Raw genomic sequence first — 121,041 nt, 5'->3', positions numbered from 1 at the left:
CATTTAGGGTCGACGGGGGTCTGAACATAGCAAGAGTGAAGCTAGGCTGATAGATTTGTCGCAGACTGCTGTAGATGTTATATATATTGTCCTATAACATCTTTATCACATTATTAACATATTACACAATCAGAAAAAACATAATAATGTAGCATCTAATGATCTAATGATATAAGATCTTATTGACAAACTGGAATGATATGCAAGACCGAAGCTTTTGGCAAATTAGCAGTAAAATCTGTTACTTTGAATCTCCAGCCGGATCGGATCGGTGTGGGGATTATAGAAAGGATGTGTTTATGGTCATTCTACGGAAGGTTTTTGCAGGTTTTTTTAGGTTTAGTAGTTCTAAAGATTTACAGCAAATTGTAGCTGTCGCGATTATTCTCCTCCGTGACTTGGTGAAATCTTTGTAAACTTTCTGAACCACCCAGCCCTGTTACAGCATCTTCAGGACCTTCAAATAGACGATTACTCCGCCAGCGTGGCAGTTGTCTTGCAGAATCACTCCATCAATTCTGTTCTGCTGCATGTTATATTGCGTAAGTATACCTATTGCGTTTTACGGATCTCGGACGATAACCCATCTGCAGAAGCTACGTTTAAAGCCAATTATGATATAATTTTAAAAGGTAGTATATACTTATGATGTTACATAATCACTATTATTTGATGAGATAAGGAAACAATATTAAAAAACAGTGTAAAATGTTTTACGTGATAGAGATATTATACAAAGGATGCCCATCCGTGTATGAAAACGTCCATTCGATTTTTGGTCAATTTTCAATATTTTGAAAATTGAAAATTGATTTTTTGCAGCAATTTTCAATATTTCATAAAGTTCAAAAAGTGAATTTCAAATTTTGATCCAATTTACATTTTTTTTTTCACGCCAAAAAAAATTGAGAATTGAATATTCATCCAGTTTTCACTATTTTTCAGTCTCAAAAAAGATTGAAAATGTAATTTCGGTCTATTATTTTTAATTGAAAATATGTTGACTTTTAAAATTTATTAAAATCCCAATAGGGGTCAAAAGGGAATGGCACTAGTGAGGAGGCCTGGGAACTAAATCCAAAACACAACAAATTAACACAGGTCAGATGGATATCTATTTATAATTTCGTATAAAACACCCCTGCTCCCATGAGCTGGTGGAAAATAAAACTTCACCGGAGTGAGTCTGATAAAAGATTAAAATTGGCTGCGGGAAGATTTTAAAAGAAACTTTCCACTGGGGTGGAAAATTGAGCCTTTTTTGATTGGGACCTTCAAAAAGTACGTACGCCCGAGAGGTGGGAGGGGGGGTTACTGCCAAAAGCGTACGAGGGGGGAGGGGGTTCCTTGAGGAGAATTACGTACGCTCGTAATTTTTCCTAAACTGTCTTTTTTGAGAGAAAAACGCAATATTTTCACATCAAAAAATTGTTTTTGCGATTGTTATTTTTCATTTCTCCTTTGGTATTTTTGTTCATCTTATTGATTCTTTTAATTTCTTGAGACTTTGTTATAAATACGATTGGATACCTACATATTCTACTGTTACAAGAGTTTCGACTCTGGTTAAGGGGGGGGTGTACTAAAAAGCGTACGTACGCTGAAGTACACATAAAGCGTACGAAAGAGTACAAGGGGGGAGGGGGAGTAAAAAATTTGCCGTTTTCAAGCGTACGTACTTTTTGAATGGTCCCTTGGTGTAAATTTCGATTAGGTTTTTGGGGATTACTCATATGGCGTTCTAAATCTCCAGATCTTTTAAACGTACACTTTTTTGTGACACTTTTCTACCTGTTTTTTGCCAAGTGCAAGCGTGCTTTTTGACCGGCTAGCCTGGTTTATATAAAATTTCACCGGGGCTGGACAGCTTTTATTTCGATTTCTCACTGGAGTTGAGATCACTCAGCTTCAATTACCTGGGGTGAGTCATTTCTTCACTGGAGCTTAAATTTAGGCTATTTTTTTTCAGCAGGTTATTCACCGGGGCGGACCTGACAGGGACACTGATTTAGGGGTGTTATAAATATGAGTTTTCAAATAAGTAAATCTACGACTCAACAGTTGGATTCGTATAACAATTATTGTATTCTGTATCGTATCATAACTGCACACATGTTTTCTTACTCCCAGATCCCCAAAGACAAAAAGTTGTGTTGTGAATTTAGTTCACAGGCCTCCTCCCTACCACTAGTGCCATTCCCTTTTGACCCCTATTGGAATTTTAATAAATTTTGAAGGTCAATATTTTTTATGAAATTAAAAATAAGACCGAAATTACATTTTCAATTTTTTTTAGCGTGAAAAGAAAAATTAAAATTGGATAAAAATCCAAAATTAAATTTTTGAACTTTTTGAAATATTGAAAAATGCTGCAAAAAATCAATTTTCAATTTTCAAAATATTGAAAATTGACCAAAAATCGAATGGACGTTTTCATACACGGATGGATGCCTAAGCGCAAGCAACAAACATTGCCATTTCAGACCCCCGTCTAATCTAAATGATACATCATCATGACAGAAATGTCACCCACATGGACAAAAAATTAAAAATTGAAAATTGAATCTCAATTTTTCTTTTTTCAATTTTTAATTTAAAAACAAAAATAAAAAATTGAAAATAATTGAAAAAAATCAATTTTCATTTCATTTTTATTGTGAAAAATCGAATGGACGGAAGTATACAATCCGTGTAGCGAAAGTATAATTGAATTTTCTTTTTAAAAATGAAATGAAAATTGAAAAAAATTCAATTTCCTTTTTTTGATATGTGAAAGAAAATTGAAAAATAAGTCAAATTTCTATTTTCTATTTGAAATAGGAAATTGAACTAAAATGATATATTTTAGGAAATTTTTGGACGAGTTGGGGCGCTCGGGGCGCTCCTCATCTTTGGTAGTCCAGCTTTTTTGCATGGGAGCCACCACGTTACCCAAATCCTCACACTGCCAGGTCATTGCATCGTCCGGTCCGTAATTCTTATCCGTGTTTCGAATCGAAAGTTTTTCTTTTTAAAAAGGAATTCTAAATTTGAAATCTTTTTTTCTTTTTTCTTTTCCAGAAGCAAAATTGAAATATGAACCAATTTTCTTTTTCCTATACTAAACAGAAAAGTAAAGTTGAATCGCGATTTCGTGGGTGTACCCGGGCGTTTTTTCTCCTCCTCCACCCTTGTCCATTGTCTGTTTCTCCTGCTCTTTCTGAACTCCTGCCAATGCCAACACATTACAACTAAAGACAAACGAGAAAGACACTGGTGCTGCGATGTCATTCGTGACAAGAAAGAGCAGAACAAACAAACAGACAGACAATGAACAAGAGAGGAGGCCCCTGTGGAGAAAAAAAACGCCCGGGTACACCCACGAAATAGCGATTCAACTTTATTTTTCTATTTAGTATAGGAAAAGGAAAATTGGTTAATATTTCAATTTTGCTTCTGGAAAAGAAAAAAGAAAAAAGAATTTCAAATTTAGAATTCCATTTTAAAAAGAAATTACGGACCAGACGATGCAATGACCTGGCGGTGTGAGGATTTGGGTAACGTGGTGACTCCCATGCAAAAGAGCTGGACTACCAAAGGTGAGGAGCGCCCAGAGCGCCCTAACTCGTCCAAAAATTTCCTAAAATATATCATTTTAGTTCAATTTCCTATCTGAAATAGAAAATAGAAATTTGACTTATTTTTCAATTACCTTTCACATATCAAAAAAAGGAAATTGAATTTTTTTCAATTTTCATTTCATTTTTAAAAAGAAAATTCAATTATACTTTCGCTACGCGGATTGTATACACGCATTGATTTCCTTTTGATTTCTGATTTCTTTTTGATTTCTTTTTGATTTCTGATTTCTTTTTGATTTCTTTTTGGTTTTTGATTTTTTTTTTTATTGTTTTTTTTTTTTTTTTTTTGATTTTCATTTGATTTCTTTTTTTTTTTTTGATTTCTGATTTCTTTTTGATTTCTTTTTGATTTTTGATTTCTTTTTGATTTCTTTTTGATTTTTGATTTCTTTTTGATTTCCTTTTGATTTTTGATTTCTTTTTGATTTTTTTTGATTTCTGATTTCTTTTTGATTTCTTTTTGGTTTTTGATTTTTTTTTTTATTGTTTTTTTATTTTTTATTTTTTTTTTGATTTTCATTTTGATTTCTTTTTGATTTCTTTTTGATTTCTGATTTCTTTTTGATTTCTTTTTGATTTTTGATTTCTTTTTGATTTCTTTTGATTTTTGATTTCTTTTTGATTTCCTTTTGATTTTTGATTCTTTTTGCTTTTGTTGCTTTTGCTTTCTTTTTTTTTGATCTCTTTTGATTTCTTTTCTTTTGCTTTTTTTGATTTTTTGCTTTTTGATTTATTTTTTTTTTTTTATTCTTTTTTGATTTCTTTTTGATTTCTTTTTTTTTTGATTTCTTTTTGATTTTTGATTTCTTTTTGATTTCTTTTGATTTTTGATTTCTTCTTGATTTCTTTTTGATTTTTGATTTCTTTTTGATTTCTTTTTGATTTTTCAAAAAGGTGTACGTGATTTTTTTCAGTGATTTACCCCTCGATTTATACAGTGTGACTCAAATCTTAGAATAATAGAAATGTGCTCAGAATGATTGAAATAACATTAAAACTGTCGTTCAATCAATAGATATTCTATTCCTAAGATGACTGAAGAGGTGTTTGAGATTGAAATATTCAGTACGAGTTATAAAATTTGGCATAAATTATGAGGATTTTACTTTCTTTAGAAAACTTTGTCCGTTTTTTTGGGACACGCTGTAGAGTGTGTAGTGAATGATATTAGTAGGCATAATGGAATTAGTGGGGCCCGAGAGGTCGGGGGTGAAAATGTAGTTTGATATTACACCCCCTGACTCAATGATTGTGAGAATTATCTTGGCAATAGGGAAAAGGGGAAAGAGCTAAATATGCCAATGATGGAGATTGAAATTTTTCTTGCACATTAGGGATATTTTTGGTTGAGATTTCATTTTATTTTCTATTTTGATTATATTTTACCTCTTTCTACCGGTTTAGAATGGGAGGGGTCTATTTTAACAACGTGATGCTTAAGTAGCAAACAGCAATAGAAAAACGGGGATTTTCTGATATACTTTCCTTCTTCTTAATCCTCCTTTATTGCAGTTTCGCAATGGTGGGGGTAATAGGGTATATAAAAAGCTCTTTGGACAAAACTCATCAAAGTTTCATTGTAACCATTTGATGAAGTACATTCTCTGTTTCTTGTTTGTATTTTTGTTGTTGTTTTTTAGTTTTCTTGAATCTTGAGTTGTGTTACAGTCAATACTCTCTAATTCGACCTTCTACTATTTGATACGCTCCATTATTCGGTAATATCGAACGCCATTGTCAACAAGAAAATTCGATTTCCCTTGAAAATTGAATCAGACACCCCCGTGTCACAAACCCACCGGGACCCCAACCCCACTGGAAAATTTGGCACATTTTTCGTCCCCGATGGGAAAATGCCCTGGAATTTCAGCTCCACTGGGAAATAGACTTTGATTTCATCCCCACTCGAAAATTCTCTAAATGACTAAAAATTGCACTCTAAAACCATCCCTATTGGATTTTTTAACCTTAGAATAATAGAATTTCTATCCCCCCATTTTTATCCCCACTGAAGAAACAAGTTCCACTGGGGCTGTGAGACAGGGTTGTTATTAGAGTAATTAGAGAGTGTCAACTGTATTTAAATATTGAGTGCTATCAGAAAAAGTGAACTGACAGACCTGGTCTGTAGATTGAATTATTTTTTTTTTTAATTTTCAAGAGACTTCCAGGGTCCGTTAGTTTTCAGGGCTTTACGACCTATGGAAATATTCTAATCTGATAATTGAATCAATTCGATTTAATAAGTCAATTCTTTCTTTTGTGACATCACAAATTTAGACACGTTTTTTGGACCAAACAATTTTCAGGTCCAAGAGTTCTAAAAAGTTATTGCTCATTTTTTAGCACATTTTGTTTTAGAAATCGAACAAAAAGTAAATTTGAAAAGACCCCTTTTGCCCTAAATGTTCTTTACCTGATAAAAAATTAAAAATTTTACAAAGTCAATTTTGATTTTTAACTAAATTTTAGTTTTTAAAAGAAAAACTTTGAATTTACTTCATCTTATCTCTATTTTTCTATTTAAACTTTTTCATTTATGTTAAGTTCAAAATGAAATTTTATTCAAAGAAAAACTCGCTTTTTCCCTTTTAATACTTATAAATGATTCATATTGAACATCAGTCTTAAAAGTAACCGTCGCTTGGTCATAAAATAAAAATCCCTCCATGACTCAACCATTTTACTTTTATAAGAAAAAAATCATAAGAAATTACAACTAGCATCGAAAAAAATTCGGGATTGGAATTTCGTGTAATTAAAAAAAAAATGAGCGGGAAAATTTGATTACAGCTTCATTTTTAATGCAAGTCCGTGTAAGTACAAAACAGAATTAAAAGTTTTAGAATCTTAAGTTTTTCATTCATAGATTTTAAGAATTTAGCCTAATTAATATATTCGTTAAAGAAATTTTTTTGAATATTTCTTATAATTGAAGAGATAAACCGAAGAAGAAATACAAAGAATAACTCCACAGGGATGTCTGTTCATAGCTTTTTATAAAGAGAAAATCAATGGGCCGATTAATTAATTAGTTTTTGTAGAGCAGGGGGGACCCCTTAGTAAGACCTTTTGGAACTGAGTAGGAAACTTAAAAAGTAAAAACATTGAAGATCATACTGGTTTAGTTCATACGGCATCATCAGACGGGCCAGCAAGTTAAGAACAGAGCGAAACAAATTGTGGATTCACTTTTTAATCAAGATATATTACAGTTAGGGTATATTATGTATTCGCTAGTTTTGATAGAGTGTATCAAGTAGTAGAAATTTTTAGACACCCCTGTGTCACATACCCGCTGGAACACCAGCCCCAATGGAAAATTTGGCAAAAATTTCGTCTCCGGTGGGAAAATACCCTGGAATTTCAGCCCCACTGGGAACATGACTTTGATTTCATCCCCATTCGAAATTTATTGTTTTAAAATTGTACTCCAAAACCATCCCAACTCGATTTTTTAACCGTGGAACAATAGAATTTCTATCCCCATTGGGATTTCAATAAGAATTTTCATCCCCACTGAGGAAAAAAGTTTCATTCGGGCTGTGAGACAGGGGTGTTTTTAGAGTTAAAATATGTATTGACGTACACGTTAAACCCGAACTCTGAAAAAGCAGAGAGAACGGTGTTAAACGTGCTACTGGGTGCCGAAATTTTGTTGCCGATTTGATTTAAGAAAAATTCGTTGGCATTTTTGTAATGACTGTTAAGTATTAAAGACAAAAATTTTAGAAAATAATTTTTTACTTTTCGTAACAGTCTCCCTGCGTTCGAGAGGGAGCCAAGAGGATAGGGGGATGAAAACAACTTGAAATTTAGTCTATGAAAATTTACAGCATAAAAAAATTAATTTTTAATTTTTTTCTCTTTTTTTCTCTACCTACGCTTTCTTTTGACAGAAAGTCGAAAAATGGTTCTTCAAGATGGCGTAAAACGTAGCCTTCAAACCACACTTTGACGTCATCAAAAACAAGGCTAGGTGGTTTTACACCATTGGGTTTGAAGCCCCGAAAGGACTAGAGAAGAATCTTCAACCTTTCTCAAGCAAGAAAAAGCCTTAAGTTTTTTTCAAACACACGGGTCAAGTGTTCTGGATGGGAAAAATATAAGTGGCTTCATTTCTCCATTCGGATCTAGTCCCTTTGTTGCTTCGAAATCAATATTTTACATCCTTGGGAGCGAAAAGTGACGTCAGTATATCTTTAAATTTTAGAACTGGAGAACCGGGGATAAAACGAAATGACAAAATGACGAAAACAATAAACAAAACGAAAGACTTTTGAAATAAGACAATCTTTTTGTTAGATATTTGAGTAGAGAGAAAGTGGAATTCGACTCGAAGCCCACTCGAAGAAATTGCTTGATTATGTCGATCAATGGGCGCCTCTTACCCGTATTCTCCAATTCCCTCTTGACATCTTCATGATTGGAGTAATACTGCTTTTATAAAATTGTTCTTATAAAAAAGGGAATATCACCAACTGAAAGAACACAATAACATATTGGTCATTCTCATCATTAGATTTAAAAAAATACATTTGGGAATAAAATAACAATAAGACGGAAGTGTTATTTTGTTTTCTCATTTAAAGCTTCTTGTAAGTCATAAAAGTTTTGTATTATTAAGTATGTTATGTCTGCTGGGCAGGCCCGAACTTTCAATCAAAGTCTCCTTCAGAACAAATGAAAATTTTTTTTTAAAGCAAAAAGGTTTTTGCTTGTGTGAACTTGTGCAAAATATTTTTGTATACTCTGGATGTGGACAGATGATTGGGGTGCTGAAAATGATTTTTTGTAGCTTTTTTGTTTATAATCAGAGTAGGTATAATGGATTACCTATCTAACACCCCTGTGTCACAGACCCGCAGGGACCCCAGCCCCACTGGAAAATTCCTTGATGGGAAAATACCCTGGAATTTCAGCCCCACTAGGAATTATACTTTGATTTCATCCCCATTTAAGATCCAATGTGTAAAAATTGCACTCCAAAACCATCCCCAATGGAACAATAAAATTTCTATCCGCGTTGAGATTTCAATAGGAATATTTTTATGCACTGAGGAAAAATTTCCACCAGGCTGTGAGACAGGGGTGTCTTAAAGGTACCAAGAATTATCTTCGAATTAGAGTTAGAGAAAGATTCGAATTACAGAGAATATCCTACTTCACCTTCCAGCAGAAAAGACCAATGTTTTGGTTCGAATTATAAAAAAATTTGAACTATAGAAGTTTGAATGAGAGAGAGTTCATTGTATATTTTTTTATTCTAAGGCTTGTAAGCATGGTAGCAGCTGATATAAAACATCAATTTAATGTCCAATTAACGTTTCTTTTACGTTGGGTGCTACCTAAGATTGTTTTAAACACTCTTCGAACACCCATGTATCACATAGTGTCCTTTGGAGAAACCAATTTTCCTATTTTGGATTGGATTTCAAGATCTTAAATTTAAACCCGGTGGAATTTTTTTTTTCGACTCCGGTAGCGGTAGATTTCAAAACGTTACCGGTTCACTGTTGCACGTTTTTTTTAAGAACATCCAAAATTTTTGAATGCCTCGGATGTTCTTAACTTTTTCAGATTGAAGCCTAAAGGTGTTCTTACCATGTTTTTATTTTCACCATTTTTGGGTATTTTTGTGCGTTTTTCTAAGAAATCGGGTGTTTTTGAGTCCACAAAGCAGGGTCGGATACAGGGGGAGGCTATAACCAATGGAGGAGAGTGCACTTTATTATCGTATTACCTTATATGGAAACTAATTACTCTCCATGAATAAGAGAGCTTACCTCCTGTATCCGACCCTGCAAAGCCTTAAAATGTTCTTAACTTGTTTTTAAACATTTTGGCCATCGAAGCCTCATGCTCTTATTTAGTTTTTTCTTATAAAAGCACTTGTATAGGGTTGTTTTCGAAAGACATTTTAGAGGGTTTTATCACTTTCTTGTTATCTTTCTGATTAAAAGTAGAACATTTTAGTTCATTATTCTTTTAGAGAAAGTCTTGCTGGGATTTATTTTTTCAGGTGATTTCAGTTAGTTGATTAAAGGTAATTTATTCCAAATTTACATATAAGTAATTCATATATTTCCAGATTGAAAAATAACTCAAAATCAGAAATTGATAAAAGTGCCAAACAAGAAATTTCCTAAAAAATACTGGTAGTCAGTCTGAAAAAAAAATCAACTGGAAACCCTGGGTACTATGAAAGACGTCTCTTACGCATGTACAGAACCAGAAGAACGTGAAGAACTTCTCAACCATAAAACCATGGCAACCAGCCCTGTAAAAAATAATACTGAAACCACAAGTGATTTGGAAGGTAGAAATGATCTCGAAAAGTCTCCATCTGAATCATTAACGATAGAAATACCAATAGAGGTACAAAATAATAACAATGACGTCAAAACACCAAATGAGGAATTGGCGCCCAATGACATTGACCCAAACATGCAACCTTCGACGTCTAGAGACTGTATCGTTGATATAAACCGTACCAACAGTGTGGAGGCTAACTTGGAATCAAAGTATTGTTTTGAGACTGTATCCTTGTGTGAACCGTGTTGTCGAGTATGCCAGTGTAATGGTGATGAAGAGATTTTAATAAGTCCGTGTTTATGTTCAGGCTCCGTGAAATGGATACACGAAAGTTGTTTGATACAATGGATGAAAAGCTCGTTGAAAGATTCATGTGAACTATGCACCAAAAAGATTAAAATCACCAAAAGAAAGAAGCCGTTTACTAAGGTACATATGATTGTTTTGACTGTTTAGTTTAGTAATGAAATTAAACATTAGCCTTGTTAACTAAGCCCGTATTCACAAGGCTAGGGCAAACTTTTTTCCAAAATTCACGCATTCACGCAATGTTTTTTTAATTTTTCACGCAATTTTTTTGTTCACACAAAGCTTTCCGATTCACGCATCCACGCAGTTTTTCTTACTTTTCACGCATTCACGCAAGTAAAAAAGCCTATTCACGCAAACTGCTGGGGGCCCATTTAAGAATTTTAAGTTTGCCTTGGAATACTTGGAATAGTTATTCAGTCACAATTTACCATCAGATTTATGTAACTGAATTAGACTAGCTTAGATTTTTCGGTTAGAATAGAGAGTATAACTTAAAAAAAGCATACCAAAATTTAGGTGAATAAGAAACACTTTTCGCTTAGACCACCACCCTCCTCCCTGGGAATTTTTCTCGGTTTACCCCCTGGAAATTTTAGTCCACCCCTGTATGGATATAAAATGGAATGGCTCAATGAGTCACAATACTATCATTTCAAGTCCAACAATGTCTTTTTTGAGAGAAAAAGGAACCCATCGATTTCAGTGAGACAAAGGTGTTCCATATGAGAAACTCTGAATTGATTTTCGTGGGCCCTTGTGTTGTGAGTTTATCTTAATTTCTCCATTCTTTTTTACATTTTAGTGGAAACTTCCATCTCAACGGCCGACACCTGTCTTATGGGTCCTCGTGTTCGTTACAGCAATAGCTTTGAATCTTGCTTCCGTTGTCAAGGATGCTTCAAAACATTGTGCAACAACGCCATGTCTTGTCTTCTATGCAGTCGGTATCATCGGTGTTATATTAGGGACATTATTTTTAATGTATTGGAGTAAGAGAGCTAAGGTGTTTATTAGTCATTGGGTCGAGCTAAATGAGGAATGGGTTATTGTCGTTGATAACGAAGACCAGAAACTTAAAACTGGCTCTGAATGGTCGGCGAATTGCGACTTGAGAAAAGGTCCAGATGGGAAATCAAATTCCTGTAGTGTGACTATTAATACTTAAATGGTTTTGATGGAGACTAAAAAAGTTTGGCGAATCGTGTAACTCGCACTCTAATAGATTGGAAACTGTTGAAACATTTTCACAGAAAAAAAAACTCACCGTGACTTTTATGGTTGATTTACTGATATATTATATAAAACACTACATATAGAGCTATTTTGTCCCTGGCTGAATCAAATTAGAAGACCATAGTTCAGTACCGGCAATTTGAACAACCAATCCCATTTTCTAGGCCTCCTCGATTACAGTTCTCTATGTTGAATTCACCAAAAAATTAACGTTGTTTTTTCAACAGAACATTTTTGTGTATAATCGTACACATTTATTCCAGCTGGTACAAAACGTCAAAACAACGTCTATCTAACGTTCATAACGTCCTAATAACGTTATACGAACGTTGAAACAAAGTTGTGAGCTAGCTGGTTGTTGGTAGAACATAAAGTTGAAAGTTGGTCAAACTTAACAAAATATATGAGTAAGAGTTTTTAATCCGGTGTGAATATATACTATAAAGTACTTCTACTTTAACAAGATGGTACTATATCTCGTGTTTTTAGTTTTGAATGAAAATTAAAAATGTAATTTATGATCCTCCATAGCTCCTTTAAACCTTTAAAGGGCATCTCGTGTTTTTGAATCTGGTGGGCTTTGTTATCACATTGGGCTCTTCAAGAAAATATTTGTACATGGGGGCGGTGGATTTATTGGATATATTGTCCGGAGGGTAGTGAAAAATCTACAAAGTTTGCCTTCATTATGGGGGAAACTTTCTCTGTTTATGAATGTCTGGGGGGGTCAACTGATGCTTTTCCGGAGGGTAAGATTTTTTTTCTGGGGGGTCATAATTCACAATATCTGGAGGATAAATTTCCAAAAAATGCTAGATCCTCATAAACCCTTCCCCTGGAAGAGCCCATTTAATTACTTCACCAAATGCAACCCACAGAGTAAATGAGGATTGGTGCTGGCTATCAACTACCCCAAATCAGGGATATGATGTAGTAGTTTTACTGTAGTCTATTACATCATTTTTCTGCGCAAACAGATCTCCTGGATGAAATTTATTCTGAAAATTTTCGCAACAAAGTTGGAAAGATTGAACTAAGATTAAAATGGTTGAAAAAAAGATCTAACTATAAGCCTCCGTTTCAACTCCTTCTTTTAATCCCTTGTTGAATTAAATGTCTCCTTTATTTTGTATAAACGAAATTATATATCATTTAATAGATCATATAACATACAATTTATAAAACTGAAAATTTATTGTTCAAAGTGAATTTAAAAGACATTTTAAATCATATGTAGATTTTATCTATTTTATACGGAAGCCCGTTAGTGCCATTTAGATTTTTCTTGAATTTTTTAACAACGAAACTAAAAAAGTTGACGACGAAAAATAGAAAATTGACGACGAAACTGAAAAAATTGACGAAGAAACTTCGACAAAAACTCTAAATGGTACTAATGGGCTTCCGTAATTTTACTATCAGCCTGATATTACTTATGCTTGATTCCCAAGCGTTATTTTTCATCGCTGGCGTAATAAGGGTCGGCGTTAATTCTGGACCGGCGTGAAAAGAGCCGATAAGGTATTCATTATTATACAACACTGCAGTGACTTTAAAAGTTGTGTTACTCTTTTTTCTAACCGATGCGACAGCTGCAACAATTAATCGGTTGTCGTAAAAGTGACGTACCTTAGGGAAAAAATTTTTGCGGCAGGAAAACTTGGCGGATTTGTCTGCTGAAATCCACCAAATTAAGTTCCCGCCAAATTAAATTCTTTCGGCCATCCACCAAATTAAATCCCCGCCAATTTTAATATTTTTCTTTTTATGTCCGATTTTTTCATCAATGTTTTCACCCTGATTTTGGATTTGAAAATCCGTCATCCGTCGAATTAAATTCTCGCCAAAAGATTTGCTTTTTCCCTGATCCGCCAAATTAAATTCACAAAGGTACACATTTTTTTTTTATAAGTAAACCTGATTTAGTGGTAAGGGAACAGGTCTGGAGTTTCTTATACTGAGTTACTTACCTATAGCTATAGTTTAAACGGCCGGCTTTTTATCGCTATTCTAATAGTGTTAGCGTGTGCGAAAAGTTGGTAGGAATTTGACAATTTAAATTTTTGCTTGAAAAAGATTGAAAGAAGTCATTAAAAAATTGAAGTTAAAAGATGCATTGACCTTAGACAGTGTTAACTTTCTGTCCACTTCAATTCACAATTAGAAAAGGCAGGACTAAAATTGGGCCCTCTCTAAACCAGAGATTAGCCTTAATAGCTGTTGAATCAATCAAAAGCAAAAAGGAATACATGAATAGTTTTCTAAGAAGTTTTTTCACTAAAATAATTCAAAAATACCTAACCTTTTCGGAATAAATAAACCCCTAGCAATAAATAATGTAATAAATATTACAATAAAAAATATTGAAACAAAATGTAAAATAAAAAGAACAATAGCTAAAAGTGCTTTTTTATTTTTATTTTTAATTGCTCCAATATTTTGAATTTTGAACTTGTCTTAGAATTTTGTGAACGTATTAGATTGAGTCTTCAAGGATGCTATGGTCGATAAATGTACGTAATTTGAACGTATTTTTGAAAGGTTGCCTTTTCAAAATGTTACAAAAAGCTGGTGTTACTGAAACCTTTACATAGCTGGCTCTCTCTAATTTAATTTTCAAGAGACCAAAAATCGAATTGAAGAAACTCAAATTATAGAAAGATTTGAATATTAGAGGTTCGAATTAGAGAGTGTTGGCTGCAATCATTAGTACTGTCGATTATCGAAGAAAAAATTATTGGTCCAGCGCGCAGCAGAATGGACGTTTAAAAAGCAACTGATCGAAAAGATTTTGTCTTTGTCGGGGCCTGTGCGCGCAATAAATTAACAAGTCCAGGCTAAACCAACCACTGATCTAGAATTTTTGCCCCGCCGACCCACGCGATGTTTGACCTATGTTTTGGATTGAATTGGTAGTAGAGTCAAATTTCTCGGTTAGATTAAAGGGTAGATTAAAGGGTTGTTTCAGGTAGGGTTAGGGCTAGGGTTGGGGATGGGAGTTAACCCCTGGTTAGGGTTTTAGCTCCCGGGTAGAGTTTGGAGTAAATACCATGTGTATAAAGAACTTTGAACTCCTTACTGCAGTTGAGACTCGATGGCCGAGTGGTTATCGCGCTGGTGGTCTTATCATAGGTGCGTTGTATATAGTGGGTTCAAATCCCATCAGCGGCAAAAGTTTTGAAATTTCGGGAAATGCATCAAAAACTTTCAAAACTTAGCAATACAAAGACAGTGTTAAAGAATAGAAGCTCAGAGTGGAGGATAGGAAGGAAATTTTTTTGCGTCACTTAAGGAACCCGGTACGAACGAAATTCGGTTAGTGCCACGTCAGCTGGACCTTCACGCCGCTCCGGCTTCTTGTTTAGTATTTTTGCTGATGCATGAAATTGAGACCTCGTCTTTGTATATCAAAATTAGGTTATTATTTTTACTGCCTCTTTTTCTTATTGAGGACGTTTGTAGAGTTCTCCACGATCGCAGCAAACACGGGGGCATTCAGTTTTCATTTCCCAACGTTGAGATCCATATCGAGATTGACATTCTCCGCGTTTAGCTCTTGATTGACAATCATATCTTGTATCTTTCAGGTTCATACATTTTTCAGTTTCAGGACCTTTGCAGGAACCACACGATCGGAGGCAGTTGTATTTATAGTTATACGAACGGCATAAGCCTTTGTTGAACTGAACGGCAATGCAAAATCCCATTCGGTCTCCACATGCTGAATAGACAGAAATAAAAATTTTAAATCAGATATTTTAAAGTGGCCGAGTACAAAGTACAACTCTTTTGTTAAGCTGGGAAATTAAGTAATTAACTCTGGCGAGCATTTGATTCTAGGGTAGTGAGTTCATATGATAACTTTGCATCTAGGGCCGGTAAAGGAAATATTAATTAATCGTATTTTGTGTCTCTTGGGTGAAATTTGCCGTCGGCAATAGTTTACACATATATTTCATGAGTGTGCTGGAGACACTTGCAACAGGCTCGGTTACAGACTGGTAAGCCAAAGGTACTTTATCATAATAAGGCATATTTACACTGTAAATTATGAGATTCTAGCTCAAGATCGAATATTGTGTAAGCTATTACAGGATAAATTTAGGTTTCTGCTCATTCTCTTAAGAAATTGTTTATTATTTATTTATTTAGGAGTATACATAGAGGTCTGCAATTCAGATTCAACGCAATAATCTCTTCAACTTTTAGAGAAAATTTTTTGATTCGAAGATTGCCGAAAGATTCAGATATTCTTACCTTGTCCTGGTTGTTGTGTTGTGGTTGTCATTTTGGTGGTCGTTGTAGTTGTTGGGCGCTTCGTTGTTGAGGTAGCGGTCGTTGGCTTTTTAGTAGTGGTCGTTGTAGTTGTTGTGGTCGTTGGTTTCTTAGTGGTGGTCGTTGTCGTTGTTGTGGTGGTCGTCGGTTTTTTAGTGGTGGTCGTCGGTTTTTTAGTGGTGGTCGTCGGTTTTTTAGTGGTGGTCGTCGGTTTTTTAGTGGTGGTTGTTGTGGTTGATGTGGTGGTCGTTGGTTTTTTTGTTGTGGTTGTTGGTTTTTTAGTGGTTGTTGTAGTTGTAGTGGTAGGTTTGACGTCACCGCAGTATTTCAAATTGATTTGCATGATATCTTTCTCAGATAACTTATTTCCACCAAGTGATAACTTAGGGTTAGCTTTCCATTCGATTGTGTTTCCATTACCATTGCTGAAAGCTCCTCTGAAAGAAGAAAAATTTAGTTTGATAAGCTCAAATAATTTCTCCGTAATACCCAGCTGGCACACAACGTCAAAACAACGTCCATTTGACATTCATAACTTCCAAATTACGTTATTTGAACGTTAAAACAACGTTGTGTGCTAGCTAGGTAATAGTAATAGAGATTCTTTAGACATGATTTTGGTTAAATAAAAGCTGAAAGGAGAAAACAGACTTTAATAAGATCATGTAAGAACCAATGTTGGCAATATCTTACTTTGAATAATGCATAACAGAAACTCGATCATATTCAACACCAAGACTGTTGATCCTCGATGCAATCTTGAAATTGTGCTCACGACCTTAAAAAATAAAAAAAATACAATAAAGTTACTTGCAAAATAACTTATAACCCAAATAACTAACGATTTTTCCTGATTAACAATTACAGGATTCTCATGTTCAAAAACACGTTTTTATAATGAAAACTCAGATTTTCCCATTTGCCCACAATTTCACCGTGAACTTTTTTTCCGCTCAAAGCATTGTTGGTAATTTTCGGGGGTCAAATCTGAGTTTTCACGTTAAGCCGATATCGTCTATTAGAGACAGATCGCATATGGGGACGAAAGAGGCAGTGGATCTCCAATACTTCTAAATGAGTTATTCCGGAAAAAAATGAACCCCCTATATTGTGGAGATCATTTTTTGGGAAGGTGAATCCCCCTTGAATTTTTTCTTTAATTTTCATTATTTTTTCCAGGAATTTCTTGGATTTTTTTTCGCATCTTTTGAACCACCTGGATTTCCCATCTCATTTTATTGACAACCTTGGATTCTTACACCACCCTGGACGTCACATCTCCTCAGCATAAGGGGTACAAACTATTTCTGGAATAGCCCAATAGTTCTAAAAATAATATTGACTGAAAAGTTTGTTGCACATATACGAGGCTGCATAAAAAATCAAGGCTTGAGATAAGAGAACAAAATTATTTACCTCCAACGATATTTTTGGTGATGATATCAACGTATTGATCACGATCAGGTCGACTTTGTTCATGGTAAAATCCAATAGCATGAAGAAACTCGTGAATGATTGTTCCCTCCCATAAACATCCATTTCCGATGGAAAGACTTTGTCTACCTCCTGTCATGCCAACCATTGACCAGCAACTAGGGGAAAGTAAGATCAGGTGATAAAGAGTATGAGATTCGATATCTGACTTAAAACATATTATTGGGCTCTTCCAGAAAAAAATTGTACATGGGGGGTGGAGGATATAACAATTTTTAGTAATTTACCCCCCGAACAGGGTGACTTTTGGCCCCCCGGACAATAGGTTTTACCCCCCAGACAAGCATCTGCTGACCCCCTGGAAACCCCAAATTACCCCCGGACAGAGTAAATTTACCCCCCGGACAAGGCAAATTTTGATGATTTTTTGCTGCCCCCCCGGACAAAATATCCTCCACCCCCCATGTACGAATTTTTTCTGGAAGAGCCCATTACAGAGAATTTTTCTTTATAAAACATACCAACCATAGACCAACAACTAGGGAAAAAAAGATGAAGTTCAGCATCGGATCAATACACTCCTGTCTCACTTTCCCGATATAGAACTTCTTCCCACAGTAGGTATGAAATAAATGTTTTATCAAAATACCAATGTGGATTGAAATTTTATTGTTCCAAGCTAAAAGAACCAGTGGGGGATGTTTTGAAGCGCAATTTGTTATATTGACCCAGCTGGCACGCAACGTTGTTTTAACGTTTAAATAACGTTATTTGGACGTTAAGAATGTCAAATGGACGTTGTTTTGACGTTGTGTGCCGGCTGGGGAGTTTTAAATGAGGATGAAAGTCAATTTTCCAGTAGGGTGAAATTGTAGTGGACCTATTACTGGTTGGGACGAAATTTTGACCAAATTTTCCAGTGGGATAGGGCCCATCGGGTCTGTTACACAGGGACAAATTGACAGAGATTTTTAAAATTACTTTCAAGCACTTGTTAAAACAGAACTGGTCATAAATTTCTCCCTACCCTCCACTTCTGATGACTTCAACGTGATTCTTTGGTACATTTGATGCTCGATATCCATATTCCACAAAGTTCATACAAGGAGCTGCTTGCTGGATCTTATTGACTGCAGCACGAATCTTGTTCTTCTCCACTGAGTCTGAAATAGACAGAAAGAAAGATCAAGTTAACTCAATGGGGATATACATTGTATCCAATCATAACCCCCCTCCTATAACAATGTTCTTGGCGATGAAAAAAAGTAATTTCGGTAATTTTTGTTGGTTACCATCAAAGTCATAATATTTGAGAAAAAAGGGAAATTCCAACACGAAATCTTACAACCCCAAACGATTAGGAAGCACTCTAAATTAGGTTGGAGGGGTAAAATTTTAACTCTGAGTTTTAGCACTAGACTTATGACTTAAAACGTTAGGATCTGAGTATCCAAAAGTCCAAGAATGGTCCAATAGGGCTCAGAATATAGCCTGGAAGTTTATAAACCCGAATAAATTTATCAATTTACCAAAAGTGACTTTCTCGCCCGAACTTTAAATTGCTAAAAACGTGGAATTAACCAAAATTCTCAAAATATTTTGACCAAAATGTCAATGGAACGAGGTGGTATTGGAATGTAACGTTGATATAAAAATGTCTTAAAAAGTAACCTTGATAGTTTTATGATTGAACAATTGCTCATTTATTATTGAAAATATACTTACCATAAACAGTTGAGATGGTGTAAGGAACAATGCCGTTTGGCCATTGACCCCAGTCTTTTTTCAAAGCAGCGTTTTGCACTTTGACAATATCACCTTCTTCGAAATGTTCTTTATCGAGATCTAAATGGAGAAAAAAAACATATTAAAGTTCAAAATAGGCTTATTGAACCCAGCTGGCACACAGCGTTGTTTCAACGTTTATTTAACGTTCACAACGTCCATATAACGATTGGCCAATACGCATTGACACTATCAGACAAATTGCAGAGTCTATCAACAAGAAGATCGAAAGTGTGAACTGGTATAAAACAAATAAATTAGGTATTTAAGTAATGAAACAAAGTCGTGTATACCAACCTTTATTAGCATCATTGATGTAGTCAAATGCTGGATTCTCTTCCCCTGGATGGTTCAAAGGATGACTGCGTATGAACACAATCATACAAAGAAATACAAAAATCTTCATCATATTTGAATAAAGTGAAAACTATAAAACTTCTTCACAAAGATATCTGATTCAAAATATCTTCTTAAAAGAATCTTTTTACAATTTTTCACTTCACCAAAAAAATATACCAAAAGAATGGCGCGCCGATTTCGCTTTTAAGCTTACAATCCTAAGGAGCGATTGTAAGATAGCGTTCTGATTTTCAAACCGAATTCATTGCACTTTATATACCAAATTTGATGCTTAACGACCGGAAAAACTGAAACAATGTTTCTATTGGCAAACTACGTAGACATCGACGCGTGTGCCGTCACGCGTCTAATTGACGTAATGACGTTCATTTTTACCGTCGGTCGGAAGCAATTGGTCAGCTTTTTCTTATAGCGGGAAGACTATTGAGGATTTTTGCTGAATAAATTCGGTTTGTACACTTGTGATAAATAATAATTTTTCCTAAACTTTTTATAGAAAAGAGACAAGACTTTTTCAATGCTCATATCATCTTTTTTGATAGTTTTAGGTTCCAGCTCTTCCAATTTGAATGGGATTCTCAAAGAAATTTAAGTCTCTATAACAATACTCAAAATTTCTGAGAAAAAATCATAAAATACTATATTCCAAGTGGAGTTTTTCATGAAGAATTTCGATACACCAAGTAGTAGTAGTAGCCATAACCACTACTAGCCCCGGGGGAGAAAGGGACCCAGGCAAAATTGGTACGTGCCGCTCGTCAGTGTCACTTTTTTAGGCTCTGAAGATATCTGACAGGGCCAAATTTACTAATTTTCAAGATGTGAATTTTCAGGGTGGAAAGTAGAATTTTTTTCAATTTTTGGTCTACTTTCAGTCATTTTTCACTGACTTTTCAAACTTTTCATGGTGAAAACAAGAAAACATTTTTTTCTGATAGGGTCCAAATTTTCAGAAAATTCTTATCCGATAGGGTCCACTTTTCAAACTCCAGTGGCATGTCTCCGTCGTCCGTCAAGGTCAGTGCCCCCCCCCCCACCGGGTTGCTAGAACTTTTGTCTGATATTCCGATGGCGTATTGGCGGCCGCCCATGCTAAAGCTCTAAAGGAGCGGGCCAATATCCCATCGGAGAGGGATAGTAGTCGTCCATTGATGTGCCGACATAAGTCTAGCCCTCATTTTGGGGGCCGTGCTGAACGCTTAAAAATTGATTTTTTGAGATCTGGCGCCTCAAAAAGACCGTCAAACCACTGTCGTTAGTTACCATGTCATGAGTATGGGTATGTCGGCAAAAATTACAAACAACATGGCTGATGTTTTCAAAAAATGTGTGCTGTATGGTTGTTTTTGGTTTCTTTTGATGGATTTTTTGTAGTTTAATTGTACTTTTCACTCCCTGAATATTAGTTTTAGTATCCAGTATTGAAAATTTTCCCGACCTTCAGAGCTTTAGCCTGTCGGAAGAAAATTTCTACATCGGGTGCCAGATTACTACAGCTTTAAAGAAGGGTTGTGGGGATGTCTTTGCCAAAAGGAATTGACTCCGTGTTAAAATGTCTTTTTTATCTCTAAGGAAATATACAAAACGATGCATATGGATGTACTGAGCGATTAATGACAAATTTCATCATATACCACAAATTACTTCATAAAGTAATTATCTTTCAACAAAAATTGTTTCTCGCAGCGGTTTGATTTCTTTTCGTGATGATTCCTGGATGCGGTTTTCTTAATGGTTTATTATCAGGAAAGTTTTCTTTTTACTGGGAGATTTCCTGAAAGTGACGTCATTTTGAAGAAATCACGGCTTCCTTAATGCCAGTAAAGTAAAACAGTCAAAAAATCAAGCAGTATAATTAAAGTCTTTCTAAGAGAAAGTACACTGTGTATCACGGTATAAAAGGTGAGATATAAAGTTTTTGGTGAAAATATTTGAAAATCTGATTTGAAAAAGTTGCCTTGACATCGCCAAAGATTTTTAAGGAGCGCTTTTTTTTGCAGAAATTCAGCTTGGAAGGCTTACACCCCCCCCCAAAAAACTCTGCAATTTCGCCCACCTATCACTTTATTGGCGTAGTAAACCTCAGTTTAAATGTTCACCGTGGACTTCTACATTTGGAGCTTTAGAAAATGAAGAAGAAGACCTTTTATTCTTTTAGTGCTAGAAAATTTCTTTTTGGTGCTTTGAAGCATATTTCAGTTACACAATTATATAGAGACTCAGCATGACAAAAAGCTACCATTTTAAATAGTTGCGTTTATCATTTAATTTTTCTCAGTCACTGATAAATTCGGTTTTCAAAATTTTATTCATCAATATTCAAAAAGGAGAAAATTTAGATTCAAACTGGGCATAGCAATGAAGGCTTCGACCTTTTATATACCTATTTACCCCCAGCATATCGGATAAAGCTGGTATTTGATCATTACTTCCTTCACTACCAATCCCTTTTCCGAAATAGAAAATTTGAAATATATCAATAGTTTTATTTTCTCATTTTCAAAGACTCCTTTGACCTTAGCTTCAAATTGTACACCGATCGACGCAGAACTAGACGTCGATTCCAAAAATGCAAGAAAACGCAAGAAAAATTTTTTTTTTCAAAAGAAGTTTTGAATTTGTCAAGGCTAACACAAAATAGGTGGGGTCGAAACCACTGCATAAAAAAACTATGCGTGCCAAAACTAGTCAATATTACTTGGACGCAATACATTGCTAGCGGCCCGGATAGCACGGTGTGAGAAAGAAAAAATGAAAATAAAAGACACAAAACCTCATTGATGTCATACAAATAATTAGTGGTTCAAGAATAAAATATTTTTTTCTAGTATTGGAGAAAAACCCAAAATAGATGACTAAAAAACCTTTCCAGTGTCACAAGCTTTTTGAAAATCTAAAACTTTTTTGTCTCAAAAGTTAGACAATGATTGGAAAGGCATGTTTATACTCTTTCTAAAAGCATACGGTTTATACCCTCTTTCAACCAAGTGGTTAGGAGTTATGACCTAAAGTCTCCAATCAGGAGCTTTTCTGCGGGTTCATGGTGCCGATTGGGTTTGACGGGTTAAGATCAGACGAATTGATGTGATGGTCTTTTCTCGGAAAATATGATGCCTACATCCAATGAGAATAGTAACTAACTCATTAATTAATACCACCAGCAATGCTGTAATTAACATTGTTAATTAGCAAGGAGGAATTATCATTAATCCGTTAAGCCTTTCCATACAATCAAAAGTGTAATGAGACTACAGGTTCAAGTGTTTGTTATTTCATCATTATGATAGAAAGCTTAGACGTCAATTACTTGATTTAAGAGCATCCGTCGTGAAAGGTCATCCTCCTTAGCCATTGCATATCCTTTGATTACTCATTTCTTAAGCTGTCTCGATGAATTTGAAGATAGTCAGCATCAGGTAAATCAAAATGTTATTGTCCGTTAGAATGATAGCAAACTCGGGAAAATATATATGCGCTGAGTTTACAGCCATCGCGACAGTTTCCAAAAAAAAATAGTGGATGTAGAGTTTGGAGCACACAGTAAAAACCTCCACCATTGCACTGTTTTCAAATTTATCCCGCCTCCAAAACTATTCCCTTTTTCAGTGATCGTTTACCTCGGGGGTTACTTAGGCATAAAATGTGTGTCGGGTACTTGCGATGAGCCACGAGGGTCCCTTTTTTAAACCCTTAAAGTCTATCAAAGGGGTACATGAATCATGAATTAGCAATCGAGTGTCTAAAAGGGTCCCAAAATTACGAAATATCAAAAATCAACTCCCCTCAAAGGATCGGTTTTCGAACTTTGGCAGTAAGGTGGGCGGCGATTAAATATGTGAATTTCTAATATTCTAACGTTCGAGGCAATGTAAAGGAAATCTCACGAAAACCAAACCAAAGCTAACGAAACAGAATCACGGAATCAAAGGTATTTTATTGAGTATTCTCGCCTTATTAAAGTATACATACACATCTGTGTCACATAGCTGCTAGGGCCTCAGTCCCACTGATGGAAAATTTGGCAAAAATTTCGTCCCCAGTTGGAAAGATACCCTAGAATTTCAGCCCCACTGGTAGATTTAATCTGATTTCATCCCTACTTGAAGTCCAACGATTGAAAATTGCACTCTAGAACCATCCCTACTGGATCTTTTGACCTTGGAACAATAAAAACGGGGCTATGAGACAGGGGTGTAGTCGTAGGGTAAGGATACTCTTAAAATGTCGCAAATAAGATCTATTGAAATGATATCAAAAAGCAATTTCATCCTGCCAAATTCTGCTAAAATTTGGAAAAATTACAAATTGTCGTCCTTTGGATTACATCCGACCGACGGTAAAATATAACGTCATTATTACGACAATAAGACGCACTTTCCAAAATCTCGGCACGTATCTCCGACTTTGAAGATTGTCCAACACGCGAAACATTTGTTTTAGTTTTTCCGGTTATTAGACGTCAAATTTGGTATATAAAGTGCAATGGATTTGGTTTGAAAATCAGAACGCTATCTTACAATCGCTTCTTAGGATTGTAAGCTAATTAGCGAAATCGGCGCGTCATTCTTTTGATATATTTTTTGGTAAAGTGAAAAATTGTATAAAGATTCTTTTAAGAAGATTTTTTGAACAATATTATCTTTGTGAAGAAGTTTTATAGTTTCCATTTTATTCAAATATGATGAAGATTTTTGTATTTCTTTGTATGATTGTGTTCATACGCAGTCATCCTTTGAACCATCCAGGGGAAGAGAATCCAGCATTTGATTACATCAATGATGCTAATAAAGGTTGGTATACACTTCCCTTCATTATTCGAACATTCAATTCGAGAATTTCTTTCTATGCTGTACCAAATAAAATCCGTTTTTTGAATGCTGTGAAGAAAAAGTTAAAAAGCATAACTGTTCTAGTCATAATTATCAATGAATTCAAAAGTTGAACTTCTTGTGGGTAGCTGTATTTTTTTGGTAGTGTGTATTGACTAATTAAGTCTATTTTGAATTTTAAATGATGGAATTTTTTCCATTTAGATCTCGATAAAGAAAATTTTGAAGAAGGTGATATGGTAAAAGTGCAAAATGCTGCTTTGAAAAAAGACTGGGGTCAATGGCCAAACGGCATCGTTCCTTACGCCATCTCAACTGTTTTTAGTAAGTACCTTGCATTGATATAAGCATTCCATTGGGTTTAAGTTGAATTGTTAGTGTCGCCCATAGTATCTTTGTGTAAGCAACGAGTTCACCATCTCAAATAATTATAGTAAGTATCAATGGATTAAATAACAAATTGTCGGGATTGCTTTTTTCTAAATTGCTAACAGCATTTTAATTTTATCATTGTTCTACCAATGCTATGTATTTTTCCCCTAAAGCATAACGTTTATAAAGCATATGCAATCTCAGTTTTTGGTACCCAAACAATGGCTCTACACAATTTCTCTCTATTTGCAGAAGTGGTTTGACACAGGATTTTTGGAACACCCTGTATCTCATGATAATTTAATTAACCTGAGTTCTTTCTTCTATATTCAGGTGCAAAGGACAAAAACAAGATTCGTGCTTCAGTCAATAAGATCCAAAAAGCAGCTCCTTGTATGAACTTCGTGGAATATGGATATCGAGCATCAAATGTACCAAAGAATCACGTTGAAGTCATCAGAAGTGGAGGGTAGGGTGGAAATTTTATTGAATAAAATTGTTTTATATTATAATTGAAAATTCCAAGTCTCCCCTTCCGATAAAATATGAACTCATTTTAAGGACGTGACCACAATATCTTTATATTGCCTGAAAACACCATACCAGATTTGATTTAGTGTTCTAAGATGTTCTTGCAATACAATATTGAAACCTATTATCACTTTTTTAAGTGGAGGGTAGGTAAATTTTATCGAAAGAAATTGTTTGATTCAAAACAAAATTCAACTCGATACAAAAAATGGAGTAATTTCCAGAACGCGCCCTCCCACAATAAGAAATTTCTATGGAAAAAAAGTCTCGAAATATCGCACATATTTTGACTTAGTATTTCAGTATTCCTGAAATTCTCTGTTCAAAGATGTTCTATAAATATACTATTGAGCATACTTTTACTACTTTATCTCCTAGTTCTTTGTTTATGGTTGGCATTTCTTTTAAAGTGGATTTGATTAAAAAGATTCTCCCTTGCATATTTTAAGTCCAGTATCGCATTACATACACTAATCCCTTAAACTGTACCGTTTCTTTAGTTGTTGGTCAATGGTTGGTATGACAGGTGGTAGACAAAGTCTTTCCATCGGCAATGGATGTATGTGGGAAGGAACGATCATTCATGAGTTTCTTCATGCTATTGGATTTTATCATGAACAAAGTCGGCCTGATCGTGACCAATACGTTAATATCATCACCAGAAATATCGTTGGAGGTAAAGATTTGATTTCCGCAATACTGGTGTTATTATCCTAATATAACCTCTCTGATTTCCGGGACAAGCTGGAGTTTTTACAAGCTCTCGTTTGATTTGGTTGGTCGTTAACCTGTAATAAAACAATTTTGTTACTTTTTCTAAAGAACGCATCATTTCTATTACTTCAAATAACCAATTAGTGAAGTCTCTTGTAAAAACTCCAGCCCATCCCTGATTTCCATCACACCCTAATATAAATTGTATCTGAAAATAATGTGGCCAGTCGATATAATTTTGCGCCCCTCTTATCTACGCTACTGATAATTCTCAAATTATATAAACGTCGCGTTGAAAAATAAAAATCCTGTAATCCAAATTATTAAATTTAACACCTCGCTATGAACTTCTACTTCATTCATTTGCTATATTTTTATCTCTTAGGTCGTGAGCACAATTTCAAGATTGCATCGAGGATCAACAGTCTTGGTGTTGAATACGATCGAGTTTCTGTTATGCATTACTCAAAGTAAGATATTGCCAACATTGGTTCTTACGTAACCTTGAAAAGGTCTGTTTCCAAAAAAAAATGGCAGTCCGCTAATTCTGAAACATTATCGAGTTTATGTATTCGAGAACAACCGGAGGCAACATCGAGCCGTACATCAACTATTGACTTTGTTTTGTGTCGATTTCACTTACCTTCGCCCTCGATAACATAAACTCCCCTTGTAAAAATTCTTGATAAGATCTGAAAAGATCGTTGAAGATCTTTCAAGATCTTTAACAAGTAAGAATCTTTAAAAAATCTTTGTAAGATCTTACAACGATTCTTAGGCAATCTTGAAAATTTCTTCCAACAAAAAGATCTTTAAAGATCTTGTAAAGAAATCGTTAAGAATTGTCAAGATTCTTCCCGCATATTTATAGTAAGATAATTATTATTTCTTATTAAGTTCTTAAGTAGAATCTTACGAAATCTTGAGCCATAAAATATTTTAAGATTCTTTGCGTAACTTGTAAAGTTTTTATAAAGAGACTTTCCAAATCTTAACTAACTATTATGTGCAAAGAAGCTTTAAGATTCTTAGTGGTTCTTATCAAGTTTGAGTTAAGAATCTTAAAAGCACGTAAATTTCTGGTTATGATTGTTTTTCATAAGAAGGAGTCTTTAGACTCAAGGAGAGCAATCTCTTAGGATAGTATTTACGAAACAGTTTTTGGTCAGCTTCGAAATACGGTAAGTGGTTTTTTTCTTTTGTGTGTGTGTTATCATTGACTGTACTAATGAAATAGTTAATTAATGACGAGATCATCAGTTGAATGCTGTCACTCGAGCGAAGCTTTCGGCCCTTATTCAATAACTGAACGGGGATAGTAGTAAAATTCCGTCAGCGACCGTAGTGCAGTGGTAGAGCATCCGTCTACAGTGTGCAAGGTTGTGGGTTCAACCCCCGGCCGGGTCACACCAAAGATTCCTAAAATGGTACTTGATGCCTCTCTGCTTGATGCTCAGCAAGTAGGTGGAGCAATCCCTCCCCTACCTTCAGGTAGATAGCTATCGAAAGTGGAGCCTGCAGGTCATCTCCGACTTACTTTTACTTAAAATTCCGTCAAGATCTTGAATCACTGTAAGGGACAAGAATCTTATTCAAAACTTATAAAAGAGTCTTATCAGATCGTTAAAGATCTTGAAAGATCTTGGCACGTTCGTAGTAAGAAACTGAAAAAGAAGAAGCAAAGTTTCTTGATAAGATCTTTTCAAGAACTTTTCAAGAATTTTTACCAGGGTCGCCATTGCTTTAAAAGAGAAGACAGATTTTCTTAAGTGATTCCTGGATGGTCAGATTAACTAAGGTTGATTAAAGTCTTTTAGAACATCTTTTTTCTACGAACTTTCGATGGACTCACAAATCATTAATCAAACAAAACTTTTTCTTCTTCCAGACGAGCTTTTAGCAATGGTAATGGAAACACAATCGAATGGAAAGCTAACCCTAAGTTATCACTTGGTGGAAATAAATTGTCTGAGAAAGATATAATGCAAATCAATTTGAAATACTGTAGTGACGTCAAACCTACCACTACAACTACAACAGCCACTACTAAAAAACCAACGACTACGAAAAAACCAACGACTACCACAAAAACTACAAAAACCACAAGAACTAAAAAAACAACGAAGCGCCCGAAAACTACAAAGTCCACCAAAATGACGACAACGACACAACGGCCTGGAAAAGGTTGGAAAATCAAATATCTTTCCTAATTTTCATACAAAGATAGTACAAATTTTAAGAATAGTTTATAGAATAGACGCTAAAAAAGGTAGATTTTTTCGCCTCTAGTGTCAGACCTGGTGTAGAGTAAAAAACCGCTAAAATGGAAAAAAGCAATTACTCTCGTGTACCTAATAGCCGGGGGATTTGAATAAGCAGGGGGTTGGAAAAATGGTGGGTTGGAATTAGAAATGTCCTGGGTGGAAAACTTTTTTAAAGGAGGCTAATACTGCAGAATTAAGATAAAAGAGGGAACTTTCAAAAACATTTTCCCAAAAATTAATAAGCACGGGGGAAGGGTTAGAATAAGAATGTCCTGGGTTCGCGGGGGGACAGCTATTAGGTACCCGAGAGTATCCTGTAGGATATCTTTCTTGGAAAACTTTGGCAATTTTGAAATAAGATTTTGTAATGCAATCCAATCTAAGGTCACTTTTTCCATAAATCATGATACAAATCTCATAAAAAAGTCTCACGTAGATCAAATCATGACATTGCAATAAACTTGTCTTTGATACTTTTCAGCATGTGGTGACCGATTGGGAGCTTGCATTGCCGTTCAGTTCAACAAAGGCTTATGCCGTTCGTATAACTATAAATACTACTGCCCCCGATCGTGTGGGTCCTGCAAAGGTCCTAAATCTGAAAAATGTATGAATTTGAAAGATACAAAATATGATTGTCAATCAAGAGCTAAACGCGGAGAATGTCAATCTCAACGCAGGAGATATGGATCTGTTCGCTGGAGAATGAAGACTCAATGTCCACGTGTCTGCTGCGATCGTGGAGAACTCTACAAACGTCCTCGATAAAAAAAAGAGACAGTAAAATTAATAATCTAAATTTTGATATACACAAAGACAAGGTCTCAATTTTATGCATAATAAAAAACGTGGGTTATCAGATGATTAAAGTCCAAACAATTTCATCCTTTATTTTTAGGCCTACGTTCTCTGCTCTAGAAGAAATAGAGGAAAGAGTTTTTCACTTCCACATCTTTTATACCACTTATGGTAATTTTTACAGGAATTTTCACTACCTTTTCCAATTTCTTCCTGCATTTTCAATTAATGAAACAATATCGCAATATATCATTTATAACAAATTAATCGAAAGCAATGATTGCTTATTGCTTCATTAAATTATTTATTTATTTATTTATTTACTTGATTTATCTATTTGCCATTTAAAGTAAACAAACTTACAAATGATTAATCTTGGAATTGTCTTGTCTTTCAAACCACCTTCTACCTCCTTCTTTCAGCAGGGTTACTAGACGATGTTATCGTCCGTTACAGTGATAATAAAGGCGGGAAAAATGGCTGTATGGCGTTATGGCGGTATACGAAAAAAAACGGCGGGAGAGTTTCTGTAAACATCTCCGCCACTGCTTACTCCACCCGAATTTATCACGCCTCTCCTAAACTATTCCCTTTTTTAGTGATCTTGTGTAGACGATAGGATCGTCTACAGGGTTACCAAATTAATCCTGCCTCCGAAACTATTCCCTATTTTAGTGATAGTCTACCTCGGGAGTTACTTTGGTATAAAATGGGTTTTGACAAGTATATGCGAGCTTTAAGGACAGTAAGGATCCCTTTTTAAACCCTCAAAAGTCTATTAAAGGGGTGCAAGAACCATCACGAATAAGCAATTGAAAGGGAACGGAAATATCAAGATCAACTCCCTCAAAGGATAATAAATTCTCGCAATTTGGATAAATAGATAGCAAAAAGCAAATAGCATTAACTATCTACAATCAGTGCCATAATATATTGGCACTTTTGGCTAATTTACCATTTTTCGAAAATTGAAGTTCGAGCGAGAATGTCAGTTTCGATCTGGGAGGGATTTATTGGTTTCCAGGCTATATTTCAAGCCCTACTAGACCATTTTTGAACTTTTGGATCCTCAGATCCTAAGGTCTTAAGCTTAAGTCTAGTGTTAAAACTCAGAGTTAAAACTCTACCCTTCGAACCTACTTTAGAGCACATACAAATCGATTGTGGTTTCAAAACACCCCGGTGAATTTCACTTTTGTGCCAAGTATTTTGTCACTGATTGTAGATTCCCTCTTGTTGATTGACGTCACAGAATCGCTCACTTATGATTAAATACGTGATAAACAATCACGGTTGCAATAACATTCGAGTTGTTGACAAACGCCATAATTGGTCTGTTCTTTTGTTTAAAGGGGCATTGGCAATCAAAGATTTAAATAGCAAATCGCAAATAGCATTAACTATCTAGATTCCCTCTTGTTGATGATTGACGTCACAGAATCGCTCACTGAAGATGAAATACTTGATAAACGATCACGTTTGCAATAACATTCGAGTTGTTGACAAACGCCATAATACACCTTTCCTGAGTTTTTTTCGACTTTTTGAAAAACACTGTTCCAAAACCCTGCTCTACTTTTTATCGACCGCCGGAGGCGGTTTCTTTCATAGTGGTACGCTAATCTCGTTTTGCCTTGGCTCATTACTTTGTCTACCATTTACTTTCGGGTTTTTTAACTAGATTACCCAGGTGTTTCTCTTTTTTTTTCCCTGAATGTCTTTTATTCGGAATTGAATAATCGAGACATGAAAAATGACTATATTGTAATCTGTTTTCAATGAATAATCTAAAATGTACTGGAGATGACATGTAGGCGTTAATAATGTGCGCGCACTCTCTCGCGAGCGTGATGCGTGATGGAAGGCGGTCGTTTCAGTGTGGTTTAGATCCACACTGTGACCTAGTTAATTTCGCCTAGCGAAAGTATTACGATAGCCTTTCGCGGCGGCGGTGTAATAAAAAATTTACAAAACGAAAGTACTCGATACGGTGGACAAACTCACTAAATTCAATTTACAAATTACACGCTCGTATAACCACGGACGATTTTCGGGCGTTTTCTTTGGATTACGTCATATAGCTTTGTTTCTTTAGCTTCACAGTTTGGATTTTTTCTTTATTTTCTTATAAGCATATACTTTATAAGAATCAAATCAATAACTCTTGATAAACGGTGATATACCCTTCGGTAATTAGTTCTTACAAAGTAAACAAGGGATGGCGCACAATATGAGCATATTTATTTTTCTTATAAGCATATACTTTATAAGAATCAAATCAATAACTCTTGATAAACGGTGATATACCCTTCGGTAATTAGTTCTTACAAAGTAAACAAGGGATGGCGCACAATATGAGCATATTTATTTTTCTTATAAGCATATACTTTATAAGAATCAAATCGATAACTCTTGATAAACGGTGATATAGCCTTCGGTAATTAGTTCTTACAAAGTAAACAAGAGATGGCAGGCAATATGAGCATATTCATTTTTTTATAAGCATATACTTTATAAGAATCAAATCGATAACTCTTGATAGACAGTGATATACCGTTCAGTAATTAGTTCTTGCAAAGTAAACAAGGGATGGCGGGCAATATGAGCATATTTATTTTTGTTATAAGCAAATACTTTATAAGAATCAAATCAATAACTCTTGATAGACGGTGATATAGCCTTCGGTAATTAGCTCTTACAAAGTAAACATGGGATGGCGCGCAATATGAGCATATTTATTTTTCTTATAAGCATATATTTTATAAGAATCAAATCAATAACTCTTGATAGACGGTGGATATACCCTTCGATAGTTAGTTCTTACAAAGTAAACTAGGAATGGTGCGCAATATGAGCATATCTATTTTTCTTATAAGCATATACTTTATAAGAATCAAATCAATAACTCTCGATAGAAGGTGATCTAGCCTTCGGTAATTAGTTCTTACAAAGTAAACAAGAGATGGCGGGCAATATGAGCATATTTATTTTTCTTATAAGCATATATTTTATAAGAATCAAATCAATAACTCTTGATAGACGGTGATAAACCCTTCGATAATTAGTTCTTACAAAGTAAACATGGGATGGCGCGCAATATAAACATATTTATTTTTCTTATAAGCATACACTTTATAAGAATCAACTCAATAACTCTTGATAGACGGTGATATACCCTTCGGTAATTAGTTCTTACAAAGTAATCAAGGGATGGCGCGCAATATGAACATTTTTACCTTATCGGGGAAAACTTCGTCGGGGAAAAATGTTCGTAACTTGCTGTTCTTAAGAATTAAGCAACCATTGTTCGTAAATTGATCTTATCTTTTTAGCGACTTTGAGCCTCGTTGTTCATATAAAATTGTTTCATCAAGGCTCGATGTAAAGTAGACTTCAGATTAGCTTCCATCTCTACTTCTTGTTTTTTCCCATGCAGTTTGAACTTTAGGCGAAATTTTCGACTTCAAGTCGTCTTGTTTAATTTAGAAAGATTCTACTACGAAATACAAAATCAACAAAAAAAGAATTATGTTAAAAGCTCTTCCGGTTCTTGAGATATTTCAATTTTAAAGTTTTTCCTTAAACAAAAGTATCCCATGGAAACGGCATAGAAACGAGGCCCGGTAGGATAAAATATCTTTTAAGAGAGGTTTGACTGTAAAAAAAAAAGGAATTAAAACAGCCATAAAAAAGGAACGGAAAAAGCTTTTGATCTCAAATTTTCAGAATGACTTTGTATCACCAAAAGTTTCAAAAGTATCAAGTTCTCGTTTCAAACTAGAGAGGTCGGAAAAAAATCGATAAACTTGGGAAAGGTGTATTGGTCTGTTCTTTTGTTTAAAGAGGCATTGGCAATTAAAGATAAAAAACCAGAAATGAACAGGGAAATGGACTCGGGTTTGAAAGCCTCTAGAGACTTGAATTTGTTCCGCTAAAAAAAGTCTGTCTCGAAATAATTTGCAGCTGGAGAAATAAATAGCTGTAACTTTTGATAGAATTCGAATCAAGTTACGGTTTTGTGCTCGTTAAAAAGATATTAGTGAGTGGAATATTATCAAGTAAAAAAATTGAGAAAAAAAAGGAAAATGAAAATGAAAAATGAAGAAGAAAAAAATTAACTTCTTGTAGAAATGTGGTATAATTTTCATTTTCACAGGAGTGACTCTTCAATCTTTATATATCATCACTGTGAAAAAATTTTTCAAAAATATTCATTTAATCAAAAGATATCAAACAAAGTTTATTGCTGGTTGATCGACAAAAGGCAGGTTTTTTCATTTTTTTTGTCGTTTTTTAGTACTTTATAGAGTCAACCAGCAATAAATTTTGTTTGATATCTTTTGATTGAATGAATATTTTTGAAAAATTTTTTAACAGTGATAATGATCTAAAATTGAAAAATCACTCCTGTGAAAATGATAATTATACCACATTTCTACAAGAAGTTGATTTTTTTCTTCTTCATTTTTCATTTTCATTTTCCTTTTTTTTCTCAATTTTTTTACTTGATAATATTCCACTCACAAATATCTTTTTAACGAGCACAAAACCGCAACTTGATTCGAATTCTATCAAAAGTTACAGCCATTTTTTTCTCCAGCTGCAAATTATTTCGAGACAGACTTTAGTTAATTTTTGATTTTTTTAAAAAATTTGTTCAACATTTTCAGTATTACTATCACTCTGACGATGCTTTTGTTGTGAAGCAAAATATTAGCTTTTCAAAAAATGAAAATTTTGTTGTTTGTGATCTGACTCCACATTGATTCATGGCAAAATCAATTTTCGTATTAAGTTTTATCTTGTTTTTACTGAAGCTGTCATATGGTCAAAATTTTTGGATAAATAAAGTTTAAAAACTTTGGCTGGACATCGGGAAAAATGTTATCTCGAAGGGTATCGATTTTCGCACTTTGATTTGGTTACCACCTAATCACATCGCAAACCTAGTACCAGCCTCCTCCGAGGCTGATGACTGAGCATTATTTGAACAGTAAATTCAATGAACCTAAAATCTGCCAAAAAGTATCAAATTTAAGACTCACCCTGTAGTAAGGAAGACGGCGAATTAAGTGTGTCTTTTTTCCAAATACATACATCCCCTTCTCACAGACCCGGTAGGATTTTCTCATCCAGTAGGGATGAAAATAGTGGACTGAAACTCGACGGGGATTGATATTCCCATATTTTTTATGGCTGGGGATTTCATAATATTCAATATCATAATATTTTGCAGTGAGGATTGGTTTATTTGATTATTTTCAGTGGGGACAAAAACTGGAGGATAATCTCTAACCGGGGACAATATTTTGGACAATTTTACTAGTGGGAAGGGTTCTCTCTCAGTGGGTATGAGGGGGTGTATAAATGTTTGTGAACATTAGATTGGTGGTGAAAGAACGTTGTGTGCTAGCTGGGTGACTAACGGATTAACCAATTAAAGATTTTGTTTGATTTTTGGTGAAGGTCAGCTATATCACAACCTTTTATCAAAGGCCTTGTTTGACCCATAGATCTATAAAGCCCAAAGGGCTTGATGGCGTACTTTTTGCTGAGAAGTGTGTCGTGGTTAGGTAGGAAACCCTACTAAAGTCACCATAATAAATAGCAATAAATTGCATAAAACAATAGCAACAATATTTTTTCCGATATTCACTTTTTTTTGCCTGCGATGGCTTAAAGCACGACATCTAGCCCTTCGAGCTTTATAGAGAAGAATTTTGAATTTCTCATTCATTAAAATGGGTCGGCGGGAATGTTCTGTAGCCAATGGAACAGAATCATAAAGGTCACAAAGGTATTGTTATTACCTGGAGCTTTCATTAGAGTATTCTCCCCTTGTTAAAGTATCTAATATGTCACATACCCATTAAAACCTCAGTCCCACTGTTGGAAAATTTGGCAAAAAATCTCGTCCCCGTTGGGAAAAATACCTTAGAATTTCAGCCCCACTGGTAAATTTACTTTGATTTCATCCCCCATTCGAAATGTTTAAAAATTGCACTTCAAAGCCTTCCCCACTGGATCTTTTTATCTTGGAACAATTTACCCCCATTGTAGGAAAAATTTTAACGGAACTGTGAGACAGGGATGTCTTCGTTGGGTAATCATACTGGTATTCTTAGCGAGGCTACTCTTATAATAAGGTCGCAAATAAGATTAAGTGGAATGATATCAACTTCATCCTGCCAAAGTCTACTAAAATTTGGAAAAATGACAAACTATCGTACTTTGTATTACATCTGACCGACGGTAAAATATAACGTCATTATTACGACAATAAGACGCACTGACTTTCCAAAATCACGGCACGTATCTCCGCCTTTGAAGATTCTCCAATACGCAAAATATTGTTTCAATTTTTCTGGTTATTAGATGTCAAGTTTGGTATATAAAGTGTAATGGATTTGGTTTGAAAATCAGAACGCTATCTTACCATCATCATCATCATTGCTCGACCTCAGTCGAGACAAAAAAAGAAAAAGAAAGAAAAAAAGACGTTATCTTACAATCACTCCTTAGGATTGTGTAATAAGTACCCTTCTTGTTACACACTTTTTTTTATAAGAATACACTTTATAACAATGTCCATGATGAAAATGGTCAAAAAATTAAGAATATGCTAAGAATATCACCATCATGGAATTTTGCTATTCAAGCTAAGAATGCCATTTTTAAAGCATTTTTGATTATAAATAGTCAATTACCCCCAAGTAAGGCTCGCTGCTCAAAGCTTCTGCTTTCCTTCCAATTCCAATTGTTGACTCTTTGCGACATGTGCTTCTTGTTGCACGTCCAATTCAGATCTGCTTCTTTTAGATTTTCTTCGCTATTTAAACTTTTCTGATATTTGATAATTCGTTAATTTTCGAAACGTTTTGGTCACGTTTTTTGCAGGGGAAGGTACTTTTTCTTTCTGAAGGTAAATTCCTGAAGAGATCACGTTTCTTGCAGGGAAAGTACTTACTTTGTGAAGGTAAATTCCTGAAGGAATTATTGATCAAGTCCGAAACGTTTTGGCTACGTTTTTGCTACGTTTTTGCTGGAAAAGTACTTTTCTTTGTGAAGGTAAATTCCTGAAGGAATGTTTAAATATCTGAAGGATTTGTTTGATCAAAAGTCGGAAACGATTTGGTTGCGTTTTCTCTAGGTTTTTCTTAATAGAAAGAATTTCAATTGTAAGCTTATAAGCGAAATCGGCGTGCCATTCTTTTGGTATAATTTTTGGTGAAGTGAAAAATTGTATAAAGATTCTTTTAACCCTTTAAGTGCCGATGTCGTATATATACGACATGGGCTATATAGGAGGGCGAAGCCCTCCTGTAATGCCCAGTTTGAGTTAGAAATCGTTATTTTTGGTCGAACTCGTAGGAATTAGATTGTCCTTTATGGTCAAGCAAAAAAAAATTCAAAAGTGAGTCTTTCCAGCGAAATTTTAAGCAAAAAAGTCAAAAAAATGCAAAAAATTGACAAAAATTCACTTTTTTGAGATTCTGACCGTTTTTTGACTATTTTTGGTCAACGAGTGATCCAAGAACCTCCAAATTTGGCCCTGTTTTACTTTATTCTGTCTTCTAGTGAATTGATTTGAAATTTTACCACTGGGCACCTTTTCATCAGTTCAGTCAGGTCCGCGCAGCGGGCCTGACTGCTTTAATTCCCTAACCTACCCCCCCCCCCTTGGCCGCCGCCCACCACGCCCTTCCTAAATCGGGCGGCGCCGAAGGCGCCCAAAAGAAAGAAGAGACTCTAAGCTATCCAACGAGCTATATACGAGCTTCTAATTCCTTCTAGATCAGGAGATATAAGCCCTTAAAGTTTGAACTAGCGATTTTTTAAAAAAAACTTAGAAAAAAGGACCCTGGCACTCAAAGGGTTAAAGAAAAATTGCAAAAATTATTTTTTTTTTTAGATTTCTCAATTTTTGGCCTAAACTCACTCAAAAATGCTGAAAAACACCAAAAAATCACATTTTCAAAATTTTTTTTTCACTTTGTTTAACCCTTTAAGTGCCGATGTCGTATATATACGACATGGGCTATATAGGAGGGCGAAGCCCTCCTGTAATGCCCAGTTTGAGTTAGAAATCGTTATTTTTGGTCGAACTCGTAGGAATTAGATTGTCCTTTATGGTCAAGCAAAAAAAAATTCAAAAGTGAGTCTTTCCAGCGAAATTTTAAGCAAAAAAGTCAAAAAAATGCAAAAAATTGACAAAAATTCACTTTTTTGAGATTCTGACCGTTTTTTGACTATTTTTGGTCAACGAGTGATCCAAGAACCTCCAAATTTGGCCCTGTTTTTACTTTATTCTGTCTTCTAGTGAATTGATTTGAAATTTTACCACTGGGCACCTTTTCATCAGTTCAGTCAGGTCCGCGCAGCGGGCCTGACTGCTTTAATTCCCTAACCTACCCCCCCCCCCTTGGCCGCCGCCCACCACGCCCTTCCTAAATCGGGCGGCGCCGAAGGCGCCCAAAAGAAAGAAGAGACTCTAAGCTATCCAACGAGCTATATACGAGCTTCTAATTCCTTCTAGATCAGGAGATATAAGCCCTTAAAGTTTGAACTAGCGATTTTTTAAAAAAAACTTAGAAAAAAGGACCCTGGCACTCAAAGGGTTAAGAAGATTTTTTGAACAATATATCTTTTGTGAAGAAATTTTATAGTTTTCACTTTATTCAAATATGATGAAGATTTTTGTATTTCTTTGTATGATTGTGTTCATACGCAGTCATCCTTTGAACCATCCAGGGGAAGAGAACCCAGCATTTGACTACATCAATGATGCTGATAAAGGTTGGTATACACTTCTTTCGTTATTCGAGCATTCAATTCGAGAATTTTTTTCCTATACAGTATCAATTATTTTGATGATGCAAATTGACTAATTTAGTCTATTTTGAACGTTATTTATGACTTTTTCTACATTTAGATCTCGATAAAGAACATTTCGAAGAAGGCGATATTGTCAAAGTGCAAAATCGTGCTGCTTTGAAAAAGGACCGGGGTCAATGGCCGAAAGGCATTGTTCCTTACACCATCTCAACTGTTTTTAGTAAGTACATTTCTAATGATAAGTAGTCTGGATTTCCAGACCACTATTCTTTTAACACAAAACGTAGGAGCGATCCTGCCTCAAAGTCAAAAAGAAGAAAAAAGGCCTTACGGGAAAGTTTTTCTACTACTGAAAAGAAGCTTTTGAGTAAAAGTGATGTTAATTAGTAGTCTAGCTCTAGACTAATTGATAAGCAATTGTTCAATCATAAAACCCCCGAGGTTATACTTTTTTTATAGTAAAGGCGTTTTGATACCAACGTTACATTCCAATAAAATCAACCTCATCCAGTCTTTAACCTTACTAATAGACTCCAAAATATTAGAGTCAGCTTATGTATTAACATACTTTTTAGGACGGTAGAGTGACAAGGTGATTTTAAATAACCTGCAGTTCTGAACAGCAAAATAAAAGTAAAAGTGCTTGTTTACCGACGTCATCAAGTTAATCAAGATGAAGACATAGCAGAGAACTACAAGTCTCTACCGAAGAAAAAAAACAGATGCATACTTGCTATTATCTGGTATTGTGATACTCTTGTCTCCCGAATAGACGGGGGGGTCCGAATAAGCAGGGGGGTAGGAAAATTTTCTAAATTCTAATAAGCGGGGGGGGGATGGAATAAGAGGGAGGGGTAGTTTGAAGACAGATTATTTTCTAACTGGTATCAATTTCGACAACAAAAAAGAAACTTTAACAAATAAACACGTAAAATAAGAACCAATACTAACAAAAAGGAAAATTTTAACAAGTTTAAGGTCTATCTACACTGTAATAAAATATTGAATTATTCGAATTTAATTAGCAGGGGGGTCTTAAGAGGAGCGGGGGGATGGATTTTTTTGTCTCTTAACAATTAGCGGGGGTGGACGTCTATTCGGGAGACAAGAGTACGCTGTGAACGAGGTTGATCGAGATTAATTGACCTGAGACATTCTTTCTTCTCTATGTAGGTGCAAGGGCCAAAGACAAGATTCGTGCTTCAGTCAATAAGATCCAAAAAGCAGCTCCTTGTATGAACTTCGTGGAATATGGATATCGAGCATCAAATGTACCAAAGAATCACGTTGAAGTCATCAGAAGTGGAGGGTAGGGAGAAAATTTATTCATGCTTTATTGAACAAAATTTTTTTAAATATTATAATTGAAAATTCCAGGGTCCTCCTTCGATAAAATATGAGCTCGTTTTAAGAACGTTACCACAATAAATCTTTATATTGCCTGAAAATGCCACACCAAATTTGATTTAGTGTTCTGTCCCTATATATTCATCTTCGCTAAGAAAGTAAATAAAATTCTCTGTTCTAAGTAGCCTGTTAGACGAAAACCGCTTTTTTATCGCGATAAAACAAAGAAAAAATTTGGTTTGTGGGAAGGTACTGGCTATGTTCTAAGATGTTCTGGCAATAAAATATTGAAACTATTATCACTGTTTATCTGTCAGTTTTGTCAGTTGAGTTTAAATAGGAAAGTCTTTTTGAGTATGGAAAGTCTTCTGTATTTAACATACTTTAAGGGAACTTATTTTGGCGGAAACTAATTTAGACGAAACTCGCCAAAATTAGTTCCCACCAAAATTTAATATTTTGCTCCATCGCAAAAATAAGTTCCCGCCAAAATTAAATTTTTTGTTTCCTTGCCTAAATAGCCCCTGAAATTCACCAAAATTAGTACCCGGTAAAATAAGTTCCCTTATGGTATTTTGATTCCAATATCGAATTCCATGCATCGAAAGCATGGAATTTCATTACCATAACCTTACCTTTTTTTATTTCCCCTAGTTGTTGGTCAATGGTTGGTATGACAGGAGGTAGACAAAGTCTTTCCATCGGCAATGGGTGTTTATGGGAAGGAACGATCATTCATGAGTTTCTTCATGCTATTGGATTTTATCATGAACAAAGTCGACCTGATCGTGACGAATACGTTAATATCATCTTCAGAAATATAGTTGAAGGTAAAATTTATTTTTCAACACTGCTCTAACTAGACTTTGATGCATCTTCTCTGGTATGAATCATCTTCTATCATCTTTTTATCACCTAATTTTAAATTGTGTCTCTATTAGAGTGACCTATAAGCATTATTTTTAGGATTATTTATTTTTATTTTTATTTATTTTATTTTATTAATTGTCTTTCAGGCTCTTCCATATTTTACAATGGCTATTCGTCCTATGTAAAAATAATCATATTTAAATAAAAAGATAATTATATTCTATGAAAAAAAATATGCTGTAGAAACAAAACACACAAAAAAAAACAACTCAAGAATACTGACAAAGCTCACAAAATTGCAGATTGTAAAACCGTAAAATTATCTTTGGAGTTATTAGAGATAGCCTCCAAAAATGAGATTCTCCGCGCTCACCCACTCACTCTGACCCAATTCAACCCTACCTCCCATTCAACTGATAAAAAAATTGTGCTGAAACTTTAGAATTCTGAAATTGTCAATCATCCAAATTAACGGTTGCGGAATATATGAAATTAGATACTCGTTCATTTTTGAGGATTTCTAATCCAGTTTAGTAGCTAGATAAAAATGGACAGAATTCTTTCATCTTTTAGGTCGTGAGCACAATTTCAAGATTGCATCAAGGATCAACAGTCTTGGTGTTGGATACGATCCATTTTCTGTTATGCATTTCTCAAAGTAAGACATTGCCAACATTGTTTCTTACATGATCTTATTAAAGTCTGTTTTCTCCTTTCAGCTTTTATTTAAACAAAATCGTGTCCAAAGAATCTCTTTGACTTATTACGAAGAAACGATTTCAGTATTAATCAATTGTTTTTCTTCTTTCAGAGGAGCTTTCAGCAATGGTAATGGAAACACAATCGAATGGAAAGCTAACCCTGATTTATCACTTGGTGGAAATAAATTGTCTGAGAAAGATATAATGCAAATCAATTTGAAGTACTGCGGTGACGTCAAACCTACCATTACAACTACAAGGACGACTAAAAAACGAACGACCACCACAAGAACTAAAACAACAACGAAGCGCCCAAAAACTACAAAGACCACCAAAATGACAACAACGACCCAACGGCCTGGAAAAGGTTGGAAAATGAAATAACTTTTCTTAATTATCATACAAAGATAGTACAAATTTTAGGGATAGTGTTGACGCTCCAGCGTCAGACCTGGTAAAGTAAAAAATCACTAAAATGAAAAAAAAAGCAGTTATCGTGTAGGATATGTTTCTTGGAAAAATTTGGGGATTTTAAAATAGAATTTTGTAATCCAAGTTCACTTTTTCCACAAATTATAATAAAAATCTCATAAAAAAGTCTCACGTAGATCAAATCATGACATTGCAATAAACTTGTTTTTGATACTTTTCAGCATGTGGTGACCGAATGGGAGCTTGCATTGCCGTTCAATTCAACAAAGGCTTATGCCGTTCGTATAATAAATACTACTGCCCCCGATCGTGTGGTTCCTGCAAAGGTCCCGAATCTGAAAAATGTATGAATTTGAAAGATACAAGATATGATTGTCAATCAAGAGCTAAACGTGGAGAATGTCAATCTCGATATCGATCTCAACGATCCATAATCCACAAACGGAGAATGAAGACTCAATGTCCACGTGTTTGCTGCGATCGTGGAGAACTCTATAGACGTCCCCAATAAAAAAAGAGGCAATAAAAATAATAATCTAAATTTTGATATATAAAAACAAGGTCTCAATTTTATGCATTAGAAAAAACGTGGATTATCACTATCAGATGATTAAAGTCCAAACAATTTCAGCCTTTATTTTTAGCCCTACGTTCTCTGCTCTAGAAGAAATAGGGGAAAGAGTTCTTCACTTTCACATCTTTTGTATCATTTATCGTAATTTTTACGGGGATTTGACTACCTTTTCCAATTTTACAGCCTTTTTCCTGCATTTTCAAATAATGAATTAATACTTTAATGGGATAAACTTTCGCAGGGATTAAATTTCGCGGTTGGGCCTTTCCGCAAAATTCAAAAATTTCGCGGGTAGCAATATTTTCACGATTTTGTGGCTTTTACTGCCAAATCATGAATCGTGGTTGTTGAAATACACATTATTAGCGCTCCTTTGATGCAAGTAACCATTCAAATAGTATTTATCTGACATATTTTGAGTTTTGTTTAGAAATATTTCGCGGAAGAGGCCCTTCCAAATTTCCATTGGGATTTAATTTTGCAGATTTTCGCGGATGACACCCAAATCCGCGAAATCCGCGAAATTTAATCCCCGCGAAAGTTCATCCCATTAAAGTATCGCATCGATGAATATTTATTATACATTATTTATAATAAATTAATCGAAAGCAATGATTATTTATTACCTTATTAGATTATTTATTTATTTACTTGATTTAATCCTTTTATCTCTTTGTCATTGAAAAGTAAACAAACTTACAGATAGTAGGGGGTCAATCCTTAGGATCCGTGACATCTTTTATGCGACGCAACTGAATATGGTTAGTTCGAAAGTAGGAAGGTTTTTAAGACTTTTTAAGAGGGGGCCCGCGAATTAGACCCGGTAAAAGTTTTTAATGACTAAAAGACTGACGAAGTCGAATTTGAAAAAATGAATGAGACTATCGGAAAGAGCATGAAATTATAAGCAAAAAAAGTATATTAACGAACACACAAAGATATACGGTCATCTAAAGTTTGAAATTCTGTCAGGTAGAGTACGATGGACGTCAAACTTTGTCTCAACCGTACGGAGTCTGACAAAATTTTGAACTTTAAGTGGCCGTATTTCTTTGTGTGTTCGAGTAAGAGACTTGTTGTAGTATACTTTTTTGCTCATAATTTCGCTCTTTCCGATGGTCTCATTCATTTTTTTCAAATTTGACTTTTTAAAAACGTCAATTTTTTACCCTTACAGCTTTGTCTGTAAACGTCAGTCTTTTAGTCATAATAACTTTTGCCGGGCCCCCTCTTAAAACCGGGTCTAATTTGCGAGCCCCTTCTCAAAAAAGTCTTAAAAACCTTCCTACTTTCGAACTAACTACATGCAGTTGCGTCGCATAAAAGATGTCACGGATCCTAAGGATCCTACTAAGATAATTAATTTTGGAATTTTCTTTTCTTTTAAACCACCTTCTACTTCTTCTTTCAGCAGGGTTACCAAAATTTTTATAATGCAAGAAACATACCAAAAACTCGGGAGTGGGCTGCTCAGTGTAAACCGTACATCCTGTGCCCAAGTTCAGGAGTTGCCATAAAGCCATTATGGTAATAACCGGGAGGGCACATTGCTATACATTGTCTGGCATTACATACATAAACCATAAACGATAAACTAGCGATTGATTTTTTTTCGAAAGGGTCCCAAAATTACTCGACTCGCAAAATAATCGACTCCCTCAAAGGGTCATAAATTCTCGAAATCTAGATTTTAAATTTTGGTTGAAAAATGAGAAAAATAGTCTCTCAAACTCAAAGTCCCGTTTTTTGACGTGTCGTGTCGGTCTTCGACTACAAATATATTTTAAAGTTTTTCTGTGCGAAAAAATCTCACGCCCTTCAATTTATTCACAAAATGAACAATACGAATTGCTTTCTATCAAGGATATCGTAGTTTCACCCATAGTTGGTACTCACTTCCTCAAAATGCATTATTCTTTTAAATGTATGTCTTCCAAGTCTTCCGTGTAAAAAATCGCGAACTACAAATTCTCCGGGCCATTGTTGGTGGCATTTTCCCGCCAAAATATTTGTTTATTAATCCCGAATCTCTCGAAAACTAATCGGGATGAGGAAACGGGATTCAAGATGGCGCAATTTTTTAGAAAATTTGTATCTGTGGTAAATTCAACAGTTCAACTAGCCTGGGCTACAGTTCAACAAACTTCAAACACGAAACAGGTTTACCATTTACCTTACAGGTTTGTCATTTCTTATTGTCCTCTTATTTTTAAGGCATTGATAAGGCATCAGGCTAGAAGAACTTAATAGTTCAAACTTAGACATTACATTATATACTTTACTGTTTGCTTTTGTTTAATAATAAGGCCGTTCCTAAAAAATACCTTGGTTCCCGTCATTCCAACCATCAAAAAGTGGGTCGGTCAGTCGGTCGGGCGAAAAATATTTTCTGTTTGAACGAAACAGACCAAGAGGGCGGAATTTTCCTTATAGAAAAGGGTGGTAAATGAACGTTTGATTGCCCTAAGCCTAAGCCTCTTTTTCACTTCACAAAAGCTCCGCTGGTTTGTTTTGATGCTTCCACATTAATGCATGGTCCGCAATAAAAAATCAAACTTGAAAATCAGGAAAAAACAGAATTAGGTAACGGGTTTTGAATTGTTTTTTTGGGCGAGATTAGCGTTTGCTCTTTCTCTGGAAAAAAGAAACATGGAGGGTGATGGTGGAGTTTCAGCTGTCAGGAAAAATGGTTTCCGACTCTCCAACTCTAATTTTTCAGTAGAATTCACGGTCGGTCGGGTGATGGGAACCAAACAACTTTTTACGAACGGCCTTATGCGATGCAATGTCTTTCAAAACAAAAACAAACAAACAAAATAAAAGGTGAAGTAAAGGTGTAAAGAGAGGTATGTCATACAGTAAATGGAACTTTTGTAGAACACAATGTCATATTGAATGTAATTTAAAAATGGCGCCAACGCCAATTAGAGAATTAGACTGTTAGAGAGAGAGCGCCTACCACCGTCCCGAACCACCCCACCTTGCTCTCCTCTCCAATATATAATTTGCCGCGTGTATGACATCATGTGCCCGGGGGGGTACTTAGGCAAATGGAGGTACAGTATGTGCCGCCCTTAATTCTTCTTAAAGGCAAAAGGTACCTTTTTTCGACTTCCAAAGTTACGCTGCTACTCGCTGCTAAGGGTCAGAAAAATCAGAAAATCAAATTTCAGTCCCACTAAGGGTTGGAAAAATAGGAAAAATTTTAAATCTTTTACCCCCTCAGTACCGTGAGTGGTCCTAAATCCGACAGCCTTGCCTAAATCCGACCCCTCAAATAACTGCTGTGAAAAAATTCTATGTTTTCATTTCCTCTCCAAGTTGACCAATAAACTATTGCAAGAACTCTGGAAACAAAACATCTAACAAGATGACTATATGTCAAGATGTCAATTAATGTGATCAATAAGGTGTGAGTTGTAAAAATAATTACCTCTATTATTTTGAATCCGTTGCGCGTGTTTAAATCGTTAACAATTTTGTAATAAAAAATTATGTTTTGTATATATAAGAAGCAAGTGCTGTTATTTTTCTATCTGAAAAATATTCAAAACAACCCTTTATATATAATGAAATTGTTGATTACTCTTGATTACTCTTGTGAAACAAGTCATCCATGAAACTAGAAGTTCACTAAACATTGCAAAATTAAACTTGAGAAAAATACCGTCAACTGCTCTAACTTGGGACGATTGGTCGAAACATGGTACTGTTGATAATCCAGGATAATCTGGCCTGTATTTTCACTTACTGTTAAATCTCTTTGACAACAAATTTGTTTTGATAACTCCAACAAGTTTATCAATCATACTTTCTGTCATAACATGTCACAATAACTTTCACTGATAGCGTGTCCTTTTTTTTACTTTTTGTTTTCATTCAAAATGATCGGATACCGATTTGAGAATTAGAGCACGCCCGCCGCCTAACCGCCCTAACAGCCCGATGGGATTAACAAAATAACAAATGGGTAACATGCTGTGCGAGTGACGTCAAACGCTCGATCGTTTTGCCACAAATATGGTCTTCTTCGTTACAGACATTTGCGTGTGTTCCACTATGGATTGTTTTTCATATTTCGATTTAAAAGCCTACTCGTTGGGAAAGAGAAATTGTGTATTTTTTAATACGTGATTCATTAACTCAAATCAAATGACTTTGGAGGTTCGGTGAAATGGTGGCCGAATATTGCCGTCCCATGTTTTGTCAGATAGTCCCAAGTTAGAGCAGTTGACGGTACACTGTAAGGGTATGAATTTCATTGATATTTTGCTGCACTGTAAGGATGCGATTCTAAAAGCCACTTTTCAATTTTATCATCTTATGCAAAATTTGAACTAAAATAAGTTAGCTGTTGTTATCACCGTTTTAGAAAAGTTAAGACTGGTCAATTCACAAAGGGCTCTCTCAAGGTTGTGGTACACAAACACATATTCCCTGCACATCTTCATAAATTTACTAAAAATATTTTGTTTTACAATATGTTAGCGTCAAACATGGCTTTACATTTAATGAAAATGTGTGCAAGTTCAACTCTTGCTGTTCCTTAACTTAATTTATTTTTTCTTATTCTTAGCCCTGGGCTAACAATTCCTTATTTTTTGGACCCATTTCAGCCTCAAGCTCCTTATAAACCTGTTCCTTATAAAAAAAGATGTGTATTCTTCAAAGAAGTGTTGCCAAATCTCTATTGTTAAAAAGTTGAATCCCTTTAGTAAGCAAATTTTCACAATAGAAAAAAGATAGGAGAGAAGGGCCTGTCATTGCGCATGTGAATGTGATAGAAAAATAGACAGCAGTAAAATGTGAGAGGGGAAATGTCATGGTGTAACATCTCTCAAAATTTTGTTTTGTTTTGCTGTTTTTAGTAATCTTTACTTTATGAAAATGTGTAGGGAATATTGTGTTTGTGTATGGTAACCTTTAAAGCTTTTTGCTTCAACTTCTGCATACACCAGGTGTGCCGCAAAAAAGTTTCTCTCTTTAAAGTTAATTTTCTCGAAGTCTGAAAATCTTAAAAGAACCAATTCTTTTCCATTGGTAAGAAGAATGATAAACTTAAATTTTGATAGGTCATTTATTAAATTTGATTCATCAGATCAAAAGTTATGCTCAATTGAATAAAAAAGTTACTTTCAAAAAGTGCTCAAAAACGTTAAAAATCGAGCTATCAAATTTTTATTTTAAAATTGGCAGTCGCGATAGCCTTTGTACGAATAAGAGCATTTCTTAGCAATTATACGCATAAATTTTGAAACTTAAGCCTAAAAAGGGTTTATAATCATTTTGAAAATAATTTTTCATTTGTTTTTATCGAGTTCCCTTAAATTTCGGGTTCTAGACTGGATAAAGTCCATGTAAGGCTGGATTTATCATGCATTTTGATTAATTTTGCCAGAATTTTTGGCATTTTCTGATGAATTTTTTTTCTTAAGTTGAAATTCAACTTTCCTTTGTAAAACAAAAGGTCACTTCAGCTAATTATGATTTTTAATGGCTAAAACAACAATACTGATGTATCATGTGATTGTGCTTCTATTTAATTTGATAGGCTGATTTTCAACGTTTTCAAGCACTTTTTGAAAGTAACTTTTTTATTCAATCGAGTATAACTTTTGATCTAAATAAACCAAATTTAATAAATGCCCCATTAAAATCTAAGTTAATCTTTCTTCAAAAATTTTAGATCTCGGGAAAGTTCACTTTAAAGAGAGAAACTTCTTTGTGGCGCACCCGGTAGCATATAGCATTCTGTTGTCCAAACATTGTGGCGACAATTTTTTCAATAATTTTAACCAACTCATTTCAAATGAAATATTATTTCCCTTTCTCTTGTAGAGCGCTATCAAAAAAAAGTAAAAGAACTGGAATTATTTTTCACAAACCTTTACAACCAAATCTGATGAAGACTAACAGTTGAAATAATATAACCAAGATGAATGAAAGGTAAGTAAACAGCACTAAATTCTTCAATTGTTACAACTGGTAGATTACATTCATTGATAATTTTTTTGTAATAATTGATTCCTCAAAAAAAATTTTAAAAATATTATACTTATCCCATTTTAGTGATGTTGAATTAAACTCTGATTTACTCTTAAGAAAAATAACAATACAAATTTTCAAGAATTTCAAATTAAATGTAAAAAAAATCTACGCAAAAGCGATATACTGTGAAACTTTTTTTTTTCAGTGAAAGTAGCAGCACCACAGAAAATTCTCCTCTAATCAACAAAATCAACCAACCAGGACGTAAAACATCAAAATCACTTCCCAAAGAAATTTCTAGGAAATATTTAAAAAAATCTAATAACGATCGTAATAATGCGAATCGAAGCCCATACATGATCAATTCTGATCAAATTCTTAATCGGTCAGCATCCACTGAGGACTTGAGAGATGTTGCACAATACAAACGATATCGATATTATTCGAAATTACATGGTAGCATGAGCGAACCACTGGTTAGTGCATCGAGGTCTTTCGTTTCGTATTAAGTGTTTAGCTGTTTATATCATTTACCCTTCATTTTTAAAATGAAAAATTCTGACATACACCTCTAAAATTTTCACTTCCCCAGCCATTAAAATTTCTTTATGACTCCACTTTAAGTTATAAAGAATGAGACTTGTAGATTTTGCTACTCAGAGTTTCATGCCGCCTGTGTGGACGAAAAACATCCACTTTAGACTATTTTGGTGTCACTCTGTTTTTATCTAGTTTCCATCCTCTATATTAGCTTATTAAAGATAAGCAAAAAACCTACAAAACCTTAAACTAGTAATCTGCTATTGTTGTCCAATAGGTCATTCCAGCTCATGTTTTGCCACGCTCGTTTTTCTTCTTCAAAGGAGATTCAGGTGCTAAACAAAGTAGTATCATTACTATGTAAGTAATCGATGTCAGGTGAATTTTTACTATATAATACTTATATATCTACCTATCAACCCATCAAGGATGGATCAGGATATGATCTCTAAAATAAGATCCCTGAAATCAGCCGAAAAATATGTTATATAACTATCTTGTAAAGGAAAAGCATTTTAGATAATTCCATATAATCTAAATAATGTAAGCCCCTGAACTAAAAAGTTATAATATTAGAGGCTTTCATAGAACATTTTTCAGAAATTATGTGACTTTTAAAAAGTAAGATATAAATCCTAAGTTATGTTATGATTAGTTTGTGATCAAAATTTCCCCGACCTTATACCTCAAGGATACAACAAACCTGCTGCTTTCAAAAGTTGAAAAGTATGGATATACGAATTTATTTAAAAGTAGTTTGTTTTAACCTTTTTCTTAAACCTTTTTTCAGTTTTGCAATCTGGAACACAATGATGGGAACTTCTCTTCTCAGTATGCCATGGGCTTTACAGCAGGTAAACTATAGTTTTCCCATGTTTGCTTTGAATTGTTCTTTACCTATAGGACAATTTCACTGTATATTATTGTTCCACATATATCTACACATTGTATTAACCTCAGTTTGATAGCAAATTATTAAACCGAAGAGTTGAAGTGAGATTTGGATTTTCACATAACTAGTGCTCTACTGGCTGAGCTATCCAGCTCATTCGGGAACAGCGCCAGGCTTTGTCACTTATTCGCTCCAGTAAACCATGTGTACCAAGCATGAGATGAACAACATCACCATCTATGTCACAAGGGATGTCGATGATATTACGTGTTTTTACTGTATAGACAACATGCCATATTTTATTCCTTCTCTTATTAGAGTGGCTTCATGCTTGGTCTATTGTTGATGGCAATGATGATGTGTATTTGTCTGTATACATGTCTTATCATCTTGAAAAGTGAAAAAACGCTAGGTAAGTTTATTTCAATATGGTATTCTTTACATTGTGATTTCTTTATTTGTGAAGCCTCAATCCAATTTTTCTGAGGAGGAAAAATCTTTTGTCTGAGAAAGAGACTTCCATACGAGATATCTTTTTCACCAAAAATGAAATAAAAACGATTAAAGATATATAAGAGAAAGCCCTGGAACAAGCTTTTGTCTAGTTCGAAAACCTAGACAAAGTTCAAAAACACCTAATCTGTTTATAATTTCTGAGGACTGGACGACGGACGAAGATTAGATTATATCAGAAATCTCAAAATTAAATATTTCGTCGATGTAAAAATAGACCTTTGAAATACAATTCTATGATTAATAATAGGTTATTTTGGACCTATATTATTGGATTGTTTTATCCAATATTCTCTCAGGTTTGAAGACGTCAGTTGAGTTTGTAGATGTTTGTCAGCATTACCTTGGTGCACCAGCTAAATATGTGGCGTTCACATTTGGTGTTGTGGCTTTCCTGGGAGCCATCATTGTTTATTGGGTGCTGATGTCCAATTTCTTGTATAAAGTTGGAAAGTTCACTCATGGTAATGTTTTAAATGATAAATTTTGAAATAACCCTTTTTTCGTGATATTTATGACATAACCCCGTTAATTGGCCCGTTTGTCTTCCTCTCAGAACTTAGTCACTATATGGTTATGTGCTACTTTTCAACCGCAATTCTTACCAATTCTAGATTTAAAAAGTTCTCACTTTTGCAAAATCTAAAAATTGAATTCATTCTCTTTTTTCAGACCACACAGTGATTACACCAGATAACATTCCTAAAGCACATTTCAATTACTCTACCATCTACCATAATGCAAGAGTTGTTGGTGAAAAGAGGTTTCCAGAAGGTACAAAAGATACACAAGACTAAGCTTTTAATAACATAGTCCTTTAAAAAATCACTGGTCTGGAAGCTTATTGTTTTAACTTTTTGTTAGCTTTTCCTTTGTTATTATCAAAAGATGAAAATCGATTCGCTCAGTTTTTGATCACGTTACAAAGTACTCCTCTTGGGATTGGTCTAAGATTTAACCACATGATTAAAAAGTGAGCAAAACAAACTAATTTCTCATAGCAAGTTCAAGTAAGAAACAATGGAACGAAACAAAAGGCTTCCAGATCAGGGTTTTTTATACGGACTATGCTTTTAAGTAAAGGAAATTTATTTCAAGTTTAGCAGGGTCGAATGATATTTCTACACAATATGTCACTTACAGCACCGATCTGGTGCTATAAAAGAGACTTAAATTCAAAAAAACATTGCACCAAGAAAATCGATTCGGTTGGGAGTTTACCAGAATTGAACGAACTTAAATCTTTTTCTTTTTCGAAATCTATGATAACAGTTGATAGCATGTCCCAACCAAATCGCCGGGCAGCCCATTTTCGCCGGAAAAACGGTATTTTTTGATTTTCTCAAGCTGTACTTTATATTTTTTTATGAAATTTTGCACACTGATGCAAAATGACAATACCTAAAATGTGAAATATGCCGGAAAAACAGGTTTTTTGGCATTTTCTCGAGATTTTATCATTAGTTTTTTCTGATATTTTGCTCAAAGATGCGTATTAACAATTTCTTCTCAAAAGCTTTTTCCATACATTTCTTTGTTTTTTCACTTAAAAAAATTATTGATAACAATGCCCCATCAAGCATGATTCAATTGTCAATAAAACTTTTGCAATTTTGCAACCGGAACTTTCTATTTCTTTTTTCCCTAAACCCCTCCCCCCATCAACAATCAATGATGACATTTAATGCATTTTCGCTAAGCGCTATATTTTCTTAATGATTGTTTTTCTCCTTATTGCTATCTAAGTTTCATCATCAGGTAGGTCCATTCAGCATGTTGCTTGTTTAACCTTGGAACAACAGAATACAACAACATTTTTTCCAACACAAAAAATGCACTTTTTGTGTTGGAAAAAAGCGCAGGGCACTTTTGTAGCAAAGTGACGTTAGATTGCTGCTACCGCTACAATGCAACAACATCTTTTCGTCAATTTATATTTTTACATGTAAAATACAAGATATATTGTACTCTTTTTAACCAATCAGATTGCAGATATTTTTTGGATCGCCGATAAAGAATCTTAAAATTTTCTTTGTTTTTTTTTCAGTTATTTGTCGTAAACATTCCAACTAATAAAAGAAGAATATAATTTCTATGACACTAATTGCTCTGCAAGTAAAACATTTTTGATCTGACAATTATTATTTTTGCCCACCCTGTAGAATCTTAATTTCTTTCTTTTTTTACAGTTATTTGTCACAAACATTCCAATATGAATCAAACATCACCAGACATCACTCCCAGTGCAGATAACAGTTTCTATAACTATTGGGATCAACGAAAGACTGTTCCGTTGTATCTCATTGTTGTCTTGTTGCCACTATCGTCTCTCAAATCACCGACTTTCTTCACTAAATTCAATGCGCTAGGTTAGTGAGTTTTACTCGATGGATTGAGGAGATATTCATACTTATACCGGGTGACCCACGAAAAAGTTCAGACGTTTCTCGACGTCTTGAGGCCGAAAAAATGTCCCAAATGCTTGGAGTTTTGATATTTAGAAAGTAGATATCCTAACTTAAAATTTGAGCCATCACTTTTTGAATTTGACCAACTTGTTCTCTACTTATGAGCTTTTAAAGTCAAAATTCACTTTTCAAAAAGTGTAAAAAACACGCAATAAAGAGGTATTAAATTCATGCAATCAATTAGAAAATCACTTACAAATTGACTAATTTAACGAGTTTTATGACATTAATAATTAGTAAAAACACCTTTGAAAATAATTTTTGTTTAAAACAAGACTAGTTTTTATAAAAATTGGCGCTTTCATAGATTTTTTTCAAAAACTGTATATCAAAAACGTCTAAAAATACCAAATTTGATACCCCTTTTTTACGTGTTTTTTACACTTTCCGTAAAGTGAATTTTGACTTTAAAAGCTCATAAGCAGAGAACAAGTTGGTCAAATTTAAAACGTGATAGCTCAAATTTTAAGTTAGGATATCTACTTTCTCAATATCAAAACTCCAAGCACTTTGGGACATTTGTTCGGCCTCAAGACGTCGGGAAACGTCCGAACTTTTTCGTGGGTCACCCGGTACTCTTGTTTTTTTTTCAAATTATTCTATCTGCGACTCTCGAACAGAAGAATTATTGTGTTGTTTTTATCTATCCATACCCAAATTTAATGAAATTATTCTATTATCCAATTCCATTGCTAATAAGTCAATACGTCAGCAGTTGAGTGACTTTTTACACTATTTTTACCACTATCGTCTCTCAAATCACCGACTTTCTTCACTAAATTTAATACACTGAGAGATTACTTTATCTACACATTTCTTTTATAAGCAACCGAGTTGCTACGAGTCCAGCCCTGAAAATGGCCAAAAAATTAAGCAATGTGGCCTTAGCAACCTAGCCCTGAAACTGAGCATGAAGTAGGAAGGCAACAAAAAATACCTAAAGAAGAGGCATTTTTGGGATTACTTGGCATTAAAATCTGTACCAATGGTATGATACCTAATTTGAGGTGTTTTTGACATAAAATGAGATAAAAAGCCAAAATTGTTTAAGTTAATTGATTTCAATTGCGCCCCGCAACGCATACGTCATAATAATTATTACTTTTCACTTTTTTGACATTTGTACGAGTTGCAATCCCACAAAAAAAATAAACTTGAAAAACATTTGAGAAACTGTATCCGTTTTGCTTTTTTTATCGTAGGTACTGTATCAGTGCTTTACATTCTGGTTTTTGTGATTGTGAGAGCAGTTCAATGGGGTCCTCATTTGCATTTCAATGTTCCACTGGCTGAAGGTCCAACCAAATGTAAGTCACACATCTGTCTTCCTTGTATATATCAACTATTTTATTTATGGCTAATGTTTTAACCAATGGGCTCTTCCAGAAGATTTTTTTAAATGGGGGGTCTAGGATAATTGATATAACATTTTTTGGAAATTTACTCCCCCTGGACATTGTGGACAAGCATCAGCTGACCTACCGGACGTTCAAAGTTTGCCCAAAAAACAAGGGAAATTTTGCAGATTTTTAACTACCCCCCGGACAAAATATCCAATATATCCTCCACCCCCATGTACAAAAATTTTCTGGAAGAGCCCAATCGAGAAAAAGCTCGACCCTTTTGAACTCTTTAGATGATGTTAACGTATTATTTTTCTGTCATCAGAAAATGTCTGATTTTTTTTTTAAAGGAACTTCAAAAAGCTGGAAAGTAAATTCAGAGAGGTGTTTTAGAGTTTAAGCAGAATCTAGAATCTTAGTTTACCTCTTCAACTGCCTGGGCCTCGTCAAAATTTGTTTTTTCAAGATTAAATCCACTTCACTAAGTGTCATCTTCCTTTTCATTACAGTATACAATTTTGGATTTCCTGCTCTGACTGGTATCCTTGCATTAGCTCTTTACATTCACAACGCTATCTTATCCATCCTGGCGACTAATGAAAAACCAGAAAACAATGTAAGTTCCCAGGTTTTCTGTCCATAGTTCTGTTAGGAAGTTCGTAGGAAACTCGTAACCACTCACCGTTATTCGTTTTTGAAATAAAGAGCTTAAGACTAAATATAGGCCAGTGTGTTTGAAAAATAAGATAATGCCAAACAGATTTCAAAAGCTTTTTCTCTCAATCACCGCGATATTTTGTTATCTTTGACCTTTTTATTCCAGACACGTGACGTGACGGTAGCATATATTCTGACCACGGGAACGTACGCCTTTGTGGCTGTTCTCTTCTACTCATTCTTTCCACTTGATAAATCTTGTATTGAACAGGTAGGTCTTAACCAAAGAATTTACTGCCACTGAATTAAAATGACCACTTATTTAACCCTTTGAACGTGCTACAGTTTTCCATGATTTTTTTAAAACTCAAAACTTCAAAATAGCATTGAAGCTTGTAACCTGGGAGCTAGACAATCGTTTTGGTACAATTGAAAAGGTATCTTTATACTCTTTCTAAAAGTCATGCGTTTTATGCCCTAGGTTTATGCCCCGAGGTATTGGTATTTTAACTGTTTCAAGACGCGAATACGCGTCCCTCGGAGCCTAAAAGTTAAAACCAGTAAATTTTCCCGCTTACTTTTGTTCCCTATTTAGTTCGAAAGATTCTGATAAGTATGATTTCATTCGAGGTCTTGATACTTTTTAAATGTGTCACTGTTTACCTTGTCAATCCATGATACTCGTTTTCTAATCTTTATTCTGCTGTTCATTGTGCCCCATGTTTTTTGTTCAAACTGCATTACCCTCGAAAACTTTGAAATAACTCAGAAATATATACATGTTGACCTTGTACAAAAATACACATAGTATATCTTTTTGAATTTCGGAATTACAGTTGATGCTCTCTAATTCGACGTTCTACTATTCGATAGGCTCCCTTATTCGATAAAACTTAAAGTCCCCGTCAACAAGAAACTATCATAAACGACGCTCCCTTATTCGATGAAAATTCAATTCCCCTTGAAGATCGAATTAGAGAGCAACAACTGTATGCAAAATGCCAAATGACGTTTTAAAACGGCTAAAACTCTGACGCTCTTCAAATCTGAAGAAATACATATCAAGTCGACTCTTTTGTTTTTATCTAGGTTTTCTTGGATAATTTTGTATCAAGTGACATCATGACATTCGTAGCACAATGTGGATTATTATTTCAAATGACCACAGTCTTTCCATTGTTGATGTACATTGTTCGCATACAGATTCTCGGTTTCTTCTTGAACCGCTCTGATTATAGGTAAGTCTCAACAATGGCCCCATCAATGTTAAGCCTAAATTTTATATTACAACGTTTTGTATTGTTTAGGACCGCTTTTTTTGACCGAAATCAAAAATGGTCAAAAGGTATTGATAATAAAATTTTTCGTACATTTCCATCTAGTTTTATTGAAGAAAATACTAGCCGTATCCATGGGGTCAATTTGTCCAGGGGTAAATGATGGAAGAAATAATATATCCTCCACTCCCATGGCTGAATTTTCTGGAAGGGCCCATTTCAACGAAAGACAAAAGAATTATTTTATTATTTTTTGGCATTTATGGGTTTTTTGAGCTTTTATGAATTTTTTTAGGATATTTCTAGGACTTTCTAGTAGAGACTTTATTAAAGATAACATCGCTTAGTTTCACGTGGTTTCTTGATGAGATAATAAGATCATTCCGTCAAAAAGTCTTTGTACCCATTCCTCTTTCGTGCTGGTTCCGATTGTAATCGGACTTTATTTTAAATAGGTTAAATCTTTTAAATTAAGAAGGCGCACCAAATAGGCTGTGTAAAATCTTTGTTACCTCCACAAGCTCACCTGATATGGCATTTCCATAAATTTTGGGTATTTTCGTATCCTCATGCAATCTTCATTCCGTCTTTTCTTCAGTTATTTATCCATTATCATTCACAATATTGTGTTGATCAGTGCTGGTGTATTAATGGCAATATTTTATCCCAATGTGGGTCATATAATCAGGTAATTGTAAATTCCCGTTGAATTTCATAGAATTCTATGTTTGTATCAGACTTTTTTTATAAGAATTTCTATAAGCTCCTTTTACGCATAAGCTAAGGCATACTGAATTTTTTAATTTTGAAGCACTCGTAGGTTATTGATTTTTGGTTCAGATTGGACAGAATTTAGACTTAAATTATTTGTCATTTCGATTTTCAGTACTATCAAAATGTTAATATAAAGGTGGTCTGCATTTCATACTTTCTCTCCAGATATGTTGGATCGGTTAGTGGTATGGTTTACATCTTCACCCTTCCATCGCTCGTCAAAATGGTTATACAATACAAAGACCAGTCTTTAAAACCAACCAGCATATTAATCCATGGAGCGCTTATTGGATTGGGACTAGCGAATTTCATTGCGCAGTTCCTAGTGGCTGAATAATAGGTATATTGGTTTATTTTGAAGAGAGTCATTAAACTTTTTATGATTTTGTCACACGCCAAGAATAGTTATTGCAAAAGATTAGTTCTCTTTAAGGTAAGAAATCTTTGCGATTTTACAAAGCTAGCTCCTAAAGTCTGTTCCAAAAAAATGTTTTGATAAATTGCTCTTGAAGGAGAGAAGATATAATAATAAGTTATACCTCGTTGAAAAGACCATCTTAAGCGGATGATTTTAATACTTCAAAGTATTTCGAAAATCAGGTTGAAAAATGAAGATTTTTTCTACTTGACCAAAAATTTGGAATTTATACTTTTCTGAAACGTTGAAATTCGCTGATTTACAAATATTTTTTTCAGATGTTTTATATCTTTCTCGCATCAAAATTTACAGCTTTCCAAAGTGGGTTCATTTTGGTACATTTTTGACCACTTTTAGCAATTTTTAGCTCACTTTGAAAGAGCTTTGACTTTTGATCAAAAAAATATATAAAAAATCCGAAACCATAATTGAAATCAGCGGAGATCACAGTTTCAGAGAAGTATAAATTCATAATTTTTGATCAGGTAGAAAAAAGTCAACTCTTTTCATATTCATTTTTCACCTTCGTTTTCGAATGTTTTTGAAATACATCCGTTTAAGATGATCTTATCAACGAGTTATAAATTCTGGTTGTATTTTCTCCTTCAAGAGCAATGTACCAAAACGTGCGGACTGCCAATTTTTTTTGGAACAGACTTTATTTTAAGAGGTTTCAAGGTTTAATTTATTTTTAAAATGATAATTTATTGATTACTGATTATTGATTATTTAATTTTTGTGTATCTTTGCGAGGCAAGAATACCCAAATGTGTTTCCCGAAGCAAAAATTAGTAAAGATTTAGAAAAATTTCAAAAAGCTTCATTAGTGAAAGGTAATTCACACTCAATACTAAATTTTCGCGAATTCTCTCATTTACAATGGACTATACCATTTAAAATCCATACAGGGGGGGGGGGTGGACGAACATTTCCATTAGCCTGAGAAGAATTTCAAGGGGGTCTAAAGGAGTGTTTTTCTCATTTTTCTCATTTTTCTCATTTTTCAGGGGGTAAATAGATATCCTATAATTTCCAGGAGATAAAAGACAGGTTTTAGTTCGTCCATCATCACTTTAAAGTATAAAAAAAAATTTACCGACGGTTTTTATTTTTGTAAATTTTACCATTTCCAGGGGGGATACCACATTTCCAAGAAATCTATTTTGACTTAAAAAGGTTCGTCCACCCCTGTATGGATTTTTAATGGAACAGCCCAATTAAGCGCAAGGACTTTAATGATAAATCTAATTTGTAGTTTTTTTCTGTTTGTTTAAGTCACACATTGTAACTGTTGTTGACGGTTTTTAACATATTTCAAATAATTATTAATGTTTTAAATTAAAGCAATTGTTTTTGTTAAATAGTGTAGTTTTATAGCTGTATTTAGTTAAAGGAGTAGTGATACAATTGACTATATAATTAGTGGGAGCCTTTAGGGAATTGAGTTAATTTTTGTTTATTAACTTATTCAAAGTCTCCACCTTTAACAAACACCTTTCAATTATGTAAGCTTCCAAGGTGCCCAAATTACTATCCACCCCTTCTCACAGACCTACTGATACCTCTTCCAACTGGAGAAATTGGCCAAAATATCGTTCCTAGTGGAAAATTATACTCGAATTCTTTTCCCCGCTGTAAATAAGCAAATCTGCACTGTAAAATTTCGTGTTATTTTGTGCATCCCCACTGAATTTTCTGGCTCAAAAACAATGGAATTCGAACCCCAAGCCATAAGAGCATCCCCAGCCCATGAAGGTAATAAAGATATAGATGGAGAGAAAACGTCTCGGTAATGACCTAAATGATCGTTGAAATCTTTTATAAATCTATTCAAAGCGGCTTTACTTTGATGTACCATCATTGGAAGCAAAAAAATCCGAAATGTAAATTTATAAGAACAGAAGTGAGAATGTTATCCTGATTGAAATAAACTTATTATGCAAAAAGTTCTTGTTCAAACTCGATACAAAAATAATTTTCTCAAAGTCAGGTTACAAAAGTTCTATGATTTCATATCGATGTATTTTTGGGCGAACACTGTGCTAATTTTGAGAGTTTCAGCACATTTTCCTCGAAAATTTCTTCACTAGAAATCTTTACGTCTAAAAGGGAGGGGGCTTTCAAATTCTGATGGATGATTAATTAAAAGGTTACCTAATCGTAATATAGAATTCTTTTTGAAATTTATCGATGATTTTATGAGAGGGGACCCTTAGAAATATAGGATTTTGTGCTTGTTACGGCAACCTTTTTCTTTTTTTGATCATAACAAAGTTATTATCTCACAATAGAGTTGTTAAAATCCAACATCTTTTTATTCAGTTTTTTATGAAATTAAATATTCCCACGAGTATACCCAAAATTAATCATCTTATTCCCAAAGCAACCAAACAGCTGTTTGCTTCCGATGATAAATCAGAATAGAACAAAAGGCATTGACTCTCCATCTATATTTTTATTACCTCCATGCCCAGCCATAAAAAAATATCAATCCCGATGAGTTTTGGTACGTTATTTTTACTGGCTAAAAAAATCCTACTTGGTCTGCGAGAAAAGGGTGTACTTTTTTAGATTTAATTTCGTACCGGCACGAAGAATTTAAATTTAATCTAAATCAAAGTAATAGACGATATCGGCTTTCCGAATTCTCCCCGAATGATTACCCATGATGCATTGCATTGAAAGTCATTATCATCCGTGAATTATTTTGCGCAATGAATTCGGAAAGCCGATATCGTCTATTGACATACACGTTTTTTTATAAGAACAAACTACATAAGAACATAAGGCTTCGATGGCCAAAATGTTAAGAATAGAACATTTTAAGGCTTTGTGCGGACTTTTAAACACCTGATTTCTTAAGAAAATGGACAAAAATACTCACAAAATGGCGAAAATAAGAACATGTTAAGAACATCCGGAGGCTTCAAAAATTTTTGATCTTCTTATAAAAAAACGTATATGTATAGGGCAAGGGCTAAAATTTGTTTTACTTCTGTGTGTGATATATTGCTAGGCCTGACACCCTCGAATTTAGGGGCTTCATTATAATAACAGTCAAATTTACAATTTTATATGATGCATATAAATTATATTTTGTATTTCAGAATTTGAGCAACATTGTAGTTTTTTATCATAAATTAATTTTAGAAGACAGTTGATAATTTTTTCTACTATAAACTATTATTGTTTGAGTTTTTTATCCCATCTGTTGTGGTTTCAACCACTGCCATCTGTTGTTGCCGGTCAAATAATATCAATCGTCGCATCAAAATAATAAGCTTTAAGTCCATTTTATGGAAAATTGAGTTATGATAATAATGGTATTATTATGACCATACTGATGCTTTACGTCCGATTTTTGAGAGAATTTTCGACGCAAATTAAGTTGAAGGCCTTGGATAGCTAAAATATGATAGATTTCTATGTCTTACAGGTCTTTGATTGTTAAATCAGGTCTTGGATGGCTAAATGCTTCCGTGCAGCAAAACAGGTAGGTCTTGGATAGCTAAATCAGGTTTTGGATAGCAAAATTTTGCGCGAAAAATGTTTTCGAAGTCTTGTATCGCTATTGGAGGTCTTTGATCGCTTACGGAAAAAAGATTTGCGCCGTAAAATTCCCAAAATTTTCCTTTGTTTTCTCCTTTTTAGTCCCGGTAAGTACCGTGAGTATCACAGCGCGAATAAATTCGAGCTGTGAAGACAAAGTTTTTTTTTAATACAAGATCTTGTAGAAAAACGCTCGCAAAGTAGATATATTTCACATTTTGGATTCGTTTGGCTTAGATAAGGTTGCGGATCATGTCTAATTTGCTTTTTCAGAAAAATTGTGAGAAATGAAAGCCGATTGGAAACCCCAACCTCGTCCTCAGAGGTTAATATTTTCTCTTTGAAAACTTGACCTCTGATACTCAGGGTACCCGGTAAGGGTGCAACGTTCGAAAGTCGGGCGGTACCCCCCCCCCCGTCATTTTTTTGGCCCCCTCACTTTCAAAATTGTGGCGCGGGCCCTGATCCATCTTTTCTTTAGTCAAGATTATGCCCTGTATACCCCCAGGGCAGGGCGCAAGGCTGGCTCAAATTGTTTTGCTGAGGCTACTGGGGATATTAAAAGAAGTAAAGGCGGATGAGGGGTGGTTGGGCGGTGAATAGGATACATATATTTTGATCTGGAAACCGTCCTTCTCTAATTACTTCAATAGAAACCAGTTGTTAATTTTGACCGCGCGTGTTTTAAAATCCTTTGTTGTGGTGTCTCAGCTACCAATCAACGTCTGATCTAACTACACAAATCGCTGTTTGGGAAATCAAGACAATCGAAAACAAATTAAAGACCAAAACATCTGGGTTTCCTTGACGAGACCTCTAGCTACACACCTCTCACCAGCTCATTCTTTGCTCATTGTCTCTCCAAAATTGGAAAGACTCAACAAATTATTTTTTCATTGAAAGCTTCACAAGACTGAGCAAAGATGTCTATGGATGAATTTAGAGCCAAAGTACTCGAGAGAGGAGCTTCATCTATTAAAGGAATTGGAAGGTATAATTCTATTTTTCCAGCTACCAAAAATAATGCCTGTTTGTATTTTACTTGTGTTTGCATGCTGTTTTGAATACGAGAGCTGCACTTCCAATTCTTAATAATCTTTTCCTCAATTGACTTTATTCAGGATGATATTGGTGAAATGATTTTTGTTCACAGACAGGCGTGTCACATTTCATTTACTGTAGAGAATTAAGAAGGAGGCACTTTTCTACACTGTCAGTCTGGGAAATCCTCTCAATTGCACGTTTATGTTCCGAGGCCGTAAGCGCGCAATTGCACGGTTATCAAAATGGCAGAATTTTTAAGCGTGTAATTACACGCTTATCGAAATTGTTCTGAAACGGGCGATAAGCGTTAAGCAAGATTGACGGGTGACGGCTTTTGCGGTAAGCGTGTAATTGCACGTTTTAAAATTTCCTACTATATTTTTGACACGTAATTCCTTCCGAAAGCTCTGTTGAATTTCAAAAGCCTAGGGCAGTTTTACTCAAAATTTATCGTAGAAGAAGATTCCGTAAAAATGGATTGCCCGTTAAACCATGCCTTCGCCCGAATTAGAGAATTCTGAACCCCTAGAAATCCCTAAGCAATTTCAACCGGGGCGGGAGCGGGCGTAAATTATAACCATGCAATTACGCGCTTACGCCCTCGGAACATAAGCGTGCAATTGAGAGGATTTCCCAGACTGACTGTACTCTGCCTGATGATAAGAGGATATATCATTGCTTTGTTTTTGTTAATAGACCTTTTTTTAAAGAGGCAGCCATGTTGAATAATTATGTACTCCAGCACAAAAACAATGATACAGCCTTGCATATACTGTATCGTGCATATTTTAAAAATTATGCATGGCTGTATCATTGTTTTTATGCTGGAGTACATAATTATTCAACATGGCTGCCTCTTTAAAAAAAGGTCTATACCACACATTTAATTTAACTAATAGTCATTATTTTTGAAAATCACAGATGCTAAATGAAAAGAATAAGATGTGAAATACCGTAAGTCTAATATTGACATCCCTCGTCTAATTCCGACACCCTTTCTTTAGAGAGACAGGAATAATAGAATGAAAGCTTGAATCTTTAACTGAAAAAGGATTATTCCTCTCTGACCACTGAGCAAAGAAAAACAGCTTCTAACCTTTCTATCAATTTCAGCTGATAAAAAGGGTGTTGAAATTAGAGGAGGGGTGTCGACATTAAACGAAGTTACGGTATGATAAAAACTAGAGGACGCTCTCCCAGCGCTCCGGAAACTTCCAGAGTTTTCCTGAGTTGCTAAAAAACACTGTTTTTCTCTCTGGAAATTTCCAGAGCCCTTTCGGTGCTTCCGGGGCAAGTGATTTTTAACACGTTCTAAAAAAACGTTTAAGCATGGTTACAAAAAATAATCAAAATATTGAATGGTTCAGCCATTGATGAGAAATTGAATTTGTCACATTATATTCAAAAGCATCCACTGGTGGAAATATCAAAAACAATTTAAAAACGTGAGGTCTTACTTTCGTGAGTCGGCTGATTTTTTTTAAATACGCGCAGTTAGTTTTCACATGATTAGCACAGCAAGCGTCATCATAATTATATTGCAGATATCTTGCTCCGGAACTTCGGTGCAGATCAATCGCTGAAAATCTAGCTCCGGTACACCGGAAGTGCTCCGGAATCTTCCGCTGTTCCAGAGCACGAAAAAAAGGCACTTTTTGCTCGGGACTTTTCCAGAGCCTCGAGAGGGTCCTTAAACTAGGCGTATGATAAACCATGGTATTTAAACTTGAGGTTGCTTTTAACCAGATGATGTCAAGCGAGCAACTTTGAATAAAAATTGTAATTATTAAATCTCAATCAAACAGCCAATTTCTGGGTAATATTATATTGCGTTCGAGTAAGGTTAGATTGGTTCGATTGATAGTTGACTACGTTTGATTGGTTTGATTTGCCTGTTAGTTTTCAGTGGTCTTTAGAGTTAAAATGTGTTGTGTTAATACTATTCTAGAAAAGAGTTAATTCCTCTCCCCATGAAACATCTTCATGATCTAGGTCTTTTCAATTTTAAAAAAGCCTCCATTCAATAAAAATTATGGATTTCCAGATTCTGAAATTTACATTCAATGAATACAAAAAGTGGAGAATCAAATGGACAATCAAATTCTTAAAATAAGCACTCAAGTCAAATCACTAATCTCAGTGGTTTTCAAGCTTACTTATTGACTTTGAATGTTTTGCATTGTTTGGTTATTCTGCAAGCTTAATAGAAATCCACTGTCCATGGCATGATTTACCGTAGTTTTTCTAAGTTTCCCATTAACTTATAAAACGACAGTATAAGCTGATAGAGCTTGAAATAATATTATTATATACCTGTAGGCAAAAACAGCCATTGAATAATTCCTGATATAACATGGCTATTATACCACGGTATAATTTTTTTTCAAATTTTGCTTTCAAAGTTTGATTTTTTTGTCGCTCTTGTTGTTATATCAAAGAAATTCATTAAAATAAATCTATTGTCAATTTCATTAACAAATTTTATGACTCAAAGTAATTAAGAAAATCATTAAAAAAGAAAAACATTCGAACGCTCGATTATGGGAGTGTTATATGTGAAACGTTCGGCAATTGACACAATTAATTTTTTTGATTTTTGCCTCTAGGTATATAATAATTTACCCATTGAATATCTGCTTATTGTTGATGACATTGGACATACAATTGACTAAAATTGATCCAAAAATCACTTGTGTCAATATTACTGTAAAGTATAACTGAACAAAGATTTAGAAATAGAAATATGTTAAGTTTATGTCTGACCTTGTGGTGAAGCAAACATTTTTAGATCATTATTTGGACACCTCCTGACAACAGCTTTTATTTCATTTCAAAAGGGTAATCGTAAAGCTAAATTTATCAGAATTGAATTTTAATAGGTACAGAGTAGGAAAATTTTTAAAGGCTGAAAGCCTGTATTGATAAAATCTTTTAATTTGGTTATCAAGGGAAGTCTGCATGTTGCCTAAGCAATTCATTTTTGTCAAACAATAGCTTTTCAATATGTTGAAGACATCTCAATTCAAATAAAGCTTCATGAAAAGGTCTGTAATGCAAATAAAATACAAGTTGTGGTCGTTCTATTCAAAAAGATGTTTTATAGCATTGAATATGCTAATGGTTTGTTAATTATATCGTTATAGCATAATATTCAATTATGGCATTAAAAAGCACTCTTTTTGTACAGTCATTATTGATTCCATTATGCTTACTATATGCCATTTTACCCTGATCCTCACTAAGGCTGTTCTACAATACAATCTACAATTTTGAAGCCTCGTATTATATACAACCAAGCCAGAGGTTCATTTACAATTTCTAAATTCTTCTCTATGCAAGAAAAACTTGTTCCCCAATTTTCATTTTTGTTTGGTTAGAAATCCTACACACTGTGTAGCAATTGTAAGTTCTTTATTTCTTAATAAATATTTAGAATTTTTATTTTATTTTTCAGGACATTCCGAATCTATGACGATGATGGTAACAAATCATTGAATCTTGAAGAATTTTGTGAAGGAGTCAAAGATTATGGATTAGACTTCGATGCTGATGTAAGAATAATTCTTTCAATGGGTTTTTTAGGACAAAATGGATCAGGGTAATTATTCTCCTGGAGCTCTCAATCTACTCGACAATATTACAATGTTTTAAGTGATACCGGGTGTCCCAGAAAAAAGTCCCCCCTCTTTGAAGTGAATTTTCTCAAGTTCTATGAACCGTTAAGAATCACTCCTAATCCATTCGAAAGAGCAAGGATAGAACTTTTGAGGGGTCATTTGTCACATTTGGTCAACTAGATGGTAAAACTGAATGGACACCCGGTATTATCCTTAAGATTTAGTCGATAAATTCTTTTTTGCTGGACTATGTGAAATAAGTTTTTCCCTCATTCTTATTTGGATATCCTTATCAGTAGTAAACCATCTTAATACTTGAATAATTCAAATAAGGGTTCTACAAGGCTTGACATCTTCTTTTTTGAAGTGGGATAAAACTTTAATTAGATATTTGTATAAACACCTTTTTCACTTCACCACTAATACGATTTTGACAGCTTTCAAGTTTTCTTTGAAGTCTCTTTTTCACAGTTTTTTTCATTAATTTTTGATTCTCGGTATTCTTCATATTCAAAGCTTTAATTTACCAGTTTTGTATTTTTAAAAGGGACATCCCCAGTCAGTTAATGCATCTTATCCCTGCTTTTACTCGATTGGCTCTTTTTAAAAACAAAAAGATGCCCCAAAAACAAGTTATACATCTTTTGTAAGATGTAGATCTATTGTGAAATTTCAAACAGCCAAGGGTACTTTAAAAAATAGGGGAATTCATTAGTTTTTTTAAATGTAGACTGATTCGTGTTTTACCATTTTTTAACCTTTTCTTTGCCACGGAAAGTCATTTGACATCTTTTTCAACCAATAAGATTTAATAATTTCGAGGGTAAAACAAACATTATGGTTTAACTCACTAAAAGATTATGCTTACTGAAAACACGTAATTAATCTTTAGTAAGTGTTCTGTTGTACCCTAGTTCTGACGTCATGCCGTGGCGAAGAATTCTTCAATTCATAAAGTCAGATATTTTACTGTACATGATCATCTATCCTGAATTCTTCATAATGTTCCATTTCAGAAATGCTCAGAGCTCTTCAAAACGTTTGATAAAGATGGAAGCGGAAGTCTCTCATTTGATGAATTCCTCGTTGGACTCAGGGTGCGTAAAATTTATTATATAATTTACTCAATGGCTTCTATCACTCAAAACTATCACTCAAACTCACACATGAAGAATATTTCTGAGGTCGAGTATTAGTAGTTAAAGTCTTTTGAAAAGCTTATTGGCTGTAGGGGCAAGAAAGTGTTTCGAGTTTGCTTACTTTTCAGTGGATATAAACTAACTAAACAAGCTATTACACCTCTGTTCCGAGCCTAAATCTTACCATTGTCAATGACCTGTTTAAAATAAGAGCAGTCCTTATTGTAAGTTTAATCATTTTCGGTTTTTTTTTCTCCATTTAATCAGGGTAATTTGAACGACGGTCGCATGAAGATTGTCAAAGAAGCTTTCAAGAGGGCTGATCGCTCTGGTGACGGTGTTTTCGACGCCAAAGATATGAAGAGGGTTTACAAAGTGACCGAACATCCCAAATACAAGAATGGAGAATGGGACGAGAATCAAGTGTTCACTGATTTCTTGAAATCTTTTGAACCAGATGAGTCTAAGAGAGACGGAAAGGTATGGGCATCAAATATGTTGTGTAAATTTAATGCTAGTTTGACCAGGGGGGGTCAGGGCCCAGGATACCAACCAGGGCCCAAAAACCTGACTTTTCGAGATTTGAAAGTAGTAGACACCACCACCCCCAACTTGAAAATCCCAATTTTCTAAAAAAGGGGGGACCCACCCCCCTAAATTGGTATCAATACGAACTTGAAAATCCTGATTTTTCTGAAAAAGGGGGACCCACCCCCCTCCCTAAATTTACAATCAGTAAAAATGCAAGAAGTTATATGCATAAGATACTGCGTACAAGGGACGCTAAACAGAATCTGTGGATGTTTTTATTCAAAGAACATTCCTCTTATTAATCACTTATATTATGTCAGGGGCCGCGGCACCGGGGGGGCACCCGGCCTTGTCCCAACCACATTATTTCAAAGTAAAAAGAAAATTTACTAATCAAGCCAAATTTTGTTTAATAACGTTAAAACAGACAGTTTTAGGCGATCTAGAAGGGCTAAAATTAAAAAATGGTAGGGCCTCCTTCCTCAGTATATCATGGCCCTATCACTTTCAATTTGTCATTTTTGAAAAATCAAAAAGTTTTAAATTAGTCTCTCTAAGGGTTGGTTTTCGGAGGTCCCGTCTGCACATACCCCTCATTCGCCAACCCTAATAGCCCCCAGGCCGGATGAATCTAGTTTTGAATGGATTTTGGTTGATTGAAAGGATTGAGAGCAGCAAAAGTTGAATAAAAATTTAATTTCAATTATAGAATGAAGAATCTTTTATATGGAATCAGGGTATACAGGGGTATAGTGTAAACGATTCAAATAAGTTTTTATACTTACATTATACAACATTTTAAGTCAGATACCAATTTCAAATCCAACAAAAATTAAAAAAAGGGGGACCCACTCCCTCATAGTGGTATCGATACCAACTTAAAGATTCCCTAATTTTCAAAAAAAGGGGGACCCACCCCCTCATTTTGGTATCAATACCAACTTGACTTTTTGAAATTTAAAAAAAAAATTGACACCACCCCCCGGCCCTGGGTTTGGTATCTGGATCCTGACCCCCCCCCCCCCTGGTTTGACAGTATAAAAAGTGCAATCGGAATAGCTATGACAGAATGCAGAGCTTACAAAAATATTGCAACATAAAAAAGAACAGCAAGCGTTTCGGGTAATACAGGTCTGTACAAACCATTGATTTACAATGCTTTTACGTAAAAAGTGTTGAGTAAGAAAAAATTCGAATGGCCTTTATTTTTTATGGAAGTAAAATATTTCACATTAATTTTGCAAGGTCAGCGCTTGGTTTCATATATGTATTGATTGACTTCAAAACGATTGTGAAGAGACATTGATTCTAGGGGTGAAATTGACATCTTTATTATGTCAACTCAAAATTTTGCACTTGTTTTTCTAGGTCACTGAAGAGGAGTTTATCAACTACTACGCTGGCGTCAGTGCTAACATCGACAATGATGCCTACTTCAATCTTATGCTCCGAAACGCCTGGAAAATCTAAGTGTGGATGCATAGATGGTATGGGTTTTGTTGTCTTGTATTATAACCAAGATCTTTTAAGAAAAAAAACTTGTTTTTAACAACATACACCCTTCAGAAAACCAAAAAAAAAAAACAATTTATTATTTGTTAGATTTGTTAGCTTACTATTTCGAATAGGTTCTATAGCTGTCAGATCGGTTAGAATTATTTAAATTTGATCTTCTAGCTAGTGTAAAAAAACTACAGAACAGTTTTCTTTCGGAGGGAATTCTGAAATCAACGACCTTTTTAAAATAAATTTGAATTTAAACGAGCATCTATTTGATTTTTTTAAAACCGTACAAAAATCGTAAGATTTGTTTAAACAGAGTCAGAGTCAGACCTGGGTTTATACTGATTGAACATTGACTTAAACTCAAGCACTCCTGAAAAATGGGTCATTTAAAACTGCCGCCGAGTTAGCCTGTAAACCTCTTTCTTATTTAAATGTTGGTTATTATGTTTTTATTTGTTTTTCTTTCTGATTTGATTTTTTACGCGTACTAAATCTTTTAGGATTTTATATCTTGCTTAAAAACATCAAACAATGTTATATATAAATTCTTTTAGTTTTGTATTTATGAAAAATTATATTATTTTTTGTTAGTTTATTCACAATTTATTGTATGATTTTTTTAAATTATTGTAAATTTATTTCGAAGCATAAGGGACTTTACACACAAGGATGTGTTTATTCTATAGATGTCTTTTTTTGGGATGATGTATAACTACTCGACAAAATTATGATGAAATTAATTCTTTGTAAAACTTTTTTTATTACTATATTACTTTTAAGATGTTAATTATAGTATCGTATTTACTGCTTAACTAAAGCTTGGATATGTATATAAAACTCATTTTTTTAGTTTTAAAATTAAAATAAAACTTTTGAAAGGGATACTTATAACGTTTCAATTTTTTTTGAAATCTTTGTTGATCGTTTTTTAATTTCCAAAAAATTCCAAAAAATTGAAATATACTGCCATTTCAAAATTTCGAAGACCAGATATTTTAAATATATATTTTTTAATAATGGAGAAACTCTTCAAAATAAAGCCTGAAGTATTCTCGAAATTTTGCTGAAACTTTTCATCATAAACTATGCAGGGGGCTGTCAGGGGCTATCCTGAGAAACATACTGATCTGATTATTATATTTGAAATTTCTAGCCAACCATTGTCTTTTATCTTGGCCTAATTTTTCCTATTCTTGATAACATACCAAGAACTGACTTTGGCGAATGGCAATAAAGCGAGAGTTTCAGAGAAAAATTAAGGTTTTTTTTTAGAAAATTACGGAAAAATTTATTTTTGAGTTAAGAATTTTCTTTTTGCACCAGTGTTCTCAAGCTATACACAAAGATTTTAGGAAAACTTTAGGATTGTAGGATTCCAGCATCATTACACAGTTAACATTTTGGTGTAAGAGCAATTCTGAAATACTTCGCGACACAAGAGAAAATTTTGACGTTTTGCAGATTAGAATCAGGTTTATCATAGCTATTTAAAAAAAAAGAAAATTTGCAGACGCTTTACAGACTAGCAGGATAAACGCTTATAACATTAAAGGGACATAAAAGTAGTGACGAAATTTGTAAACAAACCGTATGCAGCGGGATACAAAATCAAAACAAATGTCACATGCCAAAATAAAAAATGATTGCTTCAACTGTTTTACTAGTTTGTTTTGGACACGTGATTTTAATTGTTCTCTTTAATGACACGTGGTTTGCGCAATGTTTAAATTTTATACTTTTATGTCCCTTTAACGGACTAAGGGGTTTAGAATCAGGTTTATCATAGCTATTTCAAAAAATCGATCGTTATTTGTTTATTATTCGGATTTGACCGAAATTGAGCTTCGTGTTCTAATAAACCTGTTCCTGTAAAGTATTCTGCATTAATAATACGCATGCGCAATTTGTCGTTCTTCAAACCACATGTAGTTAATCTTTGTCACTAGCTTCGCTATACAAGTGTCCTTGGCTATATCGCTGACGATTTTGAAATTTTAAAATATCCGAATTAAGGTTGCTTGAAAAATAAATCAAATTACTTTTTCTTGGGTTTGTTTTGTTCAAGTTGAGGGAAGTTGATTGTGGAGCGAAAATAAATTTCTCAAAAAAAATTGCTATATTCAGCAATCATACTATCAAAATTTATGTTGATGATACCACAAGTAGTTTTATTGCGACTTGAGTGGCCCCAATGAAGGAACTTCAATTTGGTCGCGTGTCATGATAAGCCTTTTCACACATACGGATACGGCATACTATGCACATAGGGTTCGATACCAGTGAACTGGACCTCCACTGACACACTAATGTTTTCTCTGAGCTTAAACTCCTCACTTCCTACGCTCTTAGTCAGCTATTGGTCTAAGCAAGACAGTACATACTAACGACCGGGCAAATATGGTGCAGAGGCTCAACCCCACCCTGGGGTTGTTGGGGCACGGTCGCGCGTCCTAAAAGGGTTCGAAGTCTGAACTGGACCACCTGAGGCAGCGATGCACTAAGACATTCTTTTTTATGAAATTCAAATATTAGAGAAAATCTTACAAAATAAATCCTTTGTATTGTCTTTAGTGAATAACACTATTCAAACAATTGAAAAGACTTTATATCAAAGAGTAGGTTTCTATTGTCCACCAACCCTCCCCCACCAGACCAATCATCCACCCAAGGCGCAGACATCGACAATATACCGTACCCCTAGAAAACGCCTTGTGGTGATCACAAGGCATCGAAGGTGTCGTCCGCAATTTAATTTATACTATGTTCTGGATAATCGCTTGTGGTCTTCATGAAACCACAAATGATATGTAATTGCGATGAACGACCTCAACGAGATGTGCTTGAGAAACTTGGAGAACCACTGGTGAGCAACAGAAGTTCATCAAGAATTGTAAGAGACAAAACAAAATCTAAAGGCCATATTTTTAAAACGCACATCACAAGCAAAAGAAGCATAACGTAACAGTCAGGAAATTGGGAAAGGTTTTAACGAAAGAGTAGACAGTGTAGACTGAACCTCTCATGTAAATGCTAGCAGAAAATGTATATTTACTGACTTTTGATAGGACCAACTAAATTTCGAAACTTTTTACAAAGGGCAATTCAACTTGGATAAATTTGATTGTGTGCTTGCCACATAACAAATAAAATTACTGACGGATTATTGAATGAAGCAATTTTATATCAAACATGTATGTAATCATAATAAGAAATAAATATAGGCTCCAGAGTATTAAAATCGACCGTTTGAGAGAATAAATTTTGACGTTTTTACTGCCCTGTCAGAGACTAATTTTTCCTCAGCCAAAAATTTTTCAATTTTGGTCCACATTAGGAGACTGTCATAAGACACTGTGAAGGAGTCGACTATTAACACTTCGTAATTTAAGGAGGCTTAATTGTTATTTTATTGTTTTTCTAACCCTGTGAGAGACTTTCGAGGATGTAAAAGAGTAATTCAAAGGTACGACTCGAACATACCCGAAACCGAGGATATACCAATTGTGCTAAAGTCTGTCCAGATATAATTGGCAGTGGAAACAAGAATGATTGTAACTTTTGATAGTCAAATATAATTATGGAATTTTTTTTTGCTTGTTTCAGAGAATCAAAAGCGCTATATGTTATATTGAATGTATTTTTGTTGAACAATTCGCGATTTTTAGCGGTTAAATTTGCGATTGTAAAAATTGAGCTTTTTTTCTACTTATGATATGGGACCCGAAATACCCCTTGGTAGCACTTTTCTGTGAAATATCAAATCCGTACACAATATACTAATAATACACAAATCCTGAGGAAAAATGAATCTTTAGGAAAATTTGTATCGGATAGTTAAGAAAGACACCCTTTCTAACAGACCCGGTAGAAATTTTTCAGCCAGTAGGGGTTAAAAATAACCGAAATAACGGACTGAAGCTCATTTGGCGATATTCGATTCCAAGATTTTCATAGATAGGAATTTGAATCGCATGTTTTCAAGTCAGAAAATTAAGTGAAAATAAGGATAGTACAATATTTTGCAGTGAGGGTTTGATTGTTTTATTTTTCTTTAGATCAACCCGGTCCAAAATTAAGCTTTGTACTGATATATCAAAAGCCGTATGTATAAAAACTACACAAGATTAAAAAAGGTGGTAAATCGGCAAATCTCACTGGGGCACTGGAGGCAGTTTGACGTTCTGAAAATAATTCTAAATATATTTTATACATTGAAAAACTCTAAAATTTTATGCAAATATATATTGAAATATATTACAAAATAAAGAACAGATAGGAAATTCTTAGACACCTTATTTTTTGGATATCAGATTATTTTTTCATAATAACAGATCATATTTTTCCAGCTGGTCCCAATCTTCAGTAGAACAGACTACTTTTTTCCAGCAGACTTTTTTCTTTTTAGTTCACTAAGAACAGACCGCCTTATCCAGCTGGAACGTGCCTTCAAAATAGATATTTTGAAGTCCCTCTTCGGTGGATGCTTTCGACCTTACCTTACTAAGATAAAGATATACTACAGCGATAGCATCAAAGTAATCTTCATCGCCTGATGAAGGATAAAGAAGAATAAAGCAACCAACTCAAACTACAGATTCTATTCACCAAACTAAAATGGGTACTGGGCCCAGGAAAAAAATTTCGATTTCCAAGGTTGGAAATTCAATATTTTTGGGTTGGAAATTTTGGTTTTATAATTGAAGGTTGGAAATTTGAGCGTTTACCTTAAGCTGATTTGGAAAACGTAAATTACCCATAGGTTTTGTAGAATAAACCAATGCCCTTGAAAAATCAAGTGAAAAAAACCCATGTAGAAATGACAATTTTCCAAGGCTGGTTGGAAAACATGACTTTTTGGGTGGGAAATCTTTATTTTCCAAACAGTTTGGGAATTGAAAAAAAAGTCAAAAATCGATGTGAAAATACATATTTTAGTAAATTTGATACCTCAAGTTGAAAAACTAGACTTTTTGGGTCGGAAATTTGTGTTTCTCCCAAACAGTTTGGAAATCGTTAAAAATCCATGTGGAAATTACATTTTTCTAAGATTGAGACCCTTTCTTGGAAAACTAGACTTTTTGGGTTGGAAATTTGTGTTTCTCCAAACAGTTTGGAAAACGTTAAAAATCCATGTGGAACTTACATTTTTGTGAAATTGAAACTCTTTCGATTGGAAAAGTAGACTTTTTGGGTTGGAAATTTGTGTTTCTCCAAACAGTTTGGAAAACGTTAAAAATCCATGTGGAAAATACATTTTTGTGAAATTGAAACTCTTTCGATTGGAAAACTAGACTTTTTGGGTTGGAAATTTGTGTTTTTCCAAACAGTTTGGAAAACGTTAAAATAACCCATGTGGAAATTACGTTTTTTTAACCATTTTCTGCGCATGTCCTTGGGAAAACCACAAGCGATTGTTCGCTCAAAACTGTTTTGATATATAGCTAACCTAGATATTAGGCTATAATGTGAGCAGTCAAGCTGTAAGTTTCCGTCAGGTGAGGCGTCTCTTCGGAGCGGCCTCGGTCAATCGCAGTGAGTTCGCACAGTGAAGCACATAGGGTACTTGTGTCATAGTTTCAAATAGCGCCCTGCTGAGCTGTGTGAGTGATCTAAGATCAACCACGTATCTGTACGAACAATAGTGAAGTTAAGTAAATCGGTAAAATCACGACGACGAACGAAAATTTAACAGGCTAGTGAGTTTCAACCAATCAAATTTCGTATTTCCACTAGCCCATTACATTTTTCGTCCGTCGTCGTGATTATCCCGGTATACTTAACCTCACTAATAACGAGAGATTGACCGGGAGCCATCGAGCCTAGGCTAGCGAGTGACTGTTCACAAAAACAAAAACCTTGTTTAAGATCTCTTTTCCACATCTCTGCCATCACTTTTTGGATTTTGGCTTTTTTCAACGTGAATTTTAAAAAATTCCAACCTTGTTAAATTTGGATTTTGGCTTTTTTCAACCTGAATTTAAAAAAATTCCAACCTTGTTAAATTTGGAATTTGGCTTTTTCAACCCCGATTTTCGAAAATTCCAACCTTGTTTAAGCTTGGATTTTGGATTTTTTTCCAACTGAATTTTAAAAAATTCCGACCTTGTTAAATTTGGATTTTGGCTTTTTTCAACCTGAATTTAAAAAAATTCCAACCTTGTTAAATTTGGAATTTGGCTTTTTCAACCCCGATTTTCGAAAATTCCAACCTTGTTTAAGCTTGGATTTTGGATTTTTTTCCAACTGAATTTTAAAAAATTCCAACCTTGTTAAATTTGGATTTTGGCTTTTTTCAACCTGGATTTACGAAAATTCCAAGCCATGGAAAATGCAAATTTTTCAATCTTGGAGAATGTCCCACATTTTCAGGTTGGATTTTCCATTGGATTTTATCTTTTTTCCAACTAAGAAAACTTGAAATTTCCAACCTTGGAAATCGAAAATTTTTTCCTGTGGGGTATGTGAGGACGGTGAGGGTCGGTTTAAAAAAAAGTCTCTCTAAGGTTCACCTTTTTAGCAAAAATCAGTCTCTATAAGAGTCACCTTTTCAGCAAAAATCAGTCTCTATAAGAGTCGGTTTTCGGAGGTCACGTCCGCACATCCGTCCCTCATTCGCCAACCCTAGTAACCCCCCCTGTGCATAGCACTACTTCGTCACATATCCTTACTTCGTCTCCTATTGTTATTTTCTCTTTTACGTCATAATATATGCATGAATAATCATATAAATTATTTCTAATTGATCTTGAAATTAGAGGTGGTTTCTACTTGCTTTTTTTTATTGTATTGTTCTGTAACGCCTTTATAGCTGTTGAAATTAAACATAAAAATTGTTCTTTCATGTGAAGGTGTTAATAAATAAATGAAACAAGAAATAGTCTATGGTTGATCTCTCTTTTTTTTAAAGGTGTTAACAAACAAACTAATAAAGTGAATGGATGATCGCTTTCTTTTTCCGTCTCGCAAAAAGTAATACAAAAGGTTGAAATCTCAATGTCTGAACCCTTTTTTATCAAAAACTTTATAAAGAACATACTGTATACGGCTTCTAAGAAGCGGCACAAGAAAACTAATAAAATAATCGAATCGAATTTGATATCATTTTTTAAATAATTTTAAATAAATTAGTTTTCACAGTGATCTATCTGTGGAAGTTTTAAAAATCGAAATTTTTTCAGCTATAGTTTCTTTCGTATCTCTAAAAGTAATGATAAAGTCTCCTTATAACAAGTCAAAATGTAGAAGAAAGAAGTTTTTTGATACATACATCAACCAGGCCACAAGTTCTGAGACACTTTCGTTTTCGACAGATCACTCTATCCTATCCTGATCACGGTTGGGATCCCTTAAAATCGGTCATACCGGTTACCGATCGCCGTAAAAATTTTAATAATATTTTTAGGGTTAAGATTCAAAAGAAAGAACACCCTAAAGCTTAAAAAAATTGAATGTTTTTAAAAAATCTCAATAGAAAAAGGTATATCTTATTCTGTCTCGCCGGGCGTTTCGGCCGCAAAAGTGCAAGGTAGCAACTCCTCTGCACCTGAACTTTCAATATGTCTTAAAATTCTTTAAATATCGAAGAAATTTTTGGACGAATAATGGAAGTGAGGAGAGCTTTTAATGAAAGATATGATTAAGTAACATTTGATAGGGTTTTATGTGAAAAATATCTGAATGTTTAAGGAGTAAAGAGTTGCGACCAAGTAGTGGTGTTTTTGGTCCAAACTATGAACATTTCTAATGAGAAAAAAGGCGTAACCAAATAGTGTTAGGTGTTTGAGGTCCAAATTAGGAATATTTCTTATGAGTAAAAAGGCGTGACCGAGTAGTGTTTGTTAGTTAAAACTATGAACATTCTTAATGTGTAAAAAACTGACCGCCGAGAAACGTTTTTTTTGTGCAATTTGTAAAGTTTCTTGAGTTAAAACATGTGAAATACCATATACCTAAATTACATTTCTTTAACTGACCAATCAAATCACTAATATACATGTACTTTTTTGAAGATTGAGTGCACGATGAACAATCGTGATTGAAATTCTAAAGAAATGTCTCGAAGAAACCGTAATACGCATGCGCGGGTGCTCTACACATTGTCAGAAAAAAACTTCTGAAGCAAATGGCTTTTTTTCGTGACGAAATAAACCGAAAAAGTATGAGAAGAAAAAGCAAAATGATTATTTTTTATGTTTTTATTCTGCTTTTTGGAAATGTAATCAAAACAGAGAACCGTCTTATAGATTACGGCTATAGAAGACGAAGATTATGAATTATTGGTCAATATAATTCAAAATGATGGTCGGTATATGGTGAGAGGAAGGGAGCGCACAAACCAGGACAAAAGAGTGGCACGGTTATATTTATCAGGGAATTATGACATCGAGCTTACATATAATCCTATAAAAGAAGATGACGAAGAGATGTTGGTGTGTATTTTTTAAAACTCCGTTGTAAAATTATTTTAACAATTGTTCTGCTTTGACATTAATTAAAAGCGCAATGTTGATGTGTGGTAAAAAAAATTTATCCTTACTTGGTCACAATGCATTACATAAGAGTTCTTTAGAAATTTCGCTTAAATTTATATTCCCACTACAAGGTCACGTGATTTAAAATTTAGATTTTACAGATTAGTCAAAAAATTTATCCTTACTTGGTCACAAGACTTGAAAGTTAGATTTCGCAGATCAGGCAAAAGAATTTATCCTTCCTTGGTCACATGACTCGAAAATTAGATTTTGCAGATCAGTCAAAAAACTTTATCCTTACTTGGTCACATGACTTAAAAGTTAGATTTTGCAGATCAGTCAAAATAAATTATCCTTACATGGTCACATGACTTGAAAGTTAGATTTTGCAGATCAGTCAAAAAAAATATCCTTACTTGGTCACATAACTTGAAAGTTAGATTTTGTATATCAGTCAAGAAATTTATCCTTACTTGGTCACAATGCATTACATAAGAGTTCTTTAGAAATTTCGCAAAAATTTATATTCCCACTACAAGGTCACGTGATTTAAAAGTTAGATTTTACAGATTAGTCAAAAAATTTATCCTTACTTGGTCACATGACTTGAAAGTTAGATTTTGCAGATCAGTCAAAAAAATATCCTTACTTGGTCACAAATAACTTGAAAGTTAGATTTTGTATATCAGTCAAGAAATTTATCCTTACTTGGTCACAATGCATTACATTAAAGAGTTCTTTAGAAATTTCGCAAAAATTTATATTCCCACTACAAGGTCAAGTGATTTAAAAGTTAGATTTTACAGATCAGTCAAAAAATTTATCCTTACTTGGTCACATAACTTGAAAGTTAGATTTTGTATATCAGTCAAGAATTTATCCTTACTTGGTCACATGACTTGAAAGTTAGATTTTGTATATCAGTCAAGAAATTTATCCTTACTTGGTCACAATGCATTACATAAGAGTTCTTTAGAAATTTCGCAAAAATTTATATTCCCACTACAAGGTCACGTGATTTAAAAGTTAGATTTTACAGATTAGTCAAAAAATTTATCCTTACTTGGTCACATGACTTGAAAGTTAGATTTTGCAGATCAGTCAAAAAAATATCCTTACTTGGTCACATAACTTGAAAGTTAGATTTTGTATATCAGTCAAGAAATTTATCCTTACTTGGTCACAATGCATTACATAAGAGTTCTTTAGAAATTTCGCAAAAATTTATATTCCCACTACAAGGTCAAGTGATTTAAAAGTTAGATTTTACAGATCAGTCAAAAAATTTATCCTTACTTGGTCACATAACTTGAAAGTTAGATTTTGTATATCAGTCAAGAATTTATCCTTACTTGGTCACATGACTTGAAAGTTAGATTTTGCAGATCAGTCAAAAAAATTTATCCTATTTGGTCACAATGCATTACATAAGAGTTCTTTAGAAATTTCGCAAAAATTTATATTCCCACTACAAGGTCACGTGATTTAAAAGTTAGATTTTGCAGATCAGTCAAAATAAATTATCCTTACTTGGTCACATGACTTGAAAGTTAGATTTTGTATATCAGTCAAAATAAATTATCCTTACATGGTCACATGACTTGAAAGTTAGATTTTGCAAATCAGTCAAAAAAATTATCCTTACTTGGTCACATGACTTGAAAGTTAGATTTTGTATATCAGTCAAAATAAATTATCCTTACATGGTCACATGACTTGAAAGTTAGATTTTGCAGATCAGTCAAAAAAATTATCCTTACTTGGTCACATGACTCAAAAATTAGATTTTGCAGATCAGTCAAAAAACTTTATTTACTTGGTCACATGACTTGAAAGTTAGATTTTGCAGATCAGTCAAAAAAATTTATCACAGTCAAGAATTTATCCTTACTTGGTCACATGACTTGAAAGTTAGATTTTGCAGATCAGTCAAAAAAATTTATCCTTACTTGGTCACAATGCATTACATAAGATTTCTTTGAAGATTTTGCAAAAATTTATATTCCCACTACAAGGTCATGTGATTTAAAAGTTAGATTTTACATATATGTCAAAAACATTTATCCTTACTTGGTCACATGACTTGAAAGTTAGATTTCGCAGATCAGGCAAAAGAATTTATCCTTCCTTGGTCACATGACTTGAAAGTTAGATTTTGCAGATCAGTCAAAAAATTATCCTTCCTTGGTCACATGACTTGAAAGTTAGATTTTGCAGATCAGTCAAAATAAATTATCCTTACATGGTCACATGACTTGAAAGTTAGATTTTGCAGATCAGTCAAAAAAATTATCCTTACTTGGTCACATGACTTAAAAATTAGATTTCGCAGATCAGGCAAAAAATGTATCCTTCCTTGGTCACATGACTCGAAAGTTAGATTTTGCAGATCAGGCAAAAAAATTTACCCTTACTTGGTCACATGACTTGAAAGTTAGATTTTGCAGATCATTCAAAATAAATTATCCTTACATGGTCACATGACTTGAAAGTTAGATTTTGCAGATCAGTCAAAAAAATTATCCTTACTTGGTCACATGACTTGAAAATTAGATTTCGCAGATCAGGCAAAAAATGTATCCTTCCTTGGTCACATGACTCGAAAGTTAGATTTTACAGATCAGTCAAAAAAGTTTATCCTTACTTGGTCACATGACTTGAAAGTTAGATTTTGTAGATCAGTCAAAAAATGTATCCTTACTTGGTCACATGACTTGAAAGTTAGATTTTGTAGATCAATCAAAAAATTTATCCCTACTTGGTCACATGACTTAAAAGTTAGATTTTACATATTAGTCAAAAAAAATTATCCTTACTTGGTCACATGACTTGAAAGTTAGATTTTACAGATCAGTCAAAAAAATTTATCATGACTTGGTCACATCACTTGAAAGTTAGATTTTGCAGATCAGTCAAAAAATTTATCTTGGTCATATGACTTGAAAGTTAGATTTTGCAGATCAGTCAAAAAAATGATCCTTACTTGGTACCTTGGTCACATCACTTGAAAGTTAGATTTTGCAGATCAGTCAAAAGAATTTATCCTTACTTGGTCACATGACTTGAAAGTTAAATTTCGCAGATCAGGCAAAAAGATTTATCCTTACTTGGTCACGATTCATTGCGTAAGAGTTCTTTAAAAATTTTGCAAAAATTTATATTCCCACTACACGGTTACGTGATTTAAAAGTTAGATTTTACAGATCAGTCAAAAAAATTTTTCCTTACTTTTTCACATGACTTGAAAGTTAGATTTTGAAGATCAGGCAAAAAAATTTATCCTTACTTGGTCACATAGTCCAAATATGTTTTTTACCTCTGCGCCCATCATTTTCACACCTAACGGTAATTATTTTATGTATTCTAAAGAAATATATCTGTCAATCAACTTCTTAGCTTGCATAATAGCATATGTTACGTCATGTTGTTTAAATGATTAACAATAATCTAGTAGAAACCATGTATATTTAGCTGTTTAATTTTTAAGCATAAATTATGACGTAGAAAAGAAAATAAGCCTCGGTGTTGAATTGCCATTTTATTCGCTTTCGACCAAACCTGGATAAATAGAAAAAAATGTGTCACATCATTCTTTATTTAGTACTATTTAGGGAATTTATCCAGCGAGACTTCTTAGTCAATTGGGGAAAAGAAGGTGTCACATTTTAACGCCAGCAGCTCGAATACCCTTTTTAGTTTGCATGTCTCAGCTTTAATCAAGAATTTCTGTGGCTTAAACCTTATACCATGACCCAACTACCTGAAAGATCGGCCAGATATTTTGGAGATAATTTTTGAAACAATCTCAAAAGCAAGGAGTCCAAGGGGTTGTCGAATCTCTATTGTCTTTAAGATGTTCTCCTCTTTATTTTTTTCCCGATTATCTTATAAATTTTCGCTCTATTCCTGAATTAATAATTTAGTGATACAGATTTTTTTATAAGAGCATCCAAAATTTTTGAAGCCTTCGGATGCTCTTAACTTCTTTAGTTTTAAGCCTTAAAATGTTCTTAACTTGTTCTTAACATATTTTGGCCAGCGAAGCCTAATGTTCTTACCAAGAAAGTTTGTTTTTATATAAAAATTATTTTTTCCAAAAGGCAGCCAACAAGCTTAAAATGGAAGATAAGTTAATGGCATGATAGAGACTGATTACTCGGATGGCAAACGGAAACCGAAAGCTGAAAAAGTAATATTTACATTTACTCCGTAAACATCTCGGCAGCGAAATTCAAAGAAAAGTTAATTCTGTAGGAATAGTGTCTGTTTTATAAAATATCCCATCATGGACCATCACTTCAGGATTGCTCCCAAAGGGATAGAGAATGGTGTGATATTTCGGGAAATTTGCGATCGTTATCCTAATCAGAGGAATGTAAAGAGATGGAAAAACAGCTTTTCTGATTACTCAAAGTTCAACGATCACTTCTATTGAAAATTCTATTGTAAAAACTTTGATTAGGTCATTAAATGAAAGTCCAGAAAAGACGGCTCGCCATACAAATCGGACGGTTTCTACATGATTTGACGATAAAAATGAAAATTTGTTTTTCCTTTTTTGCAGATTACTAGTTCAATTTTTAAGAATAAGGAGCAATATTTTTACTAATGTATAGCAAAAGAAATTCTTAACGCAATGATATTAAATTGGTTCTTGTAAAACTGTCAGAAGTCGAGTGAAGTCAATATGAAGTTATAATTTTCTCGCGCTCTAGCTTTCCATATAATGATGCGGTCATAATGCGGTTATATCAATAGAATCGCTAGGAAATTCTGAGCAAGAAGATATAGGTACCTTTTCGTATAGGAGAGGTGTACCCAAAATATAAGCCCTAAAAGTTTGCGCATAATCAGGCTTGAAACAAAAGAATTTTGTCACAACACGCTAATTATGCAGATTTTTTATAGCGACAACAAAAGAAACCTATTTACTCGACATAAACTCCCTTAAGGGCAAGAGACCTGGTATATGACGAGCCGTTTTTCCATTGTTTTCAAGAAGCTGTTTTTCCATCTCTTTACATTCCTCTGTCCTAATGCTGCTTGTGGATGTGTGAATATGGAAAAATGGGTACCCTCCCTAGGAAGTGACATTCAGAGAAGGGATAAAATTAAAAAGGTTTTGTAAAATTTAGGTGCAAATACGGAAAATAATTGAAACTTGAAAGGAATATGAATCATAATTTTATCCTTATATTCTTATGCAGTTTTTCTTATGCTTGATCCCTGTAAGAAAATTTTCTTGCGCCTATTGTAAAATATCATATCATCCAGTATCCAACCAGGATTACTCAGGGTAGGATAAAGTTGGTGTGATATTTTGCGATCGTTATCCTAAAACAGCTATGTAATTTGTAAAATATCAGTGGATGAAATTGATGGACCCCTCAAAGTGTTCGAAATTATGTAAAGTTTTGGATTTTTTGAGGTTTCGAAGTTTGTTGAATATGATGTTTTTCAGAGTTACATCAATTTTGTAAATGAAGTATTTTGTGGAGCATGTAAAAATATTTTATTTTAATCGGCTTTTGGAAAAGTCCCAAGGCCAAGAGAGTTAAAAGTGAGAATATGTCGAGTCTATGTGAAAAAATTGAAAATTGAAATAAGAAGGGAACCTTCTGTGTTCTGGAGGTGGAGTATGCACAATATTTGCATATTTATTTGGTTGACTTGAGAGCCCCAAGACTGTGTAACTGAATATAGCTGTGAAAGAAAAAATCTGGTAGAATGTCTTTGGGGTGAGAATAGACTAGAATTGCAGATTTTATGCAATGAAGACTGCTGTAGCAGAAGATCTCTATTGTTAAAATGTGAAATTAAAATGAACAACGGATGAGATGGAGACACCCCCACCAAGGGGGTGCCTGGAGACAGGTGCGGATCCTGGAGTAAGCTCTCCTTGCCACTCTAGAGTCACCCACCATCTCATCCTGGCAAATTTGTTTCTGTAGTGCTGCAGCCACTACAGTGTGAAAAAAAAACAAAAAAAAAACAAAAAAACAAAAAAAAACAAAAAAAAAATAATAATTTGATTGATTGATTTGCTACTTGATTGATTGGCTATTTGATTGATTGGCTACTTAATTGATTTGCTAATTGATTGACAGGTTGGATGACATGTATCAGAGATGTTAAATCAAAAATTGATTTTATTACTTCAGATTTGTATATGAATGATTATCATTGTTTTATCATTGAAAATGTGTCAAAGAGACATAAATGGTGAAAATCAAATAAGTAAGCTTCGTTGTGAAATGGTACTTGAGCAGGTTTTGAACCTTAGACCCTCAGATTCCGATGTGTGAAAGTTACCCATCCACTGCACCATCACATCAGGCCTCAAAAATAAGTTAGGAAATTTTTTATTACATTATTTCTACAAATGGCGAACGCCCCCTGAATGTATTATTATCAAAATAAAGAAGTTTATGAATGGTGGAATAATAGTAAATTATAGTAGAGAGAAATACTCTTACGTTGACTTGGCGATTGTCAAGATAATAAATAATGACCAACGAGCGACAGCAACAGCAGCCAAAAACGGTGACGATAGAATAGTAAAAAGTGACAACGGTGACAATAGAATAGTAAAAAGTAGAAAATGACTTTAAAAACGATTTGATGGCTTATTCACTGGCGTGGATGCTTTTTGCAGGTTTTGTGCAAGTGAGTGATAGAAATTGAAAACAAAAAAAAAATTATTTATATTGGATGCACCATTTATAAACAGAAACCAAGGAAACGAAGGAAACGAATATACTGCAATGTCCTCTTCTACTTTACTGTTGTTGCATTTTCCCGTGGCGAATTCCAGGAAGTTGTGGGTCGTTTGGGAAAACTGGACGGAAGTAAGAGTGAAAGTGATGGTAAAGTATTGTTAGTGTTGTTGTTTGGGGTAAATTGGGATTGGAAGTGCTCTAGACCGTGCTCTGGTGCCGTTTAGATTTGGACTTTGGTCTTATGCTGAAAGAAATCAAGAAGGGAAAATAAAAAGGGAGAAATCGAAAGTGAAAGGAGGGAGTGGCAGAAAAAATGTTGAACTAGAGGTCGAGAGGTCAGGATGATTTAGGATTGACAGAATATGGAGTGTGTGAATGACCAGAATATAGTGTCAAGAAAAAACTAAAAGTAAAGTTCGTAAAAAATAAAAATTTAAAGAATAATCGACAACAATTGTTGAAAAACTGAAATGCTTAACAATTACGTTTGATCGAGTTAACACAATATCAATGAAGGAAAGAGGTTATCCATACATCGTCAATCATGAGAGATTAAACTAAAATTCCGAAAAGTCGAGGGAATCATAAGAAAATACCTATTACTGCTATTACACACTTACCAAATCGAAACTAGTAAAAATATCGAAAAAGTACGATTGATATGAGATCGAGTTAACACAATATCAATGAAGAAAAGAGGTTATCCATACATCGAGCTCAGTTAAACCTCATTTGCTTCGACATTCTGAAAACAACTCTCTTTTTTTATCAGCCTCCATTGATTTTTATGTGAAACTTAATCGTCAATCATGAGAGATTAAACTAAAATTCCGAAAAAAGTCGAGGGAATCATAAGAAAATACCTATTATACATACACACTTACCAAATCGAAACGAGTAAAAATATCGAAAAATTACGATTGATATGAGATCGAGTTAACACAATATCAATGAAGAAAAGAGGTTATCCATACATCGAGCTCAGTTAAACCTCATTTGCTTCGACATTCTGAAAACAACTCTCTTTTATCAGCCTCCATTGATTTTTATGTGAAACTTAATCGTCAATCATGAGAGATTAAACTAAAATTCCGAAAAAAGTCGAGGGAATCATAAGAAAATACCTATTACACACTTACCAAATCGAAACGAGTAAAAATATCGAAAAATTACGATTGATATGAGATCGAGTTAACACATTATCAATGAAGAAAAGAGGTTACCCATACATCGAGCTCAGTTAAACTTCATTTGCTTCGACATTCTGAAAACAACTCTCTTTTATCAGCCTCCATTGATTTTTATGTGAAACTTAATCGTCAATCATGAGAGATTAAACTAAAATTCCGAAAAAAGTCGAGGGAATCATAAGAAAATACCTATTACAATTACAACACACACTTACCAAATCGAAACTAGTAAAAATATCGAAAAAGTACGATTGATATGAGATCGAGTTAACAAAATATCAATGAAGAAAAGAGGTTACCCATACATCGAGCTCAGTTAAACCTCATTTGCTTCGACATTCTGAAGACAACTCTCTTTTATCAGCCTCCATTGATTTTTATGTGAAACTTAATCGTCAATCATGAGAGATTAAACTAAAATTCCGAAAAAAGTCGAGGGAATCATAAGAAAATACCTATTACACACTTACCAAATCGAAACGAGTAAAAATATCGAAAAATTACGATTGATATGAGATCGAGTTAACACAATATCAATGAAGAAAAGAGGTTATCCATACATCGAGCTCAGTTAAACTTCATTTGCTTCGATATTCTGAAAACAACTCTCTTTTATCAGCCTCCATTGATCTTTATGTGAAACCTAATCATCAATCACAAATTAAATATTGAAAATAACTCGAAATTAAAACGATAAAAAACGATAAAATACGATTAAAGTCTTGAAAAATACTATCTATTTTTTTTCAAAGCAAACCTTCAAAATATTTCGTGCGAGCATCTATATGCCTCTCCTCTTGTTATATACAAATTGTTAAAATTACCAAAACCAAACTCATTTCTAGTTTTTGATCAAGTCAACCTTTGGGAATATACAGTTTTAATTACAGCTTAACGTCCTGTCCCTTGAGAACTGATGATTTTCACTAGAGATTTCTACCTAATGGCTCCATCATTAACGTGTGAATCATAAAATAATTGTATTGTTGATAGAAATAGGAAAAAAAGTATACTTTACCAATTTTTGTTGAAATACGCGTAATATATTCACGAAAAGTAGCCATTACTAAGGTTAAGCATACAGGGATAATCACGACGACATACGAAAAATGTATAAGGCTAGTGAAAATACGAAATTTGATTGGTTGAAACTCAATACATCCTATCTTATGGCTTTGGATTTCCTAATCGATTGGACTAGTATTTGGGGTTTCAATTCTTCCCAGGAAAGAGAGAATTGTACCTTGATATTTCCATTATATTTCGGACGACGAAAAAATGAATTATTTAATCACATAAACATACACCCCTGTGTCACAGACCCGCTTGGACCCCAGCCCCACTGGAAAATTGGGCCGAAATTTCGTCCCCGCTACTAGAAATACCCACAAAATTTCAGCCCCACTGGGAAATTGGCTTTAATTACATCCCCATTCAGATTTTATTGTAAAAAATTACACTCCAAAACCATCCCCACTGGATTTTTCAAGCTTGGAACAATAGAATCTATATCCCCATTGGGATTACAATGGAAAATTTTACCCCCCCTGTGGGAATTGTTTTACCGGGGCTTTGAGACAGGGGTGTAAAATTGAAATGATTGATGCTATGTACAATAAAAATTACCTAAAAATTAAAAAACCTCATCCACTGAAAGACTAGGTTTTCTCCGAATCGCCTTTCCTTCTATGGATAGCACATGTAAAAATAATGAACACTTGTACTAAAATGACGGCTCCGAGAACGGCTGACGTTATAATAAATAATGATTCTTTGTGAGCAGGGCATTGTGGGATAGGTCCTATTGTTTCGTTGCTTGGTGACTGGTCTTTCAATGCTGAAAAAAAGAAGAAAGAAATTGGAAGTAAAAAAAAATAGTTGAAGCCGTGATTATACCTTATAGACGAGATAAATGTAATACACCCCTGTGTCACAGACACGCTTGGACCCCAATCCCACTGGAAGAATTTAGCCGAAATTTCGTCCCCGGTGGCATAAATATCCTACAACTTCAGCATCACTGGGAAATTGACTCTGACTTTATCCCCATTCTAATAATTTGAGTATAAACAAGTAATACTTTAATGGACCTACCTATTTATAAAACGAATAATTAGAATTTAATGGAAGTAATGTATAATTTTAAATTTCGATTTAAATATCCATTGGAACGGAGAAAGCAATTAAGAAACGCATCGATGTTTAACGGTGAAAGAAAAATAATATCAACACTTTAATCAATCATTCAGAGAAAATTAAAACTGAAGTAAAAAAAACATTTAGTTTTCAGTTTTCATTATTTCATCACAGATTGATTATATTTCCGCCCGGAAAATTCCGTTTTAAAGGAATCAGACTCGGCTCCGTCACATTTTGGGCATTGCCATTTTACATCATCGTGCAAAAAATCATGAAAATCTGTCGAGTATAAGTTGTAAAAATGAAGGAAAACCGTTTTACGCCGGTTTTCGGCTGTTCCGGCGATTTTTAAGGAGTTCCGGATTTAAAGGATGATTTTTTTGGAAATCAAACGATGCTAAGTTTTGGGCATCATCATAAAGAACATTTTTCTGTAAAGAAACAATTAAATAAGTTGAAAAAATGTGACGGAAATGTGAAAAAAAACGACGATTTCCGGCACATTTCCGGTTCTACAGACCGGAAAAATTTTTTTTTCGGCAAACGGTTTTCGACACCTTTTCGGCAGTACTAATGTGCATCTATGTGCAAAAAATCGCAAAAAACTAATGATAAAATCTCGAGAAAATCTCAAAAAACCGCTTTTTTCGGGACATTTCCGGTTCTACCGGCCGGAAAAATTTTTTTTTCGAAAATCGGGCTCCGTCACATTCGAGGGTTTATAGTAATGCACCTTTGTGCAAAAAATCAGAAAAATTGAATGAGCCAATCTCGAGAAAAGTTGGTAACTAACGAACGAACTAACTAACTAACGAACACGGGTTAATTTATAGGACCTCCACCCCACCGGGGTAGGTCCAAAAATTGCACTCCAAACCATTCCCACTGGATTTTTAAACTTTGCACAATAGGATTCCTATCCCCATTGGAATATTTCGATAGAAAATTTCCCCACTGATGGAAAAAGTTCTTCCGGGGCTATGAGGCCGTCTGATGCTCTTTGCAGGTCGACCACCATAACCAGGTATTTTCCCAAGCTTGGTAAAGCCCGATGAAGTAAAATCAACTGGAGAGTGAATACAAATCGTGCAGTACTTTATCCCTTCCTAGAATACCCAATGGCGAAGTTTCCAAATCTTGAATTTTATGCGTTATTTTTACAGCAAACATAAATAATCTACAGTTCATATAGCACGTAATAATAAATTATTAAAATTTCGATCCGAACTGAACTAAACAAAAAGGGTTTAGAGCAATGCTCATCTAATGCCCAGAGCGTCAAAACAACGTTAGATAGACGTTGAAAGAACGTGATGTGACGGCTGGACAAAGAAAAACTCTTACCTTGAAGATTCGACTCAACATAATCAATATCTCTACTATTGTCATCATAAAAGTTCACGCAAGAGGGAAACCCTTTGGGGGGTTTCAAAGGGTGGTCGGGCGCTTCATTGATGATCATACCCATACCATCAAGGGCGTGAACTTCGATATGACAATGAAGAAACCATTTACCAGGGTTATCGCTACGGATACGGATTACCTAAAAGTGACAAAGTACACGTTTTTTATGAGAATATCCAAAATTTTTGAGGCCTTCGGATGTTCTTAACTTTTTCAGTTTTAAGCCTAAAAATGTTCTTAACACGCTCTTCATCCTCGTCCCCGTGTATCCCAGGCTTTATTTAAGTATCTATTTATTAGTGGTAAAAGAAAAATATTTGTCTCGGATGGAAATGGCGTTAGAAGAAAAAATTAGGCAAGATTCTTCAAATTTGTTGCAGAATTTTGTTGAATTTAAAAACTGAAAAGCCTCTTTTTGTACCTCACTAAGACAGAAATCCGTATGAGACGGAAAAACTGACTACACTATTACCCATACAGTTCTCTCAAACCCAACGCTCCATGGGAATTCTTATGTCTCTTGAGCTGAACGATGACTTTCAAACTCACTTAGGAGATAGAGACAGGGGTGTGTATTTCATACAACTTACAGCATAGCCACCAGTAGGAACAATCACTGTATCTTTTCGTGGTGGATTCTTCAGATTCAATCCTGGAATGTTCCCATTCTCCCATGATGGATCTGACCATTTAGCACTGTAACAAAAATCACAAAAATGTTAATTGGTGATAGTTACCAGAATTAGCCAGTTTAAACCCTTTGTAGATTCAATATATAAGTTTTTCATTCGATCTTTAATCTCTGACTTTGTAAACAATATAAAGAGTAACTAGCTAACTAACCCAACTACCTAGCAGTAACGTAGACAAAAGGGGCGCAAAATTTGTGTAGGAGAGCAGATTTTTATGACACAGTTTCACAGTGATTTTTATTACAGTGTCATTAAATATATTCTCCTACACAAATTTTGCGCCCCTCTTGTCTACACTTCTGTCTAGCTATAACGATAAAGCAACGTTCATATTAAGTTCATAATTTCCACATGGTATATAACAATAGATACAGCACACGCCCTTCTCATTGACCCGTTAAGATTTTTTCAGCCAGTACGGGTAAAAATAACGGAACGTAAAGAAGGTAAGAATATAAAGGGTAAAAATAGCCCAATATTTTGCATTGAGGATTTTTTTAATTTGATTATTTCCAACGCGGACTAAAATTTGAGTATCATTTTCACTAGGGACGAATTTTCGGTCAATTTTCCAATTAAAGGGAGAGGGGGTCTGTGAGAAGGGGTGTATAGATATACGTTGAAGATGGAATTGAGTTCCATAATACCAGGGGTTTTATCTAATGAATCCCGCATTACTAAAAATAGACAAAAAGAACGACAAATTTCATAAAAAGACGACATACTTCGCCGTCCACAACACAGACCGAAAGTGACTGTACCAGAATTACCAATTCATTCCTCTTCGTGTGGTTTAAAAGAACGACAAATTACGCATGCGTGTTACAATGCTGTTACAATGCAGGATTCTTTAGAGGAACAGACTGTACATACCTGTTACAAAAATTTAATCCACCGCCACAATTGATGTCTGGCGTGTGATTAGTGATTTTCCCTGTTTTATTATCTGATTGTGCGTATTCAAGCTTCAACAGGTAAAACGAATGGCCGTGAATATGCATGGGATGTGCGTACCCAGATCCTGTAGGAAAATAAATCGATTATCTGAGTCTGATTTGAAAATAAAACCCATCAATGATTCCTCAGAAATGTCGAAGCGATTCCTCTCTAGCCTTTGGCTGCAAAGTTTGCCGTGATTCGGTAGAAAATCCTATCTAGGTCACGTTACATTACAATATAATTTCAGCGCTTGACCAATAAAAAGCTTCGCAGGTTTTCAACAAAAAATAGCAGCAGTATTTTTTGCGATATTCACTTTTTTGCTTAAAAAGCTTAAAGCACGCAATCTAGCCCTTCGGTCTTTACAAAAATCTGTGTGTTTGCAGGAAGAACATTCCTTCTTAGAATAGAGTACCAGTTGTTTATTTCGTGCACTACGGTCCAAAAATGAAATTGCCAAATATTGTTTGTCACTTTGTTGTGTAGTTTAAGTTAAATAGTCCTTAGGCGAGACCAATTTAATTTGTTGTTCTACGGGCCCGACCGACCCTATTTTTGCTAAAATCAAAAAAATAATAATATTGAATTTCCACTACAATATATTTTACACACTAGCTATTGTAAGAATCAAATTTGAATAAAGCTGAAAATTAATTCAAGAAATTAAAAAATTTAGAAAATCAAGCATTCCATACACTAAGATTTTATTATGATCTTCATCGAAGATAAAAAAAAAGTGAATTTTTGATGCAGATATTTTTTGGAAAACATTTTCGGTACTTTACCAACTCTGATAAATGAAAAATTTATTCTTATTTTACCAACCGACCGACCCATATTTTGCTAACGATCTGCCCGTAGAACAACAAACTAAATTGGTCTCGTCTTAATACAATCCACAAACTTCACTTACCGACACCCATATTGAGCCAGACCATCTGAATAGTTTTATTGTAAGGTATGGTCAATTCGTAATGGCAATAACAAATCTTATCATCTCCACAATCATGATTGCTGCAGTCATAATCTTGCATTTGGCCAACCTAAGGAATACAAAAGTTGAGAGTTTCAGGTTCTATATTCATTTCTTATTGGGATGGCCTGTTCACTTAAATTGAAACTGACTGTCGCGAGAGTATGTGATAGCACAAAAGCAAAGCTTTTTGTAAAATTAGGTGCATTCTGTTCATTGGAAAGTAACTTTAGCTCAAGGGACATTTTTGATTGCTTAGAAAGTCAATGTTCTTCAGAGTTTAGAGACTTTCTTATTATCAAGTTGTGTGTATTAAAATTGTTCGTTGTAGAAAGAAATCTCCATTGCGCACTAGTCACAAATGATAGGTTATGAGTGTCGAACAAGCAAAATATCTGCATTTGTGATGGCATTTAATTTGCCATTATTCGACCCTTGTAAATCCGAAACCATTCCCCTTGTATGTAGTTTCTGACGCAAGGGTTTATGGACGTGTTATGCAATATTTATACTGACCTGCTGTCCTTGAAATAGAGAATTGATTCCTGGATATTCAAATTTCCGACCATTAACAGATCCTGGTGTTACTTTTTGTCCAGGGAAGGCAAAATTCAAGAAGTGTTCCTCCGAGTCGTCACGCCATTCCGGTGTCTCATCATGTACGTCTGCCGACTTCATGTCCGATACTTTAGTGCACCGGATGTGTTCTTCCGTAAAGAAATCAAACGGGCAATTTAGAACCACGCAAGGTTCATCTTGAGTACATTCTTTGCGAGTAGTTGAGGGTTCACTATCTGGAGCTTGTTTGTAATGCAAGATGGCTTCCACACTATGATCTTTCCCATTTTCCTGAAAGAAATTTAAAATCAAATCTACATACACTACCTACATTTCCTAGACTATGCTATAGTCTTAGACAAATCACTATCAAAGAAAGCCGAAGAAAATTCGCAAACGAGTTTTTTTTTTGCCGAAAAGAGTTTACAGTCGGTAGAGTTTGCCAGTCGTTTCTTCTCTCCCACCGATTTTTTTTCTGTACATAACGTCATACCGCCATATTTTCCCGCCTTTAGTATCACTGTAACGGACGATAACATCGTCTATACATTGCCTGAAGATTGCGCTAGCATGAAACACCGTGTAACAATCGTAAATCGTAAATTAGTTCTTTATTTCCCAATATTTCGCATGAATTTTTTTGAGCACTTTGCGATTCTATTTATTTCACTGTAACATATAAAATACGCTTTTCTAGGAAAAATACATACTCTCTCCCCCGTGTTGAATTGGAGAAGTGTGACCAACTGAGACTAATATAACCCCTTTAGAATATTGAGTGCGTTTTTTTGACAAAGATGGTGTGTGTTGGATTTATGGAGACTCCAATGTAGTTCTAATGGTCTCACTCACCTCCAAGCTGACAGCTCTTATCCAATAATTACCATACGGTTGGTTGGCATCCAAAATAAAATCGTATCTCTCCCCCGGATTGATGACAAAAGATTCAGCTTCGAATTCTTGAAAGTCATAGCCATCGCTTGCGATTATTCGGAGCACGTGATTATCAATGGAGATTCTCAGGGGGTAAAGTGAACCTGCACCAATAACTCTGAATCGGTAAGCAGTCCCTTTTGTAACGTTAAACCATGTTAAAGGTGCCATGATCTTCTTACCTAAGGGTGGTGTAGAAACATTGTAATAAAACGTTTATCGGCGATCCAAAAAATATCTGCAATCTGATTGGTTAAAAAGATTACGACATATCTTGTATTTTACATGTACAAAATATAAATTGACGAAAAGATGTTGTTGCATTGTAGCGGTAGCAGCAATCTAACGCCACTTTGCTACAAAAGTGCCTTGCACTTTTTTCCAACACAAAAAGTGCATTTTTTCGGTCACCAATAAACCAGTTATCAGACATTTGCTCGTACAATATGGAAATATTTCACTCGTTCCTGATATTTCTATAATATTGTACAGAAAAATCTTGTAAAATATTTCTCATATTGTACTCATATTGTTATATAGTCGTATATTGTACTGTCCGATAATTATTACATATGTATAAAAATATATAAGGTCTCTTATATGTAAACATTGATTTATCAATACAATGTATTAGAAATACAACGTTTCTTAATCTTAGATGTAAACATTGATTTATATAGGTGCACAACATTGTTTAAACGGCAGTCTAACGTTCGTCACGACCGTGTAACGAAAAGTTAAATTAAGGGTAGAAGTCGGGAGAAAGTAATAAAATTTCCCCGGGAATATTGACCATCATATAACACCTATCCCAAATATTTACCTCTACCGAAATATTTACCTCTACCGAAACTTTTCCATAGATTTTGTTTCAACGATCCTTTAAAATTTTTTTCCAAAATATTTTCTGACTGTAGAGACCTGTTTAGACCCTAGATTGTGATCGTCAATGGTATCTTGGCCCTTAATTACCATTTAGATTTAAATACCAATAGCTGAGGAAATATTCTCTCAACTTTTCTAACCCAAGGTTACCCGATAAGGTAAACAGGTAGTACCTTATTACAGCGGAATTAAGTAGACACATGAGTAATGGCCTTGAAATTAAAACGCACAAATTTAACACAAATTTAACTTGCTTTTTCTGGGACGACGCAGTTGGTTTTAATTAAAGGGGTTTTTAATCAACTCGAATTTTTTAATTTGTGTTAATTACATGTTTACATCGACCTCTAATGTTTACTTATTTTCGTGTAATAAGGAAAATCTCTTTCTATACCTGTATTGGGATCAATGTATCTACCACGTCCATTGATAAGGGCGGAAACCCATGGTACACCACTGAAATGTCCACCATCATGGGTACCCGTTATTTCGTACTTGTCTCGACCAATGAAATTCCCGTATACCATTTTCACGTAGACCTGTAGTAGCAACAAAAGGAAGAAATTATGTTGTTTGGTTTGATCAATATCTTTATTTATCTATATAGCTAACAAAAAAGTCAAAAAACCCGATGCTGTTTTCGAATGTGCCTCCGATGGGTGGACTGGACAGCTCAGTCGGTAGAGCAGTTTGTACTAGTGTAATGCGAAAGTCATGAGTTCTAAGTCTCACTTCAGTCCTCAGTTTAAATAATTCGTTATCAAACTGATGTCAATGCGCACTGGTTGAGCTGGAAACCTTAGATGAAATATGTCTATATACGTGTTGGAAACTCAAGATTACGTTATTTTTTAAATGAAAATAATCGACCCCAGTGAGAAATATACTCGAGCAGAACCGTATTTCCCATTAGGGTTGTTAAAGATGCAAACAAAAGAAATAATATGAACTTAATATGAAGAATTTGAAACAACCAGTCAATAAAGTGTTCAATACAAACAAGTAAGCAGAGCTAATTTCAGTTTAATTTAAAATATTTTCATCTAAAAACATCTTGAATCATTCAGTACGACTGACGATATGTAAACAATAAACTTTAATACAATAATGACTGGTTAGTGAGGGCTGTACTGAGAAATATTGCCCGAGGTCAAGTAAAGACCGAGCTTGCGAGGTTGTTGCGTTGACCGAGGGTAATATTTCACAGTCAAGTAAGAAAAAACAGGTCATTATTGTATTAATGTACTTTTTAGATGTTTTTTTTTTAGATGAAGATATTTCAAATTAAATTTATATAAACTTAATGTGAAGAATTCACCACAAACCTCATCACTATTTTCATGATGCCAATCACCAACTGTCATGATCATGTCTTTGGGTGGAATTACACCAGGAGAATATCTCTTCTTAATGATGAAGGCTCCATACACACCATTCGTTCTTTGTGAACCAATATGTGAATGATACCAATAAGTGCCAGTCTGTTTCAGCTTTAGAATGAGGAAAAAGAGCACATATTTAGGGAGTTTTATACGGTCTGGTAATTCTCTGATGTAATACAGCGAAATTCAATCAAAACAAAACCGGGCGAGATACCATCTCCAAAAGCCAAACAGAACACGAGAATATAAAAGGAAAACCCATAACAAACAAGTGTTCCCCGTACGTGTTTGATTTATAGAGACTCCAATGTAGTTCTTAAAGGGGAACTCAACAAATTTGTCATTTTTATTTTTTTCCTGATTTTTGGTAATATTAAGTATAAAAATGAGAAAGAAAGTATATAGGTTCGATCTCTCAAATAAAAATCATGAAAAATCTCTCTTAACTTCAGTTAAAAATATGTTCAAAAAATCACCCCCTTTCTTTTTAAAAAAGATCGACTTCTCTTTGGATTATGACATCACCGTATTCAGAAAACAGAGCAAATTCAGTTATGACTACAGTATGTTTTCAGAATTCCGTTTTAAATAAGAAATAGATACATAGAAAAGTATTCCTGGTGAACTGTGGGTGATTTAGCTGAATAACAATAAAAAATCCAACAAGAAACACAAAAATTTAATCACAAACCCTCTACTGAAGGGCCTGTCTTCACTGATTTTTAGCCTGAGAAGATAAGCATCTTCCTCTTTCTGAATGCGACTACGTCATTAAACAGCTGAAAGTGCGTCTTTTTTATTTGATAAACAATTTCATTTTAGTAGAGGGAAGCCTCTTTTTAAAAGCTCATTAAACAAATTTTTAGAGTGAAAGAAGAGTTGCAACCTTGAAATTTTGAAATTTATCGTTGAAACAAACCATTTCAGGATAGAAACAAAAAAATCCAAAATTTGTTGAGTTCCCCTTTAAAATTTCACTCACTTCCAAGCTAGTTAGAACTTTACATTCAAACACTTTTTAAATGGTCAACATTTCCACAAATTCCAAAGGAACTTTTAGAAATGCCTCGTTTTGGAGATTTTGAAAACTAATTACCTTGAATTTATGAGTGAATGTCTGACCAGCACCGATGGGGCACTGGGTGACGTACGGCATGCCGTCAAAATAAGACGTATCACGCTGATGCAAACCGTGAAAATGTATCGTGGCTGCATTACTTAGTAAAGTGTTCTTGATGTGAATGATCATGGTTTGACCCTCGTAAGCAACGATCGGTGGGCCTGAAATGAAGAAAGAAATGGGCTTTTTCAGAAAAAAAATTGAATATAGGGGTGATGGATATAAGATTTTTTGGAAATTTTGACTTTTGACCCCCCGGATAGCAGGTCCAACCCTCTGGACAAGCATCAGTTGACCCCCTGGATATTCAAAATTACCCTCAAACAGAGCAATCTTACCCTCCAGACAGAGCAATTTTACCCTCCAGACAAGGCAAATTTTGTAGATTTTTTCACTACCTCCCAGACACTAAGTATATCCTCCACCCCCTACGTACAAACATTTTCTGGAAGAGCCCGATGCGAAGATCTGGTTGAATTAACGAGAAAGAAGTCAGTGAAAAAGTTCCAAGAAATCCCTTGATGTCAGAACCTAATAAGATATAATCTTGATAGTTTCTGCCTAATATAATCAGGAATTGGGTAAAATGTCATTTATTGACCAAAGTATAAGTCAAAAGATCAGTTTTCGCGTTTAACAAATCTAAATCTTACCTGGAAGTGTTTCATTGACAGCTTCGACCATTCGATTGACTCCATCGACTGTAACTACTTTCTCTGGTGGAACCTATTGATGGATTGAAAGATTGATACCAAGACCGTTCGCTTTATGTGTGCAATAATCAATTAAAACTATCGAATCGAATCGAATTCACCATAATTGAAATGAAGCTAACTCTATTCTCCTCAGTCTAGCTTAAAGGTTTTATACGACTTGTTTAAAGGTTAACCTGACGTTACATGTGAAGAAATAAGAATTTCTATCCAACTATAATCACTCAGGAGATTTGGGTAGCGGAGCAGCACATGCATTTCGTCCTTATTGGGACTCTATATTTACGGACGTTAGGTGGACGTTGCCCGGACGTTTTGTACCAACTTTGTAAAGAAACTTTAACCCAATTAAGCTCAAGCTTGAGCTTAAGTTAAATTCTCATGGAGGACCTGATTTCACAATTTTAGTAGATTTTGAAGAGAGCTTTCCAACCAGGGAAATTTTACAACGAACCCAAACATGACATACTTTGCTTTAGCCAAAGCCGGGAGATTTGCATTTGAATTTGACGTATCGTGGCTTTGAAAAAAATACTTATTTAATACTTACCACTGTGGAAAAGTTTGAAGGGTGCTCATTGTACAAATACAGTCTACCATTATCTGCATATACCAAATCTTTATGGAAAATCATTGTCAGTTTTTCCTGGATATTCAACCAATATTCACAAACCTCCCGTGTGGGAGAACACTCCTTGTACGTGAACCCATCTGGGTGCCTCTCAGCCAGTGAGAAAGGTGGCAGAAGATACAAGAGGGTCAAAGAGTAAATTAATTTAAAACTGAGCATCTGTAAGAATAACAATATAATGATAAATGATGAAATGCTACAATCGGCGTCGAAATATTTAGCACAAAAGGGGAATTCCCTCAAAACTTTTAAGCCGCAATGATTTTTAAGTGCTTTGAAGTAAGGTTTGAAAGTAGAGTTTTAACTCTCTTAGGAGAAATCCAATGAAGCAAAATGGAAGTACTGAAATTGCAATTCTCGCCCGAGCTTTAAATTCTTAAAAACGTTAAAAATTGTCAATATATTTCGGCGCCGATTGTAGAATGATAAGCAAACGTTATTTTCAAAATGTCAAAATGTTAGACCTAATTTCAAAAGCCAAAAAGTTTTCCAAATGATGACCTCTTAAAGGTACTTGAGATCGTGAGTATTCACAGACGTTCTCGTGTGGGAGAACATTCTTTGTACGTGAACCCATCTGGGTGTCTCTGAGCCAACGAGAGAAATGGTAGAGGCATAGTATAAGAAAGCCGCGGCTGGAATATGTACCGCATTGTCTTTTCAGTTGATTGCTGTTCCATCTCTGTCTCCGAGCTTTATAAGAACATCAAGATTGTCAGTTTATTATTGGTAGATAGTTTTTGAAATTTTTCTCTTATTTCCCTTCACAAGAAGATTTTTTATTTCTAGATATCTTTGAATCTGTACCCAATGAAACACTTTAACTGATTTTGGACATATTCTAGGGGTATTTTGTGGAAACGATAGTTTTTCGCCAAAATTAAAATTATAAGAACTATATTTAAGATAACAACTTTCCTGTCAGTTTGAATAATAAATTTTAAAGATGCTGGCTTGAAATTTTCACAGAATTATCTTGATGTACCATTTCATTCAATTCTAGAAAGATTTCACTGAAATATTGTGGAGGCATTTCGAGGCACCTTATTAATTTTTGAGTTCTTTCAGCCCAGCCATTTTGTGCTTGTTTAAATTTCTTATTGTTAATCTTTCCTGCACAATGCAAGTGTATATATCAAGGGAATATCATTAGTGTCTAAAATGCACTGCGAAGTAAGTATTAACGACAAACTAATAAAGTTTACCATTAAAGATGCTACACTACTTATTTCTTGATCAACAAATAGTCATCAAATACGACAGAGATAGAACAGTAGAAATTCAGATGTTATCATTCCAGCCGCGGCTTTCTTATACTATGGTAGAAGATAAGGGAGGGTCAAAGCAGCAGAGTAAATTAATTTAAAACTGAGCTGTAAGAAAATTCAGTATTAGATGTTGACAGGCAAAAAAGATAAGTAAAATATAAAATCGCAGCATTAGATTTAAGATGTTTAACTAAGCTCTTTTGAAGTAAAGTTTGAAAGTAGAGTTAGTTTTAACTTCCCTTTTAGGATCTCAGGATCTAAAAGCTCAAAATTGTTCAAATAAGGTTGAGATTATAGCCTGGAAGGCACTTAACCCCTCCCAAATCGAAAAATCCAATGAAGCAAAATGGAAGTACTGAAACTGCAATTCTCGACCGAGCTTTAAATTCTTAAAAACGTTAAAATACCCTAAATTGCCAATATATTTCGGTGCCGATTGTAGAATGACAAGCAAACGTTATTTTCAAAATGTCAAAATGTTAGACCTAATTTCAAAAGCCAAAAAGTTTTCCAAATGATGACCTCTTAAAGGTACTTGAGATAGTGAGTATTCACAGACTTCTCGTGTGGGAGAACATTCTTTGTACGTGAACCCATCTGGGTGTCTCTCAGCCAACGAGAGAAATGGTAGAAGATAAGGGAAGGTCAAAGAGTAAATTAATTTAAAACTGAGCATCTGTAAGAAAATTCAGTATTAGATGTTGACAGGCAAAAAAGATAAGTAAAATATAAAATCGCAGCATTAGATTTGAGATGTTTAAGCTCTTGCGAAGTCAAACGTTTATGACCTTACGATTCTATATGACCTTATTTCAGGAACGCAATTAAACTCCACTTATATAGTTCATTCAAACAAAGCCAGCGTCTTTCTAATTACATAACATTATTCGGCTTTTAATCTTCTAGAGTCGTTTAATTATTATTTTTTTGAACATTTTATTATTTTAAACTACTCATTTTGGGGATGTAGAACAAAAGAGTTTAAACAAAGGTTGGGAATGTTTGTTTACAATATGTTTTGTTTACTATGTTTATACTATACACGCTTTTTTATAAGAATCATTAAATTTGAGCCTCAATTCTTTGAAATTTTCAAGCTTGAATGTTCTTACGGTGATCTTAATACGCTCAGTTTCTTTCTTAAAAACTTGAAATGGGTACTTTCTTAGCAATTTTTGAAATCTGAGGGTGAGGATTGTTCTTAATTTGTTCTTAGGTTTTGGCAATTTTCAGCGTCGTGTTCTTATATAATACTTCATATAAAAGAAAACGTGTAATACATAATACCTATGCCAATTTGAGGTGTTCTTTCAGTTCTAGAATTGGATATTGACTTCGTCCCTTATATGAATTTAAAAATATTAGTTTTGAAATCTTACCAGATTCTGCCAGTCGAGTGTCCAGTGATGTACATCAATCTCTTCTTTTGGCTGATAGAGCAAGTTCTCAGATATTGCGGGAAGAAAATAACTATTGCCAAAATGAAAACCAAGAATAGTGGAAAACAGCTCTAGAAATTCTGGAAATTCAGAGTTATGGAGATCCATTTATTTCATTTCTTGCCTGAGACAGTTTGCTAAGCATATCATCTTTAATAGGAGGAATCTCTACTTCGTAAGGACTCATATCATCAAATCACCATCTATGATGAAGATATCTCATTCCATTTCATTAGAGGGGGTTTATCTAAAGAATCCTGCATTTACTAAAAATAGACAAAAAGAACGACAAATTTCTCAATCAACGACAAATTTCGCCATCCACAACCCCTACCGAAAGGGACTGTACCACCCCTATGTATTCATTCCTCTTTGATTATCACGGGAATTAACTACATGTGGTTTAAAAGAACGACAAATTACGCATGCGTGTTACAATGCAGGATTTTTTTGAGGAACAAAGTGTTAAATCCGGTAGAAATTCTCATTGATTCAGTAAAATATTCATTAAACTATCCTAATATATGCAAATATCAAAAAAATTAACAGTTTTTTTTATATATACAAGTGTTGGAAAAGTTTATTACATACGGTGTATATTGTCTGTCTTCGCGAGTTATTTACAAATTGTTTTTTGTTTTTTATCAACATCACTCAAAAAAATTGGTTCCAATCAGTAGTGGTTCCAATAAGATATTATCTATTACAAAAAAGGTTCATAAAATACCAGGGTTATCTAGATAAAATAGGTAAATAAGGATGTGTGTCGCTTGACGAGCCCCCCCCCCCCCACCGGCGGAAACTCTGCTCACGATATCGCATAAATCAACAAAAAATGGCTAATCACACATCCTTTTGAAAAAGTCCAAATCACGTATCACGGCTCGAAAATTTTTCAAATTCACAATCACGTTTTGACCTCTCATCACGCAATCACGAAGAAAAAAAATTCCAAATCACGTAATCACGCTACAAGAAAGTCCCTATCACGCCATCACGCAAACCGCTTGGAAAGCCTCCTTCACAGAATCCCTAAGGATTTGAAAAAATAGCTGATAGGTTAAAATCGTTATTTGACTGAGATGACTTAGGTCATTTTCACCACTTCCTAAGTCAGATTTAGTATCTGACAGGACCAATATTTCGTCTGTCATGGTTGAAAATTTCGTCTAGCAGGATCCAAACCGATGCATAAGCATTTCCTGGAAGGTAATGCTGAGATAAACGAACGAACAGAAATAACCAATGGTTTGTTTGGACTAAGATAAAGGCGTCCCCTTCTCACAGACCTGGTAGGATTTTTTCAGTGGCGGTAAGAATATCGATTGAAAATCGATGGGGATTAATATTCCCATATTTTGACAAACATGAGTAAAATTTTCCACTGGGGACGATAAGGGGGTCCCGCCGGTCCTGTGAGAAGGGGTGTATAAAGGCCAGTGTATGGCTTTCGATCCCCTATAAAAAATTTCTTTCTTAAAAATAAAATTAACCTAGCGATGAACGCAGGAAAAAACCTACGAAAATTCACCGTGTATTTTTGATTTATACAAAATTTTCAGCTTTTTACAGTTAAATATTGAAAGATTACAGCGGTAAATTCATTTAATATTTCACGGATTTTCTTTTAATTTTTCTTGCCCGCAGCCTGGTGAATCATTTTCAATGATTTAAAAAAAGATAGCCCATCATTAATTAAAAATATTTAATTACCCTAATTCTCAAAACTCCACAAATTGAAACCTTGCACGTCTTTATTGGTCTAACCAGTGTCACAACATTAAAGCCTTTGGTCAATCAATTAACAAGCTCGAAAGCTATTGGTCAAGCTGAAAGTCCTGAAACTATTGGTCGAATCACCTTGCTTTATGAACTGTTGATCAACCTATTAACATTTACAAGCTCAAACACTATTGGGCAATCCATTTTCAAGCTCGAAATCTATTGGTCAATCCAAATATTGGTCAAATCACCGTGCATTATGAACTTCACTAATCCATTAACAAGCTCAAACGCTATTGGCCAATCCATTCACCAGCCCAAAACCCATTGGTCAATCAATTTTCAAGCTTTAAAGCTATTGGTTGAATCACCATGCATAATAAAAGTACTTCTCGTCGTCAATGGTGAACGGTTTAATAAGTTATTATGACTCATTTTCGAATTACTTGTAATGGTATTGGATCGACCACGCCCATTAAAATAATATTTCACAAAATAAACAATAGGGTTGACCAAATGATATGCTGTTAATAATAAAATCTGTGTTTCGTGAAATAAAGATTGTTGCAGTAACCCGATAGCGTAAGGTAGCATACAAATTAAGAACGAAAACCCGAATACGAGACAGAAAATTGTTGTCCGGCGATCCCGTAACTGGCGCTTGAATTCCGGCTCCAAAAGAGAACGCATTGTTCTTTCCCGACGTATGAGAAGCACCACCAGTGCCATATAGCTGAAAAATACTAATGTACAACATATGATAATGGCTGATGCTAAAACGTATTGCCCTGATTGGTAAGCTTTTGATGTCGAAGTTAGTATGGGTGCGATGATTAAAGCAATAACCCATACTAAACTGATAGTTAAAATTTTACAAGAATTTGTTGTGAAAACTGTATACCTCATTGGCATCGATACGGCGAATATTCGTTCAATAGCTACGGCAGTGACGTGGAAATGTGAAACGAGGATGAAGAAGATGATTAAACATTCAAGGATTAATGATTCCGTGGTTGTAATATCTAATGGTAAATTTAAAGCGATAGCTCGTAACTGGTACGTGTCCTGTCCAAACATGGCTATACCACAAATTAAGTCTGCAACACATAAACTGAATAGAATGTGCTCGATACGATCTAGCCGTTTCCATCGACGTAACAGTAACATGAGTTCAATGATATTTAGTGCCATGACAAAACCGTCAACGACGACGGCTGCTACCATCCAATACATGATGTCATCCATACACGGTAAATGCCGTAGCGCGATTTATGTCTTTTTTTCTTCGAAAATATGGGTTTACGGTGACTTTGAAATCAAATCTCAATATTCTGCAAAAAAATTATCAATCTTTTAAAAAAGTCTCATGTATTTTCATTTTTTAAAAACCTGAAAAGGAATTATCACAGGGCGTTACAAACAGAACGTAGTTTTAAAATATTTGGACGGTTTATGCAATGTCTTGATAAAGAGTTTTATATCACAAAATAACTAAGACTAGACTCAGAAATGCTAAAAAATTATCATCTCAATTTGAATTGGACAGAATGATTTAAATTCTGAGTATAGCTTATTCCTGCAATCCACAGGTTCAGGTAAGTTATGGCATGTCTAAAAAACATGAAAATTACCATAGTTTTTGGAAAGCATTAGCCGGCGGAAAATGAGCAAACCAATGACTTAATATGAAGAATAACATGATGAAGTTTCCCTGTAGGGGTGTTATTTCTGCTGACGTCAGCAGAAATATGAAATTTTGCCGAAAAGTGCTGACATCAGCAAAATAACTTAACTTGGCTCAGAGCCTACTGGACTTCCTTATTCTTTCAGAGAGTTTCAGGCTCAAAATTCCTTATAAAGTTCCTTATTTACATGGCTACCAAGCTTGGATTTGCCAAGTATGTAATTTCTGTATAAGTATATTTTCTTTTTTTGTGCACATTCATGTCTAACTCTTACTGTTCCTTAACTTGATTTCTTAATCTCAGCCTGAGATGTTCCTTAACAATCCCTTATTTTTCGGACCATTTTTAGCCTCAAGTTCCTTATAAACGTGTTCCTTATAAAAAATACAAAAAACGTGTACATATGTGTTTTTTCAGCGACGCAGAGAAGAAGCGCCTTCTGATTTGCTTAGATTCTAGAACGACAGTAAATCAGTACATTTACCGTCCTTGATTATGCGGGTTATTCCAAATCGCTTCAGTCACTCCACCATCCTCAAAAGTGCAAATATATAAACTCGATAGAGCTAACAGTCTGTGACAATGTTCTTCATTCTGGAGCGCAAAACAAACACTCTACACGTTCTTTTTATACGAACATCCAAAATTTTTTGAGTATTTTTGTCCATTTTCCTAAGAAATTGGGTGTTATAGAGTCCACAAAGCCATAGAATGTTCCTAGCATCTTCTTAACATTTTGGCCATCGAAGCCTTATGTTCTTATATGCTTTGTTCTTATATACTTTGTTCTTATAAAAAAAAAAACGTGTACAAAATGACCAAAACCAGATATGTACATGCTTCTTGAAATGTTGGTTTTTGAAAAAAATCTGTGAGAGCCCCTTCAAAATCACCTGCACAAATCTCACCGAAAAATAAATTACATTTTTGAAGAAATGTTCTATTTTTTTGTTTGTAGTTATTTGTTAGTTCGCAATTATTTGTTTTTAATATTTCTTTTTCTCAGCAGCGGTCCGATTCGATATTTATATAAAAAAACTAAAGTCTTAGAAGCTGAAGCAAAAAAATATTTAAAAATTCAACAGTAACGTGGGTTAATTTAATTTACGTTATTACAATATTTTCAAAACTCACACCCATACGGCACAAACTTCCCCGCCTTTCCGCCCTGTTGAAACACAGATAAATTTCCATTTGGTACATGCTTCTAGTATTCATTGGAAATGCTATCCAATCATATAAAGAACACCAAAGATTAAGAATTATTTTCAATTCAAATAAAAAAGAAGGTCTTTAAAATTGTTTTTTTCAAAATTAGGAATAGATTCTTTCGCGAAAAATTACGACTATTCAAATCAATTGCATTTCAATATATCATTGCGGTAAAAAGAAAAAAAAGGCAAAATCAAAAACAATTTCAAGAAATTAACGATATCGTGAGAAAGGGATCCTGGATGAATAGTAAAGTACACGTTTTTTATAAGAACATCCAAAAGTTTTGAAGCCTTTGGATGTTTTAAACCTCAAAAATATTCTCAAAATGTTCTTATTTCCGCTATTTTGTGGGTATCTTTATTCATTTTTTGAAGAAATTAGGTGTTTAAGAGTTTGCAAAGCAGTCTTAAAATTTTCTTAACTTGTTCTTAATATTTTGGCCATTGAAGCCTTATGTAGTTGGTTCTTATTAAAAAACGTAAAAAATAAAAATCATGTAAAATTAGAAGCTGAGGGTTGGATGAAATTGTTATGAAAATGATTATTAAAACGTTAAAACTTGGGAGAAGATTGTTTTGACTTCGCGAATTGAAAAATGACGTAAAAAGGAAGAACCATGTTAAGTTATGAAACATTTGAAACATTTGACCTGGAAAAAATTTTTTTAAGCTGTCTGGTCCTAACCGCAGAAATACAAAATACAAGATATTCGTAATCACGTGAAAGACAGGAAAAAGATATACCAAAAAATTGTCCGCGATTATACTCTTGCAAATCATCATCATCATCTTTCGACCGCAGTCGAGATGAGACGAGACTCTTGCAAAACTTACATAGATAAAGCTACGCACAGAGCTCAACTTTAAGTATTTTTCCAACTGACCCAAAGGCTAGTAGGGTGCAAGAACTCGCATAAAACTTTTAAATCCGGCTATATGGACTTTTACCAAAGATATTCATTCACCCACAAATATGAGCATGGCAGAATTCAATCAAATCCAACCATTTTTTAAGTCTCTTCGCTGCCCCGAAATTTTAGCCTCGTTTTAGCAAAACTCGTCCCCGGGCCCCAAACATTAAAACTTTCAAAATACGAAAAACACTCAGATATTCATCAAAGGAGCAAGAGAGCAAAATTCCAAAAAAATAAAACCATTTCTGAAATATATGGGTTGCTCTAAATTTTTTGACACAGACAGACAGACAGACAGACAGACATACAGGGACAGATTCTAGCTTATCTAGAAAACTGAACTTGCATCCCTTAAGTCTCGAAGCAAATAACTGCAAGCGTTCCATCCAAATTAGCATAAAAAGTAGCCAAGATCGATTTATCTATAAAGCACTTTGAAGTTCGCTATAACGACTTTATAACTATTTGACCTTACAGTACTTTAAAAAACTAGTCACACATAAACACAATAAAATTGAAAAACAGAAATTCATTCTTTGTTTATCTTCGTGGGCGCTTGAAAACTGAAAGTAAGTCCTTCTCTAAGTTCTTAACTGATCGTTTCAAAACCACACACTCATTTAAAAGGACTTCTTTTATTAAATGACCGTCACATTTAAACTCCATATCATGACGTCATTAAAAGATTGTCAGGATATTTCGTAATCTTATGAAAGACTTCACAATGATGACGATTTTTTCAATGATTGTACGGTGACGACATTTAATTGACAAGTTAATTACAATTGACACAAAGTAGGTTGACAGGGAATAACTGTAAATTGAGTATGGTTCATTTAGCAAACTTTACTTTGAATCCAAATCTCCCAGTATGAAGCGAACTTACTTTACTACCTACAACGTCAGCCTCCAGTACGAGTACAAGTTTTCTTTATAAGATAATCCGAAATTTTCGAAGCCTTTAGATGTTCTTAACTATTTGAGTTTTAAGCCTAAAAATGTTCTTATAAAATGTTCTTATTTTGCACCCTTTTCGTGAATATTTTTGTCTATTTTCCTTAAAAATCGGGTGTTTTGGAATCTGCAAAGCCTTAGAATGTTTAACTTGCACTTGTTCTCAATTTTTTAGCCATTGAAGGCTTATGTTCTTATATAGTTTATTATTATAGGAAAAAACGTGAAGATGAGTAAATGCACCAAAGAGGATGTGCAATTTTATGAGAAGCTTACCACAAACATTGCTATCCCGTAATGCGAACGTAGAGCGTTCAGCCAAGTGGGGCGCAAACCGGCCAACATTTTGGCCAGTTTGCACCCACTTATAGTTGATGACATTTATTTCTGATTGGTTCGAATTTATTGACATCAACAAAGTTATTAACTGTAAGTTGTAAAACAAGTACTGTAACCTAGGAATAAAATCACGTGAACCATTTCGAGTAATCACATGTTTTGACTGCACTGCTATAAATTTGCAACCCGTGTATTAAAAGAATGATCAAGGATAAGGGTAAGTGGAGCAATCAAAGGAAAAAAACGCGGCGCTCTCCCCCTACCTTGGTTTAGATAGAATTAAAAGAGCAGCCTTTGGGTCGCCTCCAACTGCGGTTACGGACTCACTCACTTGCTATCCCATAACTATCCCATAACACAATTCACACTGATTAAACTCCAGTCTCTGCAAATGTCGAATCGGTTTAATTTTGTTTAGTTACAATACAAAAGAAGTTACATTTCCTCAAAAATCGGCGATCGTTGATATCGTCTGGGATACGAGATTAATCCAGTTTTCATCGTCTGGGCTATGAGATTAATCCAGTTTTCATCCTAAATCTCTCCAATCTTTTATAGTGTAACCTCAAACTTTCAACAACAAATTGACGTAAATCTATCAGTAATGTAAATTTATTTGGCCAACAAACAAAAATGTTCTCAAGTTCTCATTCATTTGCCAGGAATGTATTTTAAAGAGAATCCTTGAAAATTTGAATATAGTCTTTTACTTTGAAATCTAACTTTTTACCAGACGTTTCTATGGACATCTTGGTACCAAGAAAACTTTCAGCAAAAATGGTACACTTTGCCTCATAGGGAATAAAATATAAATCTTAACAAATTCCCCCTTTTAACTTTTGTGGTACGTGCAAAGGCTATAAGCAATAATGCACCCGTGTCAAAGACCCGCTGGGTCCCAGTCTCACTGGAAAATTTGGCAAAGATTTCGTCCCCGGTGGGAAAATACCCTGGAATTTCTGCCCCACTGGGACAATTACGTTGATTTCATCCCCATTTGAAATTCAATGTTTAAAAATTGCACTCCAAAATCATCCCCGTTGGATTTTTTAACCTTGGAACAATAGAATCTCTATCCCAATTGGGATTTCAAGAGGATAAGGCTGTGAGACAGGGGCGTAATAATCTTTTTATTTCGTTGCTTGTTCTGGCGTACTTCCTGATCTATCTAGATATCAACTCTTAGTATCCGTGGGATGCAACCGCGCGTAATTGGTTTGAAAGTAGATAAGATTTCATTTCATTCCACAAAAGTTTTTATGGCCAAAAAACTGACGTTACTACCCTTTATAAGACCCTGGAAAAAGTTTTTTTGAAAGTGACGTCCGGAAAGGAACCATTTCAGTGTTCTCGTGTCCCACGAAAGATAGATATTACGGATTCTAAGTGTTGACTCGTACTACATTTGAATAGAAAAGCTTCAACCACTGACTGATATTTCAGCCGAGTTGAGAAAGTCATTTGAGTGAAGTGTGCAAGACTTTAATACACCGGCAAAAAGCTACAATGAATTTCCACTGACGGATTTAGGACAAAAGAGCAAGTACGTCGGAAACATGCGGAGGAGTGCAACGCTCGTTAAAAGACAATGAAATTACAATTACAAATCTCTTCCTCTGATAAGTTCGACATGGTCTGAAACCGCCTATACTTTCCTTTTCACCCTATTTCAACCCTCATCATACCATATACACCAAACCATTGATTCCTCTGACATGATAAAAATGTAAATGTTTCAAAAAACGGGGTTTGATGATAAAACCATGTAACTTTAAACTCTTCGTAAACCATTATAACATTTTTCATAAGAACAGTAAAAATCTCTGAAGCAATCTTTCAAAAAAATCATTTTTATTAAGTCTTTTGTGAACATTTTGCTGTAATTCCAAATCAGATTGAATGTTCTAAAACTTGCAAAGACTTAAATGTTCTTACAGTGTTCTTATATCTTTTACCACTAATCCTAAGTTCTTATAGACGTTGTTCTTATAGAAAAAGAGGATGTAAAATGACCCCCTTTCTTGCTCTCTGTTGATTTTCAACTCCAATTTTCTCATAAAGTGAGTGTGTTTAGTTAGATGCAATCCTAGAGAGATGGCACTGAAACTGTTTTTATAAGATTTCAAAAAGTTTCAAAAAGTTTTCATCTTTTTCTTAATAAAAAACCCTGAGAAACCCACCAACCTGATTTAAGCTAAAATATGAGCTGTCCAGTATCACATACCGTACTGCTTAATACACTCTTCTCGAGATGCATAAATTTATTGTTGTCCTCGTTTTCAAACAGATTTCATTACTATAAAATTGCATATTCACAATGATAATTGTGTTGTTTACACCTCATGAGACATTTTGAATTTCAAGTACTTTTGTTTTAGAGTTAATGTTTGCCTTTTGGGAATTTAAATTGGTTTAAATGTATAATTTCATAGCAATGAAATCTGTTTTAAAACGAGGACAACAATAAATTTATGCATCTCGAGAAGAGTGTATTAGAGTATTTACCTCTGGGGTACTTCTCTCACTGAACTGCGACATGGACGTGTCGACGGAGCTTCCAAAAATCCCTAATTTCCCCCAAGTCACTCGAAGTTTTCCAACCACTGACTGATCATTTGGAAGCTAGTTAACTCAAATTTTTCACTTTTATACTGTATCCGGGATTGTCTACTGTTACCAGAAATTTCCCAAAAGGCACCGTAGGTGTGAAGGACTAGTTTTCTACTTCGGTGTTTTTCTGACCCTACATAGAATTTGTGGAATTACTCTCTCAATCAGCACATTCTCGTACCCTCTTTCCCCTTTTTAGCCGAGTATTCACGCGTTTTTAAAAGTGAAGGTGTCAGAAGGAAACCTTTATCTTTCTATCTCTCAGATCTTTCAAATCTTTTAAACAAGAAACTCTAAGAAATAGTTGTTTCTTATTGAAAATCTCGAATTTCAAAATTTGTGTAAATTCACACTGCCTGCCCACTTTTGTTTATTTTTAATATAAAATGTATTACTTTGACTATCTATCATGCTTTAAACCTGTCCACGTCTGTATCGCTGAACTCTAAAAATAAAAACTAGAATGGACAAATATGTCGTTTTTTATGAAATTTGTCGTTCTTTTTGTCTATTTTTAGTAATGCAGGATTCTTTAGATAAACCCCCTCAAATGTTGAAATGGAAATGTTTATTTTCCCATTCTATGAAAAAGGAAGAAACAAACCAATCCTAGAAACTATTTTGAAACTAGAAACTGGAAATCCTAGAAACTAGAAACTAGAAATGATTTCCAGGGATACATCTAAAACACGTCTAAAAATACTGTCGTCTCTCCATATCTCGAACCTCTATAACTCGAATCTCCCTATAACCTGTATCTCTATCTCGGATCTCTTCATTACTTGAAGAAGCTTCTATACACGTTTTCTTTATAAAACATAAAGGCTTCGCTGGCAAAAATGTTAAGAGCAAGTTAAGAACATTTTAAGGCTTTGTGGACTCGAAAACACCCGGTTTCTTAGAAAAATGGTCAAAAAATTTCACAAAATAGTCAAAATAAGAACATGTTAAGATCATTTTTAGGCTTAAAACTCAAAAAGTTAAGAACATTCATTCATAATTTTGGATGCTCTTATAAAAAAAAACGTGTAGCCCAGAATCTTCCTAGCTGGCACAGAAATTTTCTAAGCTCCATGCAACGTTAGATGGACGTTGAAAGAGCACTGGGAACCAGTTGGGCGTGGAAGTAAAACCGAATCCTTTTTGCAAGTAGAAACCCTTATGAAAATGCTTAGTTTTGTTCGAAACCAGTTCAAATATCCACATCAGAATTCTCGAATTTCTTTAAATTCATAAAACGCAACAGTTAATAACAAATGCAAACATTAATAAATTTCAATTTCAAATTTTTGGAGATTTATGAATATTATCACTAGGTCACTGATCTTCCTGAAAAAACTATCTCGATTTTTCAAATAAAGAACAAGGTCAGTTTACACATTCGCATGAAAATAAAAATCTAAATTAGCGACGCATTATAAGCCTTCCTAAATATAAAAACAAGAAAGTCCAGGCGGCGTAAAGGCCCAGCAGTGTTGGTAGCGTCAAAATATTTTTTCGGTGCATAAGTATCTTTTTCTGTTTAAATGCATAGCTCATATACGTGTCCGTACCCTATACTTGGAGGTTTTTCTTACGCATGCACACAATAGAAAGTCAGAAAATTCGATTTTTAGCCTGACTCGTCAATTGATAATTGCGCGCGTAGGCTTCGACAAAGTCAAATCTTTTCGACCAGCCATTCCGTTACGCGATGGGCCAAATAGCAATATCTTTGGTTTGTTCACCGGCCGGCCTCTCGAATGAAACCATATGAGATTTGCACTGTAATCGTACTGAAATCATTACAATAATACTGTCACTGTGTACGATGCATAATTTCAAAAGCTCTTAAATCTGACATTACATGTCAAACTAAGTGAAAAGGTCCATGTGTAATACAATATTTTGCATGGCTTAAGCCGGATAGAGGTAATGCATGCCCCAGCTTGCAATAATGCAGGGATGGAAAGGATTGATGCTTAAGGGTTTTGACCATAATCTGAAATTCTCATAATTGTCGTATATAAAATGTGTTTTCCTGACTGATGTAACCAAAAAAACTATGGCATGTTATACTTTTTCTGTTAGGCCATTTATTCCTGAATTTGAAAATTCAAAAATTGCATTGAAAAACTTTATGAAGAAGAAAATAGTGACATTTGTGAAGACAAGTATTTTAACTTCGACGACCTTATTCTCGGCGAAGAAAAAAAACATTTTGAACAATTTTTTGCACTATCTTTAACCAAACTAAAAATAGATTTTCCGACAAATTTTAGATAGTTCAATTTTTGCAAAAGTTGAACTGCTCTAGATAGCCTAGTTTATGTATAAACACGTTTTTTTAATATAAGAACAAACTATATATAAGAACATAAGGGTGTGGTGGCCAAAATCTTAAGAATATTTTAAGGCTTTTTGGACTCAAAAACACCCGATTTCTAAAGCAAATGATGGACAAAAATATTCAAAAAATGCTGAAAATAAGAAAATGTTAAGATTACTTTAAGACTTGAAACCCGAAAAGTTAAGAACACTCAAAGGCTTCAAAAAATTTGGATGTTCTTATAAGAAAAACACGTGTAATTACCTTATTCTGAAGTTTTAGAGCTAAAATTTCGGAACCCCCAGACGATTAGGGCCCCGTTTATTATATTTACTGATTATATACACTCGGGTAACTTAATGCATGTCCCAAATTATTCAAAATCTACTTTTCGTTTTCGCCCCCAACTCAGGCCCTTAAACCATAACAAATTATACATTTTGGATATAGACTGTTGGATTTAGTGTTACTTAATTTTTTTTCTCAGCATAATTAGAGTTTTTTTATAGAAAACCTAATTATGACGTCATAATTTAAAAAAGTTGAATATCTCAAGAACTAATGCTCGAAACGTTATGAAATTTGGTCCAATGATAGAACTCATCAAGAGGAGGAGAAATGTTTTTAAAAAAATAAAAATTAGCTGATGTTAGCATTTTATTGCAAAAATTCGAATTTCTGCAATTTCTGCTGATATCATCAATTTTGGGAAATACTATAAACTTTTTTTTGAATTATCTCAATGTGCTCTATCAATGGTCCAAATTTCATAAAGTTTTGATTTATATTTCTTGAGATATTCAAGTTTTTACATCAATTATGACGTCATAAGCAGGTTTTCTTAAAATATCTCTAATTATACTGAGAAAAAATTGAAGTAACACAGAATCCGATATTCTACATCCAATAACGCTCCCAAAAATATATTATTTGTTATGGTTTATGAACTGTAACTGGGGGCGAAATATTAATCCAATTTTGGAGCATGCATTAAGCTACCCGAGCAACAATAAAGAGTCTCACGAGGTTCGAGCGTTCAAAGAAAATTTCTAGATATTTTAATAAAAACAATCTGAAAATCGATGAATTCCAAATACAGATACCCTAAATGCTAAACACACGCAATGCCAAAATAGTTAGAAACGCGAAATCTTTTCTATGGCTTTCTTCCTCTGAAAATTCCATGAATTCCAAATATAGATGCCCTAAATGTTAAACACACTTTATGTCTTCATATAGTTAAAACACAAAAATCTTTTCCAAAACAGTACTTTAAACATATTTACTTTCAAACTTGAAACAGATTGAAATAAAATCACAAAAAAAATGAAGTATTTTTCAACAGCAAGCATAAAAGTTAAATATTGACAGTACATTGACGAATTATTTAAAAGCTGGGATGTATTTTACGGACCAGGTCTTTGTTCCTTTAATAGTCATTAGGTTAATATTTCAAATATAGCTTTTCCTACTAAAAAGGAGTGTATTTTCTTTTTAATGCAGGCATATCCAGATGCTAATCCATGGTATGGACTCTGTATAATCTCGAAAGTAAAATCATTGTGGAAAAAACTTTTTAAGGGCTGCAATTTTGGTAAAACGTTTCTAAGGTTCAATTTTCGGTTCGAACATACCCGTCAACTCGCAAACCTAGTACCCCTGGATCAGCAATGATATTTAGGTACTAAGAACTAAGTTCGAGAGAGTATTTTATTTTCAAATTTTATTTTCAAATTTTATTCTTAGACCTGAAGATTTCGCATTGGTTGAAATGTTTACCAAATAACTTTTTTTGACTTTTTTTTGCTGACTCGAACCTCAGTAACTCAATTTCTCCTAGAACTGAATAGACGCAAGTTAACGGTTCCTTACAACAGTAGCGTGGTGGGTGGACTAGGGCGGCAATTTTCTAAAATTGGAGTTTTGGTGGCCCCCTATTAAAAGCAAAGTATCTTTTTACAAAATATTGGGAGCGAAGCGAGCACGAAAATATCGAGTATATCTTATCTTTGTGGATGAAAGCCGCTAATCCTAAAGTGTAACAAAGCAAAGGGACGCCGAATCTAGTAATCAGAGGCGCCTTTCTGCACCCCTTGTCTTTTGACGCCCCTGCCACCACGCTAAGGAAAGAACTCTCTGTTACTCGAACAAGCTACCCACTTATGTTCGAATTGAAAAACTAAGATTTTGTAGAATACCTGTAACCTTACAAAATAAACAGTAAAACAGCTAGTGATACATAACTTTTATTACCACTTCTAGTACTTTTTCAGTAAGAAAAAAAAAGTAATTCCAGGGATCTGATTTGTCAAAATTCATAGTGTGGTATAAAAAGGAGTGACAAAATCTTTAGCGAGGGTGCTTATTAGGTTCAAGTAGCTCTCCCTCTCATACATTTTGTACTCTCTAGATATCCGTCAGATATTTTGACTTGGTTTGATATCAAATTTGAAATTCTAGAATCCATTTTCTGTCATGACTTGACAACTTCTCAACTCTTTATTCTCACTCAGGTTACCTGAAAACTGATCTATGTCTAAAACACAGACCAGATACGGATGAAATTTTCACAAAACGGTTTCATCGAACAGTGAAAAAATTTTCATCTTGAAAAGTGCAAAAAAAAATTTCAAGTACAGTTTTCTAGAATTTTTTTCCAAAAAACGCGTAAGAAATAGTCGCAAATAATATTTAACCCATCGCAGCTTTGCCAGAGCTTGCTCTATAACTACAAGTTAAGACATAGGCCATATCCCGGGATAGCTACCTATTCTAGGAAAGGGAAATCATAGCTCTTATCAGACACTATTGACCCTGTGTTCACGAAACAACAGAACATAGTGTATCAGTAGCCTAAAATCTAAGCTCGTTTGATTTAGTCACTAGGATAAAATCTGATGGTAAGTTGTAACTGAATAATGGTATTCCAATAAGGCAAACTTCAAAATTTAATATAAATCTAATACAAGCACCAAAAACGCTATACTGCCGTAGACCGAGTGTCAAGCCTTAAATCCGTAAAATATAAAAAAATCTTTAAAGCGCTGAAAACAAGCTGTAAGCTGTTTGCCTTGGCCTTATGAATACGGGTTTAGTTAACTAGGCTAATCGACGATATTACTCGAAAAAACGTGGAAGAGTGATTGATACCAGAGTATGGTACTCAATTGGTATGGGTGGATCCGGGCGGGGGTGGATCCGGGCGAAGGTGAATCGTAGCTTCGAGTGTGAACTGAACCTTTGCCTCCCACACTGGAGTCGAAAACGTAACCACTACACTTCACTTCTACAGTTTAAGAGAGATGAACCTTCCGATGAACGGAACAGGTCCTATCCAGGACAGTAATCACTATCCTAGGAAAGGAAAATCACTGTGTTTACCTGACTCTTCCAGCTCCTGCTCGCGACACACAGACCTGATGGTATAAAGTAATTATACTCGAACGACGACTCGGGAGGACAGTGCATTCTCGCAATGTCGAACCTGATAAGTACTAGTAACCACATACCCCAGAGGCATATTTCCCCATACAACTATTGTATCAGAGCATGGTACTGAATTCCCCTCACATGACATGGGTTGACCCGGGCGAAGATACATTCACTTGCCAAGGAATCACATCCCCGAGTAGGATTCGATCCCCGACCTCCTGCACGGAAGTCAAGATTGATAACCACTGGTAAGTAAGTCTGCGATCGCAGTCGGAGGCGACCCGAAGGCTCCTTTTTCGATAGCTATCTACCCGAAGGTAGAGAAGGGCACCACTCTATCTCCCTGGATTGTTCCACTTACCCTTGATCCTTCTTATATTTGCTGAGCATCAAGCAGAGAGGCATCAAGTACCATTTCGAGAATCTTTGGTATGACCCGGCTGGGGGTTGAACCCACAACCTTGCAAACCGTAGCCGGATGCTCTACCACTGCACTTCTGCGCCTACAAGTTAAGTGCCCAACTTTAGGACTTAAGCAGACCTTTTGAGAGAGTTAAAAAAAAATTTTCTTCAAATAAAAGTAACAAAAATCGTTTTCGAAACCGTGAGAATTCGTAGCAACTAGTCGTATCAGATAATAAGCATCTCTTAACCAGCTTCACTAACTAATATATACTCACTCTGTTTAAATAGACTGACTGGCCAACGCGATTTCACTTTCTCACTCACAAACTGTTTTATTTGTTAGGAATAGAGGATCATCATTTTCCAAACACTTTTTTTGTAAGAATGTTACTGATTCAATACTAATTCAGACATAATAGTAGACGATCCTATAGTCTACACAAGATCACCAAAAAAGGGAATAGTTTAGGAAAGGCGTGATAAATTCGGGTGTAGTAAGCAGTGGCGGAGATGTTTACAGTGTATACGACATAAGTAGTATGTCCAAAACTTTACCGCCACTTTTTTCCGTAAACCGCCCTGACGCCCTAACTCTTTCCCGCTTTACTGACCTAAACGGACGATAGCATCTCCTAACATAATAGAAAATAAGAAAAATATAATGGGAGGGACAAAATTTAGTTTAAGCAAACTGATATTATCCCAAAATAATTTTCCTATTATCTTACAACACCCCTATTACTGTAATACACAGATTATAAACGACTCCAGTCTAGCAAGTCAGCGATCATTTACTTTCAAAGACAAGTCTCCGGAACGCCTGTAATGATCCCTTCTTTTAGCTTCAGATAACTTTAAATCGATACAATATTTATTGCCCTGCGAAAATAAGTATAATATGTAAGACAATTTAATGCAAGCTCTTTGGAAGGAAACGCCCAAAGTAAAGCCAAGGTTTTGACTTTTTAAGTTTTAGTCGCGATCGATACAGGCAGTTTTCATTTTATGAAAAATCTTTCCGTTGGTCGTTCTCTTCGCTTTATTTCTTTTCCGTGAAGAAAACTTTTCCCCTACTCTGTACCAGAGTATGTCTCATTTCTGTAGATATTTGGGCTGGTACAAGCAAGTTTGGTACAGGCTACCACGAATAAAAATTATACGCACTGAGCATAATGATTTAGGGAAATTGAATTTGCAATAAAATAGTTCTAATATTATGCTTATAAAAAGAGCATTGTAACTTTATAAGCCACTATACTAAAAGATGTTAAGTTGATAACTGGATATTAAGGAATTTTAATAATCTTTAATAATCAACCAAAAAGCTCTCAAGATTACAACAACGAAACAGTTACTTTAACAACGATTTATCCTCTCTCGATAAATTGATGATTTCAACTGATTTCCCACTACACGTTTTTTTTATAAGATCACCCAAACTTTTTCAGTTTTAAGCCTAAAAATGTTCTTAACATGTTCTTATTTTGACAACTCTGTGGGTATTTTTGACCATTTTTCTAAGAGATATGATGTTTTTGAGTCCATAAAGCCTTAAGATATTTTTAACTTGTTCTTAACATTTTGGCTATCGAAGACTTATGTTCTTATATAGTTTGTTCTTATGAAAAAAAGTGTATTCGTCTAAGAGGGTAAGAAAGTGAATCATTCAAACTTCTAGAAATCTCACTTCTCAAAACTATAGAGATTTTTCAAGTTGACTAGGCTACGCAAAATGCACCATTATGGAAGCAAATCGTTCGATTTTCGTTAGGAGGTCCTTTCAATTGACCCTTATCCATGTGTCAGAAGGTAAAAATAGTTATCATCCTTGACTCCCACCTGGAAGGCCCGAGTTTGATACCCACCATGTCACTAACGATTCACTTGGCAAGTGAATATACCTTCGCCCGGGTCAACCCATGCCATGTGAGGGGAACTGAGTAATATTACTCTAATAAAAAAGTGTGGATAGGTTAGACTTACATTATGAATTTCCGTGGCACTCAAAAGGTTCCGCCTCGCGCGAGCATCGCTCCCCCAGTGTCGTTCGAGTGTCATGGTATACGCCATGGCTTGGCAGCTCACGCCTGTCAAGTCGCAGTGTCTGTGAGCGCCATGATTCTACTCCTTTGGGAGTAAGATCCATCCCGAATGCATTCGGAAGGCTCATATCCCGCTAGAGGCGAGTGATACCCAAAATTCACATGACCCGATACAAACTTTAACACTTCTATATAGCTACTTTTTACCTTTTTTTTCGAGAAAGCCATCAATTCAGAGAAAAAAGATCTAAAACATGAACCGATATTGAAAAGTTCAAGCTCCCCAAAAAGACCATAAACCCAATTAACTTACACAACATAGATAGGCTTACATAACAATAGTTATGATAATGTTCGAAAGTAACTTTTTCAAAATTTTCATGTTTTTCCTACACGTTTATTCTTCACATTGAAACCAAACCTACCAAAGAAAGATAAAATAATGTAGAAAGTTAAAAAACTTCTTTGAAACTAATTTTAAAGGGGACCCCTGGAGCCATGACTTTTTATCTCTAGCTTTCGATTTGTGAGGGATTGTTTTGTTATTTTTCATTTCATTTTCTCTGTAGGGCTATGTAGAATGAATGATTAGGTTCTATCCACACTATGTATATGTATCCAAAGCAGAAGAAACACTCCCTTCTCACAGACCCACTGGGACCCCTTCCCACTGGAAAAATTTGCCAAAATTTCACCCCCAGTAGAAAATTATACTTCAATTTCAATTTGAAAATAATCAAATAAAAGAATCATCACTGCAAAATATTGTGTTATTTTTCTGAATTTTCCGGCTCGAGAACAATGGAATTCAAATACCTTTTCATAAAAAGGCATGGGAATATCAATCTTCATTGAGTTTTTGTCCGTTATTTTTGCTGGCTGAAAAATTCCACCGGGTCTGTGAGAAGGGGGTGTCAAAATAAAATTTAAATCAGACGCCAAATATATTCCCTGATCACACCATAACACTAAAAAAATTTCTCTTGTTATTCCCAACGCAGTATTCTGTCCTAAAGGGTGTAGTCGACGATTGTATTTTCCTGGAATAAGATTATTAGTAACTATTTAAGTTTCGGATTAACAAAGCAATAGAAAGGCCTACAAAGTTTATCTTTGGATTATATACATTTAAAATATTATTCATACTACATTTAACCACAGATTTCAAACTCGAACGCAGACCCTTACTTTCCTACATAATTCTGATAGCGCTCACGTAAGGTTTCCATTAGGTCCATCAGTAAAATCAAAAAGTAGTGCAAGAATTCATAGGCGTAGCGAGATAACCTGCAAAATTTATGAGGGAGTGTGCAGACGTTTTGACATATTCATTATCTTTTGATAAAACAAAGACAATACTTACAGTGTCGTAAAAACCGCTCTCATCCATAAATTTTGCAGGGTATCTCGCTACACCTATGCAAGATTATAACTTGAAATACAGGGTGTCCCTAATAAAAGTATCGAGTTTGAACATGCGATTGAGTAGAAAAGTTTGTGTGTGTTATCGCTAAAATATAATAACGTTCTCCATCACATAGGCTCATTACAAAAGGTAGTTACAACGTATAACTGACAAAGAAAAAAGAGGGAGAGCTTAAAATGCAATTTTGTGAATACACACTTAAAACTTTCTACTCAATCGCATGTTCAAACTCGATACTTTTATTAGGGACACCCTGTATAATAGTCATAGTGGAGTACTATAAAAGAAAAACATCTTTCAGAGTTCCGTGACTTTTCGTGACTGTTAGCTTTCAGTTTTTCCTTCCCAGAAAGAAATGTTGATATTAAGTGAAGCAAAAACAAAATTAGGCCTACTATGTTCTTCTTCCTATTATTTATAAACAAAAATCTTGAAGAACTTCCATTGAAGAAAATTTTTAATCATGTGATCGGTTCGCTTCGAATCACCCCTGTATCAATTACCAATGACTAAGTACTGTCAATGATTCTTCTCGAGGGCTTCCTAATCTCAAGCAGAGAATCCTACTGTTTTCAATATACTTCTTTACTTTGAGCCTCACTAAAAAATTAGGTACGGATTTTTTTTTATCTCAAGTTAAATAATTTGATCGATTTTATCGGAATCTCACGTTTATTGCTTCGGCAATGAATTTTGAAATTAGCCGTAGATATCGGGTCTGTGTACAGACAAGAGTTTATTGAGTCTTTACCCTTTTTTACTTGTGATAGATCTAGGAGATCGAATGAGGCACCAACTCTCAGATATCAGCAACTTACCTCTTACATCAGAATCTTAATAGGGACAGTCGGCAACACTACATCGAAATAGCAAGCATTGTCATAAAGGGAAATATTTCCCAAAAGAGAAGATAGAAACGAAATTACGAAGAAATTACTAGAGTTTTCAAATCAGAAAGGTAGCATATTTCCGATCGGGAAAGTTGGCTTTGAGCACTCCGGAAGCTCTCGTGGGAGATAAATTACTGATCCCTCATGAAAAGGAGGGCAAATAAAAATATTCATCGGTTAGTTCAGAAGTTAATCACCGGGAGCCCCCTCTTGGTTTCTTTTTTCCTATTTTTCCGTGATTCGGCAAAAACTTCGGTGGAAAATTTAAGGAAGATGACGGTCATAGAAACTGAGCAAATCGTTAAGTTATTTCATTTCCAGACAACACTAACCTTCCTCTTTCGGAAAATAATACCCGGTGCTAGCAGTTGTAGTAGAAATCCAACTCTTAGAATCCGTAGCATCTTCCGTGGGACGCAACTTCATGTGATTGGTTCGAAAGTAGATAGGGCTTTGAAACATTTTTAAGAGGGACACCCCCTTCTCACAGACCCACTGGGACCCCTTCTCACTGGAAAATTTGGCCAAAATATCGTCCCCGGTGGAAAATTATTCTCCAATTTTTGTCCCCAATGAAAATAATAAAATAAACCAATCCTCGCCATAAAATTTCATGCTATTTTTCTAACCCCCCCTGAATTTTCTGATTTCCCCGGTCATAGAAAATATGGGAATATCAATCTCCATCGAGTTTCAGTCCGTTATTTTTACCCCTACCGGCTGAAAAAATCCTACCGAGTCTGTGAGAAGGGGGTGTAGAGGGGGAAGTAACATTGCCATTTCGATAAGATGTTGCCGAGTAAAAAAAAAAACAATAGAAACACAAATACGTTATCCCTTAAAACCCCTCTCAATACAACCAACCACGCTGAAACTTCATCAAAAGCCCATCATCAAACGTGAAATCTGAAATCTCTCTCCCTTCCTTCTTTTCATTTAAGGGCTCTAAAATTGGAAAAATGTTTATTAAAATTCATGTTAAGCTTTTATATACATGTTAATAACAAACCTAAACGCAAAGCTCTTAAAGACACACTGAGGTTTAAGCCATCTTAATCTTTTTTTCTCCATTGCAAGGGTTTATAAATTTTGATATATGTTCATATACTATTTGATAACACCACTCAGGTTTTGTAATGTGGAGATTTCTCTATCAGCTAAGCCCTTCTCTCCAAAATTTGATCACTCGCAAGGAACGCGAATTTTTTCTTATCGCACGTTTTATCAATAAGAATAAGGCTATAATTGCCGACTCTAAAAATACCCGATTTCTTAGGAAAATGGACAAAAATACTCACAAAATAGTGAAAATAATAACAATATCTTAAGGCTTAAAACTCAAAAAGTTTAAAATTTTGGATATTATTGAAAAACATGGGCAAAAATTTTAAATTATGGAAAATCGTCTAGAGAGGTTTGTGAGCTGAATGGGGCGTGGTCGAGTTATGGAGAGAAAGAAGAAACATTGATCATATTATAGGGGCCAGATGAAAAACTACACCCATCAGGTCTCGAAGCAAAATGAAAACAACACAAGTTTCCATTTTTTCTCTGTCATCCACCAAATCGAATTCAAACCAAATTATAGCAATGTTTATGTGAAAAAATTTTTGCATTTTTTCCGTTGATTTGGGATTCTGTAACCACCAAATTAAATTCCCTCCGAAATTAAGTAAGCTCTATCTAAATGGAGAATAACGAGTTGGCAAAGAATTATCAAAATTAACCCTAGCAGTTCTAGCATTTTATAACGTCATGTTACAACTAAGACTAGAGTCTACTTTTGA

The 121,041-nt window shown here is 34.5% G+C and overlaps 8 protein-coding genes across 8 annotated transcripts; 5 read left to right on the top strand and 3 right to left on the bottom strand.

Moving 5' to 3' along the window:
• Window positions 1–9,709: 9,709 nt before the first annotated feature.
• Window positions 9,710–12,707, top strand: LOC136802396 (E3 ubiquitin-protein ligase MARCHF2-like). The gene is made up of 2 exons (XM_067059134.1): window positions 9,710–10,364; window positions 11,050–12,707. The coding sequence occupies exons 1-2, from the start codon at window positions 9,822–9,824 to the stop codon at window positions 11,410–11,412; spliced, it is 906 nt and encodes a 301-aa protein (XP_066915235.1). The 5' UTR covers window positions 9,710–9,821; the 3' UTR covers window positions 11,413–12,707.
• A 2,059-nt stretch (window positions 12,708–14,766) lies between these two features.
• Window positions 14,767–19,572, bottom strand: LOC136802388 (zinc metalloproteinase nas-14-like). The gene is made up of 7 exons (XM_067059126.1): window positions 19,272–19,572; window positions 18,915–19,034; window positions 18,217–18,352; window positions 17,172–17,347; window positions 16,449–16,533; window positions 15,738–16,192; window positions 14,767–15,201 (listed from the first exon to the last, which is right to left on the bottom strand). The coding sequence occupies exons 1-7, from the start codon at window positions 19,381–19,383 to the stop codon at window positions 14,924–14,926; spliced, it is 1,362 nt and encodes a 453-aa protein (XP_066915227.1). The 5' UTR covers window positions 19,384–19,572; the 3' UTR covers window positions 14,767–14,923.
• Window positions 19,573–23,596: 4,024 nt separating this feature from the next.
• Window positions 23,597–29,215, top strand: LOC136802389 (hatching enzyme 1.2-like). Its single transcript, XM_067059127.1, has 7 exons — window positions 23,597–24,124; window positions 24,368–24,487; window positions 24,869–25,004; window positions 25,567–25,742; window positions 26,166–26,250; window positions 27,669–27,964; window positions 28,526–29,215. The coding sequence occupies exons 1-7, from the start codon at window positions 24,013–24,015 to the stop codon at window positions 28,810–28,812; spliced, it is 1,212 nt and encodes a 403-aa protein (XP_066915228.1). The 5' UTR covers window positions 23,597–24,012; the 3' UTR covers window positions 28,813–29,215.
• An 8,251-nt stretch (window positions 29,216–37,466) lies between these two features.
• On the top strand, window positions 37,467–42,250 carry LOC136802287 (hatching enzyme 1.2-like). The gene is made up of 7 exons (XM_067059002.1): window positions 37,467–37,638; window positions 37,775–37,897; window positions 38,851–38,986; window positions 39,679–39,854; window positions 40,468–40,552; window positions 40,706–40,962; window positions 41,249–42,250. Exons 1-7 carry the CDS (start codon window positions 37,527–37,529, stop codon window positions 41,536–41,538), a joined length of 1,179 nt encoding a protein of 392 aa, XP_066915103.1. The 5' UTR covers window positions 37,467–37,526; the 3' UTR covers window positions 41,539–42,250.
• Window positions 42,251–44,820: 2,570 nt separating this feature from the next.
• On the top strand, window positions 44,821–59,651 carry LOC136802385 (neutral amino acid transporter 9-like). The gene is made up of 15 exons (XM_067059120.1): window positions 44,821–45,011; window positions 47,440–47,547; window positions 47,795–48,065; window positions 48,407–48,489; window positions 48,920–48,983; window positions 49,340–49,433; window positions 49,834–49,998; window positions 50,207–50,308; window positions 51,724–51,903; window positions 53,205–53,309; window positions 53,855–53,961; window positions 54,169–54,273; window positions 55,092–55,240; window positions 55,878–55,967; window positions 56,219–59,651. The coding sequence occupies exons 2-15, from the start codon at window positions 47,537–47,539 to the stop codon at window positions 56,388–56,390; spliced, it is 1,698 nt and encodes a 565-aa protein (XP_066915221.1). The 5' UTR covers window positions 44,821–45,011; window positions 47,440–47,536; the 3' UTR covers window positions 56,391–59,651.
• A 1,154-nt stretch (window positions 59,652–60,805) lies between these two features.
• LOC136802401 (calcyphosin-like protein) lies at window positions 60,806–68,739 on the top strand. Its single transcript, XM_067059140.1, has 5 exons — window positions 60,806–61,011; window positions 64,519–64,615; window positions 65,698–65,778; window positions 66,088–66,300; window positions 67,720–68,739. Exons 1-5 carry the CDS (start codon window positions 60,944–60,946, stop codon window positions 67,819–67,821), a joined length of 561 nt encoding a protein of 186 aa, XP_066915241.1. The 5' UTR covers window positions 60,806–60,943; the 3' UTR covers window positions 67,822–68,739.
• A 16,701-nt stretch (window positions 68,740–85,440) lies between these two features.
• On the bottom strand, window positions 85,441–98,546 carry LOC136802380 (uncharacterized). Its single transcript, XM_067059116.1, has 13 exons — window positions 98,434–98,546; window positions 96,526–96,648; window positions 95,916–95,988; window positions 95,239–95,423; window positions 94,086–94,250; window positions 93,155–93,299; window positions 91,795–92,057; window positions 90,901–91,233; window positions 90,325–90,454; window positions 89,346–89,493; window positions 88,371–88,476; window positions 87,721–87,919; window positions 85,441–86,074 (listed from the first exon to the last, which is right to left on the bottom strand). Exons 2-13 carry the CDS (start codon window positions 96,607–96,609, stop codon window positions 85,896–85,898), a joined length of 2,010 nt encoding a protein of 669 aa, XP_066915217.1. The 5' UTR covers window positions 96,610–96,648; window positions 98,434–98,546; the 3' UTR covers window positions 85,441–85,895.
• A 2,831-nt stretch (window positions 98,547–101,377) lies between these two features.
• LOC136802286 (adenosine receptor A3-like) lies at window positions 101,378–102,268 on the bottom strand. Its single transcript, XM_067059001.1, has one exon. It carries the CDS (start codon window positions 102,266–102,268, stop codon window positions 101,378–101,380), a length of 891 nt encoding a protein of 296 aa, XP_066915102.1.
• Window positions 102,269–121,041: the final 18,773 nt, after the last annotated feature.

This window comes from Clytia hemisphaerica, unplaced genomic scaffold (assembly GCF_902728285.1).
Source record: "Clytia hemisphaerica strain Z4C2 unplaced genomic scaffold, Clytia hemisphaerica genome assembly, whole genome shotgun sequence".
NCBI lineage: Eukaryota > Metazoa > Cnidaria > Hydrozoa > Leptothecata > Clytiidae > Clytia > Clytia hemisphaerica.
This window is presented reverse-complemented; position numbering and strand designations above follow the sequence as displayed.

Coding starts and splice junctions, on each gene's coding strand:
- LOC136802396 (XM_067059134.1), top strand. CDS start 9,822: ATGAAAGACGTCTCTTACGCATGTACAGAACCAGAAGAACGTGAAGAA. Junction 10,365..11,049: donor GAAAGAAGCCGTTTACTAAG/GTACATATGATT, acceptor TTTACATTTTAG/TGGAAACTTCCATCTCAACG.
- LOC136802388 (XM_067059126.1), bottom strand. CDS start 19,383: ATGATGAAGATTTTTGTATTTCTTTGTATGATTGTGTTCATACGCAGT. Junction 17,348..18,216: donor GAAGTCATCAGAAGTGGAGG/GTAGGGAGAAAT, acceptor ACTTTCCCCTAG/TTGCTGGTCAATGGTTGGCA. Junction 16,534..17,171: donor CACCAAAAATATCGTTGGAG/GTAAATAATTTT, acceptor TTATTTTTTAAG/GTCGTGAGCACAATTTCAAG.
- LOC136802389 (XM_067059127.1), top strand. CDS start 24,013: ATGATGAAGATTTTTGTATTTCTTTGTATGATTGTGTTCATACGCAGT. Junction 24,488..24,868: donor CGCCATCTCAACTGTTTTTA/GTAAGTACCTTG, acceptor TTCTATATTCAG/GTGCAAAGGACAAAAACAAG. Junction 27,965..28,525: donor GACACAACGGCCTGGAAAAG/GTTGGAAAATCA, acceptor GATACTTTTCAG/CATGTGGTGACCGATTGGGA.
- LOC136802287 (XM_067059002.1), top strand. CDS start 37,527: ATGATGAAGATTTTTGTATTTCTTTGTATGATTGTGTTCATACGCAGT. Junction 39,855..40,467: donor CTTCAGAAATATAGTTGAAG/GTAAAATTTATT, acceptor TTCATCTTTTAG/GTCGTGAGCACAATTTCAAG. Junction 40,963..41,248: donor GACCCAACGGCCTGGAAAAG/GTTGGAAAATGA, acceptor GATACTTTTCAG/CATGTGGTGACCGAATGGGA.
- LOC136802385 (XM_067059120.1), top strand. Junction 51,904..53,204: donor CACTAAATTCAATGCGCTAG/GTTAGTGAGTTT, acceptor TTTTTATCGTAG/GTACTGTATCAGTGCTTTAC. Junction 55,241..55,877: donor TTGAACCGCTCTGATTATAG/GTAAGTCTCAAC, acceptor TCTTTTCTTCAG/TTATTTATCCATTATCATTC.
- LOC136802401 (XM_067059140.1), top strand. CDS start 60,944: ATGTCTATGGATGAATTTAGAGCCAAAGTACTCGAGAGAGGAGCTTCA. Junction 61,012..64,518: donor TCTATTAAAGGAATTGGAAG/GTATAATTCTAT, acceptor TTTATTTTTCAG/GACATTCCGAATCTATGACG. Junction 64,616..65,697: donor GATTAGACTTCGATGCTGAT/GTAAGAATAATT, acceptor GTTCCATTTCAG/AAATGCTCAGAGCTCTTCAA.
- LOC136802380 (XM_067059116.1), bottom strand. CDS start 96,609: ATGATTTTCCATAAAGATTTGGTATATGCAGATAATGGTAGACTGTAT. Junction 88,477..89,345: donor GGATTAAATTTTTGTAACAG/GTATGTACAGTC, acceptor TTTTTGTTACAG/TGCTAAATGGTCAGATCCAT. Junction 86,075..87,720: donor TGTTGAGTCGAATCTTCAAG/GTAAGAGTTTTT, acceptor TCTTTTTTTCAG/CATTGAAAGACCAGTCACCA.
- LOC136802286 (XM_067059001.1), bottom strand. CDS start 102,268: ATGTATTGGATGGTAGCAGCCGTCGTCGTTGACGGTTTTGTCATGGCA.